General features: G+C 41.7%; 2 protein-coding genes and 1 pseudogene across 5 annotated transcripts in view; all 3 read left to right on the top strand.

Moving 5' to 3' along the window:
* LOC147418261 (BTB/POZ domain-containing protein At1g63850-like) overlaps window positions 1–1,894 on the top strand; it is a 2,254-nt gene extending 360 nt beyond the window's left edge. Inside the window, exons 2-4 of one of the 4 annotated variants that reach the window (XM_086506747.1) lie at window positions 75–1,025; window positions 1,448–1,598; window positions 1,691–1,894. In XM_086506747.1, coding sequence (XP_086362873.1) covers window positions 75–1,025; window positions 1,448–1,536 — 1,040 coding nt within the window. In that variant the 3' untranslated portion in view covers window positions 1,537–1,598; window positions 1,691–1,894. Of the gene's footprint in view, window positions 1–51; window positions 1,167–1,447; window positions 1,599–1,690 lie in introns of those variants that run through there. The other 3 variants (XM_086506749.1, XM_086506746.1, XM_086506748.1) reach the window with 3 other exon arrangements.
* A 53,304-nt stretch (window positions 1,895–55,198) lies between these two features.
* On the top strand, window positions 55,199–101,653 carry LOC147418260 (uncharacterized). Its single transcript, XM_086506444.1, has 10 exons — window positions 55,199–55,627; window positions 56,106–56,360; window positions 56,951–58,690; window positions 91,274–93,400; window positions 93,498–94,865; window positions 94,986–95,495; window positions 95,922–96,742; window positions 98,232–98,313; window positions 99,319–99,498; window positions 99,603–101,653. The coding sequence occupies exons 1-10, from the start codon at window positions 55,469–55,471 to the stop codon at window positions 101,475–101,477; spliced, it is 9,117 nt and encodes a 3,038-aa protein (XP_086362570.1). The 5' UTR covers window positions 55,199–55,468; the 3' UTR covers window positions 101,478–101,653.
* Window positions 101,654–142,842: 41,189 nt separating this feature from the next.
* LOC147418259 (small ribosomal subunit protein uS13z/uS13y/uS13x pseudogene) lies at window positions 142,843–143,770 on the top strand (annotated as a pseudogene).
* The last annotated feature ends 409 nt before the right edge of the window (window positions 143,771–144,179 follow it).

Genomic DNA, 144,179 nt, shown 5'->3' with positions numbered 1-144,179 from the left:
CCTTTCCTCTGTGCGTTATTTGTCCTCCTGAATACTTCCGCTCACAAGCAGTAAAGACAACCCTGCTGACCCAGCCATTGATGATGCGGAGCTCTTTGGGATCGATATCGTCGCTCCCTGCTCTTCTGCGGTTCCCACCTACAAGCGGTGCATCAATCTCGTGTATGTGCAACGCAAGGACATGATCTCATGCCGCCATTTCTCGGGTGTTGAAGATGCCTTGCACATGCTTCGCATTGCTGCAGAGTTGCTCTTCGAGGACTGTATAGATGCGTGTATGGAGTATTTGGATATGTTGTGTTCATGGACTCCTGATGAAGAGGAATCGATCAGATCAACTCTCTCTACCTTGCAACTCGCCCATATCCACCCAGACCTTGCCCGACGTCTATCCTTCCCTCAAGCTGTCCCCACAGATGAGCCTACCATCATCCTTAGGCGTATGCTGGTGCATGCTCTCAAAGCCTCAACCACAAAAGCCTTTGATCTGCATGCTTTTCAAGCCTGGATCACTCCAAAGGTGAAAGCTATTGATCCATCCAAGCCCATACCTGAATCTACTATTCTGCTAGCATGGAATACTCACGTTGATACAATCAGGACTGTGGTGAATTTCCAGCTGGGATACAATTACCAGGATGGAGACATGGCAATTTCAAGGCTGCTTTGGCTTTTTGACATTCTTGTGACCTTACGAGCTGCTGATTCTGTAGTCAGAGTTTTTGCCAAGGATACTGGCTTGTCGTCCTCATTAACAGTTTTCTTCAACAAGGGCTATGACAACTTAAGTTTGAACGGAATACTTGGTCGCAAATTTGAAAGCCTCCTGAGTTGCATGCTGGATTCAGTAGTAAAAGGTCAGGTTCTCCTGTCGCAAACTGACCGCTTAACCCTTACCAGAACTTGGCTGCCAGTGTGCAACACGAGGTCTGGATTAGGCACTCGTATGAAAAGTTTGATAGACAGCTTGCCGGTAGTGGATAGAGAACAGTTTTATAAAGATTGCTTGGATCCCAACCTTCAAGGTAAAAACAATTTAGTTTCTTCGTTTCCGTCATGGGTGGGCATGCTTAGAAAAGCACAATCTCACCTTGGTGGAGGATGCAACATTGTACTTGTTAACAATGATAGTGCTTATTGAATGAGACAAAGTATGGTTACAAATTGTTTGTGTTGTGGCCACGATGAGTCATACGTGCTTTTTCTGTGCACTTTTTGTATCCAAAGGTGGTGGTTTGCTGAGCTGTTGTATCCCGAAGACTGGTGTTAGTGGCATCGTCGTGCACTTTTAGGTTCAAAGCTGGTTGTGGTTTGACTTCTTGTATCCTGTATAACTTTGGCTCTATTGTTAGGGAAAAATAGTATGAAAAAGGTTTGTCCTTTAGATTTGCAACAAGACAGTTGAGCAGGGAAGTTTACTCAAGGCTTCTTTGATCCTGTGATATAGTTTCCAAGATTGACAGACGCAGAAGCTTGCCGTACTCTGTGCTATCATCTGGACGCCTATACAGCGCCAAAGCACTTGGGATGAAGTGAAGAAAGAACAAGAAGGGTCTATGAGAAGGATAGAACCCTATATGCAATGTTTTTGGCAACAAGTGAGGGTCTTACTCAAATATAAATGCAATTTTATTGCCTCTTTTTGTACGCTTTCAGGATCATTACCTGATTAAATTCTTTACCATTGCAGTGGATTCATGCCACAACTTCACAAGACTTGTTTCAGCAGCATCTCGCTGAAGCAATGGCAGAGAAGTTGAGATGGACTCACAGAAAGCTTGTAAGGCTAGAAGGTAAAGAGTCAATTTCTGGGAGAGGAGAAGGACCTTTCTTGAAATGGCTTGGGATTTTGATGTTGCTTTTATGTGTGGTGACAATCTCTCACATTGCAACTTGGGGATTTGGGTAAAGCTGCTGTCTACTTGATGGTGCTTGTTATCAGTGTGGCATCACAAGAAGATTTAGAAAATTTCTCATGTAGGAAAAGGGAGCCTTTTCCAGTATTTTTCATTCAATGCATAATATCATGAGCTTCTGCTCGGGAGGCACCGCATACCTAGCTAGGTACAATTGGGGGTATGGTCCCGGTGGCTAGCTAGGTATGCTGTGCCTCCCTCACAGAGGCTCATGATGTTGAGGTAAGTCATAAGGTGGGAATTATTGTGAGAATCTGTCCAAAACTTCTTGTGCATTTTAGTGAAAGTTTTTGACTTTAATGAAGGCTCCCTTGTTGAAATGATTCTTGCATACCTTGGTAGTAATAGTTTAGTGCCAAAAAATCAAGTATTTGGTCGGACACAAATTTCACAAAGCATGCCTCAACCTTCACGTTATAGGAAAAGGAAAAGTCATTGACCAAGCTAGCTTCATGTTAGTTTGAAAAATCTAGTTTAAAAAAGCTGTGACTGGCCCTCTCCCGTGCCTGACTTCAGTTCCGACTACTTTGGCGGTAAGTTGTAACCGTTTAAAACTTTTGGAACCTACTGATACGTAGTTTGATTTCCTCAAATTTAGCCTCTGTTAAAAGCTATTAAAATCTGATGGTCCCTTCATCACATGACTTTGGTAAATTTCATGGAGAATGCGTAGTACATGTACTTCAATGATTGAATGCAAACAAGATAAGAGTATGAGAACATGGAGGTGATTTGGAAATGCACACTGCGGGTGAACTCATCCTAGCGATTCTTGATAAAGATTGTCTCACGTAATGTTAAAAGGGATCAATGCTACTTCAAAATTTTCTTGTCTATTGTCTTGGATTTGTACAAATAATTTTGATGTGGCTCATCTTAAAGAACATACATTACAAAATGGTATTGTTTCTTCTTTTGAATACGAGTACAAAATTGTCATGGGTAGCTCTTCTTCTTTATCTAGTACTATGACTCATGTAAAAGAGTCCCTACAACTTGAGATGTTTTTGAATCATCCGTCAAGTAGATGTGTTATTATTAAGGGACGTTGGCAAGACTCATACATTCATAGTTTCACTATTTATGGAGCTAACAGCAATAGGGTTACAGAGAAACACACACAATTTGGAGAAGACAAAGGAAGCTCAAGGCACACAACAAAGAGTATATTACTTAGTGTGCAAAAGAAATATAAGTTAACCCTAGAGTGATGGACGTATATACAATGCATGGGGGGAAAATCTCTTCATGAGGGAAAAAATGGCCCAACAGTCCCTAGTGTGTTCACACACATCACTGGTAACAAATCCCCCTTGGGAGTGATGCAGTGAAAGGGAGTTGTCACATAGAGTATAGGGAAATGCCATGCCTTGAGGACATGATCGGTCCACAAAGGGGAATAACCCCAAAGCTTTGCGGAAAGCTTCAAACTTCTCGCAAGACAATGCCTTTGTGAAAAGATATGCAAGGTTGTTTTGTGTTGGCACATAAGCCAAGCTGATCTTTCCTGGTGAGAGCCTCTCACTTACATAGTGGTAATGCACCTCAATGTCCTTTGTGCAAGCATGAAAAACTAGGTTCCTCATAGATGCCAATGCGCTCTGACTATCAGTGTAGATGGTGTTGGCACTGTCAATGTCCAACACCCAAATCAGCCATAAGGCATCTAAGCTATACACACTCAACTGTAGCTGTGAAGATTGCTCTGTACTCAGCCTCACAATTGGAACTGGCCACAGTAGGTTGCTTCTTGCCCAACCATGATATGCATGAACTATCGAGCATGAAACAAAAACCACTCGTGGACACTCGCGTCTCATAACAACCAACCTTATCTGAGTCCTAAAAAGCATGTAAATCTGGCGGCAATGATTCTCCCTTTGGATAAAATAACCCAAGATATAAAGTCACTCAAGTAGCGAAAGATCTGCTTGACAGCCTACCAATGCTTAGACAATGGAGTTTGCATAAATTTGCTGACATGTGAGACTACAAATTGAATATCCAGCCTTGTGTTGCATACATAATTAAGGCATCCAACAATAGTTTGGTGAAGAGTGTTATTGGCAGGGTCACCAACATCATGAAAACTCAATTTCAAACTTGTTTCAATGGGAATGGCAAAGAAAAGGGAGAAGGGTGTCAAGGTCTTCTTGCGTATGGTGTGGCAATGAATATGTAGAAGAATGTAGGTTATTGTTTCACAAAGTATATCAAGCCATACCAACCAACAAAGAAATCACACACAAGTTTTCAACCTTGTTTATATATGAGAGATGCCTAGTTGCCATGCAGAGTCCAAGGGGTCAGCGAAAGGTTGCATAGGCTTTTTTTTTGTGAGAAGGTCCTAAATCATTGCAACAAGCGATCCGACGGGATAGACAAAAAGCTCAAGAACCGACTGCAATGAGAATGGCCAGCTAGTGACTCGGACCACACAATCCACTCCGAAGTCCCTCATTGACCATGGGGGGATAACTCCTACTTCCTTCAGTTTGGGCCCTCAGTCAATTTTGAGTTGTAGCTCTGTTAAACTCCAAATTGTGGTGGAAGTGGAACAAATGTTGGCTACAAGAAAGAGTACACTAAAGAGTGTGAAAATCACACTAAATGCAACCCAAGTGCAACTACAAGAGAAAAGTCAAAGCAACTTGGGGATTTGGGTAAAGCTGTTGTCTACCGTAAGGAGGGTGCACTCGATGGTGCTTCTTATCAGTGTAGGCATTTTAGTGAAAGTTTTTTACTTCAATGAAGGCTTTCTTGTTGAAATGATTCTTGCATACCTTGGTAGTAATAGTTTAGTGCCAAAAAATCAAGTATTTGGTCAGACACAAATTTCACAAAGCACGCCTCAACCTTCATGTTATAGGAAAAGGAAAAGTCATTGACCAAGTTAGCTTCACGTTAGTTTGAAAAATCTAGTTATAAAAAAGCTGTGATTGGCCCTCTCCCGTGCTTGACTTTAGTTCCAACTACTTTGGCGATAATGAGTGTTCGAGAAAAATTATTTTCACAAACATTCAAAAATCCCTCCAAGACAAATCTGAACCGGAAATTTTACAATACTAGCCGGTATTTTTGCAAAATTACACTATTTTCCATGTATTTTAAGCGGAATTTTCTCCTTCTTGCCCTCCCCTCAACCGGCTGCTTTGATTTTGCAACCAGCTCTAGGCTAAGCTAAGGCACACTTTTCCCGAAGACTAGCGGTAACCCATTTAAGACTTTTGGAACCTACTGATACGTAGTTTGATTTCCTCAAATTTAGCCTCTGCTAAAAACTATTAAAATCTTATGGTCCCTTCATCACATGAATTTGGTAAATTTCATGGAGAATGCGTAGTACATATACTTCAATGATTGAATGCAATCTATGGAGCTAACAACAATAGGGTTGCAGGGAAACGCACACAATTTGGAGAAGAGCTCAAGGCACACAACAAAAAGTATATTACTTAGTGTGCAATGGAAATATAAGTTAGCCCTAGAGTGATGGACGTATATACAATGCACGGGGGGAAAACCTCTTCATGAGGGAAAAAATGCCCCGACAGTCCCAAGTGTGTTCATACACATCACTACCACATGTATATGATAACAAATCCCCCTTGGGAGTAATGCAATGAACGAGAGTCGTCACATAGAGTATAGGGAAATGCCATGCCTTGAGGACATGATCAGTCCACAAAGGGGAATAACCCCAAAGCTTTGCGGAAAGCTTCAAACTTCTCGCGAGACAATGCCTTTGTGAAAATATCTGCAAGGTTATCTTGTGTTGACACATAAGCCAAGTTGACCTCTCCTTGTGAGAGCCTCTCCCGTACATAGTGGTAATGCACCTCAATGTCCTTTGTGTAAGCATGAAAAACTAGGTTCCTCACAAATGCCAATGCGCTCTGACTATCAGTGTAGATGGTGTTGGCACTGTCATGTCCAACACCCAAATTAGCCATAAGGCATCTGAGCCATACACACTCAACCATAGCAAGACTGCTCTGTACTCAGCCTCACAACTGGGAGTGGCCACAGTAGGTTGCTTCTTGCTCAACCATGATACGCATGAACTATCGAGCATGAAACAAAAACCGCTCGTGGACACTCGCATTTCATAACAACCAACCCTATCTGAGTCCAAAAAAGCATGTAAATCTGACGGCAATGATTCTCCCTTTGGATAAAATAACCTAAGATATAAAGTGCCACTCAAGTAGCGAAAGATCCGCTTGACAGCCTGCCAATGCTTAGACAATGCAGTTTGCATAAATTTGCTGACATGTGAGTATGCAAATTGAATATCCATCCTCGTGTTGCATACATAATTAAGGCATCCAACAACATTTTGGTAAAGAGTGCTATTGGCAGGATCATTAACATCATGAAGGCTCAATTTCAAACCTGTTTTCATGGGAATGGCAAAGAAAAGGGAGAAGGGTGTCAAGGTTTTCTTGCATATGGTGTGGCAATGAATATGTAGAAGAATGTAGGTTATTGTTTCACAAAGTATATCAAGCCATACCAACCAACAAAGAAATCATACACAAGTTTTCAACCTTGTTTGTATATGGGAGATGCCCAGTTGCCATGCAGAGTCCAACAGGTTAGCGAAAGGTTGCATAGGCTTTTTTTTTTGTGAGAAGGTCCTAGATCATTGCAAGAAGCTACTAGGAGAGCTAGACAAAAAGCTCAAGAACTGTACCGACTGCAATGAGAATGGCTAGCTAGTGACTCGGACCACACAATCCACTCCGAAGTCCCTCATTGACCATAGGGGGATAACTCCTACTTCCTTCAGTTTGGGCCCTTAGTCAATTCTAAGTTGTAGCTTTGTTAAACTCCAAATTGTGGTGGAAGTGGAACAGATGTTGGCTACAAGAAAGAGTACACTAAAGACTGTGAAAATCACACTAAATGCAGCCCAAGTGAAACTACAAGAGAAAAGTCAGAGCAAGTGGAAGATAGAGCGAACATCTTCAACTACAGCAGTGCTTCAAGGGCAATTGAATGAGCTTCAAATAATGAAAGACAGCATGGATGGAGGAGGGTGTGGTGCACCAGATTTTGTGGTGATGGTAATTGACGCAAAGATCATTGCTCTCTCAAGTGCATTGATAGCTCTTGGGGCTGATGCAAGCAACTCAAATATTAGAGATGATGTTGATCGTATAGAGGTATGCATCAAGATCGATACATTATGTATTAAAATTAAAACCTTGCATTTAGGTTTTTAAGTGCAATGTAAGTACCATGTGAACTTCCTGGGTGGTTCATAGAGTTTTGGGATAGTAGCCGACAAGTACAACTCTCAATATTTAGCACTTGACTCTGATTATGTTTTACATGGTACTTTCCACAAGTGCAAATGAAGTTTTTTTGGTACTTAACAAGGCACAAGCAGATAGAAATACTCAAATTCCTCTATTTATCAAGGATTAAATATGTCATGGTACTTTATATAAGTACCAATGAAGCCATATGGGTGCTTCACAAAGCCTAGGGATGGTAGAAATGAGGTAGAGCTCTCAAATTCCACCATGTGATTGTGATTATATACACCATGGTACTATTTGTAGCAACCAATGAGGCATTGTTGGTGCTTCATAGAGCTTATAAATGGTAGGAAATAAGTAGAACTCTCAAAATCCACTATTTGAATGTGATTGAGTAGATCATGGTACTTTTTGTAAGTACCGATGCAAGCTTATTGCCCAGTGGTTCACAGAGCTTAGTGATGGTGCTGGAAATCATAAAGTCCACCATTAGACTAGGATTAAAGGTACTTTGTGAAGCTAAATAATATGGTAGTTCAAATTTAAGGTACAACCAAGAGTACCCACATAGGCACTTTGTACATATTGTTGTATTACTTGATAGATCTTATAGTACCTATCATAAGTACATTGACAAAATATATGCATAATGCCTTTATCTTTCAAAGTACTTTTCATAGGTCGATACTTTGAAAGTACATACACCTTGGTTCTAAAGTACCATACATGTGTTTGTACATTATGAAAGTACGTCTTTTTTTTGTTAAGTACCATGCATGTGTTTGTACATTGGGAAAGTACATATGCTTTTGTTGCAAAGTATCTTTCATACGTGCTTGGTAAGTTATTGTGATTGGTACTCTAATGTTGTCCTTGGTACTCTCATAGGTACGTAGAGTATATCCTTGGTAACTTTTTTGACATGGACTAATATTTACTTATCAAGTGTGGTGCAGAAAAAATGAATTGCCCTGGCAACATCAGAAGCTACATGTGCTGCTCAAGTCACATTTTGTGAGAGCTTGCTTCAGCAAGTGAAGAGAGGTGATTCAATGTTGCTACCTCCACACAGCTGGCAAGCATGGGAATCACTCACAGGCCAAAGTGATTGTTCCAGGAGCATGTGCTACATGTGGTTTAGGCTTTGTGGCTTCCAAAGTAGTGTGTGTGTGTATACACTAGCATGTGGCGATGCATACAATGCTTTGTGTTTTTCTGGATGGGCTGGGTCAGAGAAAGAATGTGCCAACCCCTCCTCTAAGCAGAGTATTCCAGAATCGGAAAAGTCGATGCTTGTGCATAATGGTTGGTTTTCTATTCTCCAGGTTTGTCGAGATTGATAGAGTTTGTTAGAATGCAAGAAACTTTTTCAGATTGCACAAGATACGACATGGCGTAGTTACAAGTTCCAGTCATATGCCATCTGTGGTAACTGGACGCCCACACCATGGATACAAACATGCAATTTGATGTCAACTCTAACTGGCAAGAAAGACTCATCCTTGGTAAGTGAAAAAACTTTGGCTTGCGAGGAAGGCTCGCATGTGACCAACTGTTGAGGTGGATCCCTTTGAATAGACAGAAGGTGAACTAGAACCTAAGGAAACTGAACCAATGGAATATGTTGATGTTAAGATGACAGATTCTAAAGCGCAAGAGGGGGTGGAAGCGATGCAACGCATGGTTCACTGTGATGCAGATCCAGATTGCCCTGTCTTTCTTTGTGATATGGTGAAGAGGTCAAAGAAGTGAAAGAAACATACTGATGGTAAGTTGTTTTGGCTAGAGGACTTGGCTCCCTACAGGCATTGAATGATTTTTATTGGTGTGCCTCTTTATGGTGCAGCTCGATAGTCCAAAAGACGTGAGCATCATAGATGAACTGCTCAAAGTAGCAATCTAACAAGGCTCAGGATGAGAATGATGGTGAGACCTCCTTTACTCGTGGCTTGTTCAAGAAAAGCATCTCAACATGTAGAGGAAGTTTGTAGGGTCAACCTCATTGATAGTTTCATCTCTATAACTCATGTTCGTGCTCATCAATGTGTAAGTTGCTTGGGTTTTGGTTTTAGGTGGAGATGGAAAAGCGACGAGCGAGGAAGTTCCAAAGTCACTGCCTCATGCGAAGAATTCGTCTAAAAAAAGTACTCCCCTCCAACATTCAGTATTATTTCCCACCCCCAAAGCCTCGTGTTTGCAAGAAACTATGACATTGAAGACACGTCGTGTCTTCACTCTTTTGTAATGACAAGAATCTTTGATTCTTGCTTTTTGAATAAAAAGAAGAATTTTATGTTGGCCTCCATTTCTTTATCTCTCAGTTTATTGCAATTGTCGCTCTTGTTTTGGTTAGAAAGTGCTTAGTTTGTTCGTTTTCAATGTAAAACCCTATTTCTTATAAAGATACCAAAAGAAAAGAGGACTCTCAAATTGTCAGTTGAAGAAATAATAATCATCAGAGATCCACCACCCCATATTCCAGAAACCATCACATCGTTGCCATTTGATATCCCCTCACAAACAGCATTAGTGTTTGATCTTAACAGTGTCCACTGTGCTTCATGGATTGAAGATCCTAATAACAAGGATGTTATGCCGCCTGATCTGGAAAGTACTACGTTTGATCTCATCAACAAAAAGGGGGACAAGTTTGACCGAGACTATGAAGTATTTTTTGCTATATGTATGATTTGTGCATACCACGGAGCAGGAATTGTTGTTCTTCAGGTACCTCTATGTCTCCAAGGATATTGCACAACAGTCTTAGCTTGGGTTGTGGGTTGGACAAATATTTACATCTAGAGTTCAACAATGTTGGACAGAGTGAAAAAAATAATCAAGGTAATTTTTGGGGGGCTTTGTGACTACTTCATAGGATGGGCTGGACAACAGATGTGTGATGTAGCCACATTCAAAATGGTAGGTGGAAAACTAATTTTTTTCAAGAATCTAAATTTTTTGAAGTTGGTTCCATGATAGGGTACAAGAAATGTGTTTGACCAACAACAATCTTTATAAATGCCACTATAATCCTCCTGGTTCCTACCTCATTGTACCTAGCCTAGAGGATCTCCATAGTGAATTCTTACCCAGGGATTTGCAGGAGGTTGTTGCCAAGTGGCATGATGCTACGGATCAGTCATCCAAAGCTTTCACCTTCAATGTGAAGCCTACATCGGAGGATAACTATATTAAAGATGCACTCCAACGAGGTGGAAAGATGACCAGTTATGAAGGATACTTGAAATGGCCACATTTGATGCCTATGGTCTTTGAGCACTAGTATCTCATCCTTGTCACATGAGGGATATTTGTAAAAATCTTATTTAATTTTAGAAAGCCAAGTTTTGTAGCAAACCCTTGTACTGCTAGTTTTGTCATTACAGCTTAACGCTCTCTACAAACCCATGTATATGCCTACTTCCCATGGGGGGTGGGTTTTTTTGGCAACATTTTGAATGCCTCATGTATTGAATGATTAACATGTAAATCATCGGCGACACGAAAGCTAAATTTATAATTATTCCATTGTGTCAGTTTAACATGCCTTGGACTCTAGTTTTTGTGCTTTGGACTCAATTTATGTTGTGGGTAGTGTGTGTTTGGTTGTGGCTCTAAATGGTGTGTGTCATATAGGTAAGTTAAGGCTTACTGGAATGTTGTGTAGTCATTGGAGGCCTCTTGTCATTACAATCATGTTCTATTAGCATTCTAGTACTAGAAAGTAACAATACAAGTACCAAGGACCAAGTACCTGAATGTATGTGAAAACACCCACAATGGTAGTTTAGGTTACCTTATCTACAGACAAATACATGTGAAGAATGATGGGAGACTACCAACATCGGTACTTAAAGTACCTAATTCACAGATATGTTCCATGCATGGTACTTTAAGTATCTAATCTGCATACTTCTACATTGTAGACATGCACTAAAAACCTGTCCTTGGTACTTTGAGACTACTTAGATACCCCCTTTAAGTACCCGAATAAGCAGTTAGGTGCTTGAAACATGAACTGTAGTAAGTTTAAAATTACTTTGAAGTACATATGTTGGTACTTTCAGTAAATGGGTAGATAGATAGTTTGTTGCCATGTAGGTCAGCCTTTGGTGAATATACCTCTAAAGTCAGAGTGTCCAGAACAGAGACTAACGACACGGACAATGCCCCCCAAGCCATTTCCTGCACAAACACAGCCTCTTTTCCTCTGCAATTTGTCTGCAAGAGGGCTGAAAAATTCACTACATTAAAAATGCAGCCAAGAGTCTCTCGATCCCTTTTATAGAGAAAGAGAGGGTCACCCACACTTTACCAACATTAAAACACTACTGCACGTGCCTTATATGATCGCTTAAAATCAACACTCTTGTAACATTTAATGGTCTAAAAACTTATGTGAAGCGGAAATTAGCATGAACATAGTAAGCATTTCATTAGAATAGATTCTTAATGAGAATTACAAGAGTGCTTGGGTGGAGAGAGCAACAAAAAGCATAACACCTAGTTAGATAGCATCAACAATACTTTCAAAAGAGAGAGAAATTAAGTTATTGACAACAGTTGAGGACCGGATTTGCATGGAGCCGGTCCCCCCTCCAAAAGGCTTTGTATTATGGTTTCTCCCATCAAGAGAGACATTGTACAATACAATTCTTTGTGTTCCTTCAAGATTAGCTAGTGCAATGAAGATGAAAGCTTCATGCACTAAGCAAAACACTTAGTAAACACAACTTTAATTATCCCCGTTCTCAGACCCAAGACCTCACACACCTTCGAAGATGGTGAGAGCTAGCAGGGTATGAGAGTAGATTGAGAGGAAGGAGTATCTTACGAGAAAGATGTACATCTCCTCACATAATCACTCATATTAGCATAGATTTAGCTTAGTAATCAGCTTGATAGAGGAGATGAGCATGCATTGAAGCTTGGCTCTTGGTTGGATTTGCATCCACAAGCCAAGAGTGTGTCGATGTAGGCTTCTATCTCACAAGCTTGGAGTAGGTGATGAGCTCTCCATTAAAGCTTGGGAAGAGATAGTCTTCTCTTTCTTCACACATGAGATTGTGTGAGTGTGTGTGTGATAATGCCTTGCAAAAATCAGCCCCCTCTCTCTCTTGGGCGAGCCCTCTTGCTATTTGCTCTTGCTCAGCCCTCATTGGACCTCCCCCAGTCAAGCCTATCACAATTAAGCAGCATAAGTGATAGCCTTCTGACATGTGTCCCCCTTTCCCCTTTTGTGAGAGATTTAGGTAATTTAATAATTAAACTAAACTCTCATTGGACCCCTTTGCCTCCTGGCCAATAGGAATCAGGCAAGCCATTGGGCTCCTGAATGCTCATTGGACCCCTTGGGAGACTGTCCAATAGTCTTCTAGGAGACTTAATTCTCATTGGTTATTTTATTAAGTGTTTTTAAACTAATTAAACTAGATTTACTCTAGCCTAATTCTCATTGGTCCACCTCTAAGGCCATCCAATAGGAATTGGGTACTCCTTGTGGGCATCTGGCTAGGGAGTTGAGATGTGTCCCTAATTCCCTTTGTGTAAAGGGAGCTTGTATGTGTGTGTGTGTGTGTGGCTTTCTCTCTCATCCCCTAGAAGAAAGGCTCGCCCCCTCCCATGTAGGGATATGCAAAGACTTTTTTTTACACACACAAAGCATCCAATTCGCGTAGGTTTGACCTTTGGACATAACCTTTGAATTTTGGAACCTTAGCATTTTGGAAGTCTTAATGGGCTGAACCTTAGGGTCTTTTTAGCCCATTGTTGCACATGGCTCTTTTGCATATGGCCCCCCCTTTGGATCCCTATTTTCCCTCCTTTGGATCCCTACTGTGGCCAGTCTGCTAGCTTAACCAATATTCTATCTTTTTCTCCCCTGGCACTTCCCCACATTAAATGATCAGTTTAATATGAGAAAATCATTTAGGAGAATTAGATATTGATTATTATGACAACTCTAATATCATGTGAGAAGTAGCAATGGGAGAGAGAGAAACACACCACACATAGACAATAGAAAGAGAAAAGTAAGAATCAGAAGGCTACATTTGTGATAGGTGTTTTGGAGGACTCGGGTACAAATAATTGCAGCAAAACATTTTTTTTTAGGCTCAAAGATACAAAGACCTACATCATCATTGGCATGTTGTTGTATACATTTTCATAAACCTCTAGAGATAATTTGCAAGGGTTCCAAAGGTATTTTGATGGATCGAACCAAGTGGGATGCCAACAACACTTTTGGATGGTCAAGAGGTATGTAATAAACATCCTTGGTAGTACCATCAACTAGCTCATAGTAGTAGCCTCAATTTGGAAAAATGTAGTTGTCCAAGAATCTCTTCGAGCTCGTGTTGTTTTGCATTTATTCTTGGAGCATCTACTCCGTCTTTCTTTGTATTCGTGGCAAAGTTGTCACCTACACATAGAGCATCACTAATTACATCATGATGTCCACCATACATAGGCATATCTGATCCTTCATTATCACTTGATTGATCACTTTCTTCATCACTACTATCCAAGGGTTTGATGGTGATATACTCCCGGTTTTAGACATGTGTGTTGTTGAGGCATCGCCTCCAATGTTGTGACATATAAATATGGCAAAAACATGAAAGAGCTATGTAGCAAAGTGCACATTTGTCATTCCTAGAGTGTCTCTTCACACTACACAATGAGCGTGACCCTTCCACTTGCTTGCAATTCCATTTCCTCTCCCTCGTCGCATCAATTGCTTTGGCGTCCCAAAAGCTTCAAGTCATCTCTGAATGGGTGTTTTCATCATGAAATTTATGTTTCAAGAAACTAACCACATCCTTGGCACACTTTATGTGCCATGCATCAGGTTTTAATTTCTCATGTGTCAGAGCCCTTTTGACAATTTCATCGGCCCCAACATGATCTCCTTTGCCATGGCCCAATGCAAAGAAACACCATAGCATCTCAATGCTAGTCAAAGAGTAGTACCTAGATCAATGACACGTCTCAAAGGCTAGGAAAAACAAGAAACTTGAAATCATGTTCAAGAGATCAGAGAAACTAGAATACCTTGACACAAAGAACAATGGTATGGATGCCTTGAATTGAGCAGCACATCTGTCTGACTAGACCCAGCTCCCCTTCAAGGAGTTAAATCCTTGCTCATGTATAGCTACACATTATGCAATTGCATGCAATGCTACACAAACAATGTGTCGTGCTCTTTGTCATCAAAGATGTAAAAATGTATATACTTTAACACCCCGTCAGCCTCGTCTTGAACATAGGTGATGTGCACCAAGATTGTGACTTGGGAAGAGCACCAATGCATTGATTGGATTTCATTTTTCTCCTTGAAAGAGTGATTCTTAGTAAAGTCTATAATAGAGACTACCATGTCTTTGGGAAACCTTTGAATGTAGTCTTTGAATTGCTAAGATTGCCACCTGGCAATAAAACTGTGTTGGATGTAGGTGGTTAGATGCTTTTCAAGGAAGAATGTAAAATTTGCACATCTCATTTTCTTGACTAGTAGATTCTTGTGCTTCTTGCCCCCCAGTTGGGCTGACGCAACGTCTTCACTAAAATCTGGAATTCATTTTTAGATTCTTATTTTCGATAGAGCACTAACCGTTGTGATCCACATTGATCACATTCTCCCTTCAAACAAGATAGCTTATGAAATGTAGACTTCATACATAATACCATCTCAGCCACTTTGGTGATTGTTGGGGTATAAAGCCCAATGTGGTCGCCCAGGTAAGTGGGCGGGCCGCCAGGTATGTACACATATTCTTTTGTAAAAACCTAATAAGAACTCACTATGCTCTACACATTACAGTAGAGCGAGTTCACCATATTGTTGTGCTCTTCTTCTCGCACTCTCTCTCGCGTCGCACTTCCGCTCGTACTCCTTCAACTGGTATCAGAGCTCAGATCGAGGCTCGGGGCAGCACTGCAGGAGGCTAGAGTCACCAACTCAGATTGGAGTGAAATTCGACAGGCGAAGACACGGCCCCAAATCTCGTGGGCGAGCCCAAAGGGCTTAGTGTTGTCAAAATTTCATTCTGAGGTCCTCTCAGCCACCGTTCGGCTTCGACAAAGGTCTACGCAAGCCATTTTCGACTACGTGGTCTCAACGGATGCAGATCCGACTCTGCAAATTTGGGGTTTTCGGCCTACGACTGCAGGTGCTGAGGATATCGACACTCCCAGAGTGTTGATTTGTGGCTGTCTACACATCGAAGGACGGCTCACAGTTCTTGAAGGCGTGTCACATACGACAAGGGCGCATCTACACACATACTGTAGGCGACATCCACTAGTTCATCAAGTAGCTTGTGTTTCCTGCTTGATATTCCAGATTTCATCCTGACATTGCAAGTACTTTCACATGGGATGTATTGTCAGAGATGATGTATGTCTGTTGAGGGTTTGCTAGCTGTGAGTCACGCAGCAAACAACCGCCGCAGCGGTTATAGCATACAGTGGGAAATTTGTGGATGTATGACTTTGTGGGAAGTCTATGTATTGTCAGATTTACTGCAGCCTTTGTTGAGGGTCGAGTGAGGTTTTATTGAGCTAGGGGATTCTCGAATGTTGAGATCCTTTCGGTGATACAGGTCTTGGAGCGATCCCTCGAGCACCCTTAGATAGGCAGCTAGGATGTATTGACTGTGAGTTAGACAGTTGGGATTGCATCTTTGCTTTACTGCCGTTGAGGCATTGTCGCAGTCTATGCTTACAGGACAGTGACAGAACAGTCAGAGACAGTACAGGTGCAGGACAGGTTTACCCGCAACTTACAGTGTCAGAGAGACAGTGTTTTTTGAGCTGTTTTTTGGTCTGTTTTTTAGTACACCAGAGCCATTTTACAAAGGAGACTCTGCCGAAATTTATGCAGAATCTGAAGCTTTCTTGGTTCATTTGACAGGTTGATATTGGTTCAGAGGTCAGTTTACAGGGGAAACTCTGCCAAATTTTTCCCAGGAAAGTAAACTACTGTGAAGCGTAGCTATGGCTGGATCACAGGACATTGCTCTTTACAATATCAAGAAGCTCGATGGAACCAATTTCCCATTGTGAAAGAAGCAGATTTGGCACGTGTTGGTACAAAAGAAGCAGATAAAACCTATAAAGCTCAAGGGGATAAAACCAGAAGATATGGACGAAGATGAATGGAGCGAAATGGATGAATTGGCACTTTCTACCATTATGCTGACTTTGGCAGAAAGCGTTTACTTCAATGTAGCAGACGAGATGTCGGCTTATCAAGCATGGTTAAAGCTGAGTGATCTTTATGAGAAGCAGAGTGCAGCTTCACAGGTATACTGGCTTAAGAAGCTTGTTGACTTGAAGATGAAAGAAGGGACACCTATGTCCAATCATCTGAATGAATTCAACACCATCTACAGTCAGTTGTCAGCTCAAGGTGTCAAGTTTGATGAACCTGTTAGAGCTATGTTCCTGTTGATCACATTGCCGGAAAGTTGGGACACTTTTCCCACAGCTTTGAGTAATTCTGCACCTCCAGATGGTTTGAACATAGCAGGTGTAGAAGGAATTCTGCTTACTGAAGAAACCAATAGAAAGACAATGGAAAAAGGCAAAGGAACAGCCTTAGTTGTCAGGGGAAGGACCAAAGAAAAGTACAAAGGTGGAAAGAGGAATCAGTCTCGTAGCAAGTCCCGCAGTGCTAAAGGCAAGAGTGACATAGAATGCTACCATTGTGGCAAGAAGGGTCACATGAAAAGAGACTGCAGAGAATGGAAAGCAGAAAAAGGCAAAGAGAAAGCTGAAGACGAAGAGAAAGCTGAAGACCATGGTGAGAAGAACAAGTCCTCAGTGAAGATTCAAGAAATAAATGTGACAAACACTGTTGCAGAGGATGACAATCTAGTGTCAGGAGACATCTACTTCTTGAAGAATACAATGGACTCGGCTCGTCTTACAGCATCTGATGGAAATGCACTGAGTGACTGGATTATAGACTCAGGGGCATCACTTCATGTATCTCCAAACAAGGAGTGGTTTACCTCTTATGTGACCACTAAAGATCATGTTCGGCTAGGCAATGGGCAGACATGTGAGATCTTAGGTGTTGGAGATGTTCAATTGAAGTTTCAGAATGGCTCTTCTTTCACGCTGAAGAATGTGAGACATGTTCCCGCAATTACAAAGAGCTTGATCAGCACAAGTTTAGTTGATGATGCTGGCTATGTCACCATTTTTGGACAGAACATGTGGAAGATATCCAAGGGTTCTATGACAGTAGCACATGGAGTAAAGTCTCGAGGACTTTACATGATTTATGTATCAAATGTCTCTAAAAATGTAATCAATGTAACCGAGCAGCCGAACGTTTCTTTGTGGCATAGCCGGTTAGGACATATGTCCAAGAAGGGAATGGAAATCTTGTCTCGTTCTGGTTATTTGCCTGGCTTTTCATTTAATGATTTTGAATTCTGTGAACATTTTTTGTATGGTAAGCAAACACAGCAGCCACATAAGCATAGAAGCAGTAGAAGAGATACACAGTTGGCACTTGTTCATAGTGATTTGTGTGGACCTATGCCTAACCTATCTCTAGGGGGAGCTTCTTACTTTATGACATTTATAAATGATTACTCGAGAAAAGTATGGGTTTACTTTCTCAAGCACAAGGATGAAGCGTTTAGTGTTTTCAAAACGTTTGTGACACTTGTGGAGAATCAGAGTGGCAAGAAGCTTAAATGCTTACGCACTGACAATGGTGGAGAGTATGTTTCAAAGGCCTTTCAGGACTTTTGTGAGTCAAAAGGTATAAAACGTGAACTTACTGCTCCTTACAATCCTCCTCAAAATGGTGTTGCTGAGAGGATGAATAGGACCATACAAGAGAAGGTCAGAAGTATGTTGTCTAATGCACAGCTGCCAAATGGGTTTTGGGTTGAAGCTGTATCAACAATTGTTCATCTTGTAAATAGATCTCCTAGCAAGGTTTTGCAGAAGGATTCAGTGCCAGAGATGGTATGGTCAGGCAAAATGCCCTCATACAAGCATCTCAGAGTCTTTGGCTGTGAGGCATATACTCACGTTCCAAAGGAATTTAGGAACAAACTTGAGCCAAAGAGTAGAAAGTGCATCTTTCTAGGCTATGGTAATTCTGGTGAGATGGGGTACAGACTTTGGGATCCCGAATCCAGAAAGGTTGTCCGCAGCAATGATGTTCACTTTAATGAATCCAAATATCATTCTAAACCAGAGAGGGTTGAGGAGATTAGAAGAGTTGTCTTCCAAGAAGATGGACCTTCACGTGCAAGACAAAATGTCAGGGCTCAAGAGGAGCAAGGACAGGATAGAGTGGAACCACAGGTTGTGGCTGATCCTGAGCCACCTATTGTGCGTAGATCTGGATGTGTCACGCGACCTCCTGATAGGTTTGTTCCATCTATGAACTATGTCATGTTGACTGATTGCAATGAGCCTTCATGTTACAAGGAAGCAGTGCAAATGAAGGACTCCGGGAATTGGCAATTGGCCATGCAGTCAGAGATGACAGCTCTGCATAAAAACAAGACATGGAAGCTAGTTAAATTACCACAGGGCAAAAAGGCTCTACCTTGTACATGGGTTTACAGGTATAAGATCACCGCTCATGATAGTCAGCCAAAGTACAAAGCAAGGCTTGTTGCCAAGGGCTTTAAGCAAGAACAAGGCATTGACTTTGATGAAGTCTTCTCTCCGGTGGTCAAGATGACTACATTGAGATGCTTTCTTGCATTGGTTGCCATATTAGATTTGGTGTTGCACCAAATGGATGTCAAGACAGCGTTCTTGCATGGTGATTTAGATGTGGAAATTTACATGCAGCAGCCAGAAGGGTTTGTTGAGCAAGGCAAGGAAGATTGGGTATGCCAGTTGTTAAAGAGTCTTTATGGCTTAAAACAATCACTGAGGGCATGGTACCATAAATTCCACAAGTTTATGCTTTCTCAAGGCTACAAACGTAGTGAGTTCGATCACTGTCTATATACAAAGAAGGCTAAGGATGGCAGTTGGCTGATCCTTATTTTGTATGTGGATGACATGTTGATTGCTAGCAAGCACTTGGAAGAAATTTCAGCTTTGAAGTCAAAGATGGCAAAATCGTTTGACATGAAAGACATGGGTGAGGCAAGTCATATACTTGGTATGCGCATTGAGAGAGACAGATCAAAGAAGTTGATTTGGTTATCTCAAACAGAGTATATTGACAAGGTTTTGCAACGTTTCAATATGGAGAAGGGAAAGGCATTGAGTGTTCCATTGCCACCATATGTGAAACTTAGCAAACAAGATTGTCCTGTGTCTGAGGAAGAACAGGCTGAAATGGATAAGATTCCATATGCGTCTGCAGTGGGTAGTTTGATGTATGCAATGATTGCTACTCGCCCAGACATTGCATTTGCAGTGGGAGTAGTAAGTCGATACATGTCAAACCCAGGCAAGAAACATTGGGAGGCAGTGAAAGGAATATTTAGATACCTGAAAGCTACAAAGAGTATGCGTATATGCTATGGGAGTTAGGAGCTAAGTGTAAAGGGTTTTACAGACTCAAATTATGCAGGTGACTTAGACAACCGAAGGTCTACGTCAGGGTATGTCTTTACATTGGCTGGTGGAGCAGTATCATGGCGTTCTAGATTACAAGATTGTGTTACTCAGTCTACTACAGAGGTTGAATATGTTGCAGCATCAGAGGCATGCAAAGAATCAATTTGGCTTAATCGACTAGTAACAGACTTCGGAATCAAAGAAGAGATGCCTGTGTTATATTGTGATAGTCAAAGTGCTATACAATTGGCTCGCAATCCAGTTTATCACTCAAAGACAAAGCATGTGGATGTGAAGTATCATTTCATCAGGGAAATGCTCGAGGATAAGCAACTTCAGCTTGTCAAAGTTCACACCACAGAAAATCCTGCTGATCTACTTACAAAAGGACTTCCCTCAGAGAGCTTTGCGCATTTTCGCAAGCAGTTAGGTGTAGGGTAGTACATCACTTCTCTACATCTCTTGTATATTAGCTTGTATAGTAGCTTCTCTCACACTTAAAGTACCGCATTGGACTTTAAGTGGGAGGTTGTTGGGGTATAAAGCCGAATGTGGTCGCCCAGGTAAGTGGGCGGGCCGCCAGGTATGTACACATATTCTTTTGTAAAAACCTAATAAGAACTCACTATGCTCTACACATTACAGTAGAGTGAGTTCACCATATCGTCGTGCTCTTCTTCTCGCACTCTCTCTCGCGTCGCACTTCCGCTCGTACTCCTTCAGTGATTCTATTGTGCATCTATGCAGCAACTCCACACTTTCCTAGGACCTCTTCTGTGAAGCATACATCACACTTGCAGCCACACCCTTCACTGTGCACTCCTGTCTTGCTTTGTCTCATCTCATTGAATGCATCCTTGAGGTATATCATATGTATGTGAGCAATGCAACAACATGTGTACCTATCCTTCAACTTGCGAGCATACCAAGGCTTCAATCCCTCAAAACATCTAAGAGAGATCTTGATGTGAATATTGCATTTGGAATCTCCTCTAAAGTTCCACCTGTCCAATGAAAAGTAAATCTTATCAAAACTTGTGGTGAAGATAAGGTTAAAGTCATTGCAACTTGAACATGCTACCTAACATGGTACTTTTGTACTTTTCTAAACCTTTTGTTAGGTATTAAAGTACCTAAGCCACTGTAAATGCTACTTTATGAAGTACCAATTTTTGCAACATAAGTCCCTAAAATTGATACTTTTATGAGTACTTTAAAGAGTACATGTCATAATAATCAATATCTAATTCTCCTAAATCATTTTCTCATATTAAACTGATCATTTAATGTGGGGAAGTGCCAAGGGAGAAAAAGCTAGAATATTGGTTAAGTTAGCAGACCGGCCACAGTAGGGATCCAAAGGAGGGAAAATAGGGATCCAAAGGGGGGGCCATCTGCAAAAGAGCCATGTGAAACAACGGGCTAAAAAGACCCTAAGGTTCAGCCCATTAAGACTTCCAAAATGCTAAGGTTCCAAAATTCAAAGGTTGTGTCCAAAGGTCAACCTTAGGGAAAATTGGATGCTTAGTGTGTGCCCAAAAAGTCTTTCTACATCCCTACATGGGAGGGGGCGAGCCCCAAAGCTAGGGGATGAGAGAGAAAGCCACACACACACACACAGGCTCCCTTTACACAAAGGGAATGAGGGACACATGTCAGCTCCCTAGGCCAGATGCCCACAAGGTATGCCCAATTCCTATTGGAAGACCCTTGAAGTGGACCAATGAGAATTAGGCTAGAGTAAATCTAGTTTAATTAATTTAAAAACATTTAATAAAAGAAACCAATAAGAATTAAGTGTCCTAGAAGACTATTGGGCAGTCTCCCAAGGGGTCCAATGAGCATTCAGGAGCCCCATGGCTTGCCTGATTCCTATTGGCCAGGAGGCAAAGAGGTCCAATGAGAGTTTAGTTTAATTATTTAATTATCTAAAGCTCTCACAAAAGGGGAAAGGGGGACACATGTCAGAAGGCTATCACTTATGCTGCTTAATCCCTATTGGCTTGACCTGGGGAGGTCTAATGAGGCAAAAGCCAGACTAACTTAGCAGCTAGGGCTCGCCCAAGAGAGAGAGAGGGCTGATTTTTGCTTGGCATTGACACACACACTCTCACACTTGACCATGTGTGAAGAAAAAATACTCTATCTCCTCCCAAGCTTTAATGGAGAGCTCATCACCTACTCCAAGCTTGTGAGATAGAAGCCTACATCAACACTCTCTTGGCATGTGGATGCAAATCCAACCAAGAGCCAAGCTTCAATGCATGCTCATCTTCTCTACCAAGCTAATTACTAAGCTAAGCTATGCTAATATGAGTGATTATGTGAGGAGATGTACTTCTTTCTCGTAAGATACTTCTTTTTCCTCTCAATCTACTCTCATACCCTGCTAGCTCTCACCATCTTCGAAGGTGTGTGAGGTCTTGGGTATGAGAACGGGGATAATTCAAGTTGTGTTTGATTAAGTGTTTTGCTTGGTGTATGAAGCTTCCATCTTCATTGCACTAGCTCGTCTTGAAGGAACACAAAGAATTGTATTGTACAATGTCTCTCTTGATGGGAGAAACCATAATACAAAGCCTTTTGGAGGGGGGACCGGCTCCATGCAAATCCGGTCCTCAACTGTTGTCAATAGCTTAATTGCTCTCTCTCTCTTTTGAAAGTATTGTCGATGCTATCTAACTAGGTGTTATGCTTTTTGTTGCTCTCTCCACCCAAGCACTCTTGTAATTCTCATTAGGAATCAACTCTAATGAAATGCTCACTATGTTCATGCTAATTTCCGCTACACATAAGATTTTAGGCCATTAAATGTTACAGTACATCTAAAGTACCTATATACCTAGAGTTTGTATTTTGGAAGTACATGTTGGTCTCATGCTAGCTTCTATCTAATCTCAAGGTACCCTTGAATCTCCAAGTAGCCCAAGAGAGCCTATTAGTATGTAATGTCATGGTTGTCAAGGACCTATGAGTTTACAAAGATGGTTTTAAACTACCATGAAATGTCCATTGGTTGTCTAAGAGGACCCTGATAGAACTTATGAGTTTACATTGGTGCTTTTGAGCACGAACCCCTTTGACATGCTAGTATTACTAGCATCTACATGTAGGTACTCTAGGTAATCTTCAATCTAGTATATTTTTACAAGGTACATGTATCAAAATTGGTAGTGTTGAAGTACCTAGTCTATGCACTTTGGCCCAATGCACCTTTTTTTTGCTTTTATGTATACTTGAAGTACTTGTTTCACCTCATGCTAGCTTCTACCTAGGGTGAAGGTATTCTTCATAATTCCAAGTATTTTAGGAGATCCATGAGTATATATTGGTGGTGTCAGAGTTCGTATATACTATACCTATGGTGCTTGCAATGGTGATAGTAAACTCTATTTGAGTTTATATTGGTGCTCCAAGAGTACCAAAAGATTTCCTTTTGGAGCGTACACACCTTTGGTGCTTCACAAACAACATTATACCTAATGTAATACTACCTATACGCATGGTACCTATATTAGAGCACACAAGAGATTAAAGTAATTCAAGCACTTTTGGAACATATGTGTGACTCATAAAGAAAATGTATTGGATACTTTATGTAATATTTTTGTTCTATACGTTTTTGACACACATCCTTTTTGTTTGGGGGCACTCACGTCTCCGTTTGCCAAAAAGAAAAAACAATGTCTCTTATCTCCTGCGTGATGCAATGACTTTGAGGCTCTTGACATCGGCATAATTACAATGGAAATGCTCTTGTCTCAGCCTGTTTCAATCATGAATTTGCTGCTGCAAAATTTTGTCAATGTAACCCTATGAACCTCCCCATCTCCGAATTGCTTATAGACCTTGATGGATCCCCTTCGCTATTAACCAACATCATGCATAAAACTCTTTTTACCTTCACTTCCTCTTCAAACAAGGATTCTTTGAATTTGGTAAATGTGCCTTGTATGTTGGAGAGTATAGACTTCTCTGATCCATAGTGTATCCATCGAAAAGCTGGTTTCTCTAGAAGCAATCAAAAGGTGGCTTTCTTAGCTTTGCAATTCATGCCTTTTGTAGCTTCTTGCTAGCAAAGCACCATTGTTTTGCGAACTATACTCATATCTTCAGGTGTTGACAAGCATGATGCATCAAGTTCTCTTTTCCTTTGATGACTCTTTTGTTTTATCATGACACAACTGTCGCATACTATGTGTGGCTTCCTGTGAATCGTAGGTACGTGACTCATAAGGTGAGTTCAAAGTTTCAAAATAGCATTTTTGGTCATCATTGATCTTAGAAAGGCTATAGTAACCTACGAGTAAGTCAAGAATCAACTTTCAAGAAAATTTTCAAAGTTTGGCAAAAAATCATATTATCATCTCCCCAATGATAGATGCATGCAAAAGTGAGATTTATTGGCTAAAAGTTTTTGCATTAGCCTGTTAAAGACCTGATTTCCATCAAACTACCAAAAAAGTGCAGATTCTGTCCTTTAAATAATAACCTCATTTCTTTCTCAGGCCTGAAATTGAAAATTTTTCAAATGGATATCTTGTTTGGGTGATATATTAACACTTTTGTGAAGGCACAAGTGATTCTAATTCCATTTGGGAGTAAAATTGGGCCAAAAAAAACTTCTCTCTGAATAGACAGACAATTGGAGATAAGAACACTTAATACTGAACAGAACTTGACAAAACTTCTTGACAAGTCTTCAAACACTTGGTTACAACTGTGGGAAGTGAAAAGTGGAAAAAAGTTGCAAAAATCACCTCCTAGATAATAATAGCGCATAACATATGGGAGGTCAAAAAAGAAAATTTTGACCATTTCTCAACTCTTCATGTATAAGCATAGTGTAAGAAGGTTTTGATTCAAGTTTGGTAGCATTTGGACTCATAAGTTACCAAATAGGCTCAAAAATCATTGTGCATACACAAAATTTGACCTAGGAACTTCAAAATGGAACCAAACTTCATGAAATTGATTTGTGGCTTGATTAGAGTGTGGACATTCAGTACAAGCCAGAAAAAATGAAAAATGACTTTATTTTGACCTTAGAGATAATAAGCACGCTTAATATCTCCTGCCCTAAAAATTAAACTTTTGCAAGTTTTTTCAAAGGGGATTGGGTCTAGGATAGCAATAGAGTGCTTGGAAGAAGTTTTAAGTAATTTAAATATCATTTTACCTTTATGAACACTAGATTTTCAATTGATGAAGTTTGCTAAAATGGTCATATTGATCCCCAAATCGGTCATGTTTCTTGACCCATTTTTTAAAGTCAACTGGTCTGACCCTACGGTTATGTTCAACACCCACTCTTCTAGCCGGTGTTTCTCCCACTAAGCCTTCAAACTAGTTGCAAGGTAGGTGTGACCCATGTGGAACTCTTCTTGTCATCGTGTCACCCGTTCTTCTTTGGTTAATGGTGGTTTTTGCATCTCTCCCCCAATTTCCATCAAGGTGGCTGCTTCAAACCGTGCTTCCCTGTTGATTGGCCATGCTACCAAATGCTCTTTCATTTGATTTCAAATTTTGTTCTATTTCAAGTCCCATACCCCAGATGATTTCTCAGAGCGTGTATCCCTGGTACTATGTTTGTTCAACCTCCTTTGGATTCATCATAACAAACTTATTGTTATCAATCCCTAAAGAGATGGACGTGAAGGTCCACTAGGCCTTTTTCCCTTATCTTGAAGATGTACATGATTTTCAAGGGTGTCAATTGCCCTGGTTTAGCATGAGTTGTCCATATTAGATCTATAACATTATCGTTCTCCCAACAATAAACACCAAGTCATGGATTATTGGGTATGTGTTTCAAAGGTTTAGCATCTATTTGATCATACCCTTCGAACTATAACACTAGTGGTCCCTCCTTAGTGGTTATATATGGAATCAAAGTATCAGCTTCCAAAACTCATTTATCTACATTGTCAAGGTTCGGTATCTTAAGGTATTGCACTTTGTTTTGGTCCATAGAGAAGGTATCTTGTTTGTTAGCTCTAACCTCCGCTTCAAACTCAATGTTGTGATCATTGATCTTCACCACATATCCTTCATTAGGATCCATATAAATCTCGGCCCCATTCTTGTTAGTCTTGTAGAAGGTTAGAATGCGTTTGACCTGAGAGAGAGTCTAGTCCCTGATTGAGTCAAGAAGTAAGACACCGTTTGAAACTTGAGTAGGAGTAAGTGTCGGGAACTTCTTCCACTACAGTATTTGAAGGCTTCCCTTGGTTTACGCTCTCCTCTATAGATAATCTACTCTCATTTTTTCTTATATATTCATGACTCACGAAAATACGGCCTGACCTTAGGTACATAAAGACTTGAATTACTCAATGAAAATAAATGCTTGGCCTTCACTACTAATAAAAACCCATTTTTGTAGTCGTAAATCCAATTTGGTAGTTTCCCATGCTAGATACCAATAACTCCTATATAGTCAAGGGTAGAAGGACTCTTGGTGAAAATTTTGCAAAATAGCCACAAGGTCAATTTGCAACCTTCAAATGACTTTAACCTTGCTAGGCTAATTGCATAATGTGTCTACCTACTAACTAAACCAAAAGATGTCAAAATGGAACCCTCTGAGTAGAAGGAGATAATAAGTGTGCTTATTATCTACAGCGTCAAAAAATGGCTATTTTTAACTTTTGTTGGTCCACATTGATCAGGTATGCATCCAATAAGCCGTGAATGTGGACCCTAGAAAATCCTATGAGGGTCCTGAAAATGCAAAACGGGTTGACCTAGCGGAGCTTGGGGAAGAATTAAAGCGAGCATACATAGTTATGAATTTGTCTCAAGAAGAGGAGGAAATCCTTATTAAACTCTGAAGGAGTACAAGGATTTCTTCGCTTCGTCTTGCAAAGATCTCAAGGGAGTAGATCCTAAAATCTATCAGCACACTATCCCTACAAGAGATGACAAGAGATGATGCTAAAAGAAATAGACAAAGACCCTACTCCTACAATGAGACATTCGCTAAAAAAGATCAAGGAAGAGATAGAGAAATTCAAGGAAGCTAGTTCATTATGAAATTCAACACATCAATTGGGTCTCCCTAATTGTAGTAGTATTGAAAAAGAATGGAAAATTCAGAGTGTGTATTAATCTCAAGAAAGTAAATGTAGCTACCATACAAAATAACTATCCTCTTTGTATTACTAATCATGTTTTAGAATGAGTAGCTACAAAAGAGGCTTACAGCTTCTTGGACGAATTTTTTGGATACAACCAGTTGGTCATAGATCCAAAAGATCAACATAAAACGGATTTTGCCAAGGAATGGGAAATTTTTGCATATAGAGTCATGCCCTTTGGACTGATCAATGCACCAACAACATTCCAAAGACTAATGAGCCATGCCTTCAAGGAGTACCTGCAAAATTTCTTGGAAGTTTACATGGATGATCTTTGTGCGTATTCAACAAAAAGAGAAAGCCATAAAAAGCACCTCAAGTGCATCTTTGAGTAATTCCATGTCTATAGGATTTGTTTAAATCTTGAAACGTGTGTATTCATGGTTATATAGGGTAAAATTCTCGGGCATATTGTCTCTAAAAATGGTATTGCTACTGATATGGAAAAATTGGCAGTAATTGCTAAGATGCCTAGACCGACGAGTGTCAAGGAAGTTCAGGCATTCATGGGGCATTGTGACTATATCATAGATTTATCTACTCATACGTTGTCATTGAAAACCCATTTATGGCCTCATTACTCACTTTGAATGGACTAAGGAATGCGAAGCATCTTTTCAGAAGCTTAAACAAGCCTTGTCATCAAGACCCCAGATTGGAACAAAGTTTTCCATGTACATGTGGATGCTTTAAATTTTGCTATTGGTTGCATAATAGCACAGCCAGGTGAGGGGACAATGGATTTTCCTGTGTCATATGCTAGCAAGCAGCTAAACATAGCAAAAAAGAACCACACCTATATACGTTCAAGAAGTTTTGACACTACTTATAACTAATAAGTTTGTCTTTTTTTTGGACCACCAAGCCTTACTCTATCTGGTCAACACGCCATGCAATACTGGTAGGATTGTAAGATGGTTTATCATCCTATTGGAGTTTGATTTCATAGTGGTAGTCAAGAAGGGCACCACGCATCAAGGATCACTATGGGGCATGGATTTCATTCATGTCTTTACGTGAAGTGTTAAGTGGTAATAACTCATGTTATTAACACCCCATAAGATTATTAATAACATCAAATTCACATTGACCTATTGAAACCGAGAGTTCTTGTTTGCCCGCTAGGATATTGATTTGCCTGATGGGCCCCTCAGTAGGCCAGCGAGCTCAAAATTGCGTCCAAATTTTCAAAGAGGCACCAAGTTTGGAGGCGCCTATATAAACAATGGCCCATCCTCTCAGACACCCCTTTTGGCACACTCTCTAGGGTCCTCACTAGAGCTAAAACTTGAGGTTTATCCTTGAGCTTTATCATGTAAATTTTTTGCCGTCTTTTTTTTCCCTATGAAAACTTCCACCGTATAGTTACCTCCCTTGGGTGTCTATCCGCTTAGAAGCAAGTTTGGATAGGAGGCATTTTTGTGGAGGGTTTAGGTGGTGTAAGGGCTCATTTCTATTGTTAAAATGGAGCACTCATCATCCCTACACCATCGTTCTTGTATTTTATGACTAGTACCTCCCCTGGGTGTCTATCCGTTTGGAAACATGTTTAGGTAGGAAGCATCCTTATGGACGGTTTAGGTGGTGTAAGTGCTTGAGTCTCATTTCTATTGTTAAAATGGAGAGCTTCTCATCATTACACCAATTTCATGCTTTTTTTTTTCCTACATACTATTTTGTCGGTGTATTATTGTTGCACAAAGGGCCCTTGATGCTGCTAGGAGGGAGGGTTGCATCCCAGAGGGCCCAGAGGGCTAGGGATGTATCTCGGAGGGCTCTAGACGGCCAGAGATATTGCCCGGTGGGCAAAAATGGTCCTATCGTCTGGTAGTCTTCACATGGTCATTTTTTGTGAATGTGAAGAGTTGTGAATTGAGAATTTTGTTAATTAGCATTGTGATCACACCAAAAAAAAAAGTGATTACGTGAATATGAAATCTTTGCTTTGGGGAAACCTCCAAAAGGAGTGGACGATAATTTGCTAGATGTTTACCTGTTCTCAGTGGAAATGATTCCTAGATGGTCTGAAGATCTTGTTTTTTAAATGACCATAGCTCAAGTAGATTCACAAATCCCACTTCCAATCATGCACCACGATTTATAGAACAATCATCTCTATATCATCTATTGGTTGGAAGACTATATCCAAAAACAAGGATGGGATTCTACTTCTATGCATAAGCCTTGAGGAGCAAGCAAACTACTCTTATCAAGCTCATACCACGATAGTGGGGATCCATTTTGCGGAAGACCAAGCTTTGTGATGATTGACTTGGTTAGCAGTTTACTGGCCTACCATGAAAAGAGATGTTCATGCTTATGTAACCAATTGTTCACAGTGCAAAGAAAAATCATCCATTCCACACACCACACTATTCTAGATATCTGTTACACCGAGATGGAGTAGATGTTTGATAGAATATTTGATGAATAAAAAATTCTCAGACTTGGACATGAATAAGCAAAGACAAACAGCAATCAAGACTAAAGCAACCAACTATATGATGTTGGTCAGCAACTCTATAAAGGAGGGAAAGGCTAGTAGTTTGAAAATTTGTTGAACGTGTTTGTGGTGATCCATAACAAATATGCACCCTATCATCCTTAAGAAAATGACCTAGTAGAAAATACAAATAAGATTTTAAGGTCGGTGCTTATTAAGATTGTAAGCTCTTATAGAACGAATTGGGAAATGAATCTTCATTCAACTTTATGGGTTTATAGAGTGTCATTCAAAACAACTCTGAATGCCACTCTATTTAACTTGGTCTACCGACTTGAAGCTATATTGTTTATAGAGTTTTTGTTACCAACCCTCAGAGTTGCACATGAGTTAGAATGAACAAGTCATGAGTTTTCATAACAACTCTAGAAAAATTAGATGAGCAGAGACTAGCCACTATAGCACATATATATTCTTAGAAACAAAAACAAAAACAATTCTTTTATTCACATTTGTTGACTAAAGTCTTTAAGCTAGGAGATTTGACCTTGGTTTACTCACTAAAGCAACACATTCCTAAATTCAAGAAAAAGAAACGTGGTCCTTTTGTAATAGAGAGTGTTTCACCAAGTGGGGCACTTAAACTGACTACCTTAGATGGGGAATTAATGAAACATTGGATTAGTGGATGTCCCTTAAGAAAGTATCATTTACCATTGACTGTGTGCAAATAATACACACAGCTAAGGAACGAAATCTTAAAAGACAATGGGTAATTGAGGAAGCTCAAAAGGAGGCGCACATTTGGATTTTGAAATGAAAAGGTGCAATGCGACCAAGCCTTGAAGTTTTGCCAATCAATACACTTCAAATTTCTCATCAACATTTTAATCAATCTTTAACAAAAGATGAAGTGGAAATCAATGATGAATGGTTGGATGGATTGGACATGAGGATAACAATAACATTGAAACATGGATTCAAAGCCAAAGAACTTGTAGACACACGTGCTTGACTCAATGGAGCTATTTAACCTACAAATGGACAACCACCCAACCATTGGAGCAATGCAGAAGTAAAATCAAAGGTTGCCATAAGGAATTTACTTCAACCTTGGCTTTGATCAATCTTAATATCTTTGTGCATGGATTTAAGTATCCACATAAGTTTATCTGCATTCCAAATGAGCATATGAATATAGACATCGTATTGGGATTCCATGGATGAGAATGTACAAAGCGGTCTAGGATTGGGATGACAAAGTTCTCAAGTTAATACTAAAAGGAGGATAGTTAAGAGTAACATTTGCTCACAACCATGAAGAGTGGAAAGACACGCTCAAAACTATTTGACACTAAATTTATCCTCATAATGTCAGGCCTAGGGTAAGACCGGGTAGGCCAAGGGTCAAGATTCACATGCGGTCAAGGGGTACCATATTTAGTGAGCTAGGAGCCTATATATGGTGAGGTTTGGTGGACAGTTTCATGATTGAGTCCCTGCAGTCTTAGATTGGTATCAAATATTAGGGGAGAACGGTGATGGAGGAGGGGAAAAATCATGGAGCTTTCATTGACAATTGTTCTCTCTCTCTCTCTCTCTCTCTCTCTCTCTCTCTCTCTCTCTCTCTCTCTCTCTCTTTGAAGAAGGAGGAAAACATAAGGGTGTGTTTGCATGATTTGCACAGCAAAGAAGATGATGAAGAAGAGGGTCGTGGAGTTCTTGACATGAAATTGAATGCTCCATGCAAACCTTGGCCACGAGAAGGCAAAGATCGGTGTGTGCAGGCTTCCTAAAACAATACACACGACTACGACATTTACGCGGGAGCAAGCCCTTACGAGGAGGGGGAAGCTTGGTAGAGTTTTCCCAATTGCGATGTAGTTGTAGCCAAATAGGTGAGCGCGGGGCTGCTGGAAACTTTTTTATTCATGGTTGTCTTCAATCGAGCCTTGTATCAGGCATGCTGATAAAATTTTATTCCTATTGTGCTGTCAAAACTTCCTCACCATAGCCGTGTAGGCAATTTTTTCCCCTTTTTTTTGGGTTCTCACCCTGGCCACCCGTGGTGGTCTTTGGGCCATTGAATAACAAGAGTAAGGAGGGGTGTCCACGGTCAGACCCCTCCCTACCCCCAATCATCTTCTTGGGTGATTTGACGAGGTTGTCAAGGTACACTATTGCAAAATTTTTAAAACCTAGCAAATTCAAAAAAAAAACAAAAATATGTAGAGACTGATTCTTGCGCAATCATGCAAGAGGAACAATGTTAAATGCGAAGCAAATCTTTGTAGACATTGATGATCAATCACAATTTTAATGGACCACGGCTATGCAAAGATGTTGCAGGTCCTTAGGACCACATGCACAGACCGTGAAATGCACAATATAGAGTTGGAAAGGCACTGAGATCGAGGACAAAGTGTCCTAAAAATAGGTGAAGATCACAAGGCTACAAGATGTAAAAAATGGCCAAGGGCCGTTTCCTTATGAGTTCAGCAGGGAAAATTATGTGTGGCAGGCCCAAGCAAAGTGGATCCACTTGTCCCAATCAAAAGTATACAAGCCAACGTGTTTCTTTGATGACAAGGCAAGTCATCATAAGGAATTCATAAGGTATGCAGTGAGTTTTCTATTTTTTGTTGAGAATATGGCATGCAACAAAAATGTGTGTACTCTACTCACTCAAACCACACAGGACGGCTTGTGACATTTATCACAAGCATCAAATCTTGTAAAAAACATTGCTCACAAATCCTAAAGTTGGTTTGACGACCACAGTCAAGCACGGCTTGAGTACGAAAAGGTCTCGGGGGATTCATCATGGAAAACTTACCACACTACGTAAGTGCAAGGGAGGGGTTTTTTTTTTTACAAGTTACATAAGCATATAAGTTAGGGGTAGGCTCCCAATAATTTATCTCCCAATCTTAAAAATAAGGGAGGGGGTTATCATATTTATTGGGGTGGGGGGAGGGGGAGAAGTGATAAAAGGGGAAAATGAGAGGAAGTTTTTGTATTTCAAAATCATGGCTTCCCAAAAGAGTCTTCCCTCAAACTTGTGAGTAAATAGCTACAAAGATACATGCAAGGACTAACACTTCTTTGTATCAATTTCTTGTTTTGTGATTATAGCTCATTTATTGAGGGATGAAATCAATAAAGAGTTTGTATAGATTAAAATTTACATGGAGAACTTAACAAAACTTTATAACCATGTCTTTTGAGTAATTTAGATGGGTTTGAATTGGACGAGTAGCTAGAGTCTTGCTAGAGTGCAAGCTGAACAAGGCTTCAATTTTAGGCATATTGCGTCGAGGCTTCCAAGAGGGGAGACTTTGCAATGGGCCTGAGTGAGAGTGTCTGTACGACACAAGCCAAGATGGCATACATGGTACACACGATAGCTCTCACTTTATTTGCATACATGGCTATGATCCACATTCCAGCATAGCCAACAAAATCAAGCTAAACGTCATTCTCAACCTTTACTTTGGAGAATATTGTTTGTTGTGCAAAGCAACGTGCTTTGACAGAATTCACGAGAAGCAAGGCTTCTAAAACCCATACCCAAGTATTGGCCATTGATTGGAGATTAAGAGGAATGGCACGTATGTTTGGGGTTTTGGCAATCGAGACTTATACTTTGCTGATGATTTACGTCAACCAATTACTTTCATGGAAATTAAAGATACATACATTTGGTGTACATCTTTGTTGTGACAACTTGTTTATCATGCTCATGTGAGTTCTACTGGAGTCTACACATTGTGTTGGATATGGGCCAATTACACAAGATGATTGCAAAGGGACAACAATGTAGAAAATCAAGATACTCTTCTTGATTTTATTGAGCCTCTTATTGAACCATGTCCGGTCAAATGGATAGTTAGATCCTTGAAGGATGCCACTGTGGAAAAAATTAGTGTTCTTATGAAGATACAACCACTTTTGTTTTCGAGGACAAAAACGCTCTCTAAGGGGGGAGTAATGTCAAGCCTAGGGTAAGATCGGGCAGGCCAAAGGCCAAGGTCCAAGACTCATATGCGGTCAAGAGGTGCCATATTTAGCGGGCTAGGAGCCTATATATGGTGAGGTTGAGTGGAATGTTGTGTGATTGAGTCCCTTTGATCTTAGACATAACACATGCATGCAAGGAATCAGGCAATTTTGGGTACCAAAAGCTCATCTCACCAACAATCCTATGCAAATTCCAGGGCCCAAGCGACTCTTGACCAACAAAAAGCAATCACAACTAGCACCTCCAGGCTCCATACACCCGGCCCAATAAGATCAAGCAGTTACATCGGCCTCAATGAAAGTGGATACCAAAGAAGTAGCTTGCAGCCAAGTCCCAATCCAAGATGGTGTACAAATGGCAACTCAAGGCAACACCAAGCAAAGTGACATACAAGTGGGTAAGCTTCAACCACCACCAATAAAACTACTGACCTCATTGCACATGTAAGGCCAAGGGAAAATCTAGGGGGGTCACGAACCCAAGCCAAGGGTCGTCTACTAGATGTGGATAGGGGGTTCTATTATGGATGACCAGTGGCTTATATAAGGGGTGATAGGGTGGAGAATCTTCAAGGAAGCTCCCATGGGTCTTACACTGCTATCAAAACTTAGGAAAGGGGAAAGCTATGGAGGAGGGAAAAAGCATTGCATGGCTATGCTCTCTCTCTCTCTCTCTCTCTCTCTCTCTCTCTCTCTCTCTCTCTCTCTCTCTCTCTCTCTCTCTCTCTCTCTCTCTCTCTCTCTCTCTCTCTGTGTGTGTGTGTGTGTGTGTGTGGATCATAGAGGATGGGGGATCAGATGCTTGTATAGGGTTTTGACCTTGGAGCCGATAGGAAGGCTGTAGGAACTGTCGATTGAGCGAGGGGGAGCCGAGATCAAGGTGTACCAAATCGCACACAAGTGGGGGTGTTGTGTTTGCACTAAAGCACGGTCTTTTACATCGGTGGAGCAATGCCAGCGGACAACCATGTGGGGAGCTATTTAGGGCTGTTTTTCAAATTTTGTTCCACCTCTCTCTTGGTATGCACTTGATGCATGAAAATCACAAAAGAAACCTATGTATTTATTTTGTACATAGCAATGGTTTTGACACATATAGATCTCGGAATAAGGAGAGGTAGGAACAAACCCTATGAAAAGAAAAAATCATTGGATGTTAATTCTACCCGATGGTCACTACTTCAAGCATGATTCACTTGTGGACACAAGGCTTACACGTGAAGTCAAGAGGGGACTACCTGGAAGACTTTTGGAAGGGAAAAGACGGACACAAATTTTTGTGGGATTTTTCTCTATTTTCTCCATTCCGAATTGGAAAAAGTTTTCAACAGCAAAGTTGTAGGTGTTGAGATGATCTTTCGGCCCCTATTTGTTTTATAATTTTTGAAGCTACGGTTTGGGAGGTCCGGTCGAAATGGTGGAGCCTATCTGTCCACTTGGAAAGAAGTCATGGTTACCCAACTACACACACCAATTTCTTATAGGTTTCTCTCCATTATTGTTGTATTTTCTCTTATTTTGTCAAGATTATCTCAAGTAATATAAGGAAGCTCTTAGGCTCAAGCTATGGAAGGTGGCACGGAGACAAAGCTCGCCATGATGAAGGCGATTAGGAGCAAATTGGTCAATAAACAGGGCACACGAAGCTCTCATTGGGGGAATGCCTCTAACTGAGGTTACTCTGTAATAACTCCTTTTGCTCGTAATCTCTTCCCTAATCACTCTCTTGGCCTTTAAAAGGAGGCCTTCTCTTTCGTAAACAGAGACTACACCACACACACACACACTATCCCATACACACATACCCACACACCCTTGTGCTACATGCTAATAGCATGAACCCTAGTCACATAATTACAACACCATCATCATCACCATGCACAAAATGAGCACCATATCTCCACACACTTGTAATGAAGGATTGAAGGCACGATTCAAGAAGAAGAATCATGGCTACACTCATGGTATTCCTCGCCATCAACTCCAATCCCTCCATTATGCTTCATATGGTCTTGTCCCCTTCTCATCTTCTTTCCATATGGTACCTATTGTATCTATCTTTTGCAAGGAATCAACACACTCCATCTTGGTGCCATACCTTGTGTCGTTTGGGATATTACTTCATTGTGAGTATATTTTATGCTTGTTCTTTCCATTTTGCTTATGCTAAGGTGTGCGGATTTGCCACCATACACACACTCTCTCTCCCTCTCATATTCCTATCATCTTGCTACTCGCATCTTAAGGTGTGCAAATTTTCCACCTCTGGTATGAGAAGTGAACATACTTGCATGTCTCCCTTACCTCAATATCTTCCTTACTACATGCACGAGTAGCAAACCCTTTCTCACTCACTCACCATTTCTCTCTTCTTATTTCCCAACCACCCCATCCCACACTTGGGCATGGATCTTGAAATTGTTTTCCATGGCATTTTTTATTAAGTATATGTATGCGTCTTAGCCACATATCTTGCTAGGTGGGGCCCCTATTGTGTACCTCCCATGATGAGCCCATCATGCATAGTCTTGGTGTAGAGGCCACCTGGTCTGTTTTTCACTTCCACCTCTCATTTGGTGCCCCCACTGAGGAGGGTTTTGCAAAGACCTTCAGTCAACAAAGAGTAGCCATGCATGCCATCAATCATGGGCGAGTGGCTACAAGATTTTTCAAATTGGAGGACTGAAGAAGAGAGATTGTAGAAGCACTCAAGGTCTTCATCAAAGTGCTACTGCTAGGTTGTAATATTGTCAATATCCAAGAGGTAAGCTCCCCATCTTGCATTGCTTGTGCTAACCGCAAATCAAGAGCATCAAGTGGGAGGGATACAAAATATCATCACTGTTGTCAACCAAAGCATTTTGTCAATGAGTGCCGACAGAGGAGGTGAAGAAATAACGGTGAGTTTTGCTTTTGAGAACTGCATCAACACTCTCACATCAGTCAGATTTTGTATAGCACCAAGTGTTTTCTTTCCAACGGTCAGAGAAGAGTTGTCAACTACATCAACCACAAAGTCCAAGCTACAAAGCCTAAAGCATTTGGTGGAAGCAAGTGGGCCTACGCTCTCTCTAGGCCTAGAGAGTTCAAGTCAAGTACGAGCACCTAAGCATTGCCGCCACATGCAAAATGGAAAGCCGACTTAGGTAGACTCTTCTCACCCAATCTGTTTTGAACCCAATATGGAGGATTATGTGGACTTCAACAAGAGGTAGAGGCCTATGGTGAAGGTGTCACCTTGTCAACACTTAAGGTATGCAACTCTAGTGGTCAAAGCCTTTCCCTACACCCAAAATGGATAAGAACAATAGGCCAAAAGTCTTTCCTTTCTGTTTCTTGCTACATATGCATGTAAATGTGTACATTGATAGGAAGATATTCTACCAGCAAAAGATTGGTTTCCAATTCAGAGCAGAGATGATTGATGAAATCCTTAGATCCCCACGTCCCATCATCTTGCCCATTCTTGATTACTATCACTCTTTTGATGTAAGCATCTTTATTCTATTCTAGCCTTATGCTCTTCTTAGCTCTTACTCAAGTTTTCCACCCATGTATAAACCTTTATGAATCACTAAGTCATTCCAAAAAATAAAAATAAAAATATTTATAATTGTCTGCTCATTGATTTACTACCATGGCAAGTGTCTCTTTTCCCACGTTTAATGGCAAGAAGGGAGAAGACATTACCACGATTTTTTGGATAACTTTGACATCACTTGTGTGGTTTCCAACAAGGATGACGATGCCTCACAGCAACAAATCTTTCCTCTACTGATAAAACTAGAGGCCAAGTCTTGGTACAATGCTTTGTCCCAAGCTACCAAGGATACATGGGACATACTACGTGTTGTCTTTGTGAAGAGGTTTGGTGGCGGCACAACCTAAGAAAAGTTATGGCAGTTGCTGACATAGTTAAAGCTGGGAAGTCTGCTAGAGTATGCCACTTACGAATCCAAGTTTGTGGATTTGTGGGAGCGATGGGTTGCCTCACTGGAGGAAGGTGAAGGAGCACCTAATTTCTTGAAGAAGGATTGTTTCATTGTTGGCCTGTGGGTCGCCGCTTAAAGAGAAGGTAAAGGGGAGATTCCTTACAACGTATGAGTTGGCAGTGGAAGTAGCCCGCCTTAAAGACAAGAAGATACACATGCAAGCAAGAGTCAACGACTCAGAGGAATCACGCTTAATCCGACTAACCCCAGCGACTGCAACAGCCATTCAGAGAACCCAACCACAAGAGGCATCAAAAGAGTAGCAAGACCTATTGAGTCGCATCACTACTCAGCTTGAGAATCTATCTGTGCATTTGGTGCAACAAGGGTATGCACACAACCGCAATCAAGAGCAAGGGAGGGGACAACGAAGGCAAAATCAACAATACCACTGCTACAATTGTGGGGAGGATGGCCATGGCATATATTACTGCCCACACCCAAGGAGGCAGAATTTCAACAGAGGAGCCATACAAAACCAGGTTTCACCACCAAGAGCAAGACCACCACCACCGAGAGCACCACAACAAGCACCACCCGCGCAAATCCTACAACCACTCATTCAACCACATCCACCACCACAACCTCTCATTCCACCCTTACCCCCACCACCAGTTGGCAATCAGGTAGTAAGTGTCATCAGTCTTGAAGGTAAGGGAAAGGAGAAAGTGGAGGAGGATATCAAGGGAGTGGCAGAAGGTAAGACCAAGTTTGAAGGAGTAGATGCCAGGGAGGTAAAGCGTGCTAGGCATGGTGAATCTTCCCAAAAGGAAGAAAAGATGAAAACTAAAGGAGAATCTACCAAAAAGCGGTCTAAGTCACGACATAAAATTAACATTGTAAATTTCTCTTTGAGTGAATGTTCTAAACCATATGATTTGGTTCAAGATGTTTCTATGCAGGGTCCAAAAATCACCTGGCCCCAGTTACTCCACCTAGCACCTAGGGTAAGGAGAAAATGGACAAAGATTGTTAGCAGCAAGCTAACTCAAATACCATTTTTCGGAGCTCTCATTGTAAACACACTTATTATTTTGATAAATTGGGAATATTGTAACTCCTAGTTTTTTATTAAACCTTGTCATTGATGAGTTGGGGCCACAAGCTTCCAGATTGTATCAACCTGTCATTACCATCTTTAGTTAGACCTCCTAGATTATTAGTTTTGACCACCAAAAACCTTGGCTAAGGTATAAAAGCCAATTTTTGTATGTTAATTTCAGGTTTTTGGATAATGAAATACACAACATGAACTAACAACGCTCACTTCTCTCCTTCTCGTGCTTCCTACTCCCTCCCGGTTGTCACATTGCAGTCGTGTTTATTGCATTGCAACCGCAGGTAAGAGCTCTATGCATTAACGTAAACACTTCACGGTATTTTGTAGTCTTTAGTGTCCCCGACCCATGGCCTAATTTCATCATAAGTAAGAATTTACACTTCAAAATCAAAAACTAAACATAGGCGGGGTGTAAGGGCATCATTGCTAAGCATTTAGGTGCATTCTGGGTCGAAAACGATTAGGTCAAAAATCCACTACTGTTAATAATCGCGATTTTTTCACTTGAACTAAAGTGAGAAGCATGTGTGCTCAGGTCTTATAAACATGTCCTAGAAGTTTCGCTACGTTTGGATGTCATTTGATGTTGTAACGGATGTGATTTGATTGTCGATGAGCGATTGGCTTTTGGTGATTTCAATCACCTAAGTGTAGCTTGAGTTAGATGCGAGTTGTTTGTTGTTTTTCTAGAGATTGAAAACCTCTTGTAGCCTCTATGCACTAGTCGAGTCAATTTCGTCCCATGGATTGACAATTTAATCATGGTTCTCGCTAAATCTGCAATAAGATATATAGAAGTGAGGTTAGACACCCGTTCCACATTTGGCACCACTGCCGGGGATCGAAGAGACCTAAAGTAGGGAAAAACACGAGCGTCATGTGAAGTTATCCTTTAACTTCCTCTAGGATCTCCTAGAGTAAAAACTTTCTTTTAGAAACCGCATAGCTTAAGATTGTTGTCTTTTGCTATGTAGAGGTAGCTTGTAGGTAAGTTGTACTTGCCGAGTGCCTTTAGGATTGTAGGAATTGTAGAACTAGATTAGGATTTTGAGGATGATTGATAGACGAAACAAGTCTTAAGATCAATGCTCAGGAAACCATAAAAAACAAGAAAATGAGTGTTTAAGGACAAGCCCATTACATGAGAACCTAGGAGTAGGGTAAGTAGGATCCGATGTGGATTTCAGAACATTGCTCTCTCCGAAAGAATCATTGTGAGTTGTTATTTGAAGTTGCAGAATTTCAGGTTTACGGCTAGAAATAGTACGAAAAGGCTCCAAACCACTGAATCCGACTGGACAGTATGCTTAAAAGTTGTATGAACCAGTGGGTAAGCTCAAGGACACATTGAGGTAAAAATTTCAAGAGTTTGTAAAAATTCAGATTGTTTACTTTTTTTTCTTGACATTTTAGGCTAAATTAAGTTTATTCATAGGCTTAAAATAACTCATGAAAAGACTGTCCATTGAAAAAGTGCAAAAAAATAATTTATTATGGGCATAAAGTAAATAATCATGATTATTTACTTTCAGCTCAAATTTGACCAAGTTTGATACTAGTGACTCATTGCATGTGTACAAACAACTTTTGTAAAGGCACATTGGATTTGGATCACCAAACTGGCAAAAAACTAGGTAAAAACTAAAGTTTGTACTGACTTTCGAGGACTTGAGTGTAAATTGGGGGAAAAATAGTCTAAACTCAATGAAATTTGATTCATAGGCTTATATTGATGTGATAGACATGTGTACATGCTCAGTTGAACAAAAGATACAGAAAGTTATCAGAAGTAAATAATTGCGATTATTTATATTTATCCCATTTTTCAACTTTTTTGACCAAGTTAGCATTCCACTAGTTTTATCATGTTGTAATAAGCCCACAAACCAAATTTGGTAAGGTTTGGATCATTGGATTGAAAATTGTGACCAAATTATGTATTTCACGATATAAAGAAAACTCCAAACTAGAAAGGTAACCGATCCAGATGTGTCTCTTCTTGCTAACGTATGCACTTAGCATATCCTTTAGCGTTACTAATGTATGCGCTTAGCATATCCTTTAGTACTAAATAGAATGCTTGTAAGTTGTCTATCCAACACGAGATGAATAGCAGAGAATAAGAGTGAGGTGCTTTCCCCTATCAATTAAAGACAGTCTTTCGTGACTGACGATAACCTACGACTAACCAAGTGACGTTCTAGTCGGATACTTGATGCGAATTTGAGTGAAGTAAACTCATAGAGTTTAGATCATCCAATCACAGACACCCATACTAAACCATTATCATATATGGCCGGGTGTGAACTCATACTAAATCTGCTAGAGAGGTTGCACTTGAAGTGCAAACACTTGCAGAAACAATAAAGTCCATGAATTTTCATGCTACTGCGAACAAATTTGTGTTAAACACTAGGGTCCATAACACCTGGTACATGGACAGACATTTCAACAAATCGTTAAAGTGGTTGGAGCCAGCGTTTCAAAAAAATAAACATAAAGCGTAGTCTCACAAGAACATCTTCAAAAGTGTGCTAAAGCACCATCCATAAATGCCTCACAAAGAAGTCTCAAGGATACCACTTTTTGCACCACCTTTTCATGCTATCACCCAGTAACCAATTTATGGGCAGAGATTGGGGTTGAGAAAGGTATATGGACATGGCTTGCAACAAAGGGGATTCAAAGGTAACATGTGGCATTAGGAGTGAGCTGTTGTATACAATCAAGGCTCTTGTGTTTTCCAATGGAGATTATCACTTCCCTACTTTCTTGTACAATCTCTTTGAAGATGGCTGCGAGAGGTATTTTTCAAAGATGTTATGGTTCCTGGCCTTCCAAATTTTTTTGAAGTAACATGTGTGGAAGATTTGGGTGCATAATAAGATGTCTTGGTTCTTCCAAATCTTACCTCCCAAGAGCAAGTCGTTCTTGAAGTAGAGGATCTTCCCTGTCTTCTATATCCATCTACAAATTTTGCCCGCTAGGCCTCTCAAAACTAAACAATTTTGGAATAAGTGGAGGGGATCCTTACTAGTCACTTTGCATCCGGAGCATTTGTCAAAGCATATTCCTCTAGTTGATACCTTAATCTTGGTAGGAATAGCCCCCCATAGCACCTTCCATAGAAAGAGCTTCGTAGGTAGGGGCCATATTGGGTCTCATATGTTGACTGCTATCGATGCCCATGTAGACTATGGCTAGTGTTTCCACCATTGATGATTGAGTGGGGATAACTAGTATGATATGAACTTAAGTTTGCAATGGATTTCCTTAGTTTGTGTTTTGGCGAAGTTTCTATTTTCAGGCCAACACCAAGCTTTCCAATCAAATTCAGCCTCACAAATGGGCATAAGCACATTGCTAAGACCTTGTTGATTAGTAGTCTTTTGGTTCCGTTGAGATTGTATTAGGTAGCCAATTGGTCTGCTTCTTTCTAGCTCATGCTATCTCCATCCCAGAATTGGGCCAAGTGTTTGAGTCCTTTGTAATTGAATATTTTGGCCACTTCTCTCGAGAACAGATTCAACATATCACTTCCCACTTTTGAGAGCCAAGGAGACCAATGTGTTATGGAGTTTTTGAAATATCTAGTTGTCTCCCTCCATTCAAGTGTCCCTACTAGCTTGGTGCACTTTCAAACCAACTCGTTTGTGTTGCCGTTTAGTTTAAGGGTTGCCCATCTTGGTTCTAGTAGTTTGTCGTGTACCCCAACCTTTGTCCATGAGCCCACATGGGAGATTAGATTTGCCTTGTTGATCATGTCCCATGTCATGATGGCCCATGCCTAGTCTTGTTTGGCAATTGAGACCATCAATTTAGCACACTGGCATTGGGCATGCAATGTAGGGTCGAGGATCCCAATACCTCCTTGCTCCTTGGGTCTAACAACACACTCCCATTTAGTCCACTACTAGGGTGATTGTATCTTTGGTGTTTTTTTTCCATAGGAATTTTTCATTGGTTTCAAAAATTCCTTCTAATTGCATTTTGCTATCTTAAGGAGAGGCCCAACGAAGGATATATGCTGGATCATAAACCATGCTACAAAACTTGGCAAGGATGTCCAAGGGCTTATTTTTTGAAGGAAGTGTATGAAAGCTTCATGCCAAAGAGAGGTTAAGATCCTCCATGCACAGGTCGACGACATGCCTGGGAATAGCTTCAAACTATAGACTGGTACGTATTATGGTTGGGTTTTGTGTCGGGGCTGGCCTCCCCTATTTCGGCATGTGTCGTTTTGGTTTGGTGCATTTTGTATCTTGGGACGGATTGGCTCTGATGGTGAATTTTATGTAGTATTGGAGTTTGATGTTGCTCCTTGGCACGATTTGTGCAGGGAGTTGTTATTGTATTTTTTTGTGGTGATTTATACATTCATTCACATAATGTGAGTTTGGCCAAAAAAAAAGGATCTCCATGCATTTCTCTTTGCCAATTTATGAAGAATGAGACCATCCATGATCGGTTCTAAGCACTAAAGACATTTAGCTACAATGTCTTGGAGTGCTTTCGCACGCATTGTTTGGCATAGTGGGATGATGTTTGAACACTCAAAATTTTGCAGAGCGTACTTGGCATATTGTGCACAATGAAGCCTTTGACAGTTGGGTTTGGCAAATCCTCATTCGGAGGAGAAGACAAGCCTTGTTGCCTTGTGCAAGCTAGAAGCAACCTTTGAAAGGTACACAAAGACAAATGACGTGGCATGAGCTTCAACAATGCCAATGTTGCATGCAAAACCTACCTTAGAAGTTCCCTTCATTGTGTAAATCAAGAAGTCATCAACAATTTGTTGGAGTGGGGTCCACATTAAAAACACATTAAAGACATTTGTGAGTATGAAAGGCCTCCTTTCTACCGCTTTGACTAGGAAGACCTACAAAGGAATTTCTTTTTGCTTGGGGATAAATATCACCATGTGAAGTGATGGAAGGGGTTGATACTGTGAGGTAAGACAATCCCCTCGTGATTTATTTATTTTGGTAGCAATACGAGCATTCCACAAAGCACATCTGTGAGTGCCATACTAGTCACTTGGCCACATTCGCATCCACGATCCGGGTCACAACGGAGGAATGCTCAACCAACCAAGCTAGCCCCTTTGGACAAGCCCCCTAGTGATCTTATTGGATATCTTGACATTATGATTGTCTCCTTTTATTTGTTCATGAGGTTGCTCTTTCATGTCTCCTTTTGTTTGTTCATGTACTCTATAATCTAACGATAATCAATTAGAGGCATTGTGTCATGCAGTGCCACCTTGTGAATGTTGAAAAGAGCTCTAAAGGAGCCTCATGCTAGCACTATGATTAGAAAATGAGTAAGCGTTTGGTTTATCTTTATGTGCTGATGAAGCTATATCATGATACATCTAAATTTGGTCAAAAATTCCTTTGTTTCAAAAATAAGCTATGTCTAGTAAGAAGCCATTCCTAAATCACTTTCTTAAAGAGTGGATCGTTGGATCAAGGTGAAGCTAGCTCGTTAGAGAAAGGCTACAAAGAGCACATGGTGCAATGCTCGTGCCATTCTGTCGGCCAAAGGCGAAGGCTAATTAGATAAAATATAGAAATATTTTTTTTTTGGGCAAAACTCACAATTGTGAGTAGTTAATATCATCATAACCAAACAATTTACAACTTCTTGCCATGCTCATGTCGAGCCATGCCAGCCTCAAATGGCCGTAGTTACATCGGTTGATTGGGAAGTCACCCCATGACAAGAGATGAACCCACACCTTTACCCAAACAGACTAGTCAATGTGGAGTTACCCAATGACGAGGGAAGAGCCCACTCCTTTATTCCTGCCAGTCATTCATCACGGCGCACAAGGCCCTCTTCCACTCTTTAGATTACTATGTTTCCCAATGCATTAGGAAAAATATGAACCCTCTAGGGGCCCTTTGGGATTAAGGTTAATTAGAGGCCAGCCAATAGGAAGAGGGTGGTGGACACACTCTATACCCTCAAAAAAGTAGGGGGACAAGGCAGCCTTACACCTCTTAATGGCCTTTTACCTAGTGAGAAGATAAGGGAGGTGGCTAGGGGAAAGGGGGGGTAGGGGAGGGGGGGAGACCACTTTCACCTCTTTTCCCCCACTTTTTGGCCCGGATTTAAAAATACACTAAAAATTTAAATTTTTAAAAAACTTCAAATTTGAAGTTTTTCCTCCTTAAACTGTCCCAAACCTATTTCATGGTCAAAAAAGTAATTTTGACCTTCAAAAGTAAAAAACGTACACAAAAAAATCCAAAAAATTGTTTTTTTTTTTTAAAGCAAAACATCATTTTCACCCTCCAAACTCTTCCCAAACCTATTCTATAGCCAAAAAGTGGTTTTCTCTCTCTACGAACCCTTTTCCAAGCTCTCCATTGCTGCAACAATCACATGCACCCCCTATAGTTTAGCATTATCTCTCTACTAACTTTCTCCCACCTCCATTGTAGCACCAAGCAAGGTCCTCCACCATCTCTTCCCCTTGCCCACCACATAGTTTCACACTAAGTTAGCTCCTCTCCCTTCTCTCACCTCCATTACATCATGAAACAAGATTCTACTCCTTCTACTTTCATTCACTCACACTACATGGAACCCTCTACTCCCGAAGGTGGCAAAAGTATGAGCTCACGTGACTTGCATACCACAACAACATGAGGTGTGAATATTGTGTGGGTATTGCAAGGATTCATCTCCAACATGAAGATAGAATGGTAAGAAAACTACCCTTGTAGCTTACATTTAGAGCTTAACATCATCTCCATCTTTAAGTCTATCATGCTTTAGCTTTCACACCTCATAACACTGGGTGGTGCTATTTTGTTGATGGCTTTGGTGCGCCATCTATAGTTATGTAGCATGTGATTGAGTCTCATAATGCAAGTTATATATGGAGATTCATCAAAGATTTTTCTTATAATTTATTCTTTGTATAGTTGTCATTAGATTATTTGAATGATATCATTTTGTACTTTATAACTTTGTGCTCACATATTTTGTTGTTTACTTATAGAGTCAACTTGTTTTGAGAGGACATGAGCAAGCAACCACGTGCAGGGATAAATATTACTCTACTTTTGTTCCTTGAGGAACCTTTCACTACCATGTTAAAAGATTTTGATAAGAATAATAGAATTTTTGTAGAATCTTGAACCGTAGGTACTCTCTATGAGCTCTTAGAGAAGCCATCCATATAGTACTACTATCTTCCCTAGTGTCATAGACACACAAATACTCAAGTATATATGAATCTCTAGATGAGGAAGACAAATACTTGTAAGAGAAACCTAATAGCAACAACATTGTCTCCGTTTGTAATTATTTTTCATGAGCCTGGATTCCTCTATAAATGCAATATAAATATGTTTTTTTGTTAAATGGTGTCGCATTGAGTGAGAGTATTTAATTTAGATTACTAAAGTTTCATATATATTTGAGAAATATTGTTGGCCTTTATGGATATTTAGGTTTGCCTGTAAGATGTTTCAAGTCTCAAGTCTTAATCACTCCACAATGAAGAAATTCAAACAATGTTTTGATTTTGGTTTAATCATTAATGGTTATTCTTATTTAAGTGGATCATAACTTTTGTCAAGATGTCCTCATTTGAGGATGTTGAATATATATCATTAGCAACATTTCACAAGTTGAGAAAGCTAAATTCTTGCTTTCCAACATGTTATTGCTTCCATACTATGCCTATGCCAAGCTTGACTTAGATGAAGGTGTCGATGTATAGGGGTGACTTATTATTGATTCGTGTTTCATATACATATATTGTAAAGCCTTTGAGTTTCCACCTTTTTGAGTAGTGTTGACAAGTTTTTGGTATCAAATCTTCTTAAATATCCCTATTCATTAGCTATTGCTAGCTATTTCTTTGGTATTGCTAAAGATAATACCATTAGCTATCACCTTGTGAACTTTTGTTAAATTGCGGATTTGATTTTTGTTATGTAGCTCATTTGGAAAGAGAAAGTGTAAACATAAATTATAGATACATGCATCGTTAACATAGAAGATATGTACGACTCGAGCCTATGTAAACTACTAATCAAGAAACCTTTGGTTGGATACTATAACAATGGGGATCACATGTGGTTTCAAACGCCAAAGAAATGGCTTAACCAAAACATTCCGAAGAACACAAGGTGTACACAAGGAAGTAAAAAATGGCTCCTTGTTTGGTTAATTTGTAGTGCTGAATGTTTAGTGCATAGGATTTGTGAGGCCTTTGACCTGGGGAGTTCACTAAACTATATGTAACATAGCACATGTGTTCAACAGAAGGGATTTTATATTCTTGTAAAGTTACAAAAACATGTGTAGATAAGGCCTATAAGGGGTACTTTTAATCCATTCTGGTGAACTCACATGATATAGGAAAATTTTACATAATGAATGCTCCGAACCTTTGAACACAAAGAAAGGGGTTTGGGGGGGGGGGCTCTGCTTACATCTGAGTGAAAAGAAGTGGAATTTGTACTGTCATGTTGCATAAAGGTTTGCTTTCACTTAATCTAATTTTTTTTGGGTATCCTGGGGTGCAGACAAGGCCGTATAATGTAAAAAAAAGGGTGGCCACAAGGGCGCACATATGGCGCATTCAGAAGTTTTGGATGGCTGTCCTGCACGCCCTTGTGCCACCCCTTTTTTTGCATAATTAGGCTATTGTTGCACTCCAAGACCGTGGAAAAGGTGAGATGAACCTAAAATTTAACTTTTCAAGCACATTATGCCTTCCTTCAACTCAACGTATTAGTTCCGTGCACCAAAAGGCCAAATCACATTGGACAGTATAATTAAAAATCTAGTCTCATGCTGCATAAACATCTGGTTTCACTATATATTAACATTTTTGGTAACCTAAGGGGCAAACAAAGCTAGAAAATGCAAAAAAAAGGGTGGCCACAAGGGCACGCAGGTGAGCCATCCCTTAGGATAGCAAAAATGTCAATATTTGATTTAAATTTAACTCTTCATGGCCAGAAGCACTTAACTTAAAACACATGGATAATCCAAAAAGCCTGGAGACAATACACACAATTCTTAATCATTTTGTCATTGCAAAGTCATCTGAAATGATGTGAGCCTCTACAGCTTCTTGAATAGCCTCCAACACTATTGCTTGCATCCTATACTGATTTCCATAGCTTTGAAGCACCTCCTTTAGCAACACCATCTTCGAGTAAGGTTACAAGAGGATGGGATCCAATGGAGAACATTAGAGGGCAAGTGAGAAGCCCTGTTTAATTGATCTCTTGACCTCAAAAGCTCCCAAAATTCTCTCATTGAAAAGGAGCTTCGAGTGGCTACCGGCAGAGAGGGTGTTGTGACGAGCCAGCACATTGGAGGTCCAAATCCTAGTGATTTCATGGCATCTTCAATGAAAGACCATGTGATCCTATCATAGGCCTTATCTAGATCTAATTGTAGTAGGATACACTATTGTTTCGTGCTTGCAACATATTCAATGCCGACTATTGCTACCAGAATGTTACCATAAATTGATCTTCTCTTTATAAATCCATGCTGGTGAGGTGTGAGGACTTTTTCAAGGAGGGGGGAGAGCCTGAGGGCTATAGATTTGGCAATTATTTTTTTAGGCAATTGACATCATCATGGTCACCAATGCTTCAGATGGGAGTAGCAAACTTGTTTTGGGATAGGCTTTATGAGGCCCCTTTTAATGCTTAGGTCCAAGACTCCATCAACGAGGGGGCTTGGCTAGGCATTCGCATGATTGGAGACTTAAGATCATCCCAGAATTCTCTAAAGAACTATGTTGTCAATCCATCCCAACCCAGAGATCTCTCGTTGCCTAAAGCTTGTAGCATGAGAGAGTATACTCGGTGAACCCCTTCTCAGAAGGTTGGCCTCAGAGAGGGAAATTGTTCTTTTGACGGGCCCAAGAAGTGTAGATCTGGCAAAGTCCACCTCAGGGGAGCGGTCCTCAGGCTGGCCTATATTCCATCACAGGTGATTAAGCATTGGTTGGACCATTTCATTCGGATTCTTAAGATCATTTACATCCCCCTCTGTTACCAAAATAGATGGGCACCAATCCTCAATTTCTTTTCTTAGTGAGTGGACCAATCCTCGATTTCTTTTAACTTTGAGGGCCCTATAGAAGTGAGCTTGGTTGGTCTCCTTCGGCTGGAGAAAGGTTTCTCTGGATAAGATCTTGGCATTCCTCACTTCCTCAAGTTGGTGGTCAATCAAGTCCATGCTAGCATCCAACCATCTTTTGTGCTCAGCCTCCAAGGCCGCCACTTCCAAAAAAATTCTAATAAGCTCAACTTAATTAGTGAGCTTCTCAAAACACCCCTCTTGATATTTCTTCCTTCTAGGACCTGCAATTTTAACTGCTTTTTTGCATATTCTTGGTTAAGATATCTAAAGCTTTCTTAAGGCTTTGAGGGTCAAGATTTTGAAGAGCGGGTCCTTAAAGAGGTGAGCTCCTGATGAATGTAACTTCTTGGACCCTTGGGGCAATGATCTTCTCCTTTGGTTTTTTAAATTTCTATGCTTAATGGAAGGTGATCGATAGACATTGCAAGGTTATCACCTGCAGTTCAAACCCCAAGAGCAACCAATCGGCTTGGTGAGAGCGATAGCAACGGTCCAGCCTAGACATTGTACTGGCATATTGCAAGCTGATGTATGTGAACCCAGACGTTGCTCCATGGGCCTACCTCCATCAACTATGTTGGTTGGATTTGAAAGATCCAAATGGCTAAGCCTGTGTGAAAGATAGACATCTTAGTTTGTGTATGAGGTTTAATCCAAGCTTTGTTTCATGAAGAAAGGGTATGTAAGTATGGATCTAGGCATTTGGTGAGTTGTCCATTCTAAAAGGTTCTTGTCTTGTAGGAGGTAAGCAATGGAAATGATGTTTTCTAAATTATTAGAAGGGAATGGCCTTAGTGGTACACTTTCATGTGAACCATCCACGTGGATGGCCACGATTAAGGGTTTCTTTTTTATGCAAGAAGACCATCACCTCCCAAAATGGAATCACTTTTTTGGATTTTGACAAAGGGTATTGAAGAATAATTTGTTTCTAGCGAATGCCATTATGGATATGAAGAGAGTGGAAGATGCATGACGCTATATATATCTTAATGACCCCAAGGCAGTGTGATGAACGGTGGATGACTCCACATGCAGATCTCGAGGGTAAGCGTCTGTCATAATTCTTAGTGTAACCAATCTTGGTGTTTACATTGATTCTATGAAAGTAGACGATCCACTAGAGATCCTGTGCAATCTTATGCCCTTGATCTGGTGCTTGATTTACCAAAGATATGAATCTAGGCACCCATCTCCCTCCCTTTTGGATCAACACCCCACCAATTTCTTTGGGCTCTTTTGTCACCATCAATGCATCTTTCTCTTGCCTCTCCAACCTGCAATTCCTCTCTCTTTGCTACATGCACATTGATTCAAGCGTCCTTTCCAACTCCAACATCCTAAGCTTAGACAACTTGTTGAGGCCTTGTTCAGATACTTACCAAGGGAAAACCATTTCATGTTGTTCAAATTCACACTTTACAATCATCTTGTTAACAATCTCATTACTTAAACAAATACGGCTGAACATGTCATTACTCAAAGGTATCTACTGTGTTGAGCCGAGGCTTGAGCCCTGTTTCTTTGCAAGGCTTGCCAACTATTCTTGCTTAGCTGGCCATGCCATAGAAATTTGTTGATGAGTCAAGAACATTATGTTTACGTTGGTGTAGTTAAAGCTGGTTGATGCTATGAGGGGTGCAATGCAGGGATATGTGTGCTCATGGGCATGTTAAAGTGGTTAGGTAGCTATGAAGATCAAGGGCAGGCAAGGGGCAGCGGATATGTATGCTTTATGTGTTTTTCAAGGCCAAGGTACTCTATTATGCTGCCTATTAAGGAGGGATGGTCAAAGTGTGAAAAGAGAAAAAATAGGAGTGCCAAAGGTGTCCCTCAGTGTGTCTACAGTCTGGTCCAAACAGCTCCTCAATCGAAGCTACAATGTGAAAGTTATGGCAGCTTGAAGTTGGAAGTGGTTTGCAGATCCTTGCCAAAGTGAGTAGTTGAAGATGGATGGTCTGATCTGAAGTGAATGCATGGGTCTAAAGCGCTCATCTTACGGTGCATTTTTTCCCTTTTTGATTATCAATCAGAGTTAAAATGACCAAGATATAAGCAGTTGAAGTTTCATCGGGGGCTAGTTTTGTGTCAACCTGCTAACTACCTTGGTAGGTGTGCCATCTGGAATATTTTCAGCCTCGCCAGGGTTTGTATGGATGCTATTTGACATGAGAATGCCATTGGAAGTTATGGCACATCAATCAAAGTTTGGATCGTGGAGATATCAAAGTTTGAAGTTAGGAGTAGATGCACAGGAGATGGCGGCAGAGACTCCTAGTTTGAAGACATGATGATGTCAAAATGCAGAGACAACATATGGATTGGAGTTTGCATGAGGAAATTTTGGTACGATTTTGCGGCTTGGGAATCGGAGCATGGGGCAGAGGAGGGAAATGCTTTTAAGTTGGACATTAAAAAAAGGCTTTTAGTCCCTCATGGCATTCAATCTTGTGAGGTCTAAGGGGGTGAGCTCATCCGAAGCCACCATGTGGCACTCTCAGTAGCCCCACATGCAAGGGTCAAGAGAGGAGGTTCATGCTATAAGTATTGGGCCATGGGCCTATTGGAATGCATAAGGGGAGAGAGAGAATGTGCTCTTCAAGCTTGGCTATGGCGAGTGCACCTACTGGCACTGCTCACGGTGATGGTGGCCATAGGTGGCGAGTTTGTGGATGTTCTGGGTGGCAGTGGCCGTTATCTGTGCAATTGGCGGTGTTGGCTCTTAGTGCTAACATGGTAGAGCATATGTGGGCCGCATTCACACACCCTAAGGGGTTTCTTTTTTCTAAGGTAGAGGGTCATACCCTCCCCCATTGTCACAATGTCATGACAACCCAAGAGAGAGGGAGATCATGTGTATAGTGGGCTCCAGGCAAAGTTGAGAAAAGAAGAGGTTCATGTGAGATGGAGCTAAAGAACAAAACGGCCTAGATAAAAATAGAAAGAGGCCAAGAATAGAAGGGTTGGCCCTATAAGGGCACATTTTTTTTCCATTTTTGACAAATTCTTGGCAGCAAGATCTTCACAAGGGTTTCTTTTTTTGCAACAAGTGTAGCGAGGGCTTTAAGAGCCGAGGGAGGAGTGTGCCCCTCATTTGTGAAGAAAGCGGCCATGGTGCAACTTAAAGTAGAGGATATGGAGTATGCATATGGTGTTTTCTGAAGGTAATTCAAGTTTTTATTGCCCATTTTTTGTGCCATCTCTCCGTCTTTCCCCCTTTCTTCTTTGCTCATCTCCAGTGTGTGTGGTGTTGGCGTGTGTGAGTGGTGTGCGCCCCCTGGGTTGTGTGTGTGTGAGAGAGAGAAAGAGAGAGAGGTGTTGAGTTGTGGAAGTGTTGGAAGCGGGCAAAATTGGGGTGATTGTTGTCTGGTGATTGTGCAAAGCGTTTGTGCGTTGGTGTGTGTGCAAGCATGTTTTGCTAGCAAAAGTGCAAAGTGTTGAAGGTGATGTCTAGTGGATTGGGGTGTTGTGGGTATCCTAGGCTATAGAGATACATTCTGGTGTGTTTCTAGGTGTGTTCCCATTCCCCCTCGCCAACGTATAGAAGATTGTAGTTTAGAGAAATAGAAAATGCATTGGACTACTGACGTTGTAATCAAGTAGGCATCTCCTCTAAGTGTGCTAAGCAAAGATCATTGTTTTGTCAAGCTACAAGAAAACCAAAGGACTAGTAAATCATTTTGTCATGCAATGAGGAAATAACACAACAAATCATACAGTGCCCATCATACAAAAGTACCATATAAAGTATTGTGGAGAGTTGGCAATATGTCTCCCCATTAATTATAAGGGATGAAAGCCATGCCCTGTCCCATAGTTTAGTTGTGCGGTCCAAGAAAATGCATAGACATGGCGATTTGGATAAAAATAACAAACCTTTATGACTTATTGATGTTGAGTTTCTTTTATTGATTTGTAGATGCTCTACAACATGATAATAGAATACATTGAGAGCTAGCTATTTGCAAGCACTTCTCTTAAAAGGATTCCTTTTTTCATATACCTTCATTATTGTCTCATGCCATATGCACTCCTCAAACCTAATCTAGAAGCATGCTATACGCACAAATGCAATTTGGTGATTACAAAAATTTAATACAGCATCAAATCTACCTTATACACGTAAAATTATATAATTTCGATAGCATTTTGATAAGGAATTGTAAACTATAAAAAATTGGGCACAAAGCAAATGCCTCAAGCAACCTACAAAGAGTGGCAATGCGAAAGATTGTAGTAGGCAGGGAGAGTGCCTGTGAATACATGAGCAAAAAAAGTTTTCATCGCTTGGGAGGAGGGTCACCATTAAGGATGTGTACTGAATACGCCAGGGGTAATTTACCTTTGAAAGTGAGCTTTTAGGGGAGAGTTTCTACCCAAGATAAATAGCAACTCACATAATGAGTTTAGAGGTGAGTTCCCACCGGTGAATACAAGCCATAGCATTTTATTTATGCTGAGATAGTATAGGAAGGGGTTGGGCCCATAGGAGGGGAGAGATAGAAGATTTTTTTAAGCATCAAGTGGATGGCCACCCAACGGATAACATTAAGTCATAATTAGTGCTGCAGTTTAAAGGTTAAGTCTAAGAGTATCCAAGTATAGGGTAGACCGCTAGTAAGCCACAAATGAACGTGACATGTGTGTGCCCAAGGCTGAATTTTAGCAGGTTAGCTAGCCAAGGATTTAGTGATACACAAGTGAATTATTGAGCTTAGCAAATTTATCAAGTATAGCCCAATGAATTGACCAAGTGACTTGGTAAGAAGCCCAAACATAAGTATAAAGCCTAGATAAAAGCATTAGGTATGCAGAAAAGAGTAATTAGCTTGGATGAGGTAATTTCGATCAGATTGAAGTAATGTGTGTGTGTGTGTGTAGCTAGATGGAGCAATTCTAGCCAGAATGAAGTGACAAAGTGTGAGTGTGTGTCTAGGTAGGTCATTAGTATAGTGACAAAGAGTGTGTGTGTGCGCGCGCGCATGTGATTTTGCTCCAATTTCGAGAACATTTTCATGCAATTTGGTGATTAAGAAAATTTAATATAGCATCAAATCTACCTAATACACATGAAATTTTTGATATAATTTTGGTAGCATTTCGATAAGAAATTGAAAACTAGAAAAAAAAATGGGCACAAAGCAAATGCCTCAAGCAACCTACAAAGAGTGGAAATGCAAAAGATTGCAAATTTGCACCCAATAATTGTTGCTTTGTCGACTTGAAAGTAACCGTGTATCTCAACTTACAAACTACGCCCATACATCAAGCCAATTCAAGAGCATGAACAATGAGACATTGGACAAGCTGGCACAGATTGTTGCATCTTTAAAGGAAGAGAAAAAGCCTCATCAAGTGTAGCACATTGGTGGATTTTGCCTTACCACAGATAAAGAGCTCCTTGAGTCCTTCATCACACAGCAAAGTCACCCTACAGATTAAGATATCACCCTTGCTGTGTCAATCGAGAGGAGAAATGTACTCTACTCTCGTTTCTTCCAATCAAGTGTAGCCTGTTGTTGGTGGCTCTTGCCTTACCATAGATAAGAGCTCCCCAAGTCCTTCATCACACACCAAAGTCAGCTTGAGGCTATACTGGGTCGAAGTCCACAATGATCAGACAAGTTTTTTGCAGGAGTCCACAACTTCTTCAAGGAAAATTTTCTCCATACCGTGATCTTCTTGCAACATAGCAACATACTTGTCTAAATCCCCACAAGGCTTGAGAAGAGTGACAAACTACTAGGTAAAGACCTCTGCTATTCATTTGTTGACAAGGAATCCAACAATCCATGATGCTTACTTGTCCAAGGCAAGACATATTTCTGTCAACGTCTTATTTGTAGCCGCCTCGTCATCTAGTCTTATTGCGAGTACAACATCTTCAACCCCATCAAAACCAAGACATTGTGAAGCAACTGGTGCAATAAGAGAGCTCAAGAAAGTAGACTCTATAGCCAAAAGATTGACCCAAGTATTTGCTTCTACCATTCTGAATCCAACAAGAACCCAAATTTTTCCAAGTAGTAAATAACAAATGTATGAAAAAAGATTCCACTCTGATAGCATGAGAAAAAAATTTGGGCCATGAATCCATAAGCCAATAGCCATGATATCACACGCAATGCATACAATTATGGCAGAAAAAAGTTATTAACAGTTTCTAAAGCAGATAACATTTTGAAATTACAAAGCACATACATTTCTAATTGGCATTGCTCGCTCTAAGTATTTGATTGCATACTTATTTGAATAACATTTAGAAAGCTTTATTTAGGTGCCTCCCACACAGAGGGGGGTAATCGTAAAATGGATTGATAAGTGATTGATGTGACCTTCGGAGTCTCATGCAAACGCGGGCGTTAGGTTGACCTTTTGCGTTTGTTTTGCAATTGCACCTAGTGGAGGGGGAAGGGGGTAACTCAAAGCAGTTAACCCCTTGCATGTGGAGGTGCCCTTATTTGTTCTTTGATACAAGGCTTGTAGGTATGATGAGGTAAACATGAGATTTTGACAAGGGTTTTCTTTTCAGACGAGTTTCGTTCAAAATCATTACTTGAAGTGGAAGACTGAAGCGAAGCACCCCAATTTGAATTTCCCTCTACTCGACGTGCATTTCGGAGTATGAGTTCGGAGTTCAAGACTTGAATAATTCCTTGTGTTCAAGTGACGCGATTAGCTAAAGCGACAGCAACACTAGTCCAGTGAGAGTGAGGCTCTCTTCCCAGGCAAGCATGAGGAAGACGCCAGGCGTGAAGGCTTGAAAGCTCACGCCTGGCGTCCATGGTCACAGAGAGAGAGAGAGAGAGAGAGAGAGAGAGAGATTTTACGTCGATATAGAGCGGTCTGAGCGGGCTCTGTTTCTGAGGGGAGAGAGAGAGGCCGCGCCCTCCTCAGGTCAACGAATAACATCGTGGGTACCCATTATTATCGTCTACAATGACATACAGAAGACGAGACAGAGCACAATGGCTACCAATGAGGAGAGACTCTCCCCGTGCAGCTTGTCCTCAACCGGTGCATTTGCAGTTGCCAGTGTATGCGTATCGACAGCAGATTCTTCAGCATGTTGAGGCTAACACTTTGACGGTTATTCAGGTTTACATTGCTCACGAGATCAAATTTGTGTGCTGAGTGCAGAAGTCCTCTACAAGGACTGCATGCCAAAGAAAAGAAACCATTAATGTGCGCTGTTGCATGACCTTTGTGCTTGCCTATCCTTCGCTGCTGGCAGCGGTGTGTGTTGCTTGCTACTTCTTAAAGGGTAAAGGGGCCAATAATGTTATGGCTTCAGCACTAAGATGGAACTTACCCCAGTATTTTTTGCGTTTTGGGAGTGATTGTGGCACGGAAGAGCAGAGGCTCAACGACTAGCTCGTTTGAAATGCATCCTCTCCATTGGCTATTGCATGGGCTCAAGCCCGTGTGGCCACAATTTGCTACTTTTGGCCATGGTTGCTCTTCTCTTTGTGTTTCTGACAAGATTGAAGTAAATCAGCTGGAGCAAAGTCATTACTAGTTACACAAATTTTGATCATTGAGCTAATAGCTATCTTGTTTGTTGTTTGATACATAGGGAGAGACCAGATGTGGCAAAAGCGTCGGGGTGCCACAGATTATTTTGGATGATGCGAAATCACATGGCAGGCATGTGTGTGTTTTGGTAGCACAGCCTCATAGTAATCAAGCAAGGTCTCTAGCCACACATGTGGCGCGCTTACGCGGTAGCAAAGTTGGAAGCGAAGTATGTTATGTTGTGAATCCCTCGTTGCATTCATCCGATTATGTTCATGGTCAACTAGTCTATGTGACTTCTTCCAAGCTTTTTGAGGTACTTATTTAAAAATCTCTTTGCTTTCTTTTAGTTTGTTGGTGTTTCATCTCTTGAGTAATTGTCAAACCTTTCAACTTATAGCTATTTTGTGTTATCCTTCTATACAGCATATGCTTAAGAATCATTGAATTTTGTCAACCTGATTGTCTAATATGATAAGAAAGGGCACTGCTTTCATGTGACACTGCAAAGATAAAAAACTCATCGTGAGATATCGAAAAGTTTGCTGCCTATGTGTTGATTCTTTAGATGCTCCATTTGATAGCTCATAACTTATTAACCGTATAGAAGCTTTAGTGAAGAGCATTAATGCAACAATGCAAGCCGACTCATAGGACCTCTCTAGATGTCCAAGCGTGATGGTTACAAGACATTGATAGTCATTGCCTAGCCTAGTCAATTCTGTGCATTATGGAGGTAATGGATGTACTACCGTACTACCAATGTCTAAAAATTTCACTTTCTTCTCAGAGTTGAATTTGGACTTCTCTTCATCTAGGTAAGTATATATTATTCCTTTAGGTCTGCTCATGAAGTCCTGTGAAATGGTATTGTTTCTTCACTTCGGACTGAAATGTTTTATACAGAGGTTTCTTTCCTCAAGCGAAGCATGGCAAACGATGACCCATCTAATCCTGGATGATGTGGACAGCAGAACCATTGACCATGACCTTCTATTCCTTCTTGTGAAGCTTATTTTGCTCAACAATCATGCATCACCAGCCACCAGGAACAAGAAGATTGTCATTATCTCAAGCAAGCTCAGTCAATGCCCTCTGGAAGATTATTTCTCCTTTTTGATTGATAAGAATGCCTTCATTCCGACAGTCATAAAGGATTTGAGGGAGCCACCAAAGGTCGTTTATTTGGAGGATCTCAAGAAGGAATTACCCACGCTTTCTCCTGCAGCAGTGGACATGGTGAACATGCTAGGAAGTTTCCCTGCTACTGGTAAAAACATTCCACATGTAATGTTAGACTTGATTGGAGAGATAGTTTTAAGCCAAGCCTCTGCTGGAGATGTTTTTCTGATTTTTCTGCCCGGACTGCGAGAGATGTATCAATTGAAGGATATTCTAGTTGCCAAGTTAAACTCTTACTCAAAACAGCTAAACTTCAAAATGGGCTTATTGCATCCACAGCTGGCTTCCTGGGAGCAGGAAGAAGTACTTTCTTGTGCCCCTACACAAGTCAATATCATTATCACTACTTTTGAAGGAAAAAGCATCATGACTTCAAGGGTAAAGTACATCATAGATTTGGGAATGGAAAGGTTTTGTTATTTTAGTACAAAACGAGGTATAAATGTGCTTGCCATGGGTTGGACTTCTAAGGCAGCTCTAAAACAGAGAGCAATGCAGGGCTCATGCAATACTGTTTTCAGACTTTTTACCCGGCAAACTTATGAATCTCTTGATGAAGATGCGAATGCTGAAATGAGAAGATCTTGCTTATCCCTCACACTTTTGAGAATGAAGGCAAAAATGTACAGGTTTGGACCTATTGATGTCCTCTTTGAGCAGTTGCTGGATCCCCCTACTTTGGACAATCTCAACCAAACACTGAAAATCCTGATTGGTTTGGGAGCTATTGAAGGGCACTGTTTGAATGATTTTTCCCTGACACAGTTGGGAAAGTTGGCAGTAGCACTAGAAGTGGATATTCATGTCGCTCGACTCATCATGCTAGGTCTATTGCTGTGTTGCTCGGTTGAATGTGTAATTATAGCAGCGGGTCTAATGTTGCCAATGGATCTTTTCAAAAGCCCTTACCTTCAATCAGAATGCGCAGAGGAGTTCAGATTCTTGGAGCACAAGCTGCATTATTTTGATGGAAGAAGATTTTACGGGAATGACAAGTACAGCGACATGATTATATTTTGCAATGTATATCGTCATTGGCTGAATAAGGAAAGATGGGAGATGCAATGGATAAATGAAACTTGCATTAATAGAAATAGTTTACATTTTCTTATAGAAAAAGTGCAGTTACTGGCATCAGGTTTGGCAGCGTTTCTGGAAGAAGAGAGGCTTGTAGAAGCAATGGAAAGTGAATATCGGAAATTAATGGAGCTTAAAAAAGGTCACACGAACCAGTCACATCAGAGGTCATGGATGTTCTGTGATGATGTGACTACAATTTTGCTTAGTATAGCTGGTGCTTTCAATACAAGTATATTTTTGGGGAATGTGCCAAATGCAGTCCTTGCTCAGGAAGAGTTCAAGGAGATATCAATGGTTGGCTTAGAGCCAGAAAATACGTTCAAACTTTCAAATGTCCCAGCAAAAACGTTGAACAATTTGGACAAATTTCAAGAAGCCTTGCAGGTAAGTGGGGCTTTGTTTCCATCCTAATAAAATTGACAACATTCAAGCAAGTTCAGTAACTTCTTGGCAACTGAAAAGTCATTGTGGGCATTTGTGTTTCAAATTGGTTTATCATTCCTTCAACCAAGTGAAGTTATAACTCATATTATTTGACTTAGATGGAGCTACATGTTATCTTACCCCTATGTGTGTCTGTTAAACCATGTTCTGCACATATGCTCAATTGTTTCTGCATATAGGATGGATTAAACGCAAATGTTTGATCTTTGCCCAAAAGAAAAAAATGGCTCCTCCTTAGGATGAATGTCTGTCACAAGAATATTCTTGTCTGTCTTGCATTTTCTTGCTTTGATTGCATCTGGATTAGATGAGACAGGCTTGCCTTGAAGGTCATTATTTCACTTCACCATGTTTGCAACTTGAAATTTGCATAGTAAAAGCTTTTACTGCACTAAACTGAAAGAAGACATTGAATTTTATAGACCTCAACGAGTTTGCCAACATAAATCTCCCCCCCCCCCCCCCCCCCCCCCCGGGTGCCCCTCTCTCCGCGCACCTTGCGTTGTTCCAGTGACATTGCTAGGCTTTGTTTTTTCTCATATGTTGTCATCTTCCATTGGCTTTGATTCACCTTGTTCCCCTCTACTCATGCCTTGCCACCGCCTTTTCATAGCAACAAAAACAAATGGAGGCTCATGCTCCGCTCCAGAGAGACTCTGACGAAGCCCCATTTTCGACTGTGACGCCATGGTTTTGATCCAGTTACGTATGTTCTTGCTGAGGAAGTAGACCTGCCCGTTTCAGTCTTCTTCCTTGGCTGAAGGAGGGAGCACCTCTCGCTACTTCCGTGGATAGGTTTCGAGATTGGGACTGTTCTGGAGACACCGTTGCAAGGGTAGCAAGCATATCTACGGTACATGTTGTGGTTCGAGACATCCACACCCTCGCGAAGGTAATTCTACTACCTCGATTGAGTGGTGGTTTGCTTCGCCAGAGCGTTCAATATTTTGGGCTTGCGAATTTGTGTTTCATTTGTAGACAGATGGGCCATCATGCGAAGGCTTGTCCACAGAGTAGACCAACCTACCAAGATTGGCCAGGCTCAGCAGATAGAGATGTAGCAAGGAGCTTAGGTGGAGACCTCTTCTGATACAATTGCCCAGACAGATGAGGTCAAGAAGTAGGTTTGTGGCTATCCTCGTCAGGGATAGGTGCGCCAATCTGGTACCCTTGGTGCTTGGCCTACGCCAAGCCAAAAGTAGTGGGTTCCCACAAGAATGACCCCCTAGAGTAGGATGAGCCGACGGATGACCCTTCCACCTCAGGTTCGTCCCTGCCAGCCTCCCCTTCCCCCCTTCCACCTCAGGTTCGTCACTGCCAGCCTCCCCTTCCCCCCTTCGCCCCCGTCTACTATCCCCACTTCTTCGCCTCCACCTTCGTCTCCTCCACTCGTCCCCTCCGTCTTCCCCATCCCTCTTGCTAGTCCCTTCATCCCGTCTCGTGACCCCTCCCATGCCTTGTTGTCGGCCCAGGGATGTCACGTGTAGATGGCTTTGGGTGTGAGGTGCACATGGCTCTGTGTGCCACGCCGACATGCTTCATCGACTTCGAGAGCCAATAGAATTCTTCGAGGATTAGCACCGGCAATTTTGTGAGCTTGTTTGTAGGACGTGCATGTTCTGACGAGTCTATATTAGATTAGGTTAGGTCTTCCAGTTTGGAATCCTCTTACATAAATGGTTTGTATATGCGTTTTGACAGATGTTATTAGACTACAGTTGGCATCTAGCATGACTTGCATATAGTTTTAGTTTAGAGGAATCCAATGAGTCACTCCCCACGTCAATCAGATTCTCGGGGTGGGGCATATGTGGGATAGTTTCATCCAAAAACCTGACGGAAGTCAAGTTTATTTATAAACCATTATATGATTTATTTTTGAACTTTGTCTTCCAATTTTGCCCTATCCAGACCTTAAGAGATTTATAACCTGCGATTCTTGCCTATAAAGGGAGCAAGAAGCTTGGCGTTTGTGTCACATGCACGTGGCTCTGTGTGCCACGTGGACATGCTTCATCAACTTCCAGAGCCAGTTTTCCACCTATTCCTAGATAGCAGTGTCCAGAATCCTAGGAGGATTAGTACTGGCAATTTTGTGAGCCTATTCGTAGGGCTTGTATGTTCGGACGAGTCTGTTAGATTAGGTTTTCCAATTTTGGAACCCTCTTACATAAATGATTTGTACACGCATTTTGACAGATGACACTACGGTGGGGATCTAACATGTCGTGCATGTAGTTTTAGGTTAGAGGATTCCAACAAGCTATTCCCCACGTCGATTGGACTCTCGGGTGGGCAGATGTGCAACAGCTTCACCTAAAAACTGATTTCTTGGCCAAACTTATTAATTAATCATTTTTATGATTTATATTGTTGGGTGTGACGAACAGTTTGCCCTACCTAAGCCGAAGGGAGTTTATAACTCAGATTTCAGTACTATAAAGGGAGCACTCGGCCTAGCGTTTTATTATCAAATTTCTAGCGCTAGACTTAGGAGCATCTCAGCCCATCGTTTTGCTCCCATCAGCCCTAGCGTTTTTGGAGATCTAGATCAGCCTTGGCGTTTTTGGCAATAACCAGAGCGTTAACAGATTTCAGCCCTAGCGCCATCATTCCTGCAGATCAGCCTCAACGTTTTCAGATTTTAGTCCATCTTCCTCGTGGAACCGGCTTGGATCTGGCCTCACGAGTCTTCCTCGTTGCGGTCCCGTACTTTGGCAGCCCATTGAGTGTAAGGTGCAGCGGAAATGAATGTTGAACTTTGCTCAAGATGAGTGCTCCGACTGTGCTCAAGGGTTCCTTTTAACTACGGAAGAGAGAGCCTTCCGTTCCTTTAGTGAGAGAGTGCAAATGATCACAAACAAGTGGTAAATGGTATGAATGAAGGTGTCGAGACTGAGAGATAGAGAGAGAAGAATACGACACCAGAATGTTGTCAAACCCTCCTCCAAAGGCCCCGCTCTCTATGGTGAGAGCGGTCTACTATTGATTGCACAAATCTCTACAATGCAATGGACTCGCCGACGATGTCGACGATGACGAAGACGACGACGAGACGAAATGAAAATTGAAAATGCTAAAGAGCTGAGATTTGCAAATCTTGTATCTGTTGAATTCAAACTCTATGTCAGTGACTGTAAGGATTCTAAGTACTAATCCTTTATTAAGTACTTAAACTCATGATTAAGACATAAGAAACTTGAATTGAACTTAGAAACAAGACTTAGAAGAGAAGACTCTGTGTTTGATTGAATGAATGACTTGTTGAAAACTGAGTACAATAGGCTCCTTATATAGGAGACGAAGAGACACAAATGAAAAGACACGTTGATAAACCGCTTTTGGCGTGTATAAAGTAGCATTTATATACATGGTCATATGTACAAAAAGATGTAAATACATGCCTTTGGGAGCTTTGCAAAGTGGTTTCAAGTTCTAAAAAAAATGCAATGTGTACACATTGTGAATAGTCATGTTCGCGTATCAGCAATCGAGCACATGTACATGCCCGGATAGGGTATTGGGGCCTTGGATATGGTTCTAAGTGGCTTATTTTGGCTCTAGAGAATGTGTTTGAGCTTTCTAGAATGTAAATAATGCAAGTGACAAGTATGAGTACTTTCATCCCGCTCGAGAAGTTTGGGACATGCAGTAACTGTCTATTTACGGTGCGTGATCTGCGGTGATGCGTGCACCGCCCTAGAAGTGGTCAAAAATAGAATGTGGGGATGTGGCAAAGTGCTTTGGGTATCGAGGATCAAGCATACAAAATTCATTTGGTGAATTTTGGAGTCCGTTGGGGATTTTTTCCGCGAAAAATGCCGGTCGGGGGTCAAAACTGGTCAAAAAATGACCAAAAATGGTGTGAAAAGGCTTCAATTTGCCACTTCAATCACGGTGCCGTGAGTGTTCCAGCCGAGGGAGTATTTTTGAAGCCAAGTCTTGGCACTTTCACCTCTCTGTGTTGTGAAGGAAGCAGGGTTCCTACAAGTGGTCTAGTGCAGTCCTATCGTGTTCGCGTCCTATTTTCGAGTGTGTGGAGGAGTGAATGAGAGCTTTCTCTCTTCAATTTTGCACTTGGAAGAGTCTATGGAAGTTCTGAGGTTTCCATGGATGTGTGTGCGAGGAATTGAGGGAAGAAGGTGCGGCTTTCTGCAAGATTATGTGACCCTTTATCGGTGCCATTAGGGTTGGCACTACTCGAAAGAGTCCAACAGAGTGGAGCTTGGTGAAGCTTTTGAATGGTTTGAGAGAGGTCTTTTGTGGCTGGAGTTTTGGAGTTTTTGATGGTTTTTCTTGTATATTTTGGTCACCATCAAGTGTGATTTCAAGTGTTGATTAACTCGACTCACCTTGTAGTGTCTGCGGGCAGGCAAGGGCTTGTAGGTCGAGGCGTTTGGAGTTTGAATTGAGCTTGTGGGTAGTATTTTTATTGAGCTCTTGAGTGGTGGTGGGTGCGGGTTAGAATTCAAGTAAATTTCTTGTGTGGTGTTGAGTTGTCTGGGTGTGTGAGTGTGCGCATGGCGTCTTTTGTTCCATCTCCTTTCGCGATCCCGTTGGGGAGCAGAAATTTACCGGTTGTGTATCCAGGTGAAGCGGTTTTGTTGTGAAGTTCGAGCTTCATTGGAGAAAAATGGTGGTTTGGTTGATGTGCAAGACTTCAACTTTTGTGGAGTTACTCATGCAAGGGAGAAGCGACTCCGAAGAGATGGCCTATAGTCGGCCAATGTTCACAAGGAAGGAGGATGTGAAGGATTGGATTGCTGACTTTGAGTGGCATACGCTTGGTATGCACATTGTGAATGACAAAGCAAAGCTTCATATATTTACTCTTGCGCTCAAAGGAGAAGCTCGCGAGTGGTTTGAAGGTTTAGTGGAAGACAAAAAGCAAACATGGGAGCAGGTGAAGTTGGCAATTTTTGACAGGTTTGGGAAGAAACTAACCGCAACAGAAGCGACGACAAAATTGAGAGGTTTGCAGCAAGATGTTCATGCTAACTTTAAAGAGTTTTTGCAACACTTCAAAGGACTTTGGATGCAATTGGAGGCGGCATCCCAAGTATCGCCAAGGGATTTTTTTAAAGTGCGTGAGTTTATGGATCCATCCAAGTGTAAAGGAGAAGGTCGATCAAGAGGAGCCTGCTACATTTGAAAGAGTTGTGGAAATTGCGAAGGTCAAGAGCAAGAAGATCAAGAGAAGGTGGGAGCAAGGCATGACAGACGCTGAGCTAGTTGTGATGCAACCAATGGTCCTTGTGGCAACAGATGATAGAGCGGAGCGAGTGGTTCAAGGTCCAAATCCCGTTACGGCTCTGGTTTTGCATGATCTTGCCGGTCAGTTGCAAGAATTAAGAATTAACATAATAGGAACCAAAGAGAGGAGCGGCCAGTTAGGAGAGGTAGGGGACGAAGGCTACAAGGTAGATGCTATAATTGTGATGAAGAGGGTCACTACGCCCTTGATTGTCCTGAACCACCAAGAGAGAGAGGAGGGATATATCCCTTATATGGACGTGGTCGAGGGAGAATAGAAGAAAATCATCAAGAGTGGGCACTAGAAGCACCACCGTCGCAACAACAACCACAACCGTTGCCTAGAAATGGAGAAGGCAGAGCTATTAACATCATTACCCTTGAGCATCAAGATGTGGATGTTTTGGCCAATAAGAGAGCTAGGCATGATAGGGAGAAAGAGACAGAAGAAGAGAGGGAAACAAGAGCAAGGAAAGGAAAGGCTAAGGTAGAAGACAAACCAGAGAGTAGCAAGAGGCGGCGAAGAAGGAAAATTGGTCCAAAAGACTATCTCCTTGACCAAGGTGTTGAAGACTATGATGGCTTTGAACGCTAAATTGAGGAGGCAATGGACCAAGTGTGTGAGTACACGACTTCCTTCCAAGAAGGAAAAGCATCAAAGCATGGTGTCATCTTTGAGGGCTGGTCACCCAGTGGATATGGTGCCAATAGTTGAAGCTATGCTGGGAAGAAGACGGAAGTGCAAGCATATTTGGATGGTGGTGCCCAGGTGTGTCTCATGACCGAGGCTATCATGAAGGAAGCAGGCGTCAAGATGTTAGTGAATGCTTTGATCCGTATGAGGATGGCCAACCACAAAAAGAGAAGGTGTCTTGGAATAGCTGAAGATGTGAAGATAAAAGTCTTGGGGATTGAGTGCTTGGTTGATTGCTACGTGATGCAAGCGAGTGAGAATGCTTATCTGATCATTTTAGGGAGGCCATGGCTTATAACCCTTGGTGCTAAGCATGATTGGGACACGGGCTTGATCACCATCTCCGACAAAGAGAAAGGAAGGAAGCATTGTCTACAATGTGAAGACACACGAGAGCCGTACACAGCTCCTATTGGAAATGCAAGATACAGATTCGACGGAAACTACGTCATACGATAGGGATGCTTCGTCTACGACATCAGAAGAAAGTGTAGAGGAAAGCTTGATGCAATTATGTCCTGATCTTTTTGGGATAAGTGCTGAAAAAGAAGCATTGGTGCATGATGTGAAGGTCAAGGAGGAGAAGGATAGTCCATAAGCAGTTGTAGAGCTTGCCAAAGTGAACGCAAGGAGCATGCTAGGAGAAGATTTGACAGAGAAAGAAAAAAAGGAGTATGAAGACATGTTCACGGAGTTTCCAAAGCTATTTGCTACTGAATATACAGAGTTGCAAGAAGCTAAAGGAGTCGAGCATAGAATCAATCTAAAAGAAGGTGCCAAGCCAAAGGTTCAAAAGCTTAGGAGGTTGGGGATCATTCATGAGAAGGCACTTTATGAAGAGGTGACGAAGCTTTTGGAAGCAGATTTTATCTTTCGAGTGGAGGAGTCTGAATGGGTCTCTCCAGTTGTTATTGTGCCCAAGAAAAACAGAAGATTTAGGATATGTGTTGATTTCAAACCTTTGAATGTTGCCACAAAAAGGAATCATTATCCACTACCCTTCCTAGATGAAATCCTCAATCAGGTTGCAGGTCATGAACGTTACTCAATCATGGATGGATTTTCTGGCTACTTTCAGATCTTGATAGCGATTGAAGGTCGATTGAAGATGACCATTACTCCTTGGGGTGGTTTTGCCTACAAAAGAATGCCTTTTGGGCTGGTTAATGCATATGCTACCTTCCAAGGATGGATGAATATTGTGTTTGGTCCTTACTTGGGTAAGTTCATTTGCGTTTTCATTGATGACATTTGGTGTTATAGCTCAAGGGTCACACATTTGGAGAAGCTGAGGTTGAGTTTTGAAAGGCTTCAACAAGAGGGTGGGCAACTAAACCCAAAGAGTGTAAGTTTGCTCATGCCAGAGTCCATTTGCTAGGACATGTGGTTTCTCAAAATGGAATAGAAGCTGACCAAGAGAAAGTTAAGGCTTTATTGCTTATGGATCCGCCAAGCAATACAAAGGATTTGGCATCATTTGTGCATAAGCTCAGATACTTGTCACGTTTTTTTTGAATGCTATATCAGTATGTGTATCCTCTCCAAAAATTGAATCAAAGAGTTCAATGGTTTGAGTGGAGTGAAGACATGCAACAGGCTTTTGATGGTATCAAGAAGATATTGTGTGCTTTACCAACAGTGAGTCCCGACTTGCAGTCGATTTTCTATGTATCTATTAGTGTGGAGTCAGTAGCTTTTGGGTCGGTTCTCTTACAAAAGCAAGGAAGGAACTTCAAGCCAATTTATTTTGAGAGCAAGATGAAGAATGTAAGCGAGTTCTCCTACACGGAAATGGAACAGTGGGTATTCGCCTTGGTTCTTGCTTGTCGAAGGTTCAAAACCTATCTGTTGCCCCAAAATTTTTATGTGCTCACTACATCGAATCTTTGTCGGATGTAGTATAACATTTGAAGCTTAGCAAGCGCATTTTAAAGTGGACTTTGGAGCTTCAAGAGTATGAGTTTGAGTTTAAAGTGGATCATTCTGTTAAAGCTCACTTGGCAGACATAGTGGTACATAAGGGAGGGGAGCTTCCATCTTACCCAAGGATTGACAAGGATGATCATGAAGAGGAAGTAGATATTACAGATGCGTATACAATGATGTTTGATGGTGCATACAAGAAAGTTCTTCAAAAGGCAAGTGGTGGGATAGTCATTAAGAACCCAAAAGGCGATGTAATTTTTTCTAGAGCTTACGATCTTGATGAAGCTGAAAGTAACAAAGAGGCTGAGTATCTCACGCTTTTCCTTGGGTTGAAGCAGTGTGTTGAGTTTGGACTGAAGAGGGTCATTGCAAAAGGGGATGCATTGCTAGTCATGAATCAGTTGCTTGGTTTGTGGAATGTTAAGAAAGGCAATTTGAAGAAGTGGTTCTATGGCATCAAGAAGCTTTTGCATGAGTTTGAGAAGATACAGTTTAAGCATGTTCCTCGTGAGCAGAATAAAGAAGTTGATGAGTTGGCTAAAGACAAGTTGGATGCCTTGGTAGCTCCATTAAAGGTCAAGGAAGCCTTGTATGCAGGAAGGAAATCATTGCAAGATGTAGAAGTATTTCTTGGTACATGTCAATGTCCAGAGGGCATGTCAAAGGTTCGGCGTAAGAGAATAGTTGCAAAAGCAAGAAACTATACATTGGTAGGTGAAGATCTCATGCTTTATGGCAAGGATAGCATTTTGAGAAAAGTGCCGTACAAAGAAGAGATAGGCTTGATTTTGGAGCACTGCCATGAAGAAACAGGCCATCAAGGCAAGGATCAGGTTGTCTTTCGTATTTTGAGAGCAGGTTATTGTTGGCCCTCTATGATGAGAGATGTTTATTTTTGGTGCAAGTCATGTCATGAATGCCAAGTGTTTGCAAATCGGAAGCTTTTGGTTGAGCCTCAAAAAGCTATAATGTTTTTTGATGCATTTGCAAAATGGGAAGTAGATGTTGTAGGTCCAATGCCGAGGACCAACAATGGCAAAAGGTATATCCTTGTGGCTGTGGACTATTTGACAAAATGGGTGGAAGCAAGAGCAATAAAAGATGTAACAGCAAGAAGAGTGGCCTCTTTTTTGTATGAACATGTGTGTTGCAGGTTTGGATCTCCTATGGTTATCATTCCTTCAATACTAGCTAGTGCAATGAAGATGGAAACTTCATACACTAAGCAAAACACTTAGCAAACACAATAGCAATTCCCTCACGGTCTTTGACCCAAGACCTCACACATCTTCGAAGACGGTGAGAGCTAGTGGGGTATGAGAGTAGATTGAGAGGAAGGAGTATTCTTACGTGAAAGATGTACATCTCCTCACATAATCACTCATATTGGCATAGCTTAGCTTAGTAATTAGCATGGTAGAAGAGATGAGTATGCATTGAAGCTTTGCTTTTGGTTGGATTTGCATCACAAAGCAAAGAGTTGTTGGTGTAGGCCTTCCTTCTCACAAGCTTGGAGTAGGAGATAAGCTTTCCATTAAAGCTTGAGAAGGAGAGAGAGTCTTCTTACTCCACACATGGGCTAGTGTGAGTGTGTAGTTGATAATGCCTTTGAAAAATCAGCCCCCTCTCTCTCTTGGTTGACCCCTCTTGCTATTTGCTCTTGCTAGCATCCTATTGGACCTCCCTAGGCTTAGCCAATGGTAATTAAACAACATAAGTGATAGCCTTCTGACATGTGTCTCCCTTTCCCCTTTTGTGAGAGCTTTAGGCAATTAATAAATGCAACTTCTGATCGTGGACCAAGGTTTAGGGGAAAACTTGTTGCTGCTCTTATGGAGAAATTGAAAATTCAGCATAGGCATTCTTCTCCTTACTACCCACAATGCAATGGATTGGTTGAGAACTGCAATGGTCAAATTGTGAAGATGCTATCAAAGTATGCTAGAGAGCATCCTAAAGAGTGGGACTTGGACTTGGAAAAGTGTTTGTGGGCTTATAGAACTGCGTATAGAGTGTCAACACAGTTTACACCATATGAACTTGTTTATGGAAAAGAAGCTCTTATGCCCATACAAGTGCAGTTGGATGCCTTGAAGTTGTTGTGCAGAATGCAAGGTGAGCATAATGATAAGCTGCAAGAAAGAATTCTTTCTCTAGAGTTGTCACGAATGAATAGAGAGAAAGCCAGTGATTATTATCTTCAACAAGCAGAGACAAAGATGGAGAAAATGAATAAGAGGCTACCAGAGAAAGAGATCAAAGAGGGAGATTTGGTGATGAAGTATGATTCTCGCTTGGATTTTACTTTTCAAAAGAAGTTGAGGGACAAATGGTTGGGTCCATACAGAGTGAAGCATGTATTTTCTAATGGCACATATGAGTTGGAAAAATTGTCTGGTGAATGTTTGCGCTACAGAATAAATGAGTATCGATTGAAGAAATATTTTGCGAGGGATGTGGTTCTAGATGCAAATAGTCTCTTGGTTGAGCATAAATGCTCTACCTAGAGGGTGGGCAATGATGATAGACCGCTTTTGGCGTGTACAAAGTAACATTTATATACATGGTCATATGTACAAAAAGATGTAAATACATGCATTTGGAAGCTTTGCAAAGTGGTTTCAAGTTCTAAAAAAAATGTAACGTGTACACATTGTGAATAGTCAGGTTCGCGTACCAGCAGTCGAGCACATGTACATGCTCGGATAGGGTATCGGGGCCTTGGATATGGTTCTAAGTGGCTTATTTTGGCTCTAGAGAATGTGTTTGAGCTTTCTAGAATGTAAATAATGCAAGCAACAAGTATTGGTACTCTCATCCCGCTCGAGAAGTTTGGGACATGCAGTAACTGTCTATTTACGGTGCGTGATCTGCGGTGATGCGTGCACCGCCCTAGAAGTGGTCAAAAATAGAATGTGGGGATGTGGCAAAGTGCTTTGGGTATCGAGGATCAAGCGTACAAAATTTGGTGAATTTTGGAGTCCGTTGGGGATTTTTTTTGCAAAAAATGCTCGTCGAGGGTCAAAACTGGGTCAAAAAAGGTTAAAAAATGACTAGAAATGGTGTGAAAAGGCTTCAATTTGCCACATCAGTCACAGTGCCGTGAGTGTTCCAGCCAAGGGAGTATTTTTGAAGCAAAGTCTTGGCACTTTCACCTCTCTATGTGGGGAAGGAAGCAGGGTTCCTACAGGTGGTCTAGTGCAGTCTTGTCGCGTTCGCATCCTGTTTTCGAATGTGTGGAGGAGTGAATGAGAGCTCTCTCTCTTCAATTTTGCACTTGGGAGTCTATGGAAGTTCTGAGGTTTCCATGGATGTGTGTGTGCCAGGAATTGAGGGAAGAAGATGCGGCTTTCTGCAAGACTATGTGACCTTGTATCGATGCCATTAGGGTTGGCACTACTCGAAAGAGTCCAACAGAGTGGAGTTTGGTGAAGCTTTTGCAATGGTTTGAGAGAGGCCTTTTGTGGCTGGAGTTTTTGAGTTTTTGATGGTTTTTCTTGTATATTTTGGTCACCATCAAGTGTGATTTCAAGTGTTGATCAACTCGACTCACCTTGTAGTGTCTGCGGGCAGGCAAGGGCTTGTAGGTCGAGGTGTTTGGAGTTTGAATTGAGCTTGTGGATAGTATTTTTATTGAGCTCTTGAGTGGTGGTGGGTGTGGGTTGGAATTCAAGTAAATTTCTTGTGTGGTGTTGAGTTGTCTGGGTGTGTGAGTGTGTGCACGACGTCTTTTGCTCCATCAATGTCTAATGGTGAAGAGACGCGACTTTAGATGTAAAGACACATCCTTTCGGCAAATAGCTGCAACCATTGGGCGAAGAGTCGCACCCGTAGAGCGAAGGGGTGTGACCAGTTATCGAAGGAGTGTGGCTTTTGGCGAAGAGACACGTCTCTTGGGCGAAGGGGCGTGACTATCCAAGCGCAGGGTTCCTCCTTGGCATGGCACTTCGCGTATCTGCAACTAGGAGTAGATGTTATACTACTCCAACATAGTCACAATCGTGACATTCCCTCCCTCTTTAAATAAAACGCAGGGTAGTTGAAGAAACTTCGGGAGAAGGAAATGTATTGTTGTTGTGCTTTTGCATCCAAAGCTCTTTCTGTTAAGTCCCATGTCATGACACTGTTATTGACCATAACTATTTTTCCAAACTAAAAACTGATCATATCTGTAACTTGTCTCATCTTTGTCAAAAGTATGAGTATCACAACTGCAACTTGACAAGTGTCTTTGTCGAAGTCATTTGTAACTTCGAGCTTGTCCAATAAAAGATTGAATCTGTATCTGCTTCGAGTGTAATTATTGGTAAACTGACTTGAGTTTTCTGTTGAGTAATGACCATTGGTTGAAAATTTGTAAGGTATTCCATTGGTTTATCTGGAACAGTAAAATTCTCTTGAAGGGATGTTGTAGAATGAGACAAAGTAGTGTTTGGAGGTGTATCCATATGTAAAGGTTTATCTGTGGAACAAGTTGTGTCCAAAGATTCATTTGTAGCGACTTAAGTCATGCTGCAATAGTCTGCATTTGCTTTATCCTTTGCACCGTTGAAGGCAAGGACTGGAGTCTTCAAGTTTGAAGAATTATCATTCATCATAGCATCTGGTATTTGTTTAGAGACAAAGACTGTATTCTGCAAGGGTAGTGATGAGGTGACTTTTTTTGCCTGGATCACGGCCATAGAAGGGTTTATGTGCTTGTCCGTTGTCACACAATAACCGAAATCTTTTGAATCTTCAGCTTTCTCATCGGGTATTAAGGCTTCAAATTGAGAAGGGGAAGGTTGAGGGAGTTGTCGCCTCTTAGACCTCTGAAGGATCCTCTTGCACAAGGAAAGGATCAATAAATCTTCGACTTTATCACCATCAGACAAGAAAGACTTAAATGTAGGTCATGGCTCGCGAGGGAGAACTTGTGTATCGTCGCGGCATTCACGACCTAGTACTTGACTAGGGTCGGATATATGTGCCACTAAGTAAGCCCATCTTGATATTGCTGATGATCCGTTGGAAGCTTCATATTGCTGCTTCTGTTGCTGATAGTTTTGATAAGAAGTTGGTTGCTTAGAATTGTAACTTTTCCAAGAATATTCATGCTGAGACTTTTGCTGCTCGCACAAAGGTACTTTGCGTCTAGTTGTCGATGATTGGATGCTCTTACGTTTTGAGAAGGCACGCTTGAGAAAGAAGAAGGGAAAGGAGAGGCTTTTTCCAAAGCTTAATATGAGATACTACGGACCTTTCCAGATCTCTGAAAAGATCAATGATGTCTCCTTCCGACTGAAACTGCCTAACACTTGGAGGATTCACAATGCATTTCATGTGAGTCTATTGAAACCTTTCAAAGGTGATGTGCCTGAAGATGGGGAGCCCGATGAGCAACCCGAAGTGGAAGAAAACGAGGAGATCCTTGTTCCTGAACAGATTTTGGTACATAAGGACACAAAGAATAAGGGTAAAGTAAGAAGGCGGTTCTTGGTTAAATTCAAGAACTATCGTGCGTTGGATGCGAAGTGGATGGAGGAGGAGGACCTAGCAGATACTTCTCAAATTGTGAACCTTTACCCTGAAGCTTTTGGTTTAGCATAGTTTATTCCGAATGGAACCCAGAATTCAGCTTGGCCGCAGATCTGGTGCAGTGGGATGCACAAGAGGGGAGTTACTTCACTCCTTCGTCAATAGATGCCTTGATTTTTAGAGTACTAGAGTCACTGATGTCTCTTTGAGCTTGAGGGATACTGAGAGCTGATAGTATTTTGTTGTATGACTTTATGAAATGGAATTCTGGAATATGAAACTGATTTGTTCTTGACTTCTTTTTAAGTGCATGAACTGATAGACAAAATGATTGCAGCATTTTGGTTTAAATGATCTCGAATAGACATGGTTGCAATAGGGGTTAGTCAATCGGACATCTATGAGGTCCCAATTGGATCTAGATGCGATTGCTAACTGTATTGCCAATAAATCATGTTCTAAGATCCGAATGAATGTTGAATGTCATGTGATGTCTTGTGATGTCATGTGATGTGACTGTCGATTGGTACACGTGCTAGATGTGTGTTCCTAGTGCGTGGGTACTAACAGTTAGTGTTTGCTTAGACAGTTTATGGCTTGTGTCTGTTTTGCAGGCGTAATCGAGGGCGATTACAATGCTTTCAAGAGGGGGGTATGTTACAAACTGGTGACGTGGCGGCTATCCAATACACACACACACACACTCTTTTTGGCATGGACAGTCCAGCAAGAAAGCCCTGGAAACTGTTGACGTGGCAGCCCGCGAATCGCGGCGCAGATTGCGGAGCTGACGTGGCAGCACTGGCAGCTTTTGAGCGATGCTTTATTCCACGCAAAGCTGGCAGATTTTGGCATTGCTTTTTGCTGTTTTCCTACGCAAAGGATGGGAGAGAGAGAAAGCCTTTTGCTTTATTTTATTGAGAGAGAGAGAGAGAGAGAGAGAGAGAGAGAGAGAGAGAGAGAGAGAGAGAGAGAGATCTTGCTTTATTTTTCTATTGGCTCAAGAGAGAGCTTGTGGAAAGCAGGAAGCCTTTGGGCTTTTGATTTTCAGCTTTCGGGGCTTTGCTTTTGGCATCCCTTGTCGACAACGACGACAATGGCAATGTCGATGACTATGTCGAAGTCAATGGGCTGAAATATGAAAATGCTCCTGTGGGAGTTCACAAGCATCGTGAGCCATGGCATGGCTGAACGATATGATTGCACTCTTTATGAGAGAGTCAGATGCATGCTGTCCAGACTCCACATCTAAATTCCCACATGAGTTTTGGGGGGAGGCTATTAAAACTGCAGTTCATGTATGCAATTGCTCTCCAAATCGTGCATTGAAGAATGACATCCCTAAAGAGGTTTGGTTTGGCAAACCCGCTTCATACGACCATTTGCGTGTCTTTGGTTGTGATGCTTTTGTGCATGTACTACCCGTAGAACTGAGGACCAAACTTGATATGAAATTCACCAAGAGCATCCTCATGGATATGGAGATGAGGGAGAGATGGGTTATAGAATTTGGTTACCGCAGAATAGAAAAAATAGTATGCAATCGAGATGTAGTGTTTAATGAGGGAAAGTTGCTGAACAATGCTACACAGAGTGATCTTGATAAAAAGAAGGTCAAATTTTAGCATGAACAACCAGCCATTAAGTTGCCATTAGTTGTAGATTTTGTTTCTATTGGTGCTGAAAATGAAGAGCTACCCTTTGTGCTACTGCCAGGAGATAATGGACAGGATGGGATAGGACAAGAAGAAGAGCATAATGAAAACAGATTACATCAGCAAGGAAACGCTGAAAATCAATCACCTAATAATGGTGTGTATGTTTTTGAGGATGTAGGCCCATTGCCTCAAAATACGGATCATTGGGTAAGGTCTACATGTGTTAGAAGGCAGCCTATAGGTTTCAACCATCTTTGGATTGTATTTTGTTGATCGATGAAAATGAACCTCTTAACACTTAAAGAGGCACAATCATGTGAGAACGAGATGATTTCTGTGTATGCAAATGACACATGGCAGCTTGTACCTTTGCCTAAGGGTAGGAAAGTTATTCCTAACAAATGGGTGTAGCGCGGATAATGTGTCGTGCTCTCTACAGTGGGTGGTCCTCAATCTCACTCAAATAGACTGAACAGAAAGGAAACAATAGACGTCACAGAGCTCACAAAGACACAACAGTAGACCAGAACATATGACTCGACTATCTCAAAGACTGATACAGACTTTGGCGTGGCAGCACACTCAACTCCAGCCCACGACTCACAGGTACAATGGGGGTGTCGAGGCTCAGATGTGCAGGGATGGTGAAGACTTGCTCTATGTATAGACTCACTCTCTCGAGGACGATGCTGGACCAAAGGTGAAGAAGATGATAACATCACCAACCGCTACTACTCATATGTACCACCATAAAGAGCCACCAACGGCTCATAAATGTTAGCCATGTGGTGACCTGGCCACGAGGTCCACTAGACCATCGTCGGTACCTTGCCACGTGTCACTCCCCAACCCAGAGGGTCCGTCCAATGTCCGTCCAGTGTGAACTAGCCTAGACCAACTGTCCTAACTGTGTCCTGTGAAAGTGACACTGTAGCCTGCTACAGGTTGCCCGCCACAAGACCGCTCACCGTCTCGGTGAGAGGAATACTGAAAACTGTGAAAGAAAACTACTAGGTGTTGCATCCGTACATTTCTTGAAGCAGGTGCTAGGCCCAACCATGACCTTACATGCCTCAAAAGTGGAGTAAAACACTGTCCTGCTTGCAACGCCTTAAGCCTTTGAATAGGCAAGAACCCAATATGATTGCATAGTCCAAGAATCCCAATCGGCAAAACAGACTGAGGCTCCTTAGCAAAGAGATATGCTCGGTTTGGATCCAACGCATCTTTATCCTCCATAACTATAGTGAGAAGAAAATGACCTGGTAGGGGCCTCTATACATGAGGCAGCATGCCATGTATTTACCATGACGAGGATCACATTTGCCATCATTGACGATGGCTCAAATGCGCTGTTGGTTATCTCTGCAACGGACAACTGCTTATGATAGGCCTTAGCTGCCAAAATCACTGGGGCATATGATGAAAGCATGAAGTGAATTCTAGGGTAAGTAACCAGGTTGGTTCATCAATCACAGTGGGCTCTAAATCAACAAACACAGCTCGAGGAACATGCTTTCTTAATCCCGTCTCGTCTCACTGAAGAAGGTGTTAAAGGCATCATCACCGCCACCAACAGTCTTGTTACTCGGCATCTGTCCATCTGGGTAAGGGCCAAGGACAGAACGAACTATCATTAGCAAGATAATTATCAATAGTAAGGAATTCGTCAAGCAGGCCAGGCTCTGTGAAGGGAGTTCGCCAGACCCAGAGCAGAGCTTCGTTCTGGTCGTAGCAGCAGACATCCTTGAGGTTGATGTTCGAAGGGTGGTGAACTCCTGTGGTCGAGATTTCTTACTGCTTCTATGCTTCTTCATAGGCTCAGGTGGCTCATTGGGTTTAGTTACTGAGGAAACATTAGAAGAGGGTGTACCTTCATGCAAAGAGTGAATAGAGACTCCATAACAAGGCATAGATTTGGTAGCCTCTAACCACTCCAACAGATCTTCATCTGACCCTTCAGGTGTAGTAGGCTGTTCTTGTTCAGGTTTGGTTTCCATTGACAAAGAAACTTGCTGCACCACGGGATCCATACCACCTTCTAAGAGAATGGGTTGCATCAAGGAGCCAGAAATATGTATCCACATTGCGTCGTTTCCCCAATCATGAAGTGCTTTAGTGTGTCGTAGCCATGGTCTTCCAATGAGCAAAGGAAATCCGCCCTCAACCTGGGGAAGACGAACCACAACAAAATCCAAGTTAAAAGTAAAGTCTTGTACCTGCAGAGGCACATTGTCCACTATGCCCATTGGGTAGACTGTTCGCTGGTCGGCCAATGTAACTGTGAAGGGAGCAGGGCGAGTAGGTTGTAGACCTAGAGCTAACATAGTGACTCGGGCATCAGGTTGATGCCAGATCCACCATCCATTATCACTCCTGAGAATTGTTGACCCAAAACGGACACTGTCAGGCGAGGGCTTCTATAATCAGTGAGTGGAGCAGCGGGATTAGATATCATATAGGACTCTGATGGTCGATTGGGAGGTGCCCGCCACTAGGACCTGCTCCAGGATAAAGTGACTGAATAACAGCAAGGGTGTCACCTCTAAAATTTGCATCTAGCCGCAACATGTCATAAAGGGACACTTCTTGGAAAGTGTTCTTCAAGACTGTCTCTGTTGTAAGCTTCTCTTTTTCTACTTGTTGTTCTGGTATCTTGATCTTCTGCAGATCGGAAACTGCTTCCAAGAAAGCTTCATCAATATCGGAGAGCAAAGATTTGGATTCTTTCATGGCACTGGGGGATGGCTTGTTAACAGCTGTAGGCAGGGTATCCATTGGTGTGAGAATGTGTGGGGGAGTTGAACTTGATGGAATGCTAAGACCGAGAGTGGCTCTCTGGGCCCGGGTGAAGACGCCCGATGGCTCCTCTGCCAACTGCGGCGGCTTATTTTGAGGGGTAACCACGTGGCTAGAAGGGGGCGGCTGAGAAATAGTGCTAACTGCTATCAAATTGAGCTTGGGAAAGGCAAACTCAGTCTGGCTTTGACTTGGGTTCGAAGCCTTAGATGCACGAATTTTAGGGCAATCCTTACTGTAGTGATCCTTAATATTAGGGCAATGACGGCAGGGAGGGGACCCTTCGGGCAGAGGGCATTTGCTTTGGTAATGACCATATTCCCCGCATCTGTAGCACAAAATGGGCCGATTCACTGGACGAGTCGAAGGACGTGGTGGTCCTTGCTCCATGGAGTTGGAGGTGGAGGCATAGAAGCTGTGAGGTGGTGAGAGGGCATGGGTATGATAAAAGCTCTAAGAGGGAAAAGTGCTCTGCATACCTTGCATAGGAGGGGCTATCAGCAAAGGTGGCATATGGTGTGGATGGCCACAGGGAGAAACCATGTTGGATGCAGGTGCTGGCCCTTGCTGAAGAGAAGGACCAAGACTTTGCTGTATTTGTCGCAATCCCTTGAGGTAGTAACAAATCCTTATCCTCATGTCCAGATTTTTCACAGAAGTGGCAGTAAACCCGAAGGGGGCATTCTTGTGGAGGGTGCCCTGGAGAGCGGCATGAGCTACACCAAACCGTAGCCTTAGTCTCTTGCTGACACTTGAGCTCTTCTAGCTCGCGTTTAATTTGTTCCAATGCCTCATGATGTGGAGGCTTCTCTTGTCTAAGAGAGAAGGACCTCTCCTCTTGAAGAGCTCGCTGGAACTTTAGGGCTTCCAGTTCCCTGCGTAAAGAAGTTAAAGGATCAGAAAGACTTTCCAAAAACATAGAGGGGGTCTCTATGTGAGGGGGGTTGGTGAACAGCTTCCTAGCCCCCTCTATCCTCATAGCAGCTGCGATGAACTCCTCCAGAGTGGCGTTGGGTCGGAGACTCTCTCGTAGTTTTTGCTGAGAACTTTTGGGAAGCGCCTTCTCTACCCACTTCTTAACCATAAATTCACCTAGTTGCTGGGGAAGCTTGGCAACCAGAGACTTGGTTTTCGTCATAAGTTCTGCAAAAGTCTCCTCTGGTTGGAGCACCATGTTGGCTAACTCATCCAACACCTTCTCCTGGTAGTCACTGGGCCTGAAAGCTGCACAGAATTGTTGCCTTAAGACTGCCCAGGTTGCAAAATGGTTCTCTGCAAACTGGCTGTACCATTTGTCTGCTAAGCCATCCAAGGTGGATGGAAAGAGTACCAAATAAGCATCTTCCCTGTTAAGACCACGACCCCTACAAAGAGATACAAACCTCCTTGCATGGTCGTCAACATCTTCTGAAGAGAGACCTTTGAATGTAGGGAACTTGATGTTTACCTTAGCCAAAACGCTAGCCAATGGCTCCACGGCCCCTTGAGCCTGTTGCTCAGTAGCCTGCTGTAGCAGAATAGGAGAGAGCTTCACTGGAGAAGGTGATCTGGAAGATGTGGAACCGGAGGGAGGAATGGGTGATGCCGTATGTGGAGGTATGGGTGATGAGGTTGATGGACTTCTAACAGGTTCCAAGGGTCGTCTTTTGTTGTAGTACTTCAAAGGACTTAGGAGTGCGCTTTGACGCTCGACTGACCGCCTTGTATGACTCATGCAACGACCACCAAACCAACCAAGCTTTGGGCAAGAAAACCTTGAACTGGCTGAAGATTGGTCTAGACTCTACAAGACCAAGGCAGGTGACTAGACCGGGCTGGACCAGGGACGAGGAGAACTAGACCAGGGTCTAGACGAGGCAAGAGACTAGACCAAGCTGAACCAGGGACGAGGAGGACTAGACCAGGGTCGAGGAGGTCTAAACCAGAGACGAGGGCAGGTTGGACCAGGGCGAGAGAGGACTAGACCAGTTGGACCAGGCGAGAGGAGAACAGTGCAAGGCAAGGTCGGTGAAGCTAGGCAAGGCAGGCGAAGCTAGATAGACCCAACTAGCTTCAAGATTTGCACCTCACAGAGTGAGATTTCTGTTGAGGTCCCACCGTGATGGCCAAAATGAGAGCACTTGTAGCGTGGATAATGTGTCATGCTCTCTACAGTGGGTGGTCCTCAGTGAATGTGCGTGACAATCTCACTCAAATAGACTGAACAGAAAGGAAACAATAGACGTCACAGAGCTCACAAAGACACAACAACAGACCAGAACATATGGCTCGACTATCTCAAAGACTGATACAGACTCTGGCGTGGCAGCACACTCAGCTCCAGCCCACGACTCACAGGTACAATGGGGGTGTCGAGGCTCAGATGTGCAAGGATGGTGAAGACTTGCTCTGTGTATAGACTCACTCTCTCGAGGACGATGCTGGACCAAAGGTGAAGAAGATGATAACATCACCAACCGCTACTACTCATATGTACCACCATAAAGAGCCACCAATGGCTCATAAATGTCATCCATGTGGTGACCTGGCCACGAGGTCCACTAGACAACCGTCGGTACCCTGCCACGTGCCACTCCCCAACCCAAAGGGTCCGTCCAATGTCCGTCCAGTGTGAACCAGCCTAGACCAACTGTCCTAACTGTGTCTTGTGAAAGTGACACTGTAGCCTGCTACAATGGGTTGACAAAGTGAAATGTGTTGATGGAAAGTCCATTTATAAAGCACAGTTGGTTGCTAAGGGTTATACAGAGAAGGAAGGCATAGACTTTCAAGAAGTCTTTTCACCGGTGGTGAAGATGACTACTCTTCGTGTATTGTTTGCTCTCACTGAACTCTTTGATTTGGAGTTGGATCAAATGGATGTAAAGATTGCTTTTCTTCGTGGTGACTTGGATGAGGAGCTGTACATGGAAGATCCATAAGGTTTTGTCATCCCAGGAAAAGAGCATTTGGTATGAAAACTAAAACACAGCTTATATGGGCTCAAACAAGCCAAGACAGTGGTACAAATAGTTTGACACCTTTACGCTCAACCATGGATTTAAACGCTATGATCATTGCTTGTACATGAAAAAGGCTTATGATGGAAGCCTTATTGTGCTAGTCTTATATGTGGATGATGTTGATTGCAGGTTTAATATGGTTGATGCTAAGCCTCTTGGTGTGCCTTTACCGCCACATACAAAGCTTAGCAAAGCTGATTGTCCAAAAGAGGACGTAGCTGCTCATGCTATGAAGGGTATAGCTTATGCATCAGCTTGCGGAACTTTGATGTCTACCATGGTTTCCACACGGCTTGACAATTCTCATGCAATGGGAGTTGTCAGAAGGTTTATGTCTAATCTTGGCAAGCCACATTGGGAAGGAGTGAAATGCATCTCTCAGTACTTAAAAGGTACACAAGAGAAATGTATATGCTATGGACATGGTACTCTAGAATTGCAGGGTTTTTGTGATTCTGATATGGCAGGAGATCTTGACACTAGGAAATCCACCCGTGGTTATGCCTTTACTTTAGCTTGTGAGGCTATCTCTTTGTTAGGTGCAGTGGAATGAATGTTTGCGCTTTGCTCAAGATGAGTGCTCCGAACTGTGCTCAAGGTTCCTTCTGTTCTTATGGAAGGGAGAGCCTTCCGTTCTTAATGAGAGAATGCTATGATCACAAACAAAGTGAATGGACACTGTGCATGCAAGTGTATGAGACTGAGAGATAGAGAGAGAAGAGAGATACGACACTAGAGACGTTGTAAAACCCTCCTCCGAAGGCCCCACTCTCGTCGGCGAGAGTGGTCTACTTATGATTGCACAATCGGGTACAAACTGAATGCATGGGACTGATGCAAGTTTGGGGCTGCCGGCGATGACGACGGGGACGACGACACTGTCCTAAGGGTTGAAATCCGCAATCCTTTATCTGCTGTTCAAAAACGCTATGGGCTGAAATCTGTTACAAGTCCAAAAACGCTGATTTGGGGGCTGTTTTTGTGGGTCTTTGTCGCTGAAATTCTAGAGGTTTAGGGTTGAAAACTGAGGTTCTTAAAGGCTGAAAACTGATGGTCTTTCCGGGCCGAATCTGCTACTTCTTATGGCTAAACTTGAAAGGTCTTCTATTGTTGCAAATCTGCAATCGCTGGGACATGCAAAAATGCTAGGCTGATGTGTTCCAAAAACGCTAGGAAGGGTTTTCAGAAAACGCTAGCTGATAGGGGGTTCCTGTGGCAATGGATGTTGATGCAAAAACGCCAGGCTTGGGCTTACTTGCGGTGAGGATCTGCTGATGCAAAAAACGCTAGCTTGTTGTGGATGAAGGAAACGCTAGGGGATGTTGCTTCTTCTTGCTTGGTGGAGGAAACCGCCAATGTCTTGTTGAGAAGTTGCTTGCTGAGCTTGGCTCTTGTTGCCTCTTCTGCCAAATAGTGCTAGCTCTAGTTTGCTTATATACAAACTTAGCAAAATTGCCCTACCTACTTTCCAACAAAAGTCACTTAAAAATAATAAGTGAAAAATGTCAAAACTAGGTAAAATAGGCTAAATGCACTGGAAAATTCCCCTGATGGAATCTGATGGATTTTGATGGGAATATTGATGATCATGTTGTGTGCAACTGTCAACGAGATATGCATCTACACTAAGTGACTAGGCATGCACGGTCTACGAATAGACTCACAAAAGTGCCAGATCACTTCTAATCTAGACTGACTGGACTGAACTGAACCTTGATCATGTTGTAGCTTGTCCACGACACATAGGGTTGGATGTGTCACGTGACATCCCCTCCTTTTCAAAGTGAGGTACTGGTACCGAACTGTATGGCGTCGAGGGAGATCGCCAACAATATCTGGAATCCTGGAAGGGACTCTTCGCCGGCCCACTCTGATGTGTGGGTCGTGCGGTACTTGAACTTCATAAAGGTCTGCAACGCTTGATTCTTTGGGCCGCGCCGAAAGCGACGCAAAGTCTTTTGTAGCTCCTTTGATGCTTCAACTTTGTCGAGAGTCATGCTTCTTTCTTCTTCAAGAATCTCCATGGCTGAAAATTCCTGGAACCATTTCCAACACAAATTCATGAACATACCTATTCCAGGTAAAGGGAGTGGAAAAAATCTTGTCTTCCTAAAAGACTGTGCATGCAATGTAGATGAACCAATAGACGGAGTGTCAAACTCTTCACCACACACACGCAAACAATGAGATCGAATCTTTCTCTTATGATCTAGAGCAATCAACTGTGGCAATTCACAACGGAAATGCCCATGCTTGGTGCTCATCCTGTCATGTGCTCTTTCTACAAATGTGTCATTCCAAGGAAGAGACATGGAATATGACTTCCTTACATACATACTTTTTAGCTTTTTATGAAACGTCCGCATACATTCGTGCTCATTCATGAGTGAAACATGCTCAACGTACAATATGTCATGCCTAGGAAAAAGGATCACATAAAGACGTTGACTAAAATATAGGAAACGATCACGAATGAAACACTCGTACAATGCGTGCGTATCAATCATGTGAACACATAATACTTCCTGTGAGGGTTCTTGGGACCTAGGCTCGAGAGCCAAGATCGGTTCTTTTTGAATGATCGAATCGTCGTGTGGGGGTTTTTTGGACCTCGACTCGAAAGCCAAGATCGGTTCTTCGTGATTGATCGAATCTACAACGAGGTTAGCTTCGCTAGAAAAAGCATCCACTAAGTCATCATCCTTGTGAACAATCACATCATCTTCATGCAAATCATCATGCTTGTGAGAAATCACATCTTGATCATGCAATTCATCATGCTTGTCATTGGCATCCAAATCATCATGCTTAGCAATATCATTGATATCATCATGCTTATCTTTGTCATCCAAATCATCATGCTCGTCATTCAAATCATCATGCTCATCATTATCATTCAATTCATCATGCTTCTCATAATCATGCAAATCTTGTGTGTCATGCTTTGGAGAAGAAGAGATTGAGAGAGTCTCCTTTTCCCGAATCTCTTGCATATGTGCCTGAACTTGAGAAAAGAGTCGCAACATCTCTTGCATTCTTGCTTTGGTCTCGCGATCAAATTTGGCTTGACTTTCTTTTTCTTCCAAGTTGTACTTACGTTCTATGGCTGCCATTTCTTCTTCGTAGGCCTTTCTTTCTGCTTCTCTTTCTTGGTCCAACTCCTCCATAAGAGTTAGCGCAATCCTTGACGTAGATGGGGAAGGGGGAGGGTTGGAAAAACCTCCTGGTGGGAAAAATTCTTCTTCGCCTCTCTCATGCTCATCACCTCCAAGCGAAGTATCCATTCCGCTTCGAGTGATGACCATTTTGAAGTCGTGGGTTCTTGAGGGTTCTTGTTGTCTTGGGTTCTTAAGTTCACAAGGAACTTGGGTTCTTGGTTCTTGAGTGTCTTGAGGTTCTTCTTTCGCTTGTAATTTGTGCTCGAGAAGGATCTTCTCTTCACCCGAGTTCTTCTCTTTTCCGCGGGCGCACCCCTTGGCGGCCTTGCGCTCACACCAAGGTTGCTTTTTCCCACCTCACGTTGATTGGCCGGCCGCTAAGTGCACGGTCCGCTCTCAATGAGTGAAAAGAGACACAAGGGAGACTGGACAAGCCCTTCTTTCCTGGGATTCCTGTCACTCTTCAAAAATACGATGAGGAATCGACACGCCCAAGTGAACTTGGGTTCGTGCGATCACAACAAGCAAACAAAATTCTTGTGATTCTTATGGTTCTTTCCTTGAGTGATACAGAACACTGCCAAAGCTTTGATACCACTGTTAGGTGCTGCGGAATGAATGTTTGCGCTTTGCTCAAGATGAGTGCTCCAAACTGTGCTCAAGGTTCCTTTTGTTCTTATGGAAGGGAGAGCCTTCCGTTCTTAATGAGAGAATGCTATGATCACAAACAAAGTGAATGGAAACTGTGCGTGCAAGTGTATGAGACTTAGAGATAGAGAGAGAAGAGAGATACGACACCAGAGACGTAAAAACCTCCTCCGAAGGCCCCACTCTCGTCGGCGAGAGTGGTCTACTTATGATTGCACAATCGGGTACAAATTGAATGCATGGGACTGATGCAAGTCTAGGCTATGTCTGAAAAACTGAGGTTCTTAAAGGCTGAAAACTGATGGTCTTTCTGGGCTGAATCTGCTACTTCTTATGGCTGAACTTGAAAGGTCTTCTATTGTTGCAAATCTGCAATCGCTGGGACATGCAAAAACGCTAGGCTGATGTGTTCCAAAAACGCTAGGAAGGGTTTTCAGAAAACACTAGCTGATGGGGGGTTCTTGTGGCATGGATGCTGATGCAAAAATGCCAGGCTTGGGCTTACTTGCGGTGAGGATCTGCTGATGCAAAAAACGCTAGCTTGTTGTGGATGAAGGAAACGCTAGGGGATGTTGCTTCTTCTTGCTTGGTGGAGGAAACCGCCAAGGTCTTGTTGAGAAGTTGCTTGCTGAGCTTGGCTCCTGTTGCCTTTTCTGCCAAATAGTGCTAGCTCTAGTTTGCTTATATACAAACTTAGCAAAATTGCCCTACCTACTTTCCAACAAAAGTCACTTAAAAATAATAAGTGAAAAATGTCAAAACTAGGTAAAATAGGCTAAATGCACTGGAAAATTCCCCTGATGGAATCTGATGGATTTTGATGGGAATATTGATGATCATGTTGTGTGCAACCGTCAACGAGATATGCATCTACACTAAGTGACTAGGCATGCACGGTCTACGAATAGACTCACAAAAGTGCCAGATCACTTCTAATCTAGACTGATTGGACTGAACTGAACCTTGATCATGCTGTAGCTTTTCCACGGACACATAGGGTTGGATGTGTCACGTGACACTCTTCGTGTTCCAAACTCCAGAAAATTGTGGCAGTGAGTACTAGAGAGGTTGAATATATTTCACCCACATAGGCCTCTAAAGAAGCTGTTTGGCTTTGTCGTCTTGTTAGGGATTTCGGTCTGGTTGCACGTGCTCCGATTCTTGGTTGTGACAGCGAGAGTGCATTATGCCTATTTAAGAATGCCATGTTCCATGCACGTATCAAACACATATGTTCGGTACCATTTCATACGATAGGTCTTGGACGATGGTTTTGTCACCCTGACTAAGATCAAAACCCAAGCTAACCTTGTAGATGTTCTCGCTAAAAGTCTTTGCAAAGGCTCAACATGAGCATTGCATACGATTAGTGGGAGTTCGTTAGCTTAAAGGTACCATTACAGGCCTTTCAGTGGGAGGTTGTTGGGTGTAAAGGTCTTGTATCTCATGTATAAACTCATACAGGGTGTGGACACACCCATATAGTACCCTAACATATAAAATACATTGTTTAATTCTTTGTCTACCATTGAATATGGTACACATTATCTCTGTGCACTCTATATGGAGTCAAAAAGACAAAAAGAATGTAGATGAAGAAGCGAGGGAATTGCTACAACACATGGGTATCACAGAGCCTAATCACACAAGTGCATGGAGAGTAGGCAAGAAAGGAATCGACGAGAAGGGAAACGTAAAGGATAGGGCACTTATTCTCCGCTTCCCGAATATAGAAATAAGGAAAGAATTTCTAAAGAAGAGGCCAACTCTTAAGAAAACCGGTATTTTCGTGGGAGATGACCTTACATTGGAACAAGTGGCACACATGCAAGAGTTGATGCCAGAGATCAGGGCAGCAAGAGAAAAGGGAAAAATCGCCTTTTATAGAGGAGGGAAAGTAATGGTTCTGGAAAAGCGCTCATCATGACGATGCGAGACCTATGGGGCGACGCTCCGGATAGCGGCGTGGAATTGTAATGGATCATATAGGCTAGATGTAGGTGCCTTTGAAGACAGTTTTAGGGATAGAGACAGTTTTCTACTCAGAGACACACCAGATACCGGGACAGCTTATGCCACATGTGTTATGGGAAACAGCTGGTCGACCAGACAAGAGATCTTTGCGAGGTAGCCGGGGTTCAGGAGGAGTAGCAGTCTTATTTAAAGAGGAGCTGAAACCACTATTACAGATTATCAGGAAAGATGAACAAGCAAGGTATATGTGGGTGAGAATGAGAGCCGAGACAGGTAGATTTCTATATATCGCTATATGCTACTTCCCTCCAAGTACATCAGTCTACTACTCACCTAAAGGAGAGTCTCCTTTCTCCATATTGAATAATGACATATGGGAGTTCTCTAGAGATGGAGACATCGTTCTCTTAGGAGACTTTAATGCCAGAACGGCCAACTCTCAAGCAGTATTCTATGATACTTCTGAGGAAATGCTCAGAGAAGTTACTAGAAACTCACAGGATAAAGAACACACTGAATATGGGAGACATCTCATGGAAATGGCAACTACACATGGTTTGGCCATACTTAATGGTCTAGAGAATTTCCCTTTATCTAGGGGATTCACATGCTTCCCGCACAGGCATGGGGCTAGTACAGTGGATTATGTCATGACTTCACCAAGCTTTATTTCTAGTATGGAGGACTTTAAGGTGGGACCCAGACCGGTTGGGATTGCAGTGGATCATGCTCTCTTGACCTTATCAATCTCCTTCCAATACAATGCCTCTCAAGTACGAAGGAAGAAGACACACAAGATATACTTTCACGCCAGAGACTGATTCAGTCTATGTGGAAAAGATCTATAATAGGATGTGGGCAGCCGAGCCAGTATATACTGTAGAGGAGATTACTTCTCTAACAGAGATACTACATGGAGCAGCACAAGAGGCATACCCACATACTCAACTTGATCAGAAGAGAGGATTTGGGAACATGCCTCAAAATAGTCGGTACGACGAGGAATGCAGAGAGACGAGAACCCAGGTCCAGAAAGAGCTTACACTTGGGATCATCACATATAAGCAGTCTCAGATTGCTCTTCGGCGTATAGTACGTCGCAAGAAAAGGGCATTTTTAGCCAAACTCGAGAAGGATTTATATCAGCTCTTCTTGACATGAGGCCTGGCGTTTATTTCACGAGCACTCATCGCCTCCGACAATTACCTCTCCTCAGATTTGGGGTCAATATGTAACATCATTATATACGGTATCTGGACAGCCTCCATTACGAGATCCGCTAGAGCCATGCCCTACTACTAGTACTTTCTTTACTACGAAAATGGTGGAAAAAGCCATTGATAAGATGAAGACAAGAAGAGCATATGATCATGAGGGTTTAGTAGCAGAACATCTGATCCATGCAAGGGATCTACTTTCAGAAGTCCTTGCTCGTCTGTTTAATCGGGTCATGTTTGAAGGATTACCTGAATCTTGGAAATTATCTACTATCATACCTATTTTCAAGTCAAGGGATCCTATGATACCCGGGAACTACCGTACTATTATGGTGGGTCACACATTGACTCGATTGTACGCATCCATTCTGGAACTAAAGTTGAGTAGATGGGCAGAGAATGAGGGCATAAGGGCAACAGGACAAGCTGGATTCAGGAGGGGTTATTCCACTTTAGATCATATTCTTACGCTCAGAGCCATTATTGAGGAAGGAAGAGCAAGCGGGAGAAGGATGTATTGTTGCTTTGTGGATTTTCGGAAAGCTTTTGATACAGTACCAAGGGCCAGATTGATGCGCAAAATGCAAGAGTTAGGGGTCCCCAAAGAGATTATCTGGGGGATCATGGCCTTATACGGGTCAGTAACTGGTTATGTACATACTCCAGAGGGGGATTTCGACATTGTTCATTCCACCGTTGGAGTAAAGCAGGGATGCCCATTGTCCCCTACTTTATTTGGTATGTATATAGATGAGGTATCAGATTACATTGATGGAGAGGGTGACAGAGGTGCTCAACTTGCACGGTCATGGATCCCTTTGTTGTTATATGCAGATGATATTGTATTGATAGCAGAATCACCAGATGGAATGCAGAGGCAGTTAGATGCATTACATAAATTCGCGGAGGACAGCGGACTGTCGGTAAATTTGGGTAAAACCAAAGTTATGGTGTTTAACACCACAGCGCAGTGGGTTAGGAGATCGGCACCTACATTTGCATATGGCCAGGATACAGTAGAGTACACAGATGCATACACATACCTTGGTGTGGTATTTACAGGACCGAAGTTTACTCTTAAGAAAGCAACGGATGCTAGATTGTCCAGAGCCTCTGCGGCCTTGGGAGGGTTGGAGAGGATGTGTACACAGGTGCAGTTTCAGGAACCACTAACAAAACTCTGGCTCTTTGATACTGTGGTGGCTTCGACTATGCTTTATGGGGTCCAGATTTGGGGACCATCTGTGGATCAGGATAATTGGAAGTCAATGGAGAGACCTTCGGTATCTATGATTTCCCGAATGATTAGAGCCAAGGCCTCCGTACCACACGCGATTACCTGAGCGGAACTAGCTGCCTCTCCGATAGAAATTGAAGCTCTTACCAGATCAGTGTCTTTTATACATGGTTTATGGGATACAAATAATTGCCGATATACTAGGTTGGCTATCGAATCCCCTCGACAATTAGCAATGAAAAGAGATACATCATGCTGGTATGCGCAACTGTCCTCGTGGTTTCAGAGACACGGGTTTAGTATGGAAAGATTACCCCCCTTCCAATACTCTCTTGAGGCTCCATCACTGGCAATCACACGAACGGAGATTAATAAAATCATCCGCCAGGATCTTATACAGTTAGACACTAAGAGGACATGGGTAGACCCTACAGAAGAATTGGGCACGAAGATGGCCGACTACAAAGAAAACTCTCTACAGCTATCTGAAGATGGTTTTGTGATTCGCCCGAGCTACATGGATACCCACCTGTCTCATGGTTTGAGATGTGCTATTGGTCAGATTCGTACATCCTCACACCAGCTGGAAATTGAATTTGGCAGATTTAGGGGAATCCCACCTGAGAGCAGAATTTGCAAGTTATGCGGAATGGAGCCGGAGACAGAATTACACTACATATGCCATTGCACCGTGTACTATGAGATATGTGGGCGTTTCCATTGCCTATTCAAAGAAGGCTTTGGACCTCTAGATAGAGTCATGCAATACCAAGATCAAAGGTGCTTAGGCTTGTACCTACTGGAACTACATCGGCACAGGGATAATCTAATGAGAAGACAAAGAGCACTACAGCCTCAGAGGCAGATCACAGATTTCTTCGGATCGAGAGAAGGAGGAATGGAAGGAGAAGCAAGAGGCCATCAGCGAGCACAAAGGAGTACCCACATTCATACCAACGGCACTCTCATTGACAAGGCGATTGAGCTTAGGAAATCGAGACGACCACGACCGAGATGCAGAAGCACACTTCACCGAAGGAGAATACAACAAAGGATTAGAAGCATTCTAGCCAGACACCTAGAATGCTCCTAAGAAGTCTATCTAATACTTTGTATTTAGTTTTTCGCATTTATTTTCACACTTTAACACTTTTCAAACATTGTAACAGATTTACCACTTTTGTATCAGTTTGGTCTCATAGGTCACTCTGGCCTTTTTGAAGACGTTAATATAACATTTCATTTCATTTCATTTCTCTCTCTCTCTCTCTCTCTCTCTCTCTATCCAAAGTGTAGGTGAGGATGGATTCTAGTAGTAGTATCAGTTCTTTTGTACCCAGACATGGTATTAGATTCATCATTTTGTAACAGATTGGTCTCATAGGTCATTTTGGCCTTTGGAAGACGTTAATATAACATTTCATTTCTCTCTCTCTCTCTCTCTCTCTCTCTCTCTCTCTCTCTCTCTCTCTCTCTCTCTTTGCCGTATGAGTCCTTGCAGTGCTAACACGTGCAGTTTCCTTTGCGCACTACAAAGCAAGGATGCCCCATCTCTCCGATCCACTTTGGATTCTACATCGACGAATCTCCGACTACATCTTACGAGTGGGAGGGACAGGAGTTGACCTAGTAGGTACTCTAGTCCACATTATGCTATATGCTGATGACATTGTTTTGATTTGAGAGTCACCAAAGGGTCTATAGAGCCATTTGAGCGCCTTGGATGAGTTTTATACACATAGGGATTGATAGTGAATCTTGGGAAGACCAAGGTCATGATCTTCCACACCTCCAGGTCAGTTCGGCGAGTAGCCACATTTACAACAGTAGGAGGTACAGTCGAGGTGGTCACCTCATATGTCTATAGGAGAGTCACCTTCACTACAGGGCCCCTTCTCCATGGCTTAGGTTTCCAACGTGCCACTGATAGACTCACCCGTAAACATGCAGCTTTGGCCATGTTAGAGCGAAGATGTCATCAGGCACGCTTCCAGGAGCCCCGTACGAAGGGGTGGCTATTTGATGCATTAGTCACCCCAACTCTGATGTATGGAGCAGTAGCGTGGGCACTCGGGTTGATAGATAGCCAGTGGGCACGGATCGAGAGACCACATGTATATATGATCTCCTGCTTCTCTCGAGGCAAGCACACAATGCCACAGGATGACACTCTTTCAGACGGTCTGCTTTATCCAGAAAGTGAGCCTCAGTTGACAGACTCACACAACGAGCATTTGAGTCAGCCATTCAGATAGCAGAGTCAGGATATGACACAGCTTGGTAGACCCAAGTCAGAGCATGGCTCGGAGCTTGTGGCCTTGATCTTGAGAGCTTGCCACGTTTCGGTATGACTCCAACTCACCCCAGGTTCATCTCTCACGTAGTGAGAGAAACATAGTGCTCCGACAGTATCTTTGGCAGCTATATATCAAATAGACTTGGATCACATCTCCCCTTCAACGGAAGATGTCACACTACAAAGATAATTTCCTTACCATACTCAAGGACGGGTTCATACAACGACCTCGCTATATGGACACCTAAATGCCAAACAGCTCACGCCTGGTGAGTGGTCAGCTCAGAGTATCATCACACAGACTAGAGATAGAGGTGGGGCAAGCTCATGACATTCCATGGGAGGAGAGAATTTGTCGAGTATGCAGAGAGGAGGTGGAGATGAGGAGCATTATGTTTGTAGATGCAGAGCTTATGATGATATTAGAGGCATATATGAGTCATTATTCAGAGGGTAGCCTACCCTCCGCGAGATGATGGACTCTCGAGATCAGAGGCAATTAAGGGGCTACTTGCTAGAGATACAGAGGCATAGAGATACACTTCTGCAGCCACATACAGAGACACAGGTGGGGTGGAGACAGTCATAGCTTACAAATTTTTCTAGAGGACCACACCTCCTTCACTCGTGGATCCCTCAAGGGGAGTGACTCTCCAGCAGGTTGAGATGAGCTGGGCCTGATGACTTCCTTGTGTTACGTGATGCCGGGCCCACGACTCCACCATAGACAGATCGAGGAGATTCAGACGCGAGAGCGTCGAGCTGTTGAGGAGAGATGAGCCCAAATGATGGCTCACCCAGTTGCATTCATCCAAGCAGCCCTTGCTCCCGATCCTCCCATGTACCACATTTTACACCCCCCTATTAGCACAGGATGGAGCTAGCTAGCTTGATGAATTTGCATGGTTGTACTATCTTGAGCATATAGACATGCACACATCCCTAGTACTAGAGCTCCACCAGCCCCCCCCCCCGATCCCATTATACACCGAGGTTTTCTCTTTATTTTGTACCAGTTTGGATTGTTGTCTTTTCCGATACATGGAAGACATACACACATGTATATTTGATTTGTTTCATAGGCCAACTTCGGCATCACATAGACGTTAAAATTTGGCTAAATCATTTTCCTTTGGTTTATCAGGTGTTGGGACCAATATCCAAAGTTTTGCCCCTTGAAGGCAGTAACAGTGCCTTATTGGAATGCAGCAGATTATCTGGAGAGGAGTTGCTGCAACGTATTCCAAGAAATCTTCCACTGGCAGCTCAAAGGGCTTATTTTCTAGCGTGTCACAAGTCGGGAGCTGTTTTGAATCTCCCTTCAAAAAAAAAAAAAACCACAGAGCGGGTGTGCATTGGCAGAATCAGCAGGGACCGACAAATATTTTGGTCAACATTTTTAAAAGGAAGAAGATATGGTGTAAACTTGGAACGGCACTCCAGCAGCCTTCCACAGTGTGCATTTGGATTGCATGCTCCCGAAGAGTTTCTTATTGCCGTGACTGCAAAGTTTACTGGAGCAGAGAATACTAAAATTCACGTTTCAGCCAGCACCCTCTTACCAAATGAAAATTTCTTTGCAGTAACTGCATTGCTGCTGTTTAGGTCCTTCCAGGGATATCTTATTCAAACAGATCATGCCGCTCAAAAATTTGTATACAGCCTACAATATGGTCCCTTGATGTTTAGCTTCTCTCCTCAATACATGTTAGTCGACCAGCTGCATCTCATTGAGAAAATCAGGAAGAAGCTCAACAGAAGAGTGCTGGCGAACCAACTATGTGAGGGTTATGTCCTCAACGAGGTTTCACATCTCATGCACTGGGTTGCCTCTCAGAAACATTGTGAGCCTCACCAAGCTCCAGTTGTTGGGTCTTGGCAAGAGTATCCGTCTTTCAAACCTATTGATAATATAGAACAGAACTTATTAGCTTGGAAACTGAATATGGTGTCAATAGACAGCTCAAAAGATGGGTCTTCACCTTTTGACGACAATGAAAAAAAGTACTATCTGCAAGAGACAGAGGAAAACTGCCTGCTGCAGGCGTTCAGAACTGTAGAACCTGACTTGACAAAGCATTATGTGGAAGAGTGGCTGGATGGTAACAAAGACCTCAATCAAGTTTTCTACTGTCTTCTTGAAAAGATCATGGCTGATCCTGAGCATAAAGAGAAAGCTTGTAGTGTTTTGAAAACTATGCACAAAAGGTGCAACGAACTTGTGCCCAAGAAAAAGAAGATTCAAGTAGAAAGTTGGTATCATTTGCTTTGCAATCCAATGCTTTTGAATGGAGATACTAATGGAGCCCCTCATGAACAGAAGTTACTTCTGCAAAAGAAAAACTTGCTGGGAGGCCTTGATAGGGTACCGCATTATATGCATGATAACTATGTTCCTATTTCTATCAAGACAGTGACCCTCACCACTGTGCAGATCAACACTCTGCGGTGGAAGATTAAAAATAATACAAATCAGGTCAGGATTTTATTACCTAAAACTCAGTCCCTGACTGAAAATGTAGTTGTGTGTGGACCACCTTCAGAAGTAGAGGCAGCCATGAAATGGATTGAAATTGTAGCAACCAGACCTGATACAAGAAGACTTTGGGCAACAAGCATCAACCAAACCTATTTTGTTCCAGAAAAATCGAGTCATCAAATCCAATGTGCAGAATTGGGTAAAGGAGAAAACTTATATGGTGAAACAAGCTTCAAAGGATTCGTACAGTTTTTTGTGCAAGGTTGTGATGACAACCTAACTCAAAGTTCCGAAGATATGGGACTGCATCTTGAGACGATCTCAGGGGTCATTAAAAGCTGTATTGCCAAAGCAGACAAATCATCGAAGATTGAGATCCAAGCAAGGCTAGGGAGAGTCGTCTTTGCTTGCTCACAAGGCAAGAAGAAACTGCTTCCTTATGAAAGCAATCAGTCGTTAGGTGTGCTCTTGGATGCTTTGAAAAGAAAGACTTTTTTCAAACAGTATTTCAGTGATACTTTATCAAAAGCTGACTATTTTCATATTAAGGCATGCCTTAGGCTGTTCAAATCGATCTCTGTCAGCCATGATAAGAGAATAACTATCTTTTTGGAGGATCCTGCTGATCTTGAAGGCAGTTCTCATGCTACAAAGATCACTATCAAAGAAAATAACGATGAGCCTGGGCATTTTCAACTCCTAAAGGTGCAACATAAAGAAAGATTGGCAGTGATAGACCTTGTGCACTTGAGAATGGGTCATGTAAAATCGGACATTCGGTTATCCGTGCAGGTAGTCCTTCCGCCTTGTTTCATGTTCTTGGATGAGTATGTCCCTGTACTATCTAGTATATCTTGCATCCTTATAACTGTATCAAATCTTTAACCAGGGATTGAAAGATGAGCAGATTGATGATCGCTACATAGACTTTGTATCTAAAATCCAATGCAATGGTGTTAAGCTGAAGTTTCCAAAAGGTCCATTTGACGTAAAGCAATTAAGGATAAAGGACGCAGAAGAATATGTGTACGATGGTTTTTCAGTGGCTATGAACGAAATCAATCAAATGAAAGGGAACGTTTGTTTGCAGAAATATGAGGTCGAAATCTCACCGATTTACTTGGGGAAATCTCACTTTTCTGTTCATGAGGTCATTAACAACCTTGACATATTTCTGTCCAAAATTGTAACACATGCGCAGACAATTATTTCCCAACTTTTCTTGAGCTGGCCATCTAGTTCTTATTCTGCGCTAGCCCTTTCAATATTACGCACATGGAAAACTGGAAAAACCAATACTTCTTCTCTGAAGTTCCTTCTTCATCAGCACATTACGAAAGATTACCAGCTTGTAGATGGGATTGTACCTAATCAAAAGCAGGAAGTAAATGTTCCACTTCAATTTGACATTGCTACTCTGGTGGATATAATTTGGGACGTTGATGGCTTAGATTATGATAGCATCAGTTTATCAGAATCTCTACTCTCTTTCTTTTTCAGATCATTACAATCACTGGAATTTGCTACTTGTGAGTCTTCAATTATGAAGGCCCAGGAGATAATATCAATGCAAGGATTTCCACCAAGAATAGCAGTAGCATATGCCTCTTTATTTAAATGTCACTGCCGGAAACACCGTTCATGGACAAGAACAATAGCTCCACACTTGTCACTGCTCATGTTAGAGGAGCCAAATTACATGAAGGAGATTTGCCACAAAACTATGAATCTTCTACCCATCAATGGCCATGACAAGAAGCATCCTCCAAACATCCCCCTTGAAAGAGTACTTATGGCCTTGGGAAGACATTGGGCAAATAAACGTCCAGCATGCTTTCTTAGAATCTATGGTCTTGCTCTTAATCAAGAACAGAATTGTCCATACGTGAGTAATTTGTTGGACAAGTTTGTAAGAAAACTTTTTAGCAGGCATCCTTCTGAAGCTCCACTATTTGTCCTCAGTTCAGCCTCTCACTACTTAATTGGTGATGACATAAAGGACTCAGTTAATAGCGAGTATTGTACGTCGCTGATGGGGTTGCTAAATTTGATAAGGGATCTGAAGGTTATTGTAACAGAAGACTGCCGTATTTTGGCTCTAGACATGTTAATAAGTTTAGAGGTCATGAATAAACAGATGCAGGAAATAGAGAAGATGGTATTTGAAATTTTTGAGATAGATGTGACTACATTTCGACATTGCCATTACCGAAAAATATTGTCGAAAAGCTTGGCACTGAGGGCCTATCACTTGAAGGTAACTATCTGCAAACATTTTGGAAGACAAAGAACCAAAGAGGCTTGCAATCATAAAAAGAAGCCAAAATAATTTACTTAAGAGATTCTGACCTTTCTATAATTGCGCATACACTGGCAGGAACTTGAGAGAAGAGGACTTACAAATGAATTCTGTCAAAAAATGGACTTCAAATCATGGATACCGGGCAGACGCATAGCATCCAGCTGGTTGATACCTGGGCTTGATAAGAAAGGAACTGCTCTTATTGGTAGTCCAGGGATATTTATCCCAGCAAGAGATCCCTCAGGCCTGATAACAGGAGCTCAGATAAAAGTGGATCGACCAACAACTGGTAAATATAAGTGGCTGAGTAGCAATAAGGTGTTCGAGGGCGGAAGAGGACCAAATATTGATGATGAATGGCCCCTCTTCTGCTGCACATCACTATTCAGGAACTTTTCTACACTGGGAATGTGTGAGGGAGGTTTGAAGGCTTATGTTTTAAGCTTTTTAGGGGCTTTACCGGTGATTGGTGCTTCTGGAGCAACATTTACAAAATCGAAGAAGCTTCTTGAGAGGTACCTCGCAATCATCAACCCAGACCGCATTATTTTCTTCCCTGATGCAGGATCACAGTGCAATGACCAGGTAAACACTAATTTAGCGAATTGTATGCCAATAGATAGATATATTATTTTTTATTTATCTCCAACCAAAGATATATTACAAGAAGCTTTTGACGTTTTCCAGCTCTTTTCTCCCTAGCTTTCCCTATAGTGCTCAATATCATGATCTACTGCTTGGGAGGGACCACATACCTAGCTAGGTGTGGTTGGTGGCAGGAAAGTGCCGGTCCCCACCTGGGGCTGGCACTCCCCTGGCCCCAATCGCACCTAGCTAGGCATGTGGTCCCTCCCTCTCTTCAGATCATGATGTCATCACAACATGTAATGTGGGAATTCTTCTAATAATTCTTGTGATATGAATCCTGATTAAGTCCATTCCAAAGTTTACATAAAAACAGTGCTTTTGTTTGAGGTACACACTGAAAACAAGCTTTTTATACCGAATCAGGTAATTCGCTGCTATTTTCAGACATTCCGCCTCTTGCGAGAATTTGGTTATTTCTTGCTGATAGCATGGTGGGGACAAGTTAACAAATCAGAGCATGAAGATATTGATGATCTTTTATGCAATAGGATGGGAAATCATAGTATCCCATTATTATCACCTTCAAAATTCTGGCATATCCTTCATCCTGCTGTGAAAAAAAAATTAGGTGACGAGTTTCCAGAATATAGTGGTTCAAGTGGAGCCTTTGGGTCGGAAAGTCAAAATAACTTCATTGATACGGATGGCATTGAAGTAACCAAGGTTCTCAGTGCATACACAGAAAAAGAAGGTCCCTTCTACGGTGAATACCTTATCTCCATACCAAAGCAAATGATGAAGGTCATGCCTTGTCCACCTAATGACCTGGTCACGCCCTCATCCGTGCGCGAGTTCACAATTGAGGTCAGGACACTTGAGCTTAGTCACAATGAGAGAGTTGATACATGCATGGATTGGATGTTACAAGACACACTATTATCAAATGCGTGCTTGGGATTGCTCTGTCGATACGACTCCCAGGGCAACCTTTGTCTTCTGGAACTTTCTTTTCATCAACGCTGTCTTTTAATTGAGATACCTGCAAGGCCTGTGGATCCTCACTTTATAAATAAGAAATTGCAAGATTTACTGCTTAATGCTGATGTTGTCAAGGCGGGAGCGAACATAGACAGAGATTCTCTGCATCTGTATCAATCCCTGGGGCTCACAGCAAATAACTGCATAAAGTTGTCCCTACCCAATGCCGATCGAAGACAAAAATTTCAGCTGCTAGACATGTTCAGGTATGTATTCATGTCTTGCTCCGAGGAGAAACGCTGTGCGAGAGCTAACTTTGACAGATTGACCTTCTTTCTCAGTATTTTATTGGGATGCTTTGTATTGAGTTTTAACTTCATCATTAGAAGTTGGTTTGATTTAAGTTCTAACACCTTAGGCCAAAGGGTCGAAGTGTGTTTGGGCGAAAGGGCAGTCACTTTTGTCGACTCTGTTACCATCTGCATGAAAGAATACTAATGGCTGATCACTGCTAAAGGTATTCTTGTACTAGCAGGCCCCGCCCAGATGGCCGTTCTAAGCTGAACTAGCTCGCGTGACCTATCGCTATACCATATGTATGCATGATAAGAGATCAATAGGTTTATTAGCATGGACTTTGTGAACAAAGGCTATACTAGTACATGACCTCCTTAAGCATAGAGCCAAACCAGTCACAGGGGACTGGTGAATTGGTGTGAATAAGTCTTTTGATTCATCAATGATATGCTAGGGGTCTGACAATACAAATTATACATCACTCCCTCTCTATGGGGGCATTAGTAGAGAAGCTATAAGAGGCCTACTTACGTCTACACTGAGGGGATTTTCAAGAGAAGTGCATCTGTGTACCTTGCCTTGAGTTTAAGGGGTCTCTTCTCAAGCATGGGAGGAATATCAAGTTTGTGTTTTGTGTTCCTCTCAAATTGCCAGTGTGTTTTTTCTTCCTCATGGTGCCAGCAATACCCCACTACTTTAAATTGATTGACAGGAACCGGTCTGGTGGGCTATTATTGTTCACAGCCACTTAAGTTTTGGACTATTGTTAAAATGTTTTTAGCTGTCAAAGTTGCAAGGTAACACGGATAGGGATCAAGTCTGCAACTGCTCCTGGGAGATATTGGAGCTACCATTGGGACAGAATACGAAACTCTAACATTATCCTCTTGATAAACTGGTTTCGTTTGTGAAATAGCTACTTTGGGCAACAATGTTTTAGCAAAAATTCCTTAAGAAGACAATGTATAATCCATGAAAGTTCTTTTTCTAAATCATATAAAGTACAGCTAAATGGATTCAAGAAGAAAGATTCAAAAGGTTCATGATACCATATCTCTCAACAACCTGCTTTTGGAATCTTTATCTCTCCTTCCAACATGCTACATGCTCCGATCATGTATTCTTGGTATCCATGAGCGGTGCCTCAGGAGTGTCCTTTGCTACCATCCCCATTGCAATCATCATAAGGCGTTTATTAAGCCCTTTGACGTCTTTAAGACAATAACTGCTGCAAGAATGGTGAGAGATTAAGTGCTGGTTTTGTCCTGATTTGAAATCTTTCTATCAGGGCTTGAGCATTGAAGTATTGCAGCAAGTAGCCTCTTTTATAGCTCATTGATGTTTTGAAAGCAGGCTAATCTTTCTGTAGGATATCAGTAAATTGATGTCAAGTGGGGAATGTACATAGAGTTATGCCCTTTCCGGTGCCTTACTGACGTTTGCTGTATTCTTTTTTAGAGCGATTTTTAAATGGGATTGGTGTGAGAAAGCTGAAGTCAAGCATAGCAACTGGATGCTACATCCCATGACTCTTGAGCAGGTAAGCATGTAAAGTATTCTGTTGCTGTTACTGTTTGTATGATGTTATCGTTGTGTTTTGTGTATTTGTCTTTTGATGCAATGATAAAACCGAGTTTACTAAAAGAATACACAATAAAATTGCAAGTATATTCCTTCCAGAGATGTCAAGTATGGTGTTGCTTTATTTCCCTTGCAATTGTCGATGTTCTTTGTTCTTCAAAGAAGCAGACGATGGCAGCAAAAGCATTGCTTACGACCAGATGGTTTTTATTTTCATAGGCACATGAAAGTTGTTTAGTTGAATGCTTTGTATGTTTACCCAAATTCTCTCCTCACGCCACAAAATGGGATGCACCATAAGTTGCGATGTTTCAACACATGGAAGAAAGTTGAGAAAACCCAAATCATGTAAAGCTAGGGTTTTTTTCTCAATCTTTAAATGACCTTGTGACAATCTCAATATTGTTAAACTTTTTCAAAACTATCAAATTCTGTATAGACAATGACCATATGAGTAAGATTGCAAGTAATTGATTGCTTGGCAAACTTGACAATGGAGATGCCTTGGTCTTTAGAAGTTTGTATTATCCCTGCAAAGGCTGGTTTTATTTGCAGTATGAAGTAGTATAATCCTTGTGAATTCCATCACCAAATCAATGCTGAAGTATTTCTCAAAGTAGGCAAAAGCTGTATTGGTATAAGGAGATTCCCCTATTTCCCAAGAGTAATGAACCACTTTTACTACTCCCTCATCTATGATGTCCTAGATGCCCATCACCGTTTTGTGCCTCTTTACCCCTCGTTACGACCTGGCAGCACCGGAAAGAATATGGATGGCTAACTTTTTCCTATGTACTTACGGCATTGATATTTGGCATTACAATGTTATCATTGTTCTTGTGAACTTAGTTTGCTATACATATAATTGTTTCAGATTTTGAAAGCCTTTAATTCTGTAAAGAAAAGAGTATTTTCAGACACCTCGAGGCCAGTCAAGTTGATTACAGTTCTTTTCATGTTCTAGATCAAGTTTGCAGCCTTGAGCGCATGGTCTTGTCATTTAATTTGGGCACAAATGAGAGAAAGTTCAAGTGGGCAAGCAAAAAGCTTCTGCATCAATGGAGTACACCTTCAATTGCTAGATTACTTTCAGCGGTGCATGACAAATATTAATGCAACCAGTCAGAGCCAGATGTCCTCTGAGGTATTCAAAAGATCTCAACTTAAGCTGGCCACTATTATGGAGGTTTGTTCCTCAAGTAACTAAATGGTATCATTCACTCTTAAGTACTTTAATTTGTAATGCAGCTGGCAGGGGCTACAGTAGAGATCCAACAAGGGTTTCTCATCTTGAATCCAGCCAATGCCCGATCCAAAGTCCTGAATTCTGCATCTGTGGTGGCGCTGAGGTTCAACAATGACAGAGACCCTGAAGAGTACACAACAAAGAGGGTTGGTGATAAGAACGTGCTTCTGCGAAAAGGTGCAGAAAAATCGCAAGAGCCTGATGTAGACGTAAGTGCAATAAGGTCGGTCGTGGTGGACAACAGCAACTTCATTGACATGCAGAGACAAAAAGTAGAAAATGCTATACACTCTCTATTGTGCAATCCGGCAGCGTGCCCTCCACACATTCTAATGGCGCTCGGCTGTATTGACATGGGGAATCCTGATATCAATAATAATCAAACATGTTCACTTCCTCAAGGCATTATGTTGAATAGAACTCAGATTGATGCACTAAGAATGATGCTGTCCAATCCGCTTTGCGCAGTAATTGGCCCTCCAGGAACTGGAAAGACCAGATTAATAAGTGGTGTGGCCAAGGTGTGGGAACAAACTACAGCTCAAGGACAAATGCTCCTCTGTGCTGCACAGCAAAACGTTGCCGTGCGTCACATGGCAGAGATGATGGTGAATAACAACATCCATGGGGTCATGCTTCTGATAAGCCATGACTACTATACTGATTGGCGTCAAGAGGAGTACAAACAATTGGATGACAACATTGTTGTTTCAGGACCTTCTATAGGTGGAGGACTCAAGGCTTGGACTGCCCGAAACAAGATGCCCACTCCTCGAATTTTGCTCTGCACTCTTGCACTGATTGGGAGCTCCTCCTTTTACACCTGTGTCAAACAATGCAACATCACCTACATGATGATTGATGAGAGCTCTCAAGCTGCCGAAGAAACACTCATATCAAGCCTGATATGCTTGCCGCATTTACAAAGGCTTAGTGTTTTGGGTGACCCTTTGCAGCTTCCACCCTTTGGCAAGTCTGTTCAAAGTGTCTTTGATCTAGTGGCAAGAAATTGCCAAGTGCTTACCTTACAGATTCAATACAGAATGACCCCGGACATTGCAGATTTTGTATCTCGTGAGTTTTACAGAGGTGTGCTGATTTCTGCAAGGAGAGGTTCTGCTGGTGACCATGGCACATCGCTTCTTTGGGTTGATGTGAATGGCTCGCCAAAGACAGCTGTTGGAAGCACATCATTATGCAATGAATTTGAAGCCGAGGCAATCGTCAAGCTCTGCAAGAAGTATATATTGCAAGGCACGGTGGGAGAGGTACTATCACCATCAACACGGGTGCCACCTGCATCAATGGCATCAGCATCCACAACTTTGTCATCATCCGCTACTTCTTCGACAACAATGTTGTCAGTGCTGTCAAACTCGCTCTCATCCTTGTCGTTATCATCATCATCACCACTGCGAACACCGTTGTCGGTGTCATCATCTTCAACCTCATCATCGTCTTCATCAAAGTGCTCCAATGCAAGACTAGTAGTGCTGACACTTTATGAAGCTCAGAGGCTGTTAATTAGTAGATTGCTCATGGATAATGAGGTCCAAGGTGTATCTGTGCATAACGTGGACTCATTTCAAGGTCAAGAAGCTGAAATCATCGTGGTCTCATTGGTGGTGGGAGCTCGAATGTCGCCCTTTGCAAGCAACCGAAGGAGGGCGTGTGTGCTACTGTCGAGGGCGAAGCACATGCTCTACATCTTTGGGAGCTTCAAGGCACTGAGTGAAGGCATTGACAACAACAGAGGCACTCAAGAGCCCATAATATGGAGAAATCTTGCTCTTGAATGTGCAAAACGTAATTGGGTTGCTAAAGCAGAAAGCTTCTTGGGGTATGATAAAAGAGTAGGCACTGAATCTAAGTGCTAGTTTTACCATGAAAATCTAACAATTCCACAATGAGAGAACTCAAAGTCATTGACTAGCATGAACTTAGAAAAGTTCAAATTTATCATTTTTTTGAAAACATCTATATAAGGTACGACACAGCCAAACTAACATGCGACCACTATCCAAACTTCTCAACTGAGGCATTTTTTGGTGTCCATTTTTTGGCAATTTCTTGAGAACCAGAGTGTCTTTCAGCCCTAGAGATTATCTAAAGAGATCTACAGAAAATAATTCCATGGCATGGCAAATGCATGTGGAAAGAGAATATTCTTAAGGCAAATACATTCCCCTTCACTTGTCTTGCCACATGCCTTGCAATTAGGCCAATCCTTTCTGCACTACAGATTAAAGAGGCAAAACACTTAGCATAATGGTAAGCAAGGATAACTGATGAAGTTTTCCTATACAAGGTAATATTTTGGAGCCCATATTCTATTTATTTTCCAAGTTGCAAAAGATGAAAAGCACTCCTAGACTTGTTTCTGCGAACAGTTAAAAGATATCATATGATACAAGCTAGAAGAAGTTTCTGAAAATGCTCATACTCTCCATGTATCTATTTATTTTCAAAGTATTTTTGGCATACCCAAAAGGCTAATTAAGGCTTCTAAGGTCACTTACCTTTTTGCTAATGAAAAATAGATAAAAGTTTAAAGTTATATTTAAGAATGTTTTAGAAAAAACGCTATGTGCCATGATTGGGTGTCTTTTTTTTTGTTGTTTTGGGCTCTAAATATCAACTTCATAAAAAAGATAAATTTTTAAAAGGAAAATTTTCAATGGTTCAATGAGGTTGTGATATTCACTAGAAAGAGACAGAGGTAGAGGCAGTGATGCAAGCACTCACTATAGTCATGGGGCACAAAGAAGTCTAGTGCTTTTGGTGCTTCAACTAAGCCTACACCTACACTTGCCTTGACAATAGCCAAGATCCATAGCCTTAGTCTCCTCTCAGTGCAAGCACTCTAAAGACTTCCCACTACAATCATGGGGCACGCTTTTGGTGCTTCAACTTTCACAAGAAGTTTTGGACAAATTCTCACAATATTTCCCACATTGTGACTTACCTCAACATCATGAGCTTTTGTGAGGGGGGCGTTGCATACCTAGCTAGGTACGATTGAGGGCGGGGGACTGCCGGCCCGGTGGTCCCCCGCCCCCAATCGTACCTAGCTAGGTATGCGGTGCCTCTCGAGCAGAAGCAATCTTCTTGTGCAGGAAGACTCCGCTTGTGCAGGAAAATGGAGTCTTTCTCAGTGTTTTTCATACAATGCATAACATGAAGACTCCGCTTGTGCAGGAAAACGGAGTCTTTCTCAGTGTTTTTCATACAATGCATAACATCATGAGCTTCTGCTCGAGAGGCACCGCATACCTAGCTAGGTATGCGGCGCCTCCCTCACAAAAGCTCATGTTGTTGAGGTAAGTCACAATGTGGGAAATATTGTGAGAATTGGTCCGAAACTTCTTGTGTCTGCACCAAAGTGCAATGTAGCCCCCTTATGTTGTCTCTTTGCCCTCCTAGAAACCATCCACATTTTGTAATGTGCATCAAATTATCTTACTATAGGTTTATTTTTAATGATGCAAGAGTTTTCTTCATCTTAAGGTTTAAGTTTGATGGTGTAGCTCAACATGATGTTTCATGTTGCTTAACTGCTCAAATAATTATTGGTTTTGATTTGTAAGTTTGTAATAATAGACTTGTTTAGGGTACCATAACACAACCCTTTGCTCGTAATACCGGGCTTATGAGCACCAAAATCCAAGGTTGGCTCATTGTTCATGTGTGCTCATTACACATGAACAATGAGGGCGATTCATAGTATCTTTCTCCTTGACAAGCTAACCTAAAAGGTTTGAGATTTTCCCTAATTGTTCATGTGTGCTCAACGTACATGAACAATTAAGCAAAAAACATAGGTAGAGATATAGGGCTAAATTTTCATGTGTGCTCAGTGCATATGAACAGTTAGTGAGGTCCTCATTGTCTTTTCACTAACCAACAACTTGCATATTCTAGGTTTTGGGGCTTATTGTTCTTTCCTGCTGAGTGCACATGAACAATTAGGGAGATTGTCATTGTCTATCTCCCTAAGGAACAACTTGCAAAGTCAAGGTTTGGACTAATATATGTTCATGTGCATTGAGTGCTTGTGAACAATGAGGAAGATTATCATTGTCTTTCTCCCTGAACAACAACCTGCAAGGTCCACGTTTTAGGCCAATTGTTTATGTGCGATAATGAGGGATATTCTCAAGATCTTTCTCCCTCAATACCTAGCCACAAGCTCTAGATTTTGGACATCCCATTCTCTATTCCTAAACCATCAAGGTAGAGGTTAAGGTCAAATTGTTCAAGTGCACTCAATGCACTTGAACAATAAGGGAGCTCTCACTAACTTTCTCCTTGAGCAATTTAGAGGTTTAGGGCTAATTTTTCATGTGTGCAGATCACACATGGCCCCAAATATTGTGAAAATGTAGCTTGCAGTCAAGCTAGATAATGATAGAATCTCGACCGTTTTGATCTCGCTAACTCAACGCACATGAACAAATAATTAGTCTTGCACCTCCAACTTCCATTTAGGGCTATTGAATAGCAAGGTTAAGATTTAGCTTCCAATCATCATTAGAGCTCTTATTAGCTAAGTCATAATTCCTTAGTTGTTTGGTGTCTATCTAAGTCATAAGTCCTTACTTGTTTGGTGTCTATCTAAGTTGTAACAAGGATGAAAAAAAGATGATATATAAACAAGGGAGAGACACAAAATAGAGATATGCTAAGATGGTAAACCTTACATATTGCGTTGTTTGATAAGGAAGCTTTCATCAGAGTCGGATTTAGATCTTTCTTCGAGGATGCCAAAGTGCCTTTTTTGAAACTACTAGGGAGTCATATGTGGAGCTATCTATCATTACATCATTATTCTTGGATGACACAATTTCCAAGACATCCTTCAAGTATAAATGTGCTTTTGAATTTTTGTAGGGATTTAGTAGCATTGACTCTCATAACTCTCTCTTTTTTGAGGCAAACCGCTACGGCTCGCTTTATCCTTTCCAGAAAATTTTCTACATTGATAGCGATGATCCTAGAATCATTGTAATGATTAAATGCTAATTAATTTTGAAGGATTAATTGCTTCAATTTATGGAACTTAGAATCGTAAAAAGATTGACAGTTCTCTAATTTTATCCAAAATGCATTTCTTCACTAGGTCCAATTGCAAAAAGGCTAATTGCTATCTTGTTGTTCTTTCTGACTTCCCAATGCTCAAGAGAACAAGAAGCGACGTCCAAGCTGCTAGTGTTGTAAGGTATCAAGAGTCTCAACAAGGCAAGGATTTGCAAAGCACATTGGATCGAGCTGCTGAGTCCACTGAAGCTAGTAGGCTAAATTGGAAGATGTCGCAATGGTGGCCAACGATGAGATACTTAAAAAAAATGAGGGGGAGGCATTGGTGTAGCAATATTAATTTTCCCCAATTGAGGACCTTTCTAGGAAAAATGCTAATCTCCAGTCTCCAATTGAGCCACAAGAGGTTCAAGTTCAACAAGCACCACTCCTTGAAGAAGATCCAAGCAAGACATGAGGATGAAGATTAAGATCATGGGGAGGGTCATGGGGAAGAGAATGTGGAAGAGGAGAAGGTGTCTAACCAGGAATATGGACCATTTTCCCTCGGAGATAAGGCCCCCACTCAGCAACATCTTGTACTACAGGAGGATTCTGTCCTTGTTGTCTGACATTAGGCCCTTTAGCCCTATTGTGGACAACTCCATCTTCTTGGAAGATAACTCTCCTGACCTCCACTGTATGCACAGGCTTCTTATGCATCTTTTCTTCATTGAAGTATACGTATTGTTGCGAACTATCTTTTTAGCTTCAGGATCCCATGACTGAAACCCCATTTTGCCAAGATTGCCATAGCCAAGAAATATGCTTTTCTTTGACTTAGGTGGTAACTTGCTTCAAAAATCCTTTGGAACATGGCAATACTCTTCACAGCCAAAGACTCTACGATGCTTGTAAGAAGGTGGTTTCCTAGACCAAAGCTCTTCAGGTACCTTCTCATGTAAAGCCTTGTTAGGAACTCTATTAATAAGATGGATAGTAGTTGCTAACTCTTTCGCCCAAAATCCATTAGGCAACTCTGCATTAGACAACATGCTATGTAACTTCTCTTCTATGTTACGATTGATCCTCTCAGCAACACCATTTTGTGGAGGGTTATATGGAGTAATCAACTCTCTTTTGATGCCTTTGGAATCACAAATTTTTTGAAAGACTTTAGTGACATACTCACCGCCATTGTCTGACCTTAAGTACTCGACTTTCCTACCAGACTTACTCTCCATTAATGCCACAAAATTTTGAAATTTTGAAAGAACTTCATCCTTCTTCCTAAGAGGATATACCCACACTTTCCGTGAGAAGTCATCTATGAATGTAACAAAATATAATGAACCTCCCATAGATATGTTAGTCATAGGTCCACACACATCACTATGCACTAACTCTAATGGATCATTTTTTTGAGTGCTTCCCCTTTTGTGTGGTGACTGTGTTTGTTTACCATAAAGACAATGCTGAAAAGTCTTAGAAATTGAAGCCATGAACATAACCGAAACGAGACAAAATTTTCATTCCCTTTTGAGACATATGTCCTAATTGGCGATGCCACAAAGAAACACTTGGCTGCTCGGTTACATGTTATTTAACATTGGATACATGTAGCATGTACGAAGTCCTAGACTTTGAACCACACGCTCCCACTAAAGGACCTTTGGTGATCTTCCATGAACTATCACCAAATGTGCAGTAATATCTTGCGTCATCCAATTGTCCTGTATTAATGAAGCTTTTGGTAAGCTTCGGTACATGTCTCACATTCTTGAGCGTGAATGAAGAACCATTCCAAAATTTCAGGTGCACATTGCCGACACCAACTATGTTGCAAGCAAAATCATTGCCAAGACGAACATGACCTTTTTCGGCTGCATTATATGTACCGAACTACTCTGTGTGAGGAGTCACATGAAACAATGCACCTGAGTCAAGAACCCAATCCTATAAAGCATAGCCATCAATGGCAACCAAAAATGTTGAATCCATGGCAGATGTGAGATAAATGTCTTCATCAGAATCTTCAACAAAAACATTGCTGACCTCTTCAATCTTTATACTGCTTTATTTAGTCTTGCCTTCTTTCTGCTTCTTGTCTTTAACTTTCTCTTGTTTCCACTTTTGACATTCTTTCTTCATGGGACCCTTTTTGTCACAATGATAGCACTCAATGTCTTTTCGGCCAATTGATTTGCCACGAGTTTTTTCTCTCTGATTCTGCTTTCCCTTTTCTTGTGATCTATGAACAACGAGACCACTGCTAGTAGCACGAGAAGCATCAAGATTCTTCCTGCTAACTTCTTCAGTAAGCAAACTGCCCTCAACATCAGCACATGTTAAACCATCAGGAGGTGATGAGTTACTTATGGCTGTGCAAAAAGTATCCCAACTTTTTGGCAACATAACTAGCAAGAACATTGCTTTGACCGAATCATCGAAATTGACTCCTTGTGCAGAAAGCTGACTGAAAACTGTGTTGAACTCATTGAGATGGTTGCAATGGGTGTGCAACCATCTCAATGCACGAACATTGCTTTGACCAAATCATCGAAATTGACTCCTTGTGCAGAAAGCTGACTGAAAACTGTGTTGAACTCATTGAGATGATTGCACATGGGTGTGCAAAAAGCTGACTAAAAACTGTGTTGAACTCATTGAGATGGTTTCACAGTGTGTCCTCATCCATCTTCAAATCAACTAACTTTTTTAGCCAATAAACCTGTGATACTGCACTTTGCTTCTCATACATGTTACATAACTTCTTCTAGATCTCATAGCTAGTCTTTTCCATGTTCACATTGAAGTACACATTCTTTGACAAAGTCAGCATGATGGTGGACCTGACAAGCTCATCCAACTCCTACCAATCATACTCATCCATATCCTCAGGCTTTATCCCCTTCATCTTTATCGGCCGGATTGCTTCTTCTGTACTAAGACATTGTAAATTTGTTCCTTCCAGAATGGGAAGTTATTGCCATCTAACGTCTCAATGTTGAACAAAGAGTTCTCCAATGATGAATCCATCACTTTACAAGGAACAAAAGTGATAGATCTGCTGCAGTAAAGAAGATGATAGAAAAATTGAAAAATTTCGACAGAGTCTCCCTTGCAAAATTGACTTTTGAACCCAAAACAAATGTGTACAATGACTGAAACGCTGATCAAAGTGGCTAAACTGGCAAGATAAAATCCCAAAAATGTGTGAGTGTCTATCTATAGCCACACAAGCATACACAATTCTCACTCCTACGAGAGTGGGTACAAGAACACCAAACTGTGTCCAAGTTGACAAAACCTGTCAAAGTGAGAGTAAACACTTGATCACTGTCAAAGTGAGAATATATCGACCACTATACAAGATGGCATAACACTGCAATATTTTATGGTAAGAAGACGGGAAAAAACAACTAGAATTTTCTTTGCAAAATGAGTTAAAACTCAACGCAAACCAGAAGCCAAAACACTGCATATAACTGTCAGAGTGGGAGTCAACTTGACCACTAAACTATTAGAGAGTAAATTACAAATACGTGAAAATCATGGCAAGAATCTGGGAAAAAACCGATAGAGTTTTTCTTGAAAACTAAGTAAAAACTCAAGTACAATATCTACCGTAAACCATAACACTACTCAATGCCAATGAGTAGAAATTCCAAAATGGCTCCATAGTCAATTTTGGTTTCCATACCCAATTGACGTCTTTTGGTTGTCAATGATGCGATTGGATAGGCTTGGTTTGCTTGACAAAAGCCTTGGGTGGTTTGTTGAGGGTTGGTTTTGGTTGATGCATCATGGGTGGACTTGCATTGCCATTTTGTTTGGGTATCCATAATTTCTTTGGATTGGTTTGCATAATGGACTTTTTTACCGAGATTTTCATGACCATCTTTTGAGAATATCGCTGGATTGGAGTAGGTGTTGATTGGAGAGGTTCCCATATGTAGTCTGATTGTACAAATGGTGTGGCATAAGATTTGTCATCTAGCATTAGTTGCAAGGTATTATCCTGCCAATTTGGTGTGGCAGCTTGATAGGTGCACATCCATGGCACTCCCATAATAACTGCTTTGTTAAGGTCTATATCATCGACTACATGAAACTGATGAGGATAAATTGTTCCATCGACAGTAATTGGTAAATTTACATGTCCCAGGCTATCCATTTTGCTTTATTTGCTACTTTGAGCCCCATAGTATTTGGCATCAAAGGTTCTTTTGTTAATTTCATGAAGGTGGAGTAGTTGACACCATTTTCTCTTGCCCCAGTGTCCACTAGTGCTCGATCAGTGGTACCATCGTCAAGTTGCAGCTCAATTCGTAGATCTATGCCACCTAACCATGTAGACTCCGTTTGTATGGATGCTATGGGAGGGGAATTGGTACAATTGTTATGTTGGCCATTTCTTTGAAGGTGTGCCCGCTCCTTTCTCTTTAATATTCTTATCTTGGCTTCTTGTTGTGCCTGTTCTTGAATTTCATGGGCTCGACTTCTTCACTGATCTGTTGTATGTAATATTTGGAGTTCTTTTGGTGTCAACGAAAGCAAATATTTATTTAACCTGCAGCAGCCACTCATCCAATTAAGCATCTTCTCACCTGCGAATGTTGCAAGCTTGATGGCGTTACTTTGTGATATATCATGTCTTACAAAAGGTCCCATCCCTCATTTTAATTTTTTTTTGGAGTGTTGTTTTAGGGTATACACCAAAACGTAATCCCCTTTTTAGAACTCCTTGCTAATCACATGTTGATCATGGAAAGCTTTCATTTGTCTTTTTTGAGCATATATCTTGGCTACTGCACTCACTCTGGTTTCATATAATTGCTCTAGGATGTCTAGTCTCTCCGATAGCTCATGTCCCCTCCATCCTAATTGTGTTGTGACTCGTAATGTGTTAATTAAGAATTTTATGGGTAGAATTGCATTAATCTCGAAGACAAGGTTAAAAGGAGTGGTTCCAATGGAAGTTTTAAAAGCTACCCTGTAAGCCCATAATGTAGAGTGTAGCTTTTGATCCCAATCATTTCTTGAGTCACTCACTATTTTGGTGAGCACTGTACATAGGTTTTTATTGGTACTCTCGGCTTGTCTGTGGGTGATATGGTCCTGATTTTTGATAAATCACCATGAATTTGTCAAGTAAGCTTTCAATGATGTTGTTCACAAAGTGTGTTCCTCTATCACTCACTATTTCAATGGGAGACCATATCTAGTAAAGATATGTTAAAAAAGGAACTGAGCCGTAGTCCGTGAATTGTTTTTCTGTGTTACCTTTGCTTCCACCCATATTATGTATTGCGTGTGCATCCTGTATGCAGGAGGTATGATGGGGCCAATAAAGTCTATGCCCCATTTGGAAAAAGCGCGTACTCTCATCATTGGCCGTAATGGAATTTCATCTCTCCGTAGGGGTGGTTTTGTGCATTGACATTCATCACATATTTTGATATATGCCTCAGCATCCCTAAACAATGTTGGCCACCAGATTCCTGAATGAAGTAATAGCTTTGCAGTTTTATTAGCAGAGAAATGTCCCCCTGGTTGGCTCGAGTGTGCTTGTTCTAGAAGAAAGAAATATTTGCTCTCTGTAGCAGACAATCGCAATTGTTCATTCTTTTCCTGCCTGTACAATTGGTTTGCAATTAGCAAATAATGTTTTACTTCTTCTTCTACAGTTCTCATTCTTGACTTACCCCATCCCTCTGGGAAGGTCTGGTTTTTTAAGTACTCGATTATGTGAGTACGCCATTTGGGTGCTTGTACTACTCAAAACAGGGTGGCATGTTCCACTGGAGGCTGCTTTGTACATATATCACATGATTTTACATAAATATGGACACTGTTTTCCATGTTTTGCCGTTAGACTCCTAGTCTCTTTAGTCTTTGGTATGTTTGTGTTTCTCCATTATGAAACCCCGTATGTTGTATATGAGCATATTTAAGGTAGTATTCGTATTCATCCGGCTGTACACAAATTTTCAAAATCCCATCCTTACCATGCTTGTACAGTCGTCCCGCTAAAATCTGGAGATTTCTTGTTCGATGTATGATTTATGGTTGTCTTTCTACCAGTAAATAATCCGATTGTGAGTAGAGGGATGACCTCTTCACTCCACCATCTGGAAGATCATCATCAATTCCTTCAGGTGCTTCCCAATGGAACAATCTCAAAAGATGATCTGCACGTGTGTGTGTGTGTAGTTCCCTTTTTTACGACTACTATAAAATCAAACTCAAGCAATAGGATAAACCAACAAACAATCCTTCCAGTGTTGTAAGGTTTGCTTACCAGATATAACAATGCTTCATGATCCACAAAGAAATTGAACTTGTTTGCAAGCAGGTAATGTCTAAATTTTTTGACAGCATATATCGTTCATAAACCTTCTCTTTCCATAGTGGTATAATTTTTCTCCACGTTGTTTAGCTGCCTACTAGAGTAGCAAATGGGAAAATCCATTTTATTCTCTCCTAGCTGGGCTAATATGCACCCTATTGCATATGTTGATGCATGAACATGAACGTGAAAGATCTTGCTCCAATCAAGGGCTTGCAAAATTGGAGCAAAAATTAATCCTTGCTTTAATTTGTGAAAAGACTACTCACTTTCTTAAGTCCACTCAAACTTCGCAACAATGAGGGAATACAAAGGCTTAGCAATTATAGCATACATGTATATGAAGCACCTATAGTACCCACAATGTCCCATAAATGCTTGCACTTCTTTCATTTTCATTGGTCTTGGTAGTGCATCAATTATTTGTATCTTTTCTTGATCAGTGGAAATCCCATTTTTGGACACAATGTGGCTCAAAATTTTACCTTGTCTTACCATGAAGACACATTTTTCAGGGTTTAAGCTGTCTTATGCTGATCTTCTGCTTTTATGGTCAACTGGCTGTAGCTTGAGGACCGCCGATCTAGAAAACTATAGGCCTTCTTTCCCGCAACTCTGTCAATAACATGGTTTGTTATTGGTAGTGGATAGTTGTCCCTGATGGTAGAAACATCTATCTGTTTGAAGTTCACACAAACACACAATTTACCATTGTTTTTGGGTACTACCACAATCGGGGACACCCAATCAGTGTGTTCAATCTCGTAGATAAACTCCGCATCCTTCGGTTTGTCTATCTTCGCCTTAATTTTTTTGGCAAAAGTCTTTTTGTACGTATAAGGATGTTGTCTACGTGGTCTGGCATCACTTTTAAGTGGTATCGTGTGCTGATAGATCTTTGGATCTATTCCCTTAGTGTCTTTGTAAAACCAAGAAAACACACCTTTATACCACCTGAGTGTATCTATCAAAAGCCGCTCTTCTTCTTCCATGAGGTCCGTGGAAATGTATGTCAGTTTAGGTTCCTCGCCTAGTTTAGCTAAGTTTATGCATTTGGCTTTTTCAGGCCCATCATATGAAATTTCATGCTCCTTTGGGCTTCTGTACTACAATTTTTCTATCATGAATAGTGTACTTTTTGTACTGGGAAGGTGCATCAAACTTATCATTGTTTGATTCATCATCAATTTCCAACTCTGTTGTCCAAACTTCTTTCAAAGTTCGTTTCAATTCATTGTATTTGTGTTTGCGCTCAATTTGGATAACTTCGTTGCTTTTTCTAAAATACTCTTTGTATGTGGCTTTTTTTTGTTCTTTTTTTTCAAGTTTGTTTTGGTGGAGTTGGGTTTCATGTACCTCTTTGAAATCCCATCTTTAAGGCAATTAATTGCTTTGACCAACCTTAAATACTGCGTATTGTCGGTTAATAGAGGTACTGAATATTCTTCGGTCTGTAATGAGGCTAGGAGCATACAGACTTACCACAGTATAATTGATGGGTTCTGCAAAGGTCACTGCCACCTAATAGCCTTTTGTAGAATTTTGCACCTTTGAGATAAGATTTATCCATTTGCTAGAAACTCCAATAGCTGCTCCACCTTTTCCTGCATGACGATTAGTACTTTGCCATTGATATCCAATTCCAAGTCTTTGTCAAGGTCATTACCTTTAACCTTTAATTTATGTAGACATATAAAATCAGGGAGGATAGACAAGTTTTGGATCCACCTTTTGATTACAATGGGTCTTGTAGGGTCTGTCAGACCCTTACAATTAGAGGAGATACCTGAAAGATTAGGGCACTTCATTTTTTTTTTTTGATGTTTAGCCATGGACACGGAAGCTCTGTTAGGGTCAATAAATTTCTCTACTTTTCTTTTTTCTTTTGACATTTGCATATTGTGCAGTGATTCTTCTTCTGCTTGGATCATTATAATGTCCACTGAAGGAGATGGGGAAGAAGCCAAAGTAGCTATGGTATGTGCATCATGTGCTTCCAAATCTTGGGTGAACTGTTCTATATCATTTTGGACTTTAGTAGTCTTGGTTTCTTGGGTACTTTTAATGCATTCATTATCACTATTAGAGTTTGATAGTCCTCTTGATTTCTCATTGGGGCTCTTTGGAGGGACTTGAGTCCCTTGCTGTCTTGAGGATGATTCTGCCTCTATACTCTTTTCTCCCTCATTATGTCATGATGGTTCCATCTCTTCATTGACTAAACCAGTAAAAGGGAAGAATACATCTTCAAGGAGCACATCAAAATAGTTGAATTAGGATTTTAACCACCCTTTCTTCTCTGGGTCCTAGTGGTGTTTCTTTGGTTAACTGGTTGAAAAGCCTTTTGTTGGTCAAGTTTGGTGACATTAGTAGGTTGGGCTTGAGATTTGGCTTGCATCCTTGTAGGGCAGTCTTTGATTAGATGCCCTTGTTGAAAGCAGTGAAAGCAAGAATTTGGGAGGTTTTTGTATAGGATCTTTTGCTCATGTAAGATGTGTCCAAAGAAATCCTTAATGGGAACTGACATTTTAGGTATTTTGTTCATGTTAACTTCAATAAGCAGTTGTGGGTTCCATTTAGGGTTGATCCCTTGTTGGCCTTCTATCCTAGCACTTTGCCAACCACTCCCCCTATATTACTGAGCCATGGATAATATTCAACTGGAAGGTTGGGAAAATCCACCCATATAGGGGCTTTGGAAGGCCTTTCACCCTTTGGGTTGAACACCTTGTACCTTTAAAAAAATGAGATGAGAGTATTTTTTATTAGCCATTTGCCCTCACTTATTACTTGTAAAGCACTGTCAGCATCCTCAAAATAAAAATAGGTAGTAGTTATTAGGCAGGTATTGAATTTGCTGTGGAAACAAATTCCTATTTTCCCAATTAGGAGATAGCCATCTTTTCAAGGCTTCTAGAGACGATCTAGGACCATGATAGATCCCTATAACCACTCTAGCAGTGAGCTGTTTGTGCCAGGCTTCTAGATCAGCTCTGTTGATGGTGACACTTTCTTGCATTTCACTAACACTATTCCTTTCACAATAGGTATTATGTTGGTTACCTATGTTAAAGGTTAGGCCAGGGTTAACATTACTTCCAAGAGAATTACCTGGTGAGAGAGATCCATTATTCAAAAAATGAATGTGATGTTGATACCCTTGTGGATGTTGGATTTTCAATATACCCCCTTCTTGCACATTCCAAGCATTATTACTAAAATTAGGCGATATAGTGTTCATACCTTGATCAACTTGCACCTCAGAACTGAAGAGGGGGTTGAGGAATTTTCCTGGTCCCTGCACAGACTCCGCATAGGAAATTAGAGGAACACCAGTTTGATTGTAGCCAGCAATTGACTGTTGCACCTGTAATTTTTGTTGGATGTTGGCCATGGCAAGTACTCAGTATCCTTCTTCATTAATTACTCTGAGTTGAGATAGGCCATGATTATGTACCAGCTGTGTGTGAGCTAGTCCTCCTCCTAAAAGGAGATATGCTTGGGAAGCAAAAGGGGAACTAATGGAAGGCACTTGGTTAATCACATCTAGATTTTGGAGACCTTTGGTGGGAGATCTAGCCAGAGCAGAGATTCCGTTGAGTAAAGCCTCATGCCGGGCCATTGAGATTTTCTCCCCTCAAGGGGGAGGCTTGGAAGAGATCAGCAGAAGGTAAGTAGAAAGAACGAGGAGTAGGGGTAGGTTGCGACGACAAAAAGGGGCGAGAGGAAATTGCATGGCCTAGAGACGCGAGCCCCCAATGGTGCTCAAAGCCATCACTTTGTCTTCTCCATAATAATGATCTTTTGAAAGGCATGAGTAAGAAAGCCTCAATCGGCATTTTTGAAATCGAAAATAATATGATATTAATCGAGACAGGTTATCCCAAACACCACTTGTATACATAAACACCCCCCCTTGGTTGAGAAGTCTCTCTCTCTCTCTCTCTCTCTCTCTCTCTCTCTCTCTCTCTCTCTCACCAGTCGCTTCTGTATTGTCAACTTTGACATGGTATTTGAGCCTTGGTGGAGAGAGCTTGTGTTCTAAAAAGAACTCCCCCCCCCCCTGTTAAGTATGGAGCTTGATTTACCCTTGTAATATTCTGTGGTAAAAGCACGTGACATTTGTAAGGCCCACATTATGAGGAGAAGCCATCGTGTGTGAAGGAAAATCACTCACCGAAAACCAAAATTTTCACGGACAAGAATCAGGGGCAACTTTAGGGGCCTGGGGGACGGAGGCCCCCGAGACTTTTTTTCCCCTCGCCGGAATATTCATTTTCGCCGGAATATTATGGCCGGACGGCGGTCGGAAAGTGGTCGTAAAACAACCGGTCGGTTGGCCGGTGGCCAGTAGTCAATGGCCGGTGGCCGGTGGTGGCTGGTGGCCGAATTCAATGGCCGGTAGTCAAATTCAAATGCGGACTTGTCTTCTCAAGGGCGGCCACACATGGGCGGATTGGAGGGTCCGATTTGGACTTATTCGCACAAGGGCGGCTACACATGGCTGCCTCTCATAAGAGAGGGCAACGCTTTTGGCCTATAAAAGGAGGCCATTTCTACACACATTTCATAGTGTGAAGTTGATGCAACAAGGTGAGTGTGAGGTGGTGAGAGTGAAGCAAGGCGGGAGCTCTATTAAGGGTTTAATCCCTTTGTAAACTACTTCTTCTTTTGAAGTGCTAAAGCCATTGAGTGGCTGCTTTCCCGTGGACGTAGCCCACATTGGGTGAACCACGTATATCGTGTGTACTCTCTCTCTCTCTCTCTCTGTCTCTCTCTCTCTCTACTCTATAATCTCTTGTGTGTGAAATCTATCTCTCTCCATTAAGTAATCTACTCAAAAATCTATTTAGCTACGTCTTATTTCCTAACAACTGGTATCAGAGCAAGGTTTGCTCGTAGCTAAATTATCTCAAGGAAAGGATTCCTTGAATTGAGTGGGAGTTATGGCGGAGGAAGGGAAGCTCAAGATTGAGAAGTTCAACGGCAAAAACTACCAACATTGGAAGATGCAGATTGAAGACTATCTCTACCAGAAGGACCTCTATTTGCCACTAGGCGGTCTTGCGAAGAAGCCCGCAACAATGGCAGATGAAGCATGGATTGTCCTTGATCGAAAGGCACTGGGAACAATCTGGTTAAGCTTGGCGTTAACGGTGGCCTTCAATGTTTCAGAGATGAAGACCATGGAGGACTTGATGAAGTCACTTGACGACTTCTACGAGAAACCATCAGCATCCAATAAGGTATTTCTTATGAAGCGCTTGTTCAATCTAAAGATGGCAGAGAATGGTTCAGTTGCAGGAAACCTAAATGACTTTAACACAAACATAAGTCAACTTCGATCGGTGAAAATCAATTTCGATGACGAAGTGCGAGCTCTCCTTATACTATCATCTCTACCGGATAGTTGGGACAGCCTTGTGATGGCTATAAGTAATTCTATCTCTGGTACAAATACTCTTAAGTTTGATGATGTTGTGGGTGTTCTCCTAAGCGAGGAAACATGAAGGAGAAGCACAGGAGAATCATCAAGTGCTGCATTGTCAGTGGAAACAAGAGGAAGGCCTAAGGAGAGGTTCAAAAGCCAAAAGGGTCGTGATCGCTCAAGACAGAGCAAGTCATGCACAAAGTCAATTCTTGAATGTTGGAACTGCGGCAAGAAGGGCCACGTCAAGAAGGATTGGTGGTCCAAGAAGAAGAAGGAGACTGAGTCTCAAGACAACAAGCCAACATCGAAGGCCAATGTGGCAGGTAAAGTAGAGCAAGATGCTCTAATTATCTCATTAGACAATGTGTCTAATTTCTGGATAGTAGATTTCGGGGCTTCATTCCATGCGACACCACACAAGCAACATTTTCAAGATTACACCAAAGGTAATTTTGGGTATGTATACTTGGGAAATGATGAAGCTTGTGAGATTGTCGGAAAAGGTACAATTTTTGTCAAAAATGCTAACGGAAATGAATGGAAGCTTAAAGATGTTAGGCATGTTCCTTCTCTTCGCAAAAATTTGATCTTTACAGGACAATTGGACGATGAAGGTCACAACATTGCATTCGAAAATAAACGGTGGAAGATCTCAAAGGGATCTTTGGTGGTTGCCAAGGGAGAAAAGGTCGGTACACTTTACTTGTGTACTGTTAGCACGCAACCTTCAGCTTGTGCAACAACTACAAAAGTTGATAGTGCGGTGTGGCACTATCGACTTGGGCATATGAGTGCCAAAGGAATGCAAATCCTTCAAACAAAGAAGCTTCTACCAGGTTTGAAAGAAGTGGACTTAGAGTTCTGTGAAGATTGTGTTTATGGTAAACAAAAGAGGGTAAAATTTCAAAAATCAGGAAATGAAAGAAAAAATAAAAAACTTGAGTCGGTTCATTCTGATGTTTGGGGTCCTACAAGTACACCATCACTTGGTGGCTCATTGTACTATGTAACATTCATAGACGATGTGACTAGAAAAACATGGGTTTATGTCATGAAGAATAAATCTGATGTATTTTCCATATTTCAAAGGTGGAAAGCCTTTGTGGAGAATGAAACAGGTACCAAGGTTAAATGCCTCAGATCCGACAATGGAGGTGAATATTGCAGCCAAGCTTTTGAAAGCTTTTGTGATAGCAATGGCATTTGGAGGCAAAGAACAACCCCAAGGACATCTCAACAAAATGGGATTTCGAAAAGGATGAACAGGACAATCATGGAGAGAGCACGAAGCATGCGGCTACATGCAGGCCTATCGCTTGAGCTTTGGGCGGAAGCTGTAAGTACGTATGTGTACTTAATCAACCGGTCACCCTCAACGGCAGTGGATGGGGGAGTTCCAGAAGAGGCATGGACAGGTAAACCGGGGAATTATGCATTTCTCAAAGTGTTTGGGTGTGAGGCTTTCATGCACATAGATAGAAGCCTAAGATCAAAGCTAGATGCAAAGTCCAAAAAGTGTTTCTTCATTGGCTATGGAGAAGGTGACTTTGGGTATCGCCTATGGAATCCTGAAGATGGTAAAATCTTAAGGAGTAGGAATGTAATTTTTAACGAAAAAAATATGTACAAAGATTACTTGGAAAGAAAACAAAGAAAAGAAACAGGTGATGAGTACATGGAGCTTGAGGACGGTGAAGACTCAAGGACTGCAAACGGTGACAATGTGCAACAACGTCAACCAAATGAGGAGCCTCAACCTATTCCCCGAAGATCTACAAGAGCAAGTAGACCTCCAGAAAGGTTTGTTCCTTCCTTCAACCATCTCTTGATCTCAGATTCTGGAGAGCCGGAATCATACGAAGAAGCTATGCAACATGAATCCAAAGAAGAATGGACGAAGAGCATGCAAGCGGAGATGGACTCACTACATCGCAACCAAACATGGGAGTTGGTTGAGTTGCCTAAAGATAAGCGAGCACTTCAAAACAAATGGGTGTACAAGCTGAAGGAAGAAGAAGGTGGGAAGAAAAGGTACAAGTCTAGGCTTGTGGTAAAAGGGTTTTCTCAAAAGAAAGGTATTGACTTCAATGAAATATTTTCTCCTGTTGTAAAAATGAGCTCAATTAGGCTTGTCTTAAGCCTTGTGGCTGCTCATGATTTAAATCTCGAGCAAATGGATGTAAATACGGCATTCCCTCACGGTGACTTAGAGGTGGAAATCTACATGCTTCAACAAAAGGGGTATGAAGTAAAAGGTAAGGAGAAAATGGTTTGCAGATTAAAGAAGAGCTTGTATGGTTTAAAGCAAGCATCAAGACAATGGTACTTGAAGTTTGATCGATGGATGTTGGATCATGGATTCACAAGATGCAACTCGGATCACTGCGTCTACACGAAGAATTTGGGAGATGGGAAGTTCATCATCCTAATGCTGTATGTTGATGACATGCTGATTGCAAGTGCTAACATGCAGGACATCAAAGACCTAAAAGAGGAGCTGTCTAAATCTTTTTCAATGAAAGATTTAGGTGCTGTAAAGAGGATACTTGGTATGAAAATATCAAGGGACAGGACGAAGAAGTCAATAAAGTTATCTCAAGAAGATTACATCAAGAAGGTACTAGAAAGGTTTGCAATGCAAAATGCAAAACCAGTTTCTACACCTTTGGCTGGTCATTTTAAACTAACGAAGGACATGTGTCCAAAGACACAAGAGGAGATAGCCTATATGTCTAAAGTTCCATACGCTGGTAGGTTCTCTAATGTATGCTATGGTCTGGACCAGGCCAGGCATTGCACATGCAGTGGGAGTTGTGAGTAGGTTCATGGACAACCCAGGTAAAGAGCATTGGCAAGCTGTGAAGTGGATACTTAGGTATCTCAAAGGGACAACAACAAATGCTTTGTATTTTGGAGGAACTAATATTTTTCTAGAAGGGTATGCTAATGCAGATATGGCAGGTGACAAAGATACTCGAAGGAGCACTACTGGCTATGTGTTCATGGTTGGAGGCACAGGAGTAAGCTGGGCTTCAAAGCTGCAGAAAGTGGTTTCACTTTCTACCAAGGAAGGAGAGTATGTAGCAATGACGGAGGCAAGCAAAGAAATTTTGTGGCTTCACAGATTCTTAGAAGAGCTTGGATTCAAATAAGACAATTGTGTCTTGTATAGTGATAACCAAAGCGCTATCCATCTTGCAAAGAACTCAGCCTTTCATTCAAGGACAAAGCACATTGAGGTGAGATATCACTTCATACGCACTCTTTTGGAAGAGGGACAGCTAAAGCTAGGAAAGGTGCATACAAGTGAAAATCCTGCAGACATGTTTACAAAGGTAGTCAACAAGGAGAAGTTGAGCTTTTTCTCATCTTCAATCGGCATTCAAGGATAAGAAGCCAGGATGGAAAGCAGTCACACAGGTTTGGTTTGGAGATCAGTCTCCAAGTGGGAGATTGTTAAGTATGGAGCCTGATTTACCCTTGTAATTTTCTGTGGTAAAAGCGCACATTTGTAAGGCCCCCATTATGAGGAGAAGCCATCGTGTGTGAAGGAAAATCACTCACCGGAAACCAAAATTTTCATGGACAAGAATCAGGGGCAACTTTAGGGGCCTGGGGGGCGGAGGCCCCCGAGACTTTATTTTTCCCTCGCTAGAATATTATGGCCGGACGACGGTCGGAAAGTGGTCAGAAAACAACCGATCGGTTGGCCGGTGGCCAGTAGTCAATGGCCGGTGGCCGGTGGTCGGAAGTCAATGGCCGGTGGTGGGTGGTGGCCGAATTCAATGGCCGGTAGCGGAATTCAAAAGCGGACTTGTCTTCTCAAGGGTGGCCACACATGGGCGGATTGGAGGGTCCGATTTGGACTTATTCGCACAAGGGCGGCTACACATGGCTGCCTCTCATAAGAGAGGGCAGTCCTTTTGGCCTATAAAAGGAGGCCATTTCTACACACATTTCATAGTGTGAAGTTGATGCAACAAGGTGAGTGTGAGGTGGTGAGAGTGAAGCAAGGCGGGAGCTCTATTAAGGGTTTAATCCCTTTGTAAACTACTTCTTGTTTTGAAGTGCTAAAGCCATTGAGTGGCTGCTTTCCCATGGACGTAGCCCACATTGGGTGAACCACGTATATCATGTGTAATCTCTCTCTCTCTCTCTCTCTCTCTCTACTCTATAATCTCTTGTGTGTGAAATCTATCTCTCTCCATTAAGTAATCTACTCAAAAATCTATTTAGCTACGTCTTATTTCCTAACCCCCCCCCCCCCCCTCTCTCTTACCAATGGTGCCCTTCTTCCCCTTCTCTGCACTATGTGTTTTAAAATTATGTGGCATCATAGCTCTTGGCGTTTTCTCCCTGTTGCAACCTCCACTATTGGGTGCTCAATGACCTCGTTCTCCAATGTTAATTGTGTCTTGTCTAAGGCTCCCCCCTCCCCTTGATGGTGATGGTTCTCCTTCTTGCTGGCAAAGCATTCCTCCTTTATTTCCGTAGCATTTTAAAATTTTATTAGTAGAAGGTTGTGGCACCTTAGGGCATTTAAGTGGACCCCACTTTGACAATCTTGGTGACTTAGAGGCAAAGGACTCTGAACCTCCCTTATTGTAGATTTTGGTGGATAGTTTGGGGATTGTATGGACCTTTTGGATTATGAGAAGAAAGCATTCCAAGTTTTTGGATCTTGCACGTGCAACATGCCTCTCCCCTTGCTTGAGCAATAGTGAAAATTTGAGGGACAATAATTACACCCATTGGAATTTGATAACGAGACTCTTGTTCATGTGGAAAGGCTTATGGGACATTGTTGACAACTTGATATCAAAATGCAAGATTGGCTACTCGCAATCTTCATGCAAATATTTTAAGAGGGCTCCGCCATAGGCCCTCTTAAGGTGATATTAAAGGACCCTTTAAAAGAATTGTGCGGGTTCCATAGGCTTGCTTTAAAAGTGAAAGAGTTAAAAGGGCTCCTCTCCTACATTTTCTCACATCAAATGCTTCAACCATCCCCTACATCAAAGAAATGCCTTTTCCACTTGCTATAGGAGGTCAAAAAGTCAAAAGTATAATATGCACTCTAAATAGACGTGTATAGTGACATATCCCTCATGAGTCACTTCCCCTTCAAATGTAGAGCCACAAGCACTTTCTCCATACTTGCTCAACCCTTGAGTTGCTTTGTGCACCTCTTGATGTGAGAATTGTTCATTAATAGGGGTAATATGTCTTCTTGGAGTGGTTGTGTTGCTATCTCCACATTTAGGAGATTTTGGACCATTTTCTGCAATGGTTGTGGACCTTGTTGAATAAGAACCGTTGCAAGTGCATTGTATGTAAAATAAGATATGACAGTCAACTTCCTCAAATGTGTTCACTTCAAAAATACTTCTACAACTCTTTTTTTTTTTTTTTACATCAATGCATAAAGGGCACTTTTCTCTTTGATTGAGGCTATAGATCACCCAAATCGGAGTTTGGAGTTTGGAGCTATGATCAAAAGAGTGAATGTTGTCTGCTATGTCAAAAATAGTTGAGAGAGAGAGAGAGAGAGAGAGAGAGAGAGAGAGAGAGAGAGAGAGAGAGAGAGAGAGAGAAATTTTATTATTGTCCTCAAACGTCAAATATGACCTATGGGATGAAATTTACATGTGATGTTATATGGTTGATGAGTGATTCTCGATGCTCCAAATTTTTGGTGATGAGAGTGGCAATGGAGAGCCTACATTGTGGCTAGGAGAGGAAAGTGTGTTGGTTTAAGTCATGGCTAAAAATGTGAGAGAAGCAGACTCAAAGTGTATGCCATTAAGGTTTTCTAATCAAACCTTAATCAACTCCCATATATTTTTAAAACTTTTCTCTAAGCGCGATTTTAAATGGGAGCCTAGGCTCCATAAGTCTTGATTTGTTTTGCATTTCTTGCATTTGCATCCTTTGTGTATTGATCGGGCATAGACACTGCCACTTTGGAAGATTCTCTCCAGTGATAAGAACCCCCAAGTTTTCATCAAGCATCTCCTTTAGATCTACATACTTTACATCAAAATAATCATGAACGTGAATCTGTTTGTAATCCAATATCGAGGTGACATCACTATCATTCACGCATCCGCACATGACCATGAAAGAAACAAGTGTTGGAAATAGGGTTGCAAGGAAACACGCACAGCTTGGAGAAGATAAAGGAAGCTCAAGGCACACAATAGAGAGTGTATTACTTAGTGTGCAATGGAAAGATAAATATCCCTAGAGTGATGGGAGTATGTAACAATGCACCGAGGTAAAACTCCTAAAGAGGGAAAAAAATGGCCCGGCGGTCCTAGTGTGTTCAAACATGTCAGTACCACATGTATATGTTAACAAATCCCCCTGGGAGTGGTGCGGTGAACAAGGGCTGACATGAAGAGTAAAGGGAAGTGCCATGCCCTAAGGACAGGATCAATACACAAAGGGGAGAGGGCCCAAAGCTTTGCGGAAAGCTTTAAACTTCTCACAAGACAATGTATTTGTGAAAAGATCTGCAAGATTGTCCTGTGTTGGGACATAAGCCAAGCTGATCTCTCTTGCTAAGAGCGTCTCCCTGATATAGTGGTAATGCACCTCAATGTGCTTTGTGCAAGCATGAAAAACTGGGTTCCTTGCAATTGCCAATGCGCTTTGACTATCACACTCAACCATAACTGTGAAGATTGCCCATTTACTCAGCCTCACAATTGGAAGTGGCCACAGTAGGTTGCTTCTTGGTCAACCATGAAATACATGAACTGCCAAGCATGAAACAAAAACCACTTGTGGACACTTACATGTCATAACAACCAGCCCAATCTGAGTCCAAAAAAGCATGTAAATTTGGCGGCAATGATCCCTCCTTGGGATAAAACAAGCCAAGATGCAAAGTGTTACTCAAGTAGCAACAAAAAAATCCTCTTGACTGCCTGCCAATGCTTAGACCCTGGGCTATGCATAAATCTGTTGACATGTGAGACTGCAAACTGAATATCCAGCCTTGTGTTGCATACATAAATGAGGCAGCCGACAACAGTTTGGTAAAGAGTGACATCATTAGGATCACCAACATCATGTAGACTCAACTTCAAACCTGTTTCCATGGGAGTGGCAATAGGTTTGCAATCCTCAAGTCCAAAATTACATAGCAATGTCTCTATGTAACTTTTCTGACACAAGCCAATACCACCATCACATTGCTTAATGTGTATGCCTAAGTAATGATGCAACAATCTCAAATCTTTCATCTTGAAAGTAGCTTTCAAATTGGCCTTAAATTCAGCAATATGTCTCTCATTTGGTCCAGTGATCAGCAAATCATCTACATAAAGAACCACAATGAGAAGTACATCACCCTCACGCTTTACATACAATGTGGTTTCTGTTGGATTGTTTACAAAAGCCTCATTTGACCAAATGAGTGTCAGATTTCTCATACCAAGCATGAGGAGATTACTTCAACCCATACAAAGACTTCTTACATTTGCACACTTTGTCCTCTTGTCCCTTCTCGACAAAACCACAAGGCTGCGTTACATAGACTTCCTAAAAAATGTCACCATTTAAGAAAGCAGTAACAATATTGGATTGATGTACATCCCAACCAAAATGAGCTTCCAATGCACATAGAAAATGCACAATAGTCATACAATAAGTGGGATCAATTTTTTTTCATAATCTATGCCTTTCCACTGCACATAGCCTTTTCAACAAGTTGAGCCTTATGGTGATCACCCTCACCATTCGGCTTGCGTTTCAACTTGTAAACCCACTTTGTACCAATGGACTTTTTGCTAGGAGGAGAATCACATAAAGTCCGTGTGTCATTTTCTATCAGTGCATCATATTCTGATTGCATGGCAGCCATCCAATTTTTTGAATTTTGTGCTTCATCAAAAGATAGAGGTTCCTCAACATCATGTAAGCTAGACACGTCCAAAGCATAACAATCTGATGCATAAGATGCATGGTGAGAGCCTGAACAAGTACGACTAGACAAAGGTACATCCAATTTACTATCACACAAAGTGTGCACTAGTCATTTTGGCATACCTCTAGCCTACTCATTTTCAACCCTTTCCTCATCATGTACATCTGCATTAGTAATAGGCTGATATGTAACATTTTTAGAAACCCCGATAGGTTGTATATTTGCCTCATTTGAATTTACATTCGAACTTCCACCATTGAAAAGAGGCAATAAACTGTCATAAATGTCATGTGAGCCTACATTACTATCTCTAGTACATGACAGCAAAGGCTGAATAAAATCTTTCACAAACACAACATCGGATGAGACCAAAATACGCTTTGTTTGTGGATGGTACAACATGTAACCTTTGCTTTCAGCACTATAACAACAAAAATACATATGACAGCCTTATCATCCAATTTTTTGCGTTGTGCTTGTGGTACTAAACCATAAGCCAAACAACCAAAAACATGCATGTGCTCAATAGATGGCTTTCTATCATGCCATGATTCATATGGAGTCATAGATGGCACCGCTTTTGTAGGACACCTATTGAGTACATAAGTGGTACACATGACAGCCTCGAGCCAAAATGAATGTGGTAAAGCTTGACTATTGACCATACATCATGCCATCTCCGTAAGAGACATGTTTTTCCTCTTTGCAACACCATGTTGTTGAGGCATATACGGCACTATACATTGGTGTTTTATCCCAAGACTAGCTAGAAATGCATTAAATTCATGAGACATATACTTCCCCCCTCGATCGAAATGGAGGGTGCCCATAGTACATTTTGAGACATTTTCAGCCATAGCAAGAAATTGCTTGAAGCACATAAACGATTTGGACTTAGCTTTCAACAGATATACCCATGCATGCCTAGAGTAGTCACCCATGAAAGTCATGAAGTACAAGTCATTTCCCAAGGATGGAGTTTGGATAGGCCCAAAAACATCACTATGCACAAGCTGCAATTTGCATGTAGCACGAACTGACCCATCCTTTGGAAACTTACTACGCTGCATTTTACCCAAAATACAACCTTCACAAACATGTTTGACAGGTGCTTCAAGAGGTAGCAAAGAAGAAACCATCTAGGATTTCTGTAAATGCAGCAAACTCGCAAATTATAGATGTCCAAAACGTGCATGCCACAGGTTACCATCTGAAACAGCCCTTGAATCTGCAACTGCATTTGCAAAATTTTGTCAACACTTGTCATACAAAGTGAGCTTATACAACCCACCACACAAAAGTCTAGATGCAACAATTTCATCACCAAAACTAAGATCATGAACTGTACATCTGTCATCCACAAATTTGACTAAGAGACCAAGTCTAGCAGGTGGAGATACAGACAAAAGGTTCTTTTTTATCCCAAGTACATACAATGCATCAACAAGTGTGAACTAACTACCATTTGCAGCAGTAAGAACAATCTTTCCAACTCCTTGAACATGATAAGAGGCATTGTTGGCACAAGTCACCATAATCCAATGAGGGAAAGACTCAATAGAGGTAAATAAATCACCATGTGAGGTAATGTGCTTTGTAGCACCACTGTCAAAATACCACACATGTGAATCTGCAACAACCAACATACATGCATCATGGACAATAGGATCATAAGTGCAGTTTGCACTAAATGCCCATTCTGCATCAACATCAGCATCACAATCTCCTTTGACAAAAGACTCTGACCCTGTAGTGGGTCCAGTCTCTTTCTTCTTAACTTCTTTTGCCTTCAATTTTGGACACTGCTTGATCAAGTGATCATTTGCTTTACAATAATGGCAACGCATCTTCTTTCTGCCCTTATTCACCAGAATTGCCAGATGAAGTGTTGCCAAAAGAATCATAAGGAATAGAAGTTTTGCCACTCGTAGCAGCACAACCATAAGAAGTGGTTACATTATTGTTCCCACCTTTTCTTTGAGTTGCAATAAAAGCATGTTCAACTGCACGCTGCCTAGTCCTATTTCTTCTGTAAAGTGACTCTTGCAACAACAATGTGCATATTGCATTAAATTTGACAGCTTCAATATTTTCTTAGGTCATAAGTCTCCAAGTACTTGCAAAAGTCTGGTAAGAATCTGGCAAAGCATCAAGAACAGTCTGCACAAGTGAACTATTAGAAATGACTTCTCCTACAAAAATTAGTTTCTCATTAACATCCTTGACACCAGCAAGGAAGTTTGATGTATAGAGAGCAAGACCCCCCCCTCCCCATATTGCTATGTGTTCAAAGGCCTCAAAAATCCTATGCACTAAATATTCAACACTAAAAATGTGAGTGCGCGGATGCGGTGCGTGTGCACAGAGAGTACAAAGGGGAAAGAGGGAGAGAGAGAGCACGACACAGGATGTGGGTGGAGCTCCCAAATCTCATTGTGTGAGCACCATGTGAGAATGTGAGTGAGATCTCCTTATTCTTTGTATGTATAAAGAATAAGGAGATAAATGTGGGCGAACGGACACTTTTCGGCGTACACGGGGAAAGCACGGTGAGGCACACCGCCTTTACCTAACATTCCCCCACTAAAGGCTGTGTGCCGATAAGTGGCGAGAAGACCAGCCTACAACTAGTATATACAAGAGGTGAGAGAAGACGACTCTCAACCTATGCCCATTGGCTCACTCCAAACATGCTCTAGTATAGATGCAACATGCATACCACTAGGGCTAGAGCTATAATGACACTCATGATGCAGGTATCAAGTGACGACCTGCATGGATCCACAATCCACAATGCCAGTGTCAGACATCGCACGACGGACAACTCCCACTGCAAATGCACCAACCGCATAAGCAAGATTAGGTCTCGAGACCAAAAGGTCAGACATGAGAGATCCCGAAAGCTGACGAAACATGCACTATGTGTGCCAACCTATCCATGTCAGCAATCTCAGTGTCATATGCATCCTCATCAAGAACCACCTGACTATGCATCACTATGTCAACATCATCTAGCAAAGGTATATCTGCTGAGAATGACTGCAAAACCAAAAAATTAGCACCACTGCAATCACACACAGCTGTCTAAAGGACACTGTTATCCTCAAACGTATCAGATGTATCATAGAATAATGCATTGGTCTCTAGCTGGTCTTTGGCTCAACTAATGTCACCTCAAATAATGACTAACCAAGCTATGCATCCCCAGAGATACCACTGTCTCCGTGAACGTCACCATAAGACAAATGCACAACCTGCTCTCCATGCAGCACATCCACAAAAGAGACACGTCTCGTCTCTCACTCCAAACATGGCTGCAAATACACAGAGACTATGCCGCCTTGTGTGTCAGAAATATGCAAAGGGTATACCATACCACTCCTAGCACCTCTGGCTATCACCAGTGATCCCCTATGTATCTCAAATGACCGCTCTCTAAGCAGTACACAATGTCCACTACTCTGCACCTGACGCACTGAAATGAGACTCTGACTGAGTCCTGGTACATAACGTACATCTCGTAGCGTAAGCAATGTACCGCTTGGATGGGATATGCATACATCTCCAGCACCCTCTATGTCGTATGCTGAACCATCAGCAAACTGCACACAACCATATCTGGCACTAGAGAAAGAGCAAAACAAATCACGACGTGGTGTCACGTGAAAACTACATGCTCGTCTAGTACAAAATGCGTAGACAATGTGCTATCCCAAGACACGAAGTAGTCTGAAGGCAAGCTAGACTCAAAAGTGACATGCTCGTCACATGCATACTCTCTAGCATCTATCCTCATAGTAGCACCATGCATCTGCCTCTTCCGCTACCTCATATGCCTGAAGCAACATGCCCATCGTGGCCGTAGTGCCAACATGTCAGTCGCGATCGTGAACGAGAACCGCCTCTAACTTGAAGCGTCTCCATATCCATGCCAAAACTATGGCAAACAATGCTCGAGATCACAAGACTCTCCCACCTGAGAGAAAACCACTATCTCAAGCAGACAAAGTGAGCAAACTGTTAAGCTCACAAGCCTCTACAATAGGCAAACAAATTTGATTAAATTATTGCAGAGTCTCTCTTGTACAGGAGCAAAAACTCAACAATAAACTATAAATGGAGACAACACAAAATGCCCAAATGGCCAAATCCGAGAATGTAGTCGTCTGGAATCACCTCACAAAGTCATACAAAGAGCAAGCACGCTCTAGTCAGAGTACCACTTAACGGAATATTGACAAAACTTGTCAACTTGTTTGCATCAACAAGCTTCAATGGATGCGCATAAACAAGTGCTCAACTGCGAGCATCAACCATGCATCCAGAATACTTAGCCATGATGGCTCCACATCTGTTCCCACATAGAGTATACATCAACACAAAACCATGTGCCAAGAAACTGCATACGTATGTTCCTTAGTCCAAGAATCACATCTCAAATCAACAATTGCAAGTTAAATCAGCACCCAATGGACTCCACAATGTGACGTACATATCCCCAGACGCAATCTACACAATGATTTGCAGTATACAAACCCTTAACTATCAAATCCTTTGTGTCTCAAAAAAAATGCAGGTTGCTGCAAAAAATTCAGAGATCAGAATTTCAAAATTCTGATATCACGAATCACTACATAGTAGAAGTCAAATCCACATGCTAACAACTAAGTTTACAAGGTGATAGCTATTGGTATCATCTTTAGCAATACCAAAGAAATAGCTACCAATAGCCAAGGAATAGGGATATTTAAGAAGATTTGATACCAAACACTTGTCATACTACTAAAAAAATGTGAAAACTCAAAGGTTTTACAATATATGTATGTTGAAACATGAATCAATAATAAGCTAATTGTTTACCTATCAATCACCGCTATACATCAACATCTCCATCTCAAGTTGTCCTTTTTATAAGTCAAGCTTGGCACAGGCGTACTAGTATGGAAACAATAGCATGTTGAAAAGCAAGAATTTGGCTTTCTCAAATTGTGAAATGTTGGTAATGAAGCAGGATATATTCAACATCCCCAAATGAGGACATTTTGACAAAGGTTACGATCCACTTTAATACGAATAACCATTACTGATTAAGCTAAAATCAAAATATTGCTTGAATTTCTTCATGGTGGTGGAGTGATTAAGACTTGAGACTTGAAACATCTTAGAGGCAAATCAACAATGTTTCTCAAATCTGTATGAAACTCTAGTAATCTAAATTAAATACTCTCACTCAATATGACACCATCTAACAAAAAAACATATTTACATTGCACCAAAATGAGTATAAAATACAAAAGCATTTATACAGGAATCCAACCTCATGAAAAGAATTACAAAGGGAGACAATGTTGTTGTTGTTGTCAGGCTTCTCTTACAGGTATTTGTCTTCCTCATCTAGAGATTCATATACACTAGTATTTGTGTGTCTATGACACTAGGGAAGATGGTATACTTTATGGAGGGCTTTTCTAAGAGCTCCTAGAGAGTACCTATTTGTTCAAGATTCTACACAAATCCTACCATTCTTATCAAAATCTTTTAACATGATAGTGAAAGGTTTCTCGGAGACCAAGAATACAGTGTTTTCCATCTCTGCACATGGTTGCTTGCCCATGTCCTCTCAAAACAAGTTGACTCTGGAAGTAAACACCAGATTTTGTGAGCAAAAAGTTATAAAGTACAAAATGATGTCATTCTAATAATTTAGTGACAACTATACAAAGAAGAAATTAGAAGGAGAATTTTGATTACTCTCCATAGATAACATAACTTACTTGCATTGTGAGACTCAATCACATGCTACACAACCTTGGATGGCGCACCAAATCCATCAACAAAATAGCACACCTTAATGCTATGAGGTGTGAAGCCCTAGACATTGAAATCCATAAAGAGGTTGGTTGTCTTTAGCATGATAAACTTAAATATGGAGATGATGGTAAGCCCTGAATGTAAGATACAAGGGTAGTTTTCTTACCGTTCTATCTTTATGTTGTAGGTGAACCCTTGCAATGCCCACTCACCATTCACACCTCTTGTTTTTGTGGTATGCAAGTCATGTGAGCTCATACTTTTGCCACCTTTGGGAGTAGAGTTTTCCATGTAGTGTGAGTGAATGAAAGTAGAAGAAGGAAAATCTTGTTTCATGCTATAATGCAGGTGAGAGAAGGGAGAGGAGATACCTTGGTGTGAAAATAGGTGATGGGCAAGGGGAAGAGATGGGGGAGGATCAAGCCACCCTCTTCCTATTGGCTGGCCTCTAATTAACCGTAATCCCAAAGGGCCCCTAGAGGGTTCATATTTTTCTAATGCATCCATCACCCATGTGACTCCATTATTAAGAACCCCACAATTCTCTCCCTCTCTCAACTAAGCACATGAGCTTTAAATGAAGGTCAATATGGCTACATCCCATGCACTACATCGGCACATGCCTCACTCTTGCGTGATATAAGCACTCTCTCATTGAATACAAAAATGATATTGATATCTTCGGGTCTCCATAATAATCATTAGTAGGAGGTTAGTTGGGATAAAGCCCATTTTGAGAAGCCAAGGCAAACCTTAAAAAGGCTTCATCTTTAGTAAAGGCTAACGTAGGAGGCAGCCACTTGCACCTTACAAGTTACACCCCAATTGGGATCCATTTTTATGTCTCCGTACACCTCTTGACTTACTCCATCTTATCTCTCATTGCTGAAGCTTTCCATAGCCACTCAATCTACTTCACATCCCTAATCATCTTGTGCAACTTCCCACCTCATGCAAGTTGAGAACTTGACAATTCCATTGTCTTAACCAACACAGCACTACTACCTGAGCTCGAGTCTATGCTTCAGCTGCATACTTTTCATTCCACCTTCTGACGGTCATCATAGACCATTGATTGGTGTTGCACCTATTTGCTTTTACTATGTATGCGGCCAACCAAGCTTCTACATCATTTACCGGATTGTTCACGAGTAGGCTTCTTTCCATTACAACCTATTTTATTATAGGTGCATCTGCTTGCTAATCTGCTCGGTACCTCGCGTTGCTTCCCATCCTAAATTTTTGCTCTCAGCTATTAATTTCCTTATCTATTGTTGTACAACATAAGGTACATCTTCAACAACAGCAACCAATTAGCCCACACTTCTTGTGCATCTCACATCATATGCAATCCCAACTTGGCACTGGCCATTGGCACCTATAGCTTGTAGATTCATAAAAGCCTCAATTAGCAACTCTGAATCGAAAAACTCAACCATCGGCAAAATCAAGCGGCAATTGTATTTGAAGGGGAATCATCAAATGAATGCAGAGGGAAGCAAAAAAAGTTGCAGATTTGATTTCTTTGTCAAAATTTACAAAGCTATCAAAGCTCAGTGTTTTCTTTTCACTACTTCTACTCTCTAAGCCTCAAGCCTCATCGATAATTATCCTCCCTTGATAACATATACCTCAAGAGGGAGAACTAGCCTCTACAACTTTTTCTCACTAGGTAAATTTTGAAGATTCAAAGTGTATGCCATTAAGGTTTTCTAATTAAATCTTAATCAACTCCCATATATTTCTAAAACTTTGCTCTAAGCTCGACTTAAGGGGGAGCCTGGACCCCAAAAGTCTTGATTTGTTTTGCATTTCTTGCATTTGCATCCTTTGTGTATTAATCGAGCATAGACATTGCCACTTTGGAAGATTCTCTCCAGTGGTAAGACCCTTGAGTTTTCATCAAGTATCTCCTTTGGATATGGAGAGAATTCAACACATGAAGCAGCTTAACTTTTATTCCACTTATATGATTACAATGTACTCTAGAATTGAACCTAGGCATGACTAATTGGAAACCTTGTGAACCATAGAGAGATGTATCATGTTGAAACCTCCTATAATTGTTTGGTGGACACAGCGGGCTGACACATAAAAGGTGGATATACACCAAACTTTGTTGTACTCACTCATTTTTTCAAAAGAAGCGGTGTAATTTTGTAAATGACTGTTCATGCTCACTCATGTTCTGTGACCCTACAAACAATGTAAGTGATTGAATGGTCGTGGAAAAGTCCCCCTAGCTCTTAAGTCAAAACCCTTAGTTTTGTATAACACACAATCATTATCTTGGCAAGAATTGGACGTCAGTTGTGAGAGCTCTTTGCTCCTACAAACTGTAATCCACCTTCTCCTTGTCTGGTAATCGGAATTTGATTCCAAATAGCACATTGTGCTCCTTGTCTCTTGCTCTACAATTCTAAGTGTAATCATTCTCAATTCTGTTATGGTTTGCAACATCTTGTTGGTGAGCTAAATGCATTGATTTTAGGTCTTAAATAGTTGTTTTATTATGTTTTGACCTTGGAAGAGTGTTTCTATGCTTAAGGGGGACCTTTCCGTGTAGTTCTGTTTCAGTTTTTTGTACATTTTTTGGGATGGATCGTGATTTATGTACCTTCCTAGATGGCTGCAGAACTTGGTAGGAATGTGCCCTTAGGTGTTGTAATACCTCTCCTTAAGTTTGTTGCATTCCAAATTCGTTTGGATGTTGAAAAGGCGTGATGACCTAGAGCAATGAGATTGGACGTAGACTGATTTTTTGACTAGGAAGTGGTTGATTTGCTTTTGTAGTAGCATGAACAGTCCTCTAAGTTCACTTTGATGAGATTGACACTCTCATTAAATCTTTGTGCCCCATCCTGAGTCGCTTCCTTGCATATTGACGTTATGTTAGTAACGAAAAGCTATGCTGCAGATGTCCGTCTCGCAGCGACCCGCTAACATTGGTGTCATTGCCGGGGAAGGTGATCCTTAGGTGGTGAGTGACTTAGTTGTACAAAAAATCCCTTCCAAATATTTTGACACCTTTACACATAGGCAGTAAGGCAGCTAGATGTAGGTTTAGTGCTTAGTAGAGACTGGAGTCCAGGACCAGCCAGTGCTACCCCTTATGAGCAAAGAAAGCTGTGAGTGAAGTACAAAAGACTATTTTGTTCTTTGATTTTTCCATGCTTGGACAGGACTGTTTCACCATACACTTGTTGGAATTAGGGTTGCAGAGAAACGCACACAGCTTGGAGAAGATGAAGGAAGCTCAAGGCACACACTGGATAGTGTATTACTTAGTGTGCAATGGAAAGATGGATAGCCCTAGAGTGATGGGCGTATATACAATGCTCGGGGGAAAAAACCTCCTAAAGAGGGAAAAAATGCCCCGGTGGTCCTAGTGTGTTCACACACATCACCACCACATGTATATGGTAACAAATCCCCCCTGGAGTGATGCGGTGAACGAGAGCTAGCACATGAGTAAAGGGAAGTGCCATGCCCTAAGGACATGATCAATCCACAAAGGGGAGTAAGCCCAAAGCTTTGTGGAAAGATTAAAGCTTCTCACGAGACAATGCCTTTGTGAAAAGATCTGCAAGGTTGTCCTGTGTTGGCACATAATCCAAGCTGATCTCTCCTGCTGAGAGCCTCTCCCTGACATAGTGGTAATGCACCTCAATGTGCTTTGTGCGAGCATGAAAAACTGGGTTCCTCGCAACTACCAATGCGCCTCTGACTGTCAGTGTAGATAGTGTTGGCAGTGTCCTGTCCAACACCCAAATCATCCATAAGGCGTCTGAGCCATACACACTCAACCGTAGCTGTGAAGACTGCCCTGTACTCTGCCTACAACCCGAAGTGGCCACACTAGGTTGTTTCTTGCTCAACCATGATATACATGAACTGCCAAGCATGAAACAAAAACCACTTGTGGACACTCTCGTGTCAAAACAACCAGCCCAATCTGAGTCCGAAAAAGCATGTAAGTTTGGAGGCAATGATCCCCCCTTGGGATAAAACAAGCCAAGATGTAAAGTGCCACTAAGGTAGCAGAAAATCCTCTTGACAGCCTGCCAATGCTTAGACCCTGGGCTATGCATAAATCTGCTGACCTGTGAGACTGCAAACTGAATATTTGGCCTCGTGTTGCATACATAAATGAGGCAGCCAACAACAGTTTGGTAAAGAGTGACATCAGCAGGATCACCAGCATCATGTAGACTCAACTTCAAACCTGTTTCCATGGGAGTGGCAATAGGTTTGCAATCCTCAAGTCCAAACTTACATAGCAATGTCTCTATGTAACTTTTCTAACACAAGGCAATACCACCATCACACTGCTTAAACTGTATACCCAAGTAATGATGCAACAGCCCCAAATCTTTCATATTGAAAGTAGCATTCAAATCAGCCTTAAATTCAGCAATATGTCTCTCATTTGGTCCAGTGATCAGCAAATCATCAACATAAAGAACCACAATGAGAAGTACATCACCCTCACGCTTTACATACAATGTGCTTTCTGTTGGACTGTTACGAAAGCCTCGTTTAACCAAATGAGTGTCAGCTTTCTCATACCAAGCACGAGGAGATTGCTTCAACCCATACAAAGCCTTCTTACATCTGCACACTTTGTCCTCTTGTCCTTTTATGACAAAACCGTGAGGCTGCGTTACATAAACTTCCTCAAATATGTCACCATTCAAGAAAGCAGTAACAATGTCTGATTGATGTACATCCCAACCAAAATGAGCTGCCAATGCACATAGAAAACGCACAGTAGTCATACGACAAGTGGGAGCAAAAGTCTCTTCATAATCTATGCCTTTTTGCTATGCATAACCCTTTGCAACAAGTCGACCCTTATGGTGATCGATCTCACCATCCGGTTTGCGTTTCAACTTGTAAACCCACTTCGTACCAATGGCCTTTTTTCCAGGAGGCAAATCACATAAAGTCCATGTTTCATTTTCTATAAGTGCATCATATTCTGATTGCATGGCAGCCATCCAATTTTCTGAATTATGTGCTTCATCAAAAGACAGAGGCTCCTCAACATCATGCAAGCTAGACACAGCCAAAGCATAACAATCTGATGCATAAGATGCATGGCGAGAGCCTAAACGAGTACGACTAGACAAAGGTGCATCCAATTTACTGTCACGCAAAGTGTGCACCAACCATTTACGCCTGCCTCTAGTCTGCTCATTTTCAGCCCTTTCCTCATCAAGTACATCATGTACATTTGCATCAGTAATAGGCTGATCTAGAACATTTTTAGAAACCCCCGTAGGCTGTACATTTTCCTCATTGGAACTTACATTCGTATTTCCACCACTGAAAAGCGGCAACAAAGTGTCATAAATGTCCTATGAGCTTACATTAATGTCTCTAGTACATGACAGCAAGGGCTGAACAGAATCTTCCACAAACACTACATCCCCAGAAACTAGAATACGTTTTTTTTGCAGATGATACAACCTGTAACCTTTGCTTTCATCACTATAACCAACAAAAAAACATTTGACAACCTTATCATCCAATTTTCTGCGCTGCACTTGTGGCACCAAAGCATATGCCAAACAGCCAAAAACACGCATGTGCTCAATAGAAGGCTTTCTATCATGCCATGATTCATATGGAGTAATAGACTGCAAAGTTTTGGTACGACACCTGTTAAGTACATAAGTGGCACACATGATGGCCTCAAGCCAAAAAGAATACGGCAAAGCTTGACTTTTGACCATACATTGTGCCATTTCCGACAGTGACCTGTTTTTCCTCTCAGCAAAACCATTTTGCTGAGGTGTATAAGGCACAGCACATTGGTGTTTTATCCCACGACTAGCCAGAAATGCATTAAATTCATGAGACGTATACTCCCCCCCTCGATTGGAACGGAGGGTGTCCATAGTACATTTTGAGCCATTTTTAGCCATAGCTAGAAATTGTTTGAAGCACATAAAAACTTTGGACTTCGCTTTAAGCGGAAACACCCATCAATGCCTGGAGTAATCATCAATGAAAGTCACGAAGTACAGGTAATTGCCCAAGGAGGGAGTTTGTATGGGCCCACAAACATCACTATGCACAAGCTGCAACCTGCATGTGGCCCGAACTGAACCATCCTTTGGAAACTTAGAATGCTGCATCTTACCCAAAATACAGCCTTCACAAACATGTTTGACAGGTGCTTCAAGGGGCAGCAAAGAAGCAACCATATCAGATTTCTGTAAACATAGCAATTTGACAAAATTCAGATGACCAAAACATGCATGCCAAAGTTTTGCATCTTAAATAGCCCTCGAATCTGCAACAACATTTGCAAAATTTTGTCCACACTTGTCATACAAATTGAGCTTATACAGCCCACGGCACAAAAGCCCAGATGCAACAATTTCATCACCAAAACTGAGATCATGAACTGTACATCTGTCATCCACAAATTTGACTACAAGTCCAAGTCTAGCAAGTGCGGATACAGACAAGAGATTCTTCTTGATCCCAGGTACATAAAGTGCATCAACAAGTGTGAAGGAACTGCCATTAGCAGCAGTGAGCACAATCTTTCCAACTCCCTGAACTAGATAAGAGGTGTTGTTGGCACAAGTGACTGAATTCCCATGAGGGACAGACTCGAGAGAGGTAAACAATTCATGATGTGAGGTAATGTGCTTTGTAGCACCACTGTCGAAATACCACACATGTGAATCTGCAACACTACTGACAAGCATGCATCATGGACAGCAGGATTGTAAGTGCACTCTGCACTAAAAGCCCATTCTGCATCAACATCAACATTGAAGTCTCCTTTCACAGAAGACTCAACAATGGCTGCATTTGTAGTGGAACCAGCATTTGCAGTGGAACCACCCTCTTTCTTCTTAGCCTCTTTGGCCTTCAACCTAGGACACGACTTGATCAAGTGATCATTAGCTTTACAATAATGGCAACGCATCTTCTTTTTTCCCTTATCATGAAAATTTCCATACGAATTGCTGCTAGCAGAAGCATTAGGAATAGAATTTTTGCCACTCGCAGTAGAACCATAAGAAGTGGTTGCATTATGTTACCACCCTTTCTTTGAGAAGCAATAAAAGCTTGTTCAACTGCACGCTGTCTAGTCCTGTTTTTTCTAGAACGTGACTCTTGCAACAGCAATGTGCATAATACATCAAACTTGACAACTTCAGGATTTCCTTGGGTCATCAATATCCAAGTACTAGCAAAAGTCTGGTAGGAATCTGGTAAGGCATCAAGAACAGTCTTCACAAGGGAACTGTCTAAAATGACTTCACCTGCAGAAATAAGTTGCTCATTGACACTAGCAAGGAAAGTGTCCATATCATCTTCCTCACCTGCAGAAATAAGTTGCTCATTGACACCAGCAAGGAAAGTGTCCATATCATCTTCCTCATGCATAATCTTCGACTCCAGCTCTTTATGCAGCAAAGCAATTTTAGCCTCATTGCGGCTTGCATAAAGACCTGCTAGAATATCCCAAGCCTGTTTTTTCAACCTGCTAGAATACCCCAAGCCTGTTTTCTCCAGTATTTGTCGACCTGCGAACGCTCGCCAAAGCTCACTGAAATCGGAGAAAGTGAGCAGGCATGTACTGGAGCAGCTGGCGACTAAGCCCGGGAGGACGCAACCTGCTATGATACCAATTGTTGGAATTAGGGTTGCAGAGAAACACACACAGCTTGGAGAAGACGAAGGAAGCTCAAGGCACACACTGGAGAGTGTATTACTGAGTGTGCAATGGAAAGATGGATAGCCCTAGAGTGATGGGCGTATATACAATGCTTGGGGGAAAAAACCTCCTGAAGAGGGAAAAAATGCCCCGGCGGTCCTAGTGTGTTCACACACATCACTACCACATGTATATGGTAACAACACTTTGTTGTTGTTTCTGTATTGTTAAATTCATTTAAGTTTGTACATCTATTTCAGTTTATAGGAGAAGGTTAAGTAACAAATTCCACCATCAATTGGGGCCAAAAGAATCACGGTATAAACTGTCCAAAACCTTATTTTGGTGTCTAAGACCATAACTCTGAAAAGTTAGAAAATTGATGGTCAAAGCTTCAAAGCTGAACTAAACTTAACAAAACTTGGCAAAAGTGGATATACAAGTTTGCTGGAGACAGACTGCTTAGAACTGACTCTCAAATAGCAGAATCTTGAGTTTGGCCAGAAATAGGGTGCTAAAAGAACATCCAAACCAAGAAAGTGGGTTAAGCAGAGCAAAAGTTGTGAAAAGTGAGAACATTGGAAAAACTGAACTTTTATTTGTCCAAATTCAAAAAGGGGTGAGAATTGGGTTCAACGAAAAGTAGGGAACCAGTAGGACAAAAATCATGACCAGATACTGCCAAACATGGATTGTGATCCATGTACCTGGTAGACATTTGTAAGGGAAAGTTGACCAATACACTCCTGAGAACTAAGGGACCAACTTTTCCAAAAGGATCCACAAAAAAAAAAAAGTAGAAACCTGATTAAAATACCAAAAAAGGAGTTGTTTGCAAAAAACCGCAAAGCAGACACAAAATCTTGCTTTTGGCATGTCATAATAACTAATATCTAATTATCATATGTGAGTAGAAATAGAGAATCCACTTTCAAAAACAAGTCCATTTCCTTCTAATTAACCCTCATAATCTCACCCTTCCCTTTTTTGTTTATACTTAATGAGGTCATTTTTTGATTTTATTTTAGCTGGTATCCCCTACTTGCTCTACTTCAATTTTATTAAGGCGAATCTAAGGAGATTCACCTTGACCCCCTTTTCCAAAGGAAGGGTCGTCTACTGTGGTCCCCCTTGCAACCATTTCAGCTGGTATCCCCTACTCGCTCTACTTCAATTTTATTAAGGCGAATCTAAGGAGATTCACCTTGCCCCCCTTTTCCAAAGGAAGGGTCGTCCACTGTGGTCCCCCTTGCAACCATTTCCCATGCAACGTCCTCCCACCCCGGCTATGCTTGCGCTCTAAATTTGTGTGCCCCACCATCCCAGTAGATAGAGATATTTTTTAAAGTGTGAAGATAGACCACGTTCCCTGCACGGTCCTCCTCCTCATCTTGTCATGCTCAAGGTTGCTCCCTCCATTCGTTTGTCCTGCCAGTTCAAGAGATATAGAGATTTGCAGCAGCGAGAACATAGACTTTAGCATCGCAAGAAGCACCATTTACCGCTTGAGATCTTTGGCAAACAACTTTTCATTGCTCACTACTGCTAGGCATGGCAAGGCGGTATTAGCCTACAATAGCAATGGCATACTCCTAGTCCCCTTCCCTTGCATCTCCCACATCACTTTCAGAAACCTTGCCAATTAGCCCCATGGCCCGAGTCCTGTGCCTCGACTCTGTCAAGGCCTCAAAATCTATTTGACGAGCACGGGGAGAGAGAGAGAGAGAGAGAGAGAGAGAGAGAGAGAGAGAGAGAGAGAGAGAGAAATGAAATGAAATGTTATATTAACGTCTTCAAAAGGCCAAAATGACCTATGAGACCAAACTGTCACAAAAATGTGAGTCTGATACCATGTCTGGGTACAAAAAGACTAGGACAAAAATACTACTACTACTAGAATCCATCCTCATATGCACTTTGGATGTCGACAGAGTATGGATCGAATCCTCTGTTGTAGTCTTCGTCGATGTTGTGTAGCCCCTCTCTGTCGATGCTGAGAGAGAGAGAGAGAGAGAGAGAGAGAGAGAGAGAGAGAGAGAGAGAGAGAGAGAGAGAGAGAGAGAGAGAGAGAGAGATCTTCTCTGGCCCTTAGATTATCCATGCACCATTCCCCTTGTCTGGCTCTATAGAGCATTGCACCATACGATCGCCATCCTCTGCTTTGACACACAAATTTCTACACGAGATTCCTCAAAATCTCACAATTACAAAGGTAAAGTTTGGCCTCTACACATGTGCTTGCAATGCAACTTGCCAGCTCTGCCCTCCACGCGAGTCTCCACTTCCACAGCTATCCAATCCCGCATCCACCCTTCGCACTGCAATCCTCCACTCTGTACTTTTTGATGCGTGCACCCTATGCCTTGTACCCTCCAACCTCATGAGCTCCCAATCAGATGATGAGAGAGATAGAGAAAGAATGTTTCCTTGCTTGGCGCGTGCACACTTGCAGCATCTTTTGCCTAAACAAGGAGGAGAAAAATCTCGGCTCTGAAAAGAGAGATAGCCACCTCGATTTCCTTCCCACCCCAAAAAATAATATTTCCGCCTTTTACTTTTGCAAACGTTGCCTTTCTCTTTTTCCAAGGGGGTATTCCAAACTCCGAGCGAAATTTTTCGAGCAATGATAAAACAGAGCAGAACCAAACATGATTGATATTAATTTTTTTTTTGAAAGGCGTTTGCATAGTAAAAGACATACAATAGCTTAGCTATCCCTAAACACCTCCCCCCTCCCCCTCCCTTTCTCTCTCTACCCAACTTGCAACTTATATGAAAATTGGAATATCCAAATACTACTGCTACCATCCACGAGAGTCAATACTAGTAATAATGGCAATTGCACCACCCATAGCCTCTCAACTCTTTCCTCGTGAGGATTTGTACTAGCACTGACAATGTGATGCCCTACGCCCTACCTTTGTTTTTCGCTAGCAGTGGTCTCTTTTGCAATGTGTCCCAAACAACACTAGCTGCATCCACCCTATTGCTTGCATGTATCCACCAACTCCGTAGCTTTTGTATATAGGCGCACATATTGCCTTGCAAGGGCATTAATTGCTTGCCTAGCTGCTACAAACAACAAGTGTGGAACTAAAGACTAATAGGACTCACCACCTTATGATATTCTTTGTAGAGAGGCGTATTTGTGAAGATTTTAAGGGCACTTAATAGCTTATGAGGTGATTGTGTCGTTCAAAGAAAGCAGATGTCAGACAACTATTACTAGAGGAAAACGAAGGGTCAGAGGCAAGCAACCTATTCCTTTTCAAAAGGTTGTAGGTCTTACGAAGGAAAGTAAAAGGTGTCAGGCAAGAATCATGGATGCCAATTTGGTCACGACTGGAGATTCACATCTGAAGCACCCACCCTCAAATAAGCTTTCCCTAGGATGTATACCTATATTAGCTCTTTTAATTCCTTTGGTAGGATAAGCAAGGAGCTCAATTCTTTTGAAGCCTTATGGTATTGCAGTCAATCTTGGGGTGTCATTTGAAGCCTTCTACTATTGTAGTATGCCTTTGGACATCCTTGTAGAAGAGATTCCCTTCCTCATGTCGTCTCAGAAGCTTTGACACTTATTGTGGCATCCAATTGTGTTGGAGTGGTGCTACAAGCCAACAAGGAAGTCGCTCTCTCACAAGCGCATTTTTCACAATATTAAGCTGCGACACAATTTTCATGATATTAGTATTGAGCCAAGAAATCGCTCTCACTCTCTCTCTTGCTTGCTCACCAGTCTGGAGCTCTCTCTTTGTATGATATCTGCAAGCTCATATCTCTCTCTCTCTCTCTCTCTCTCTCTCTCTCTCTCTCTCTCTCTCTCTCTCTCGTCCAAACACTACAAAAAAACTACTGGAAACAGTCCGTGCCGACGTGGACTGTTTCTAGTAGTTTTTTTCACACATGCGCACTCCATACTCCATCCTGCCTCATTACAATGGCAAGGTGCAGAAGCCACAAATGTGCCCATCCTTTGTTGATTCATACTCAAAGGGACATTGGTGCAAAGCTTGAAGTAAATGGGGCCACAATTTTGCCGTCAGAGAGAGCGTGCTTTGTTTTGAGAAGAGATAGTGTGGATGCAGGACCTATGTGAGCACCAACAACCTTAGAACAACTGAGGATCTTCCATTTGAGATTTATTGATAAGGATGAGCTTATGGGACATTAGGCAGGGTAGCTTCCACATCAGAGGGTATACGTCGTACGATGAGGAGAGAAATAAAGCAATGATTATTTTGTAACTGGAAGAGAAGATAGCATTTGAAGAACATGTGTCCTTTATTAGCCCGCAACAACTCGCGGGTCACATGCTATGGCATTGAAAATGGAAAACGTACAATGGAAAACAAAAGCATGTTTTAGGCTTCATGTAGTAGACTCTTTTGACAATAAATAGACAATCTCTCAATTCAAGCTTCCAACTGCTCTCTCTCTCTCTCTCTCTCTCTCTCTCTCTCTCTCACCACACCTCAAGCTTCTACTGCACTCTCTCAATTCAGGCAGAGGTGCACTCTCTCACCACACTTCAAGCTTCTGGTGCACTCTCTCAATTCAGGCTTCCAACTGCTCTTTCTCTCTCTCTCTCTCTCTCTCTCTCTCAAACAAAAACTGAAAAAAAATTGCTGAAAACAGTCCGCGCCCGCGTGGACTGTTTCCAGCGGTTTTTTTTTCAGTTTTTGTTTGAGAGAGAGGTGGTCAACTCAGGCTTCAGCTGCTTCATCTGCACTCTCTCAAATCACGCTTTAACTGCACACTTTAGCTGCACTCTCTCAACTCAGGCTTTAGCTGTACTCTCTCTCTCTCTCTCTCCCCCAAAAACTGGAAAAAAAACTGCTGGAAACAGTCCACGCCGGCGTGGACTATTTCCAGCAGTTTTTTTTCCAGTTTTTGGTAGAGAGAGAGAGGGAGAGAGAGAGAGAGAGAGGGGGGGGGGGGGGGGGGGAGGGAGGGAGAGAGAGAGAGAGAGAGTTCTCTGCAGCTCGCCTTTGGGAGGGCTTCATTCGGTCAGGATGAGTAAGGTGCATGGATCGCTGGCTCGTGCCGGCAAGGTCAGGGGGCCAAACCCCTAAGGTTGCCAAGTAGGAGAAGAAAAAGAGACCAAAGGGTCGTGCATACAAGCGCATCCAGTACAACCGCCGTTTTGTAACTGCAGTTGTCGGTTTTGGTAAGAAGAGGGGACCAATTCATCAGAGAAGTAAAGCTAGCTGGTTGTAATTGCGAGTCTTGGATCGCTATACTGATGGATGATGATAGGGGAATTCTTGATTGAGTTAGGCTAAATTTTGAGAGGTTATGGAAGCGGCGAAAGACCTCTTGCTGTAAACTGCAAAGACTGCCTTGTAAAAGGCTGTGCCTTTCAAAGCACACGGCTGACTGCTTTTAATCTACTTTTGATTTAAAATTTTTAAAAAAAGAGAGTTCTCAACTCAACTGCAGATACTACATCGGTGCTGCGCAAGAGAGAGAGAGAGAGAGAGAGAGAGAGTCAGCACATTTTGCATGTTCTCAACACCAAAGTGGATGGATGGCAGAAGATCATTTTTGCTCCGACATCTATTAAGAGTATCGGCTGACGTTTTGCTAACCTCGTCTGCAAGAAAGCGGTTGTAGACATGAACAAGAAAGCTGTCTACTCAAGAGCTTGAAAACCTGATGTTTATCGTTACCAATCCTCCTCAATTCAGGATTCCTGACTGGTTCTTGAACAGGAAGAAAGATTACAAGGATGGCCGATTTTCTCAGGTGGTGTCTAATCAACTTGATATGAAGTTGAGAGATGACCTGGAAAGGCTGCAAAAGATCAAGAACCACCGTGGTCTTCGTCATTATTGGGGCTTGCGCGTGTGATGTGGTCAACACACAAAAACAACTGGAAGGCGGGGGAGGACAGTTGGTGTGTCCAAGAAGCATCAAGTCAAGGCACTGCAGAGTCCTTAGGATGCAATTCCTAACAATTTTGATAATGATCTGTGCAATAATATTTTTAGAGTTCAGTTGAGGGCTTCTTCTCTTTATCAGTTGGTATTGTAATTCCATGAGAGCATTTTAAATTATTCTTGCCTTGAAGTACATATTTACTGAAGTGAATGATTAACACTTCTGGATTGATGTTACAAGAGAGAGAGAGAGAGAGAGAGAGTGAGAGCGGGAGTGTCGGCATCAGTGCAGAAAAAATCAATTTCACAAACGTACAAATTTCCCCTCTAGGGTATATTCAAATAGAAAAGTTTCTCAAATAACGTACATTTTTTTCAATTTAACTATTTCATGAATTTTCCAAGCGGATTTTCTCCTTCTCCCCCTCCCTTTAACTAGCTATTTTGAATTTTCAAGATCCAATGATCAC

This window comes from Adiantum capillus-veneris, chromosome 30 (genome assembly GCF_014529385.1).
Source record: "Adiantum capillus-veneris isolate H3 chromosome 30, ASM1452938v2, whole genome shotgun sequence".
Classification (NCBI taxonomy): domain Eukaryota; kingdom Viridiplantae; phylum Streptophyta; class Polypodiopsida; order Polypodiales; family Pteridaceae; genus Adiantum; species Adiantum capillus-veneris.
The sequence above is the reverse complement of the archived record's forward strand: the minus strand, read 5'-3'. Positions and strand labels throughout refer to the sequence as shown.

Excerpts from the sequence above, each read along its gene's own strand:
- LOC147418260 (XM_086506444.1), top strand. The coding sequence starts at position 55,469 with ATGACATACAGAAGACGAGACAGAGCACAATGGCTACCAATGAGGAGA. Across the intron at positions 94,866-94,985 it reads TGAGGGCCTATCACTTGAAG|GAACTTGAGAGAAGAGGACT; the intron begins GTAACTATCTGC and ends ATACACTGGCAG. Across the intron at positions 99,499-99,602 it reads AGAGCCAGATGTCCTCTGAG|CTGGCAGGGGCTACAGTAGA; the intron begins GTATTCAAAAGA and ends TTTGTAATGCAG.